Below are 123,124 nucleotides of genomic sequence, written 5' to 3' on the forward strand. Positions count from 1 at the left end.
GGTGACATTAATTTTACCTGCAGAGAATGCTCAGGTGTCAAATATGATTCTCTGAGGACATGTTTGTGTGGAGTTGTTAGTGAATTCTGAGGCAGTGATGTGTACGTCACCGCTCCGACTTGTACCATTGTCACGGATGTATAAGCTACTTTCAATAGAATCGTCACACTTGGCGCCCCTATATACTATACCAGTCGCCAGGCTTTTAAAGATATCTTTTTTAAATGAACGAGTAACTTAACATGAAAATGTATTATACAGAATTCTTTTCACAAAATGCCTTTTATATCAATGTAGTTTTCTTTTAAGTAGCAAATAACATTTACAAAAAAATCACCATTACAAGTGCTCCAATCAATTGTATAGGTCTATTGACTCGTAGCTCAGTAATTTGACTAGAATTTATGCTGGTATTTAAATTGTATCAGTAAATCTTGAGAGACTGAATTCTGTATAATACAATCCCTCAAAACATCTCCATATACTTCAGAATATATATCTTTTCATTACAATAACGTGACATTCAAGTCCTCACATCGAACTACTGGGATGTTTTACAGGTGGTGTAGGGCAGTAGGAGCCGGAGAATGGACACACATGATCCTCTTGTTGAATGTTTTCCAGAGAAATTTCTCCATTCTCGCTGCAGTTTTCCCTTATCGATTCACAATATCATACTTTCCATTTGATTATCAACAGATTTCTCGGATACTGGATTCAAATGAAGAGTAACGTCTTTTAAAATCTTCATCTTTCATTGTATAGACATTAATAGAAGTTCAACCAGAGCACCGAGGACTTCTCAGTGTTAAAGGTTATGAGTTTTCATCAATCGATGTGTTGAGATGAGGGGGGAAATAAACGTGTTGATATTGGCTGATTATGTCCGGACATATTTGTACTGGATGAATTGTGATATCGATGATAACCGGATACTTTTGTACGGGATGAATTGTGATACTGACTATAACAGGATACTTTTGTACTGGATGAATTGTGATCTCGATGATGACTGGACACTTTTGTACGGGATTAATTGTGATATCGACTATAACCGGATACTTTTGTACTGGATGAATTGTGATACTGACTATAACAGGATACGTTTTACTGGATGAATTGTGATCTCGATGATGACTGGACACTTTTGTACGGGATGAATTGTGATACTGACTATTACCGGATACTTTTGTACTGGATGAATTGTGATCTCGATGATGACTGGACACTTTTGTACGGGATGAATTGTGATATCGACTATAACCGGATACTTTTGTACTGGATGAATTGTGATGCTGACTGTAACAGGATACGTTTTACTGGATGAATTGTGAAATCAACTCTAACACATTACATCTGTACTGTTGAAATGTGAATTGTGGTATTATTTGTGATTATATTTGGTGGACATGATAACGAACCAGGATTTTTAAATGGATCAGTCAGGTAAATAGTTTCGCTACCATACTGTCTGTCGGCAGGTGTGACGTCATATGTCCGTCGATTGGTATGACGTCATACCATGTCGGCAGATGTGAGTCATACCGCTAAATTATGAAAATGTATATTTGATTGACACGTATTACAGTTACAACTTGTCTTGCTTTATTAACGACATTATTCGGCAGATTTAGATTAATTTTTGGACAATCTTTAAGCCTGTTATGTTTTTCTTGATGAAGCACCCAATTATGGTAGCAATGGATTATAGTCGACGTTAAGTAAAGTTAAGGTTCAACAAGCCTGGTAATTTAAAAGTCCTTTTATACAATAATGACATGCAAAAATATCCATATTTTTATATCAATAAATTCATTTGAATCTATAGTAGGGTGCCTATTTATATAAGTAATATTGTTGGAAATTTATATTGTATCTTAAAATATCATTTTAACGTGTCTATTCTCCATTGAACTTGTATGTGGGGAAAAAGTACTGATACTATCCCTATCATGTATATGAAGCACCCTCCCCCATATTTAAACATAACAAATTGATACTATTCATGCACAATATGGTGATATATGTTATAGTGTCCCCACCAAGGATACACCTCTTTGCACTTTGTGTGATTTATAAACTTGTGCGACAAAAGTTAAATCCTCGCTCTTTATATGAACTGTGATAACAGACTGTACATTTTATAAGTTGATGGTTCCAACAAATAGATTGACGAGTTAAACTTTAAGGTGAGCCGTCTGATATTGGCATGACATTGACTATTTACTGTTATATAAATGATCAGCACTGTGAAGTGAAGTCCGACTATTGATATTTTTGATAAGTGTATTTTGTTTCTTTTTCTTTGCATGTGAATATTACCTTCGTATGGGACGTGTTGAACAAGTCATTAAGTCCGTCACAGTGAACGATAATCAACTCTAAACTAACTAGAATCTGGTATTTATTGAATTGAATCATCACTCTCAGACTTTGATCTAGTTCTGTAATCTTTGCACTTTGATACTGATCGAGATGATGGTGTAGAAGATTTATATGCGCTATCTGGGACGAACTATCAACAGATAATGGTGAAATGAAATGTAAGTCTACCCCCTAATATAACCATACTAAATTATTTCTGGCTCGTTACGTTACACTTAGTTTGTTTGACACTGTGGGACTGTTGTGAATCTGCGCTGTATTTTACGTACGGTTCCGAGGATTCCGTGTTGTCATCCTCCGGAAGGTTTCGTACCTTTACATTATCCGTGAGGTATCGGTCAGGTCCAGAGAAAAACAGACGTATATTCCTGTCGTTGCAGTTCTGTCTGATATTATCGTTATACAGATACGATAACTCACTTCTGTCATATTAAACCACTTCATTCCACGACAATATATTTCCAGGAAAACTAGCCTATCGACACGTTCGTCAGGTATACCTATCGGTCATACCGAGCGATTTTCCCTTTACCTGGATGTGACGTAAGTCCTCAGCATGGTTCAATAAGCTTTTAGCAGGTGTTCCACATATTTTCTACTCTACTGATTCAATAGACCTTCAACTGTCTGTCTACTTGACAGACAATAACAATGGATGAAAGACGTTGGGGAAAGTGTTATACCCAGTACACGGCGTATATACACGGCCCACCAACAGACATACCCTATCATACGTCATACTTTGTATGTGATCAAACCTTACCAAAGCCCCCGGCCAACAGCCATACCCTAACCCGTCATATGTGACCAAACCTTACCACAACCTACCCCGTCATACATCACTCAACCTTACCACAACCTACCCCGTCATACGTCACTCAACCTTACCACAACCTACCCCGTCATACGTCACTCAACCTTACCACAGCCTACCCCGTCATACCTCATTCAACCTTACCACAACCTATCACGTCATACGCCATCCATCCTTACCACAGCCTACCCTGTCATACGTCACTCCACCTTACCACAGTCTACCCCGTCATACGTCACTCAACCTTACCACAACCTACCCCGTCATACATCACTCAACATAACCACAACCTACCCCGTCATACGTCACTCCACCTTACCACAGCCTGCCCCGTCATACGTCACTCAACCTTACCACAACCTACCCCGTCATACGTCACTCAACCTTACCACAGCCTACCCCGTCATACCTCATTCAACCTTACCACAACCTATCACGTCATACGCCATCCATCCTTACCACAGCCTACCCCGTCATACGTCACTCAACCTTACCACAACCTACCCCGTCATACATCACTCAACATAACCACAACCTACCCCGTCATACGTCACTCAACCTTACCACAGCCTACCCCGTCATACGTCACTCAACCTTACCACAACCTACCCCGTCATACGTCACTCCACCTTACCACAACCTACCCCGTCATACATCACTCAACCTTACCACAACATTCCCCGTCATACATCACTCAACCTTACCACAGCCTACCCCGTCATACCTCATTCAACCTTACCGCAGCCTACCCCGTCTTACATTACTCAACCTTACCACAACGTTCCCCGTCATACGTCACTCCACCTTACCACAGCCTACCCCGTCATACGCCATCCATCCTTACCACAACCTACCCCGTCATACGTCACTCAACCTTACCACAGCCTACCCCGTCATACATCACTCCACCTTACCACAGCCTACCCCGTCATATGTCACTCAACATTACCACAACCTACCCCGTCATACGTCACTCCACCTTACCACAACCTACCCCGTCATACGTCATCCAAACTTACCACAGCCTATCACGTCATACGTCACTCAACCTTACCACAGCCTACCCCGTCATACGTCACTCAACCTTACCACAACCTACCCCGTCATACGTCACTCAACCTTACCACAGCCTACCCCGTCATACGTCACTCAACCTTACCACAGCCTACCCCGTCATACGTCACTCCACCTTACCACAGCCTACCCCGTCATACGTCACTCAACCTTACCACAGCCTACCCCGTCATACGTCACTCAACCTTACCACAGCCTACCCCGTCATACGTCACTCAACCTTACCACAGCCTACCCCGTCATACGTCACTCAACCTTACCACAGCCTACCCCGTCATACGTCACTCCACCTTACCACAGCCTACCCCGTCATACGTCACTCAACCTTACCACAGCCTACCCCGTCATACGTCACTCCACCTTACCACAGCCTACCCGTCATACGTCACTCAACCTTACCACAGCCTACCCCGTCATACGTCACTCAACCTTACCACAACCTACCCCGTCATACGTCACTCCACCTTACCACAGCCTACCCCGTCATACGTCACTCCACCTTACCACAGCCTACCCCGTCATACGTCACTCAACCTTACCACAACCTACCCCGTCATACGTCACTCAACCTTACCACAACCTACCCCGTCATACGTCACTCAACCTTACCACAGCCTACCCCGTCATACGTCACTCAACCTTACCACAACCTACCCCGTCATACGTCACTCAACCTTACCACAACCTACCCCGTCATACGTCACTCAACCTTACCACAACCTACCTCGTCATACGTCACTCAACCTTACCACAGCCTACCCCGTCATACGTCACTCCACCTTACCACAGCCTACCCCGTCATACGTCACTCCACCTTACCACAGCCTACCCCGTCATACGTCACTCAGACTTACCACAGCCTACCCCGTCATACCTCATTCAACCTTACCACATCCTACCCCGTCATACGTCACTCAACCTTACCACAGCCTACCCGTCATACGTCACTCAACCTTACCACAACCTACCCCGTCATACGTCACTCAACCTTACCACAGCCTACCCCGTCATACGTCACTCAACCTTACCACAGCCTACCTCGTCATACGTCACTCAACCTTACCACAGCCTACCCCGTCATACATCACTCAACCTTACCACAACCTACCCCGTCATACGTCACTCCACCTTACCACAGCCTACCCCGTCATATGTCACTCAACATTACCACAGCCTACCCCGTCATACGTCACTCAACCTTACCACAGTCTATCCCGTCATACGTCACTCAACCTTACAACAACCTACCCCGTCATACGTCACTCAACCTTACCACAGCCTACCCCGTCATACGTCACTCAACCTTACCACAGCCTACCCCGTCATACGTCACTCCACCTTACCACAGCCTACCCCGTCATATGTCACTCAACCTTACCACAACCTACCCCGTCATACGTCACTCCACCTTACCACAGCCTGCCCCGTCATACGTCACTCAGCCTTACCACAACCTACCCCGTCATACATCACTCAATCTTACCACATCCAAGGTGTCAGGACATTTGATCACTAGCCCACCGCCTCTAGGTAGTGAGTTCGAAACCCTTGAGGGGCAGTTGCCTAGTACTGACCGTACCCCGGTGGTTTTTCTTCTGATACTCCGGCTTTCCTCTACCTCCAAAACCTGGCACGTCCTTCAATTACATTGGCTGTTTAAAGGACGTTAAAGAAAATAAACCATCGTCATACCATAAAGACTGCTGTTTTCAGTGTTTTCCCCCCGTTGTTTCCACGTTGCCCGGTAAACTCGCGAATAGATACCTTGAAAATATATATAAGTATAGTCCTTTTTACAATTTCCACGAAAACGTCATTTTTTAATCTAATAGTTTGGTAAAAATGCGAATCTAACAATTGAAACAACATCTACAATTTGACACACACATATACATATATGTATATATATATAACATAAATTGTGAAAATCACAAACAATAAATAAGATGCATACGGTAGTGTGGTTAAAATAAGTCTCGTGTGTCAGCGTTATTAGATTTCCGAAATAGATAACTCACAGCATTTGTTTGACTTTTCCCTACCACAGATATAATTTAGGTCCATACTGCCCTGCCAGCTTTGTACAGGCGTAGTTTTCAATAGCGTCCCCACAATACATATAAGAATGATTTCACGACACTAAAATTCACGACTTTGTGTCCTTACGTATACCCTTTCAAAATTCACCATTTTTTCTCTTCTCTTTCAGAATGAGATCCCATTTTGCATTCATCGGCGAAAAACTTTTCAAACGAAAGGGATAAAATGGTTTTATGGATGGCGAAAAAGAATGGAAGATATTGTTACTTAAGTTAGTTACATTCTATAGTAAAGGTGTATCATTGCTTAGCTAAGTTGGAAGGTAAAGAAAAGCGAACAATAGCCGGCAATACCTATCCTACCGACGGAAGGTGACATATACAATAGGCCCTGTTTTAATTTCAGTATTTATTCAATAAAATAGAAAAATGATATCCCCAGGGTGTTTTAACCATATGGTTATAAAAGCCGAGGAAGAAAGCTGCATTATGTGAAGAACGTTTCACACGCACAAAAAGATGTGAGTGAAAAAGACAGGGTTTGAATGATGGACTAAGACGTCTGTCACCATTGTGGAAAGAGAAGTTGGATGATAGGCCGGAGAACACAATTATGTATTGTAGTTAGTTTAGTCAGTGTTGACGCTGTACAAGCGTTCAGAGCCTCGCCTAGGTAGTACTAATGCACAGGCAAAGTAGTTTTGATACAGAGGAAACATTGTGGATAAGAAAACGCTGTGGATTATATCAAACTTGGATTAACGTACCTGTTTAACAACGGTGTGGAAGTTTAACGCGAGATGTCAGTTAACACTGGATGTTAGTCACCTGTACCGGCATTGATAGATGGTGCACAAATGAGCTGGATTGGTTACTGGTGAGGAAGCAGGTTGATGACACGGTGAAGGTTAACATGACCAAACCTCCCAACATAGTGTGGTCACTAACCGTTTGGTACTCCACATCAAATTCATACACCCTTGTTACTTGGTATATTACGTGAACAAGAAGCTCTATATCACATTGACATCGTTTTGTGTATTGTTTAAACATTCCATCGCAGGACTAGCCTCCCTGTTACTTCAGAAGGATGAATTCGTTTAGGTTTGTTTCTGTGGAGCAATTTGCATACATGTTTTAAGTCATCTTGTTCGAGAGAAAGAGTGACAATTAGTGACTTATTTCCTCGTATTATATTCATTCCTTCAGTGATACAATTTCGGATGAGGAATATAACTACAGAGCGTCATTTGTAATGTTGAATATGGAATACCACAAAATATTACAAAATATGTTTCGAATGTGGAAGTGCAAACCAATTAAAGCTGGTGTAGAATGTGGAATGTTTACAACAAAACGTTATATCTGACGTGGAATGTAGAATATTTAATACAAAACGTTATATCTGGTGTAGAATGTGGAATGTTTACAACAAAACGTTATATCTGGTGTGGAACGTGGATTATTTACTACAAAATGTTATATCTGGTGTGGAATGTGGAATATTTACAACAAAACGTTATATCTGGTATGGAATGTGGAATATTTACAACAAATCGTTATATCTGGTATGGAATGTGGAATGTTTATTACAAAACGCTATATCTGGTGTGGAATGTGGAATATTTACTACAAAATGTTATATCTGGTGTAGAATGTGGAATACTTACTACAAAACGTTATAGATGGTGTGGAATGTGGAATGTTTACTACAAAACGCTATATCTGGTATGGAATGTGGAATATTTACTACAAAATGTTATATCTGGTGTGGAATGTGGAATACTTACTACAAAACGTTATATATGGTATGGAATGTGGAATGTTTACAACAAAACGTTATATCTGGTATGGAATGTGGAATGTTTACAACAAAACGTTATATCTGGTATGGAATGTGGAATGTTTACAACAAAACGTTATATCTGGTATGGAATGTGGAATATTTACTACACAATATTGAAGCTTATGTTTAATGTGGAATACTTAGAACAAAACTTTATTTATTGTGTAGAACTTAAGAATAGTTATTACAAAGCATTACACCTTATGTGGAGTATTAACTACGTGTTGTGTACATGTGTGTTATCATTCGTTGGGATTTACATCAGAAACAGGAAGAGAATTGTCTGGGCTGAAACAGAAAGGTAAGGTAATAGAATAAAATAGCAACAAAAACAGTAACAATATATTCCCCAATTAAACTCATGATTGATTGATTGATTGATTGATTGAAAGGTGCAGTAGTTAAGACGAAACAGTCAAACAACGCTCACCACTTATTATAGGTCAGTGTGTAAGGACAGACAACGTTTACTTATCATTGGTCATTGTGTAAGGACAGACAACGTTTACTTATCATAGTTCAGTGTGTAAGGACAGACAACGTTTACTTATCATTGGTCAAAATGTAAGGACAGACAACGTTTACTTATCATTGGTCAGTGTGTAAGGACAGACAACGTTTACTTATCATAGTTCAGTGTGTAAGGACAGACAACGTTTACTTATCATTGGTCATTGTGTAAGGACAGACAACGTTTACTTATCATTGGTCAGTGTGTAAGGACAGACAACGTTTACTTATCATTGGTCATTGTGTAAGGACAGACAACGTTTACTTATCATTGGTCAGTGTGTAAGGACAGACAACGTTTACTTATCATTGGTCATTGTGTAAGGACAGACAGCGTTTACTTATCATAGTTCAGTATGTAAGGACAGACAACGTTTACTTATCATTGGTCATTGTGTAAGGACCGACAACGTTTACTTATCATTGGTCAGTATGTAAGGACAGACAACGTTTACTTATCATTGGTCAGTGTGTAGGGACAGACAACGTTTACTTATCATCGGTCAGTATGTAAGGACAGACAACATTTACTTATCATAGGTCAGTGTGTAAGGACAGACAACGTTTACTTATCATTGGCCATTGTGTAAGGACAGACAACGTTTACTTATCATTGGTCAGTATGTAAGGACAGACAACGTTTAATTATCATAGTTCAGTGTGTAAGGACAGACAACGTTTACTTATCATAGGTCAATGTGTAAGGACAGACAACGTTTACTTATCATTGGTCATTGTGTAAGGACAGACAACGTTTACTTATCATTGGTCAGTATGTAAGGACAGATAACGTTTACTTATCATTGGTCAGTGTGTAAGGACAGACAGCGTTTAATAAACTATTTTGATATTTTTATATCAGACCATACTTAAGTTTGATCGTGGTACGAATATTGATTTAATTCCATTGTTGATATTTTTACGTGTTTTTACACAGTTTACTGTGATTTAACAATACAACAATGGGTTATACAAATATAGGAATTGTATAAACACTTTGAGGTCTATTGATATAAATATCAGGGTTTAAATCTTGTTTACGATCTAATCTCTGTATCACTGTAGAGTCGGTACATATTGTGTCATTACCTTACAGGTACCGTACATTGATATCGACAGGCCGATATAAAGAAAATATTTTTCACGTTGAATAATTTCCGTTCATTCCAGATAAAATACAATATCAATATCATAAGTTTGGATTCAAAATCATCACAATAAAATAACAAAATAAGTAAAATCAATCATTTTTATATTTGCTTTAAAAATGATATTTTTATTGTAAACATCTTATGGTATTGAATCGTTTTATCCTTAGGAGAGTCAGGGGCCTATACGTCTTTACACTGGACAGCTTGGCATATAACCAGACGCTATTGTTACCGTAACATATGCAGGTCTCTTAACTTATCAGGCTTTACGTTTAATTCCTCTATAGGCAAAGGGGCCTGGACATAAAAGCCCATTGACTCTCTCGTCATTGGTCATTGTGTGTCGTTGTTTTCGCTGTGAATGCACAACCATACAGCCCGCTATTTAGCTATCATGTTTCAATCGTCGGGAAAGAAGCCTTTTTATGTCAATAGATTTTAATTCAAGCTAGATGAATTCCGACGTATTCAGGAAAAGAAAAGAGCTTTAGCGACAAATTATAAAGAAAACTAAAGACTATTAAAATGCCCATTCTATTCCGTTTTATATGCCTTTTCTATAGTATTCTTTTCATAGTAGGCAACCGATACATGCTATGAATGTTTCGTAGATTAACCGTACGCTTGGTCAAAAGGTATATTTATTCTATAACATGATATTACAACAATTGTCCCTGGCGTATCGACCACAGCTTAAACTACCCTCCACTAGTGTGTGTATGGTACAGTGTTGATCATGGATATAACACATCCCTTGCCCTAATTTGGGATTTACGCTGGACTAAGCAACCAGATTCTGGACGATTTGACTCCTTGTCTCTTAGGTAGGTGGCCATACTTATTTGAAATAACTTGAAAGTGAACGTATTTAATTGAGTTGACTGTTGACTAAAATTGTGATTGTAATGCGTTCGAGATTCAAATAGTGCGAGTGTCGAACGACAGATCAGTTTCAAAAAGATTTAAAACCACGATACCACTGTAAAATCACCTACATGGTACCAAGTGTTATTTAAATACTACTGTACATGTGTCGTCGACATTAAATTACGCCTATTTTATGCTAGTGCAATGCACTTCAACAGTAAATGACGTCGTCCAGTCTAAAGTTAAATAATACTTACTCACTTTAACTGACATCCAGATTTATGTTACAAATATATGTTAATGTAAAATGTAGTAAAGTTTCAGGGTATACATAATATAAAACTGCATCATACAGTTGCGTTCTCCTAAAAGCCTTCAGGGCTGGATGGTACATTAAGGCGACACTATCATAAACATTAAGAATCATGAGCATGGTTATTAGACTTCGAAATCGAATTGAAAGCAGAAGAGAGACCCTGGTATTTATACTGAATCATTTAAATGAAATATCAAACATAGACATGTTATGGTCTCCACTAATCGTTACTATTTTTGTGTTTAGGTTATAAAAATCATTTTCAAACATTTGATTCTTTCGTGACGAAGATGAAACAGTTTAACTTAGCGGGTTTATATTAGACGTGCAGGTATATGGCTTAGGATACAGGGAGGAATGCATATTACGTGTTACTAAAGCATTATATTTGCCATAATGATCCGAAAGGAAAATGTCAAGTATAGAAATAAAATATTAATTAATCAAATCATGTAACAAACCCTGTGAATGATTAACGATTCTTCTGTACAAATAGCCTCGGCATTAACAGGTTAAAACGAATACGATTTCTATCTACAAAATATTTCTGTAAACATTTATTCAAATTCAGGAAGTATATATTACTGGTTATGGATACTATCAACAATCTTATCAGCTTAGGGAATAAGCAAGAGAAATACTTAAAGATTCATGGTAAGATACTTTGTGTTGTTGGCGATCCAGAAATATGAGTGTTTATGGGAATTTCGTCTTTAGTATCTTACCGAATTTCTATTATGTATCTAGTCGGATATGGTGTTCTCCGTATTACGACCTATTTCGTTTCACTTAACTATGGCGTTAAGCTGACTATTCTTCGTAAATATTTGTTCCAAATTGATCATATCAGGTATCTGAAGGATAATGTCCTAACTTTGTTCGCTATTTTGAAGTATTTGTTTTCAACAGAACTGTTAGATATTTATCACACATAGGGACGATTTCACAGTTATTTACTTGATATTGATGGGTATTTAAAACAAGAGTTAAACACGAAAAAATAACTGAATTAACATAAATTGATCTCACGAGATTTAAACTGCTCATCGTATCCGTTAATTAGAGAATAAAGAATATGTATCGAGAAAATGGAAACAGAAATATCTCATCAGGGAAGATACTTAAAGTAATATATATATATATGAAAAGTGCAATTCAAAGGAGGATAGGTTTAATGTCGCATTTCAGTACAATTTAATTGTAATTTACGATATTTTCATATCAAAATGATAATGACAGAAAACATTTACGATCTAATATACAATAATATTTTTACGAATACAATTTGACGGTAAAAACTGATATTTAGATATTTTTATTGATTTCATTATGAAGCGTTAATTCATGCAAAAGACGACAGATATAAACAGAGACCTCGTCAGTTCTGTAATACTATGGAAACAAATGAAATAACTAATTCAGGAACTATAATTACAGGCATGCTTGGGGTTAGTGAAAGTAAATTAAATGTACAATACCTTTGATCAGACGAAGACATGGGTTCTGTATTTCTATTGTGTTTATGAAAAAAGAAATAACAAAAACGTTGTACTGGTATGTTCATATGTTATAACGTAATAAGAATAAATTTGATATTTTGTTCAACACTAAGGCATTCAGCTGAAAACACTTCCCATGGGTTTGTAGGGATGGTGGAACTTCATTGTGTCAATTGTGGATAAGTCATGCACCTCGGACAATATCTTCTTTTGTCTGTTGTCTCGTACAAGTACAGTACACAATGCAGTTGTCTGTAAATATATGGAGAGTGTATTGTATGTCAGCTGTGTTATTAGTATACATAGGCGAGACTCACCTGATGATGTTTCAGAAGTGTTTCCTTGTTGTTGAAGGACGACATGATGGAGACAGATCTTTATTTCGAAACTTAATAACACTTACGGATTAACTTACTTGTTAATATGTTTTGATGAAAAAAAAATCTACTCTAGATTAAGTGCGAAGCATTTTTTTTTTTTGCGTTATACAATATATGTAGCGCAATAATATATTCAAGTAGGTCCTTATGATTCAATTCACTATATCCTCTTTTATTGACGAGCTCCTTTCTCTTAGAAATTGTTACGCCGTTGTATTAGCCAATCAAAATCGACGTTACAAATGACGACGTCTATTTTGTACGTTTTTGGCTGATAAAGTAAAATTTCAAGCCAATGAAAATGTTTGTTTCAAGCAAGATTACAATATCAATCTGAACTACATAGTTGACTGACATTGAAGAATGACATTATACAGGTGTTGGTGTATTTTGTCCTGTACGGAAAAGACAGGTATAGGCATCAGAGACAGTTAGGACAGTGGGGTTTCAGCCCCTCCCCTGTAGAATCTTGACCAACCCCCTTCGGTAGGGAGACCTTGTCGAAATGTAATGAACATGGAGTCAGGCTTGGATAAATACCGCCGAGATGTAGCGAGAACCAGGACGATTGGTATTCGTTTGTAACACCCGCCCATTGTTACCAGAGATAGTCTTGTTTACAAACAGAGTATTGTAGCTAGGTGTAATCCATTGTACTTCATTTTGAGATCATTAGGAAGAAAGGGACATGCCGGGGTACTAACAGGATATGTGTTCTCTATATGGGCGTGCCTCTAGCTCTTGTCTTGTTTACGACAATCAAAACCTTATGTGTAATTAATGGTAGCCATTCTAGGTACAGCTGTACTACATCATTTAATATACCAAATCATTATAGGGAGGTTCAACCAGGCATGACGTCAACCTGGGTAATTTGAAAACAGAAATTACAGCAACAGAAATGTGCCGTCTCGATCCGTGTCTTGTTTAGGTTCTATTCATTTCCATGAGCCTTTTTGTTTAATAAATTTAATCAATCATAGATACGTAAGGAAACAAACGGATAGGGATACAGATATTACCACCAACACAGTAGTAAAATATATCACAGTTCCTATAGGTTACTTAGACGAACAGAGCTGTGTATGGGTGAACATCGCTCTGTGTGTTTTGTGTTTCTTGTTACCGTTCTAAATGACTTATTTTCCCCTGCTATTTCCTCTTTATAAAGAGTGTCAATGTACTGAAATACGTCCATAGTACAATGATATGGCGAATTAATGTTTGGCGAGAAGCCCATTCTATCAGTGAGTTAATTGATCAATTGTACCCTAGATATTACAGAAAGTGTAAACAATAGGTACAAAAGACCCAGTATACATGAGATGTTTAAAATATAATAACATCCACAACCTGTTATACTAAAGCTTTGTGTTTTAAATAGTGAGAGTCTTCACCTTAGGTCAGGCTTGTATCCAATTGATACAGTATATTATACCCTCGGAGACAGTGACTGACACTTTCATCGTTTGGGTAGATTTATACGGCTATGTTGGATGTAGATATGTAGATATGGGGGAACAATCGACAGGTATTAATGTTGTGAAGCATCAAGTCTAGGGACAAGTGTTCGCTGAATATAGTGGTGCCAATATTTCTATTTACTGTAAATAACGTATTAAACATTTGAATGATATCTACTTTTACGTTTTCTAAACGTATTCTTTCTCTTTGAATTCATCCTCTCACTCGCGTACACGTGCAGTTTTCGAAAATCAATATTTGAATATAAGAGTATTAATTCAAATACATAAATTTAGAGCAAAAAGCGTGATACAAATTGATTTTGTTATCTATTCTTTATGGAGAGTGTATGGGTTTTTTTTATCTGAGGACTAACTACCCGTACAAGGCTTGGAATCTGAAGTACCCGTTACAAGTGTTATAAGCTGGCTAGCTCGCCTTCACAATTACTCGCTGGTTTGATATATCCCTTTATTACATGCGTTTTTACAGTGTTATCTCACTTGCTGATAATATATTATTTGTAAAATAGAAATTGAATACAAAGGAGATAAAAGCGAGTTTATCAGGGGTCATGATTCGTAAATCTCGATATAATTCATACATTCTAGCTTTCTTTATATCGCGACACATGCCCGTTGAATTTCTCCTATAACGACTTCTCATAGGTTCGAGTTTTAGGTTATAAGTTTCGGTACTGTAGCAGTATTGTCGTCCGTCTCAATAGACTCTCAATGGACGCCAAGGTGTTATGGACAGCGTCCATAATAGGCGATTCAATAAAATGTGATACAATTCTATTTCGGAATCAATGTACGTAGCGTGTGTAAAGAGCTTTCTGGTGGTCTGTGTTGGATTAAGGTACATGCAGTCATTTGTGAGCTAGGTATGATGTGGAGGAGGTGATTACGACGCACGTGAAGATAATTCCTTAAGTATGGATTGTGGTACATTGTTTCTGCACCTCATCAATTAGCGGCGTTAGGAACCACCGCTTGTCACATTCCTCAGGTAAAATCTATTAATAACTTTGAACATCATTAGTGGGACGAAACGTAAGCATTTTGATAAATACATCAGGATACTACTGGTTAATTTGAATCCATTGTTGATATCACATAACATACATCCCTTGTCTCAGGTTTACCACCACTACTACTGTATAAACATAACATATTTGTGGATACTTTATTTCTAGGCTATTAAGGCTATTAAGGCTATTTTTAGACTATTAAGATGTTTTAGATGTATAGATTTCCGTGGGTACCCCGTATAAACAAACTAAATTCGTTATGTTTATTTTCGTGATTCTTCGTCAACCGTGAATTTCTTGGAGCAGATTTTATGACGTATTTTCACGTAAATAATTTAAAGACATTGCTGGGTATAATAGGTGTGTTAGTGTTACATCATTATAGCAATAACACGATTCGGATGTTTCTTATGGTGCGGATGTGTCAGAGATTGTCCAATCCAATATTTAGAGATCAAAACGTGACATTATATTCATCTATTCCTGCAAGTAAAATGAGCAATACCACGGAGTACTGGAGTATTGGAGGGATTGAAACCTACATCGTGAGACACAAACAATATCCAATTCATCGGAGATGTCATGCTTTTAAGCTTTCAAATGAACTTATCGAAATAAAAGTTGGTAGTGGAGGTCTCTATCGGTTTGGCGTGGTGTTCTGTCCATACAAACGCGATACGGTACAGAAACTTGTCGTTGGACGCCTTAGAATAGCAAATGAAAAGCCATTGAATGCGATTCCAGAAATAAAAGTCAGTTGAGCTCAAGGGGAGCTGTTTCCACATGAGAAGGATGGCTTTATAATGTGATGGAGAAAGGGGATTGAAATGTTTCTCGAAAATAAAAGCTTGCGCTCCGGCTTTTAGATAGCTGTGAACTAGTCTGTTCTTTGTTTGGAACACGAGAGCAGATTCATGATTTTCCTTTCATTGCTCAAATTAGCCAGGATTCTGTTGTGAAGTTGTGAAGCCTGTATGGGAAGCTGCAGTGGAGAATTTAAGGACTCTTAACACAATGGGCACTATCGGATGGCATCTGCACCAGTGGATGATGCGGCGAAATAAAAAGAAGGATATAGAAATGGGTTTCCATGGCGACACAAATGCTGAATTACTGACTTTGTTATTTAGACATAACGGTTTTAGTCCAGTTTAGAGGATGCTGGGGATGTGTAAACAGTGTAGATATCTCCAGGCTGGGAAATGTTTAGCGATGACATAAAGTAATGATGTGGAAGTTTTGTGGTGACGTGAAAGTTTAGTGCTGACGCAGAAGCGTTGTTATAAACATGATGTGATGACATGGAGTTTTTTGTGATGACGTGGAATGATGACGTGTTGGCTTGTGATGACGTGGAACTTTGGTGATTTCTTGGAGTGATGACGAGGTAGTTTGTGATGACCTGGAGTGATGACGAGGTAGTTTGTGATGACCTGGAGTGATGACGTTGGGGATTAGTGATTACTTTTTTACAGTCTCCTGATAAACACGTTTTTGTGTTGGTCTGCTGAAAAATGTTAGATTTTACGACAACTAGGTGAGTTAGTTTAACAGTCTTGGGAAAATAGTCATCAGTCTGTTTTCAATGAAATGCACAAACTATCTTTTATAAACTACTTAAATGCCAAACCTATTATGCAAAACAATCATTAATATGAAATTATATAAAAGCCAAATTCGATGGAACACTGGGCATGCATTTATAGCATTTCTAACTATACAGAAAGACATTCTAAATTGACAATCCCTCGTGACAGGTAAAACAGGTTTCCGAAAGTGAATGGTTCCAGAACACGGAACTACAACTTGGTGTTGATAAAAGTCTGGTATATCTAACACGCCTCTATACATAAAGAGCTATCGAGTCATCATTCTAGTTTATAGTTCCCGACTGTCGCATCTGGTTACAGCAACATACGTGTATAATAATTCAATGTACCGTGAATAAATATATCACGTGATTTCAGGGTATATTATTTTATTATTGATTTTTCTTTTGTTATTGAAGGTGTCGAGTAAACGGCTATCTTTTTTCAAGTAGAATAATTCAGTAATTTAATTTTAACAAAATATCGACAACACTAGTAGAAAACCTGAACATTAGTGTGATGTTTATAGTTGATATTGCCTGTTAGTTGTAGTAAGACTACAAAGATATTGGAATTATTGTACATAGTTAGGTTAACTCTCGTCTGATGGTTTATAATCATCGAGAACATTTACGAAAGTTGATATATAACGGAACGTGGAGTTCAGTGAAGAGTGAAATAGCTCGCCAATGTTAAACGTTCAACGAGCTTGTCGTTGTGTACGACCTTTCTGAGGTATCGGAACACATCCGTATAAACTGTTTAGCCCTCTCATCGTATTTTCCACTCACTGTCTATCATAACACCCCATAAACGCATGTAAAAAAGAGTCGCCAGTTTCAGCATCTTCAGTCTTTCTGGATACGACAAGCTCCCATTCAAGGTAGTTGTATTGGTGTCTTCCTCTGAACACCGTCCACTTGTTCAATATGTTTCATTCTGTAGGGCTTCCAAACAACACTGCCATACTCGAGCTGGGTTCTTACTAGTGATTTGTAGAGTGGCGTGAATAGTTTTAAATCAAGAAACTTAAATGTTCATCTAATTATGTCAAATATTGATGTTGCTTTTTGTACCTTTATCACATGTTGTCTGGCGTGTCAATAAGTGACGAATTAAGGTATACATAATTACAGTTATATCCGAGAAATGACTATAAGGAAATTAAAGCTACTTAAGCTTGTATGACTGTGGTATATCTTACATACGTTTTATATTATATACTTATATTACGTTAGACGAGCGCCTCTTCACTCATTGACTCCGTGCCTTACCCGTCATCGTATGACTCTGGTTGTTGCGGTGACGTTAAACCATTTAAAACTAACAAACATCTACGGTCACACGTGATGATGAGGAGGCGATGTAATTTCTTAAGCTTACAATATATAACCCAAAAAACTAGATAGTCTAAATTAGCAATATTTTTCAAATTTCCACAATAACACGTAACAGTGTACATTTCCGTAGTTAATACATGTATGTTAGGGAATTCGAGTGAAGACTAGACTACCAGTATCTGGTCCGACAGGTAATGTAGAACTACCACAAAGGACTCACAGGTGTTTCAGTCGGTTATTTCTGCCGTGTCGCATAATAGGAGTGAAAATTCCGTAAACTTACGGATCAGATACATTTTGTGTATATCAGATCTACGTAATATTGTAGGTAATCTATTGTTCTGTATACTGGCGTGTAACAATGGCCTGCAAAGTTACACCAGGCGTCTTATTTCCTCTGAGGCTCAAGATACAACAGCAGGTAATGCTACATTCCTGTCACAAATTATCGGGAGGTCTTTTTTTCTAACCTGTAAAGACTATATATCATTCATGAATGTTGACTTTCAAAAATGAATTTGATGACAACTAGTTTGTTCAGCAATCACGTTCAAAGGGAGATAACTCGTGAATTTGTTAAATATTCTGACAAAGTCTGACATTGAAATTGGTTTTGTCTGTAATATAATGGATAAAAAAAGATATTTTAAAGCAGTTATTATTTGATAAAAGTATAATTGAAACATTAAAATAAATAAAACGTACGCAGAAGGTCCCATTAAACACTTTTTATTGGATTGCATCTACAATTTACAAGAGAGAGTTATATAAAACTATCTGAAGGCCGTTAGTCTGTATCACAATATTTGAGTAACCATCGCCGCTTCTTAGATCTGAACTAATCGTGAGTGTACCAATATTTATTTATATATTTACATGTTTCATTTGTTTGATGTCTTTTCGTCTTTAGCCATTATTTTCTCATAATTTTTACTCACATTTTTCTCCGCAAATGACTTTATAGTGTTTATGGGTCGTTAAGGAATTATAACTAATTAACAGAAATCCTCTTCTTATTTCTTTTTCTTTCTTTATTTCTTTTTTCTTTTTTTATTAGATAAATAAGCAATAATACCAAATCTTGATTAAAAAAAAGGTCTTGGAATGTTTGAACACATTAGTAATCTGCAGGCCCCTGTTATATTAACGTCTTTTAACTTAAAATTCCCCTAGGGAAGCATGAGTGGATTTATGGGAAAAATGGAACTGTCCTTAAATTCATTAATTCTTTTCTATCGAAAATTTTAAGCTAAGAAATCAAGGAACGTTGATAAGACCGGGGTCGAGTGGGACAAACTGCCTTAATTAAACTTAATATTGGCACCTGTACCCAATCATCTTGTCACTTTTTTCAATTTTTTGGCAAATAAACATATTTAAAGTAAAAATTAATTTAAGCCTAAATGTTTTTAAGTATTTCAATCATGCTAAAAACTGAAGAAAAGAAAACTATAAGGCGTTTCTTATTATTGATAAACCTGTCTCTTTCGAAATTTGTTGATAAAATGTTTACAACAAGCAGAAATTTGTCTTTCTCGCGCAATATATATTGTATCCAACGAGGAAGCCATATATTGTGCAGAAGATTTGATCTGTGCAGACATACGGTATAGTAGTTGAAGGGAAGCAACTCGTACATATTTTACAAGACGGTATCCGATATTTGCTGTAACATATTACATATAACTTCGGATCGATTCAATGAATTTCCTTTTGTTTTGTTGTTGGCGAAGCTGATTACATATTGTGATTTATAACTAGTTAGTACAGGTGTCTCTACTGTGTCTGGTGATATGGCCTCCTCATTTTACAGTCATGTTTAGAGTCAAAATGGAGGGGGAGTCAACAACTCTTGTACTGTATACAGACAAGTTCTGCTGCTCCTCCATATTTATAAAACGACATTATATATTTCGTAAAACTTTTGTTCGTGTCTTTAAGGAAGTGATATCTCGGAACGTTTAAATATTACTCTGGGTGAGGTTGTACTGTGAAACATTAATATAGAGATGATAGTAGTCTTTATAACGTATAAGGTACCAGGACAGGAACTCGGAAGTGAAGGAGGGTACATAATAGTATTTCTTGTAACGATGAAAACCTTAGTATATTATCCTTACTAGGAAGGACCTCAATTTAAAAACAAAAATCATGAGCTGAAATTCTCTCGTTTGAAATACATTGCAATGGACTGAGACTTTCTACGCATAGTTAAAAAAATCAATAAAGTTTTAAAATATACGCTCCATAAGCTTAAAAAAAACAATTCAATAAAAGTTTAAGTGACAGGCTCCAGAGGGAGTCGAACCCTCGACCTCCAGTTTACTAGACTGGCGCTCTAACCAACTGAGCTATGGAGCCGTTGTTAGTTTAAAATGTATATATCTTATTTGATAAGTATACGCTTGGTGATTCCCAAGGGCAATGAATGAAATCTAAACATGTGTTACAATCGATCAATGGTGTAGATTTCATCACAGATACATAATTGATTTACGAGTGATAGATGGCCTGTCTTTGACAATTATCATAGTTCAATACGACTAGAATTTCAAACGAACAGCTGTAGAAACCAAGTACATATTTATAGTTCTCTAAAAATAACTTATTACATTGTTTGGAATATGGAAAACGCCATAGATATGTCTGACTCAGCACAATATGTAATAACATTGTCATTTCTACCGAAAGCATACCTATTTTTGAAACTAGTTGAGAGATAGATGTTGGTTCCACATATATGTTTTACCTGTAATTACTACCTATTGTTCTCACCTGTGCCCAGTGTTAAAATAGGGTATGTTGGCTAAGTGGGAAGACATCGTTTCTGTAGTCAGGTTTGATTAGTATGTGGCCAGAAGCTTTTGTTTTTATGTGAGTAATACTTGTATGACACAGAACACCAATCACTAAAAAAGACACGATGAAAATGCTCGCAATATTCTTTGCAATTTTACGTCACGGAAATATATTAACATCTCCCTTCTTAAGCTTAGTAAACTCTGACTGCGTTAAAATTAGCGTAAACGCAATGAAAAAAGGCTCAGCGGATTAATAAGAGCGGGAATCGGTAACATAATCATGACGTCGTCTCTTTGTGACGGTACCGGAACGCCATTTTCAAAGGACTGGTCAATGCAATTTAAGCGTTTTCTCTTGTAAACCTATGATTTCTGTATAAAAAGTTAATGTTAAGTGAGTATTTTGTCAAAAACTAAACTGGATTGCGGAAATGAGTGAATATTTAACTTCTCCTCGAGGTAAGCTAACAACAAATGGCTGAAGCGTACAATTCCTACATTCGACCACGTCACTACTAAATCTGTGTCAATACCCGCTGTGACAACTATGGTTAATCCGTAACGGAAATTGTGGATTGTCGGAATATATCAATCAATTGGAAAACGTAAAATATATTAAACAAAAATGTTGAGTTGTTTCTTTTATTTTTTTTTAAACAATACTGGTGTCTTTACGTAGAATCATTGTAACTATATGACCTTAGCAACCACGGCTGCCGTAGTTACCAACGTCGCAACACATCACGACCTTCATTTTCTTCGTACGGTATTTCAACGATTTGTTGGATGTAAATATGTGCATTGAACGGTGTTTTTATTGCGATTACGGTGTATTCAATATATAGCGGTAACGAGCTATATAGCATATGTATGTATCCCATTGCGTTCAACGCACGCACGGGAGGCCGTCCTTAAATGACCTTAGCTGTTAATAGGACGTTAAACAAAATAAACCAAACCAAACCAAACCATTGCGTTCATACTACGGTAAACGCAATAAAAACACCGTTCATTCCCTACATGTTCGTCATTATAATAGGCAATGGACCCTGTAGAGTGCGGAGGCGTCAGAATGTATGTTTTAATGCTAGAGGCTATCGGCACCAGAGTATCTATTTTGATACTAGAGGTACAGGCGCCAGAAGAACTATCTTTGGTACTAGAGGGTAGAGACAGCGGAATATATATCTTTGATACAAGAAGGTAGAAGCCCAATAATATATATCTTTGATAAAAGAAGGTAGAAGCCCAATATTATCTATCTTTGACACTAGAGGGCGCGAGAATGTCTATTTTTGATAGTGGAGGAAAGAGGCGCCAGAAAATCTATAGTTGATACTAGAGGGTAGATACAATGGAATATGTATCTTTTTTTATTTTAGGGGCTACATGCGCGAGATTATATATTTTTTTATACTAGAAGGAAGAAGCACCATAATATTTTTTGACACTAGAGGTTAGAGGCCCCAGAATATAGATTTTGATACAAGGCGACCGATTAACTATTTTTGATACTAGAGGGTAGAGGCCCCAGGATATTTTGATACAAGGCGACCGATTAACTATTTTTGATACTAGAGGGTAGAGGCCCCAGGATATTTTGATACAAGGCGACCGGTTAACTATTTTTGATACTAGAGGGTAGAGGCCCCAGGATATTTTGATACAAGGCGACCGATTAACTATTTTTGATACTAGAGGGTAGAGGCCCCAGACTATCTTAAAGATAGTATTTGATATTAGAGGTTGGCGGTGCCTTTATCTTTGATACTAGAGGGTTGTGACGTCAGCATATCTATTTTTGATAGTAGAGGGTAAAGATAAACAGGTTATTTGATATTAGAGGTATATACTTGATAATAGAGAGAAGATATAACAGTATTGTGGATATCAAAGGTACTAATGCTCGATATTAGAGAGAAGAGATAAATCGTTCCAGTATATTAGATACAGAATTTATAAGTACATTGAAAATGAAATTGATTTGTTACTGATTTGGATATTGTGTTTATACGTTATGTAAGAGAGGAGGAGAATTGGTTAATGCATTATCTAAAATAAATAGCACTACACTTGATGGTTGTTGTAGGAAATGTGTATACCTGTATCAGAATATCCTATCCAATTTACAGAGGGTAGTACAGTGACATTTGTATTGCTTGCGTAAAATAATTTTCTTCATAAAATTAGCAAAAATCTTCGGCTTATCGGGGTTACTTCCCTTACACCATTGCCGAACTGTTCGGCTGACGGCCCGGTGATCGATAATTTCGCACCTTGTGTCAAGCCACAGCTGTCGGGGATACACGAGATAATATGTTTCAGCAGAATCACTGAGCCATGCTGATGTAAGAATTCATCTTACAGTCACGTATAGAATGATGGGCAAGGTTACTGACCAGCTCAATACCGACATGTAAACAACCTATCCCTACAGTAGCTAATCTTGTGAACATATGATTACTCCAACTGTTCATATCGATCTGATATTGTAAAATATAGATATTAAATATAACGCCAGATACCGATACTAGCTGGAAATTGATAAAAAATGTTCACACCAAGCTTATAAATCTGAAAAATATCTCCAATGCTGTTTTATAAAGCCGGTAAGACATGTAATTATTTTTTAAAATGTTCGATAAGTTTTGAATCCATTAAAATTGATTTTTTTATCGTACATCTTGGCATGTTGGGAAAATCCTGGATTCTTATTTCACAAATATTATAATCAATTGTGACATTTGCTGTAGAAAAGATTGAACTGAGGATAGATTTGCACATAATACTTTCCATCTAGCAGTGCTGTCTGTTATGTTATGATCTGTTTTATAAACATCATAACCCCGCATCTCGGACGATAGATAAACTATCATAGCTCACAGTTAAAACAGAATTCCTGTGTATAAACAAACAGAAATTATGTTATTTATTTTTTGTGTGTTTCAAATTGGTAACCGTCAAGTATCTTGATTTTACATCAAATTCGTTATGGAAAATTTTAAAGATATATATTGTGTATTTGGTTTATGAATCTTACTCTTAGATCTCTAGGTCTGTCTTTCTTCCTGTCGGTCTTCTTTGCATTTCTTTCTTTATAAGCATTATAAGTATACTGTATCGCTATCACAATCTTTGTTTTTCTATATGATAATCATCAGTTATATACTAGTTTTATAACATGTAACATACAAGTTGAAATGGGTACATTTTGTATATAAATTATTATAAATCTACACAGATTAATTATAATACATGCAATACGATTTTGATGTCTGGTAATAATATAACATAGTGTACTAGTTAATACTGATTTTATAAAAATCTGCTTTTGATTATAATAGATTAGAATGACTTTATAGTAATAATATATTATACTTATATAAGATACATATGCTATAATTTTATGATAAACTGTTTATAATATGCTATATTCCATAATACTTATATAAGGTACATATATTATAATTCTATGATAAACTGTTTATAATATGTTATATTCCTTAATACTTATATAAGATACATATGTTATAATTATATGATAAACTATTTATAATATGCTATATTCCATAATACTTATATAAGATACATATGTTATAATTCTATGATAAACTGTTTATAATATGCTATATTCCATAATACTTATATAAGATACATATGTTATAATTCCATGATGAACTGTTTATAATATGCTATATTCCTTATATTATTGTTATTATTCTCTTTATTTCCTCCAATAATGAAGATTACATAAACAGAATATTTAAAGTACAAACAACATTAAGACGAGGATCATTGTACACAGTTATTTTACAAGAAAAATAGGTAAAATTATAGCTAAATAATATATAGGTTATATGATATTTGTATGGTATAGTGGATGTAGGATAATTTTATAATATGTTATATCTATAAACTTTCTTTAATGTATAGGTTATATAACATTTGTATGATGTAATGGATGTACATTGTATGATAATTTTATGATAAGCTATATTTATAAACTTTTTATGATATATAGGTTATATAATACTTGTATGATATAGTGAATGTATGATAATTTTATAATATGTTATATCTATAAAGTTTGTTATGATATAAAAGTTATATAATAATTATATGATGTAATGGATGTACATTGTATGATAATTTTATGATAAGCTATATTTATAAACTTTTTATGATATATAGGTTATATAATACTTGTATGATATAGTGAATGTATGATAATTTTATAATATGTTATATCTATAAAGTTTGTTATGATATAAAAGTTATATAATATTTATATGATGTAATGGATGTACATTGTATGATAATTTTATGATAAGCTATATTTATAAACTTTTTATGATATATAGGTTATATAATACTTGTATGATATAGTGAATGTATGATAATTTTATAATATGTTATATCTATAAAGTTTGTTATGATATAAAAGTTATATAATAATTATATGATGTAATGGATGTACATTGTATGATAATTTTATGATAAGCTATATTTATAAACTTGTTATGATATATAGGTTATATAATACTTGTATGATATAGTGGATGTATGATAATTTTATGATATGTTATATCTATAAAGTTTCTAATATATACAGGTATATAATATTTCTATCATATATAGGTTATATAATAATTATATGTTGGTAGTCAGACTGATGCAGACAATACAATATTTATATAATTCACTGGTAATATACTATTACTGCCTTCCATTAGATTCCGTAATAATGTAATGTGGATACCTAAAAATTATAGGCTATATTATCTATACATATTTATACATATTATTACATATTATATGATACTTATATAATATACAAGTTATATGAGTCTGAGCCTACGGACAGGGTGTATTTCAATAAATAATTATATTATCGGCGATGATAAACCGGACCGGAGTTATATAATATTCTGTATCTGTAATTTTCATAAAATATATCTGTTATATAATGCTTATTTAATGCTCTTGTTATGTAATATTGATATCAGGATCTAATTAACAATTAAGCTAATTGGTAAACAGACTAAATGGTAGTTCGTGACAGATTGTAACCTCACGGTTCCTGTCAGGTCCCAGATAACCAGCATTTTAACGGATTACTCCGATCGAATGAGAATTATTTTATGTAAAACTTGACACTGACATGCCCCTAGCCCTTGTTAATTAAAAAATCAATTAATGAAATTGCATGAAATGACTGCTCTCTACCCGTAGATAAAATTGTATAACTGCTACTACACTGATTTATTACAGATCATTATTATAAAATAAAACATTTTACACACACGTTTAGCTATGGTTCCTGTTGTCCTAAAATCTGACAGCCCAGGTCCGGAGGTGATAAATCTGTAAGTTGTCATATTTCACAGATCTCGTACCTAGCAGGGCAAGCGCCTTTTATTTCATCATAATTATTTGTCCTCACAACTTAACTCCAGAAATTACTTAATGAGTACATAATAAACAAGCTTAATTATTTTGTTGAAGTAGAAATTTGATTTAAAAAACAGACCGCAGTTTTAGTGTTATTTCCATATTCTTTTCTTCACAAAACACAAGATATTGCATGCTTACATATGTTTATCTAAATTTCTTCATTTATTGATCTACCAATCTGGAAAATAAATAAATTTCTATCGGGGATGGCAATGCCTGTTATTTACTTTGATTCGGAAGACAATTAAGTTGGACAAACTGTACATATATTCGCGTGCTATCAGTCAATTATTTGGGCATTCAATTTTTTTCTTCTAAACTCGGTGATAGTGGTTTGTTGTTGTAACCTGCTCCACGAGGGTTCTCTATAATTAACAGGAAATTGATTGGTGTCCTAATAAGGCTATTATGATGTCATATCTTACGGCTAGAACGCGCGCGGAACAAAAACTAACCACTAAGAAATGTCCCCGGGTTTTAACACTTTTCTCGCGATTCCGGAACCTGCCCGTCCAATCCGTCCCCTAAACTATGTCCCTCCGGGGTTAGAGACCTGACGTGTTGTGTAATTAGACTTGACTAATTATCCGTCTAATTGGGGGATGTTTTCCGTACCACAATCTCCGGAATCGGTCCGCTCTATAGACGGTCCGATTAATACATCTTCAGTAAGATTAATTTGATTTGTTGTGATATAAAGCCCTGTGTCAAAATATTTGATTCCAGGGTAATAAAAACGTCACCTAACCCAGAATAGTGTCACGTGTCCGTGTTTGTCCAGTCCGAGGCGTGAACACTATAATAGGTTATTACGTAGCACCCCGGACAACTTTAATTGATCAGTTTAGAATTGACCAGAGTATAATTGAATGTATTTGTATTTGTTGATTTTTCGGATGAAGTCTTGAGTATTTGTGTGTGTGATTTTTAACGAGAAATACGTAATGTTCCTCGCGATAAACTCTTTTGGCTATTACATTGACTGAGTCTGGTGATTGTCCCTCCAATATTATATGTACATGTAATCGAAATGGTAATATGACTTTCATAACATTTTAAGTGTTATGTATTTTTTTTTTCATATATGAGAATATTATTTATTCCAAATATCAATATGTATGGACTATTTACTGTATGCAGATAAGTATTTTTCTATCGTATATTAGAAAAGTTTTAGATAAAAAAGAGAAAACAGAATTAAGCTTTTGTTTAGGTAATATAAAAGTTTAAACTTTATTTTCGTTAGTATCTATAACTGATGGGTATTTCATACACAGTTTTACAAAAATAATTCTTATAAAAACTCGTAGTACTATTTAAAACCTAGTGATAAAGTAAAAAATTGTACCCGGTATAACTGAGTTACCTCCCCTTAAACGTTAAAGAAGCGGATGGAGGGTCGCTGTATCAGTATTATCATTATTTCAAATATGATTTGGTCGAGAATTCAGTGATATTCCTCCCTTTCATTTCACCTCAGGACTGAAAGATCTGTATTATGTCACATCAACAATTCATCTAACAATGAAGACAACATCGTGGCGACTCTAAATAGAAAAAGTCAGATAACATTATTTAAGTTCTCTTTATTTTAATATATTACGCCTCATCACGTGATATCTCCTCCTCTTTTCTACATTAAACTCTCCTTAATATAAACCTTTACTCGTCATAATATAAACCTTTACTCGTCTTGATATAAACCTTTACTCTCCTTAATATAAACCTTTACTCTCCTTAATATAAACCTTTACTCGTCTTGATATAAACCTTTACTCTCCTTAATATAAACCTTTACTCTCCTTAATATAAACCTTTTCTCTCCTTAATATAAACCTTTACTCGTCTTGATATAAACCTTTACTCGTCTTAATATAAACCTTTACTCGTCTTAATATAAACCTTTACTCGTCTTGATATAAACCTTTACTCGTCTTAATATAAACCTTTACTCTCCTTAATATAAACCTTTACTCGTCTTGATATAAACCTTTACTCGTCTTAATATAAACCTTTACTCGTCTTGATATAAACCTTTACTCGTCTTGATATAAACCTTTACTCGTCTTGATATAAACCTTTACTCGTCTTGATATAAACCTTTACTCTCCTTAATATAAACCTTTACTCTCCTTAATATAAACCTTTACTCGTCTTGATATAAACCTTTACTCTCCTTAATATAAACCTTTACTCTCCTTAATACAAACCTTTACTCTCCTTAATATAAACCTTTACTCGTCTTGATATAAACCTTTACTCTCCTTAATACAAACCTTTACTCTCCTTAATACAAACCTTTACTCTCCTTAATATAAACCTTTACTCTCCTTAATATAAACCTTTACTCTCCTTAATATAAACCTTTACTCTCCTTAATATAAACCTTTACTCTCCTTAATATAAACCTTTACTCTCCTTAATATAAACCTTTACTCTCCTTAATATAAACCTTTACTCTCCTTAATACAAACCTTTACTCTCCTTAATATAAACCTTTACTCTCCTTAATATAAACCTTTACTCTCCTTAATATAAACCTTTACTCTCCTTAATATAAAACTTTACTCTCCTTAATATAAAACTTTACTCTCCTTAATATACATATTTACTCCGCTTATTGTAACACTCTATACATGTATTTACCCGTCACGTACACGTGATGTATCATTTACCCGTCACGTACACGTGGTGTATGATTTACCCGTCACGTACACGTGATGTAACATTTCCCCGTAACGTACACGTGATGAATCATTACCCGTAACGTACACTTGATGTATCATTTACCGTCACACATATGTATCATTTACGTAACGTCGAGATCAGAATTCCTATTCTCGCGTGCACTCAATAAAGCAATAAATCTTAATAACGCCCGTGAATCCGCGCGAAAACTACCGCTAATATAAACCGGTGACGCGCCGGAAAAAACCGGACGCGCCGGAAGACAAACCGGGACGCGCCGGAAGACAAACCGGGACGCGCCGGAAGAGAAACCGGACGCCGGAAGAAAACCTGGACGCGCCGGAAGAGAAACCGGGACGGCCGAGAGAAACCGGGACGCGCCGAGAAAACCGGGACGCGCCGGAAGACAAACCGGGACGCGCCGGAAGACAAACCGGGACGCGCGGAAACAAACCGGGACGCCGGAAGAGAAACCGGGACGCGCCGGAAGACAAACCGGGACGCGCCGGAAGACAAACCGGGACGCGCCGGAAGAGAAACCGGGACGCGCCGGAAGAGAAACCGGGACGCGCCGGAAGAGAAACCGGGACGCGCCGGAAGAGAAACCGGGACGCGCCGGAAGACAAACCGGGACGCGCCGGAAGACAAACCGGGACGCGCCGGAAGAGAAACCGGGACGCGCCGGAAGACAAACCGGGACGCGCCGGAAGAGAAACCGGGACGCGCCGGAAGAGAAACCGGGACGCGCCGGAAGACAAACCGGGACGCGCCGGAAGACAAACCGGGACGCGCCGGAAGACAAACCGGGACGCGCCGGAAGACAAACCGGGACGCGCCGGAAGAGAAACCGGGACGCGCCGGAAGACAAACCGGGACGCGCCGGAAGACAAACCGGGACGCGCCGGAAGAGAAACCGGGACGCGCCGGAAGAGAAACCGGGACGCGCCGGAAGAGAAACCGGGACGCGCCGGAAGAGAAACCGGGACGCGCCGGAAGACAAACCGGGACGCGCCTGAAGACAAACCGGTACGCGCCGGAAGAGTAAACCGGGACGCGCCGGAAGACAAACCTGGTACGCGCCGGAATATAAACCTTTACTCTCCTTAATACAAACCTTTACTCTCCTTAATATAAACCTTTACTCTCCTTAATACAAACCTTTACTCTCCTTAATATAAACCTTTACTCTCCTTAATATAAACCTTTGCTCTCCTTAATATAAACCTTTACTCTCCTTAATATAAACCTTTACTCTCCTTAATATAAACCTTTACTCTCCTTAATATAAACCTTTACTCTCCTTAATATAAACCTTTACTCTCCTTAATATACATATTTACTCCGCTTATTGTAACACTCTATACATGTATTTATCCGTCACGTACACGTGGTGTATGATGTACCCGTAACGTACACACGGTGTATCATTTACCCGTCACGTACACGTGATGTATCATTTACCCGTAACGTACACGTGGTGTATCATTTACCCGTCACGTACACGTGATGTATCATTTACCCGTCACGTACACGTGATGTATCATTTACCCGTAACGTACACGTGATGTATGATTTCCCCGTAACGTACACGTGATGTATGATTTCCCCGTAACGTACACGTGATGTATCATTTACCCGTAACGTACACGTGATGTATCATTTACCCGTAACGTACACGTGATGTATCATTTACCCGTAACGTACACGTGATGTATCATTTACCCGTCACGTACACGTGATGTATCATTTACCCGTAACGTATACGTGATGTATCATTTACCCGTAACGTACACTTGATGTAACATTTCCCCGTAACGTACACGTGATGTATCATTTACCCGTAACGTACACGTGATGTATGATTTCCCCGTAACGTACACGTGATGTATCATTTACCCGTAACGTACACGTGATGTATCATTTACCCGTAACGTACACTTGATGTATCATTTACCCGTAACGTTCACGTGATGTATCATTTACCCGTTACGTACACGTGATGTATCATTTACCCGTTAGGTACACTTGATGTATGATTTATCCGTTACGTACACGTGATGTATCATTTACCTGTAACGTACACGTGATGTATCATTTACCCGTCACGTACACGTGATGTATCATTTACCCGTAACGTACACGTGATGTATCATTTACCCGTTACGTACACGTGATGTATCATTTAGCCGTAACGTACACGTGATGTATCATTTAGCCGTAACGTACACGTGATGTATCATTTACCCGTAACGTACACGTGATGTATCATTTACCCGTAACGTACACGTGATGTATCATTTAGCCGTAACGTACACGTGATGTATCATTTACCCGTAACGTACACGTGATGTATCATTTACCCGTAAGGTTCACGTGATGTATGATTTATCCGTTACGTACACGTGATGTATCATTTACCCGTGACGTACACGTGATGTATGATTTACCCGTAACGTACACGTGATGTATCATTTACCCATTAGGTACACGTAGTGGATCCGTTACGTTCATGTGATGCATAACATTTTCCAGTTCATTGAATATATTTATATATTTAGTGAAATCGATTGATGTATATTGATGACAGGAAACAGGAGTAGAATATATGATATAGTGGGGTCCCCAAGTTGTATTTATCTCATACCGACATGTGTCGATGTCCGTGTGTCCTTGTCGATTTGTACATCAGTATTCAACAGTTTGGTGTTTTCTGTTTATTTGGTTTCAAAGCCAATGACCATCTTATTACTTGTTTCCTGATACACTGATGTGCAATGTTAGAAGTGTTTTCTTGACCCCCCCCCCCCCCCCCCCCCCCCCCTCTATAGTGGAGTTGCAGTCAGTAGATTTTGTCCTGTAAAATGCCCCCCTTTTCCGAAGGCTATGGTTTATAAGCAATCCTAGGCTAGTCTTAACGTCGTTTTTTATTTGCATTTTTCCCGTGATTATATTTTTCTGTTCTGTTAGTAAACAGGATCTATATCTTTTTTATTTAGTAGATTTTCATGTTTTACACTTAAGATGATATGTAACTCTGCATAATATATATTAGCTGTATTAACAATATACCTCAGTATGCGTTGTACACCAGGTCTCTATCGCTTTACGTACAGTACGACAGTCACTGACCACACACAGGCCATTAACAGCTTGGCCATGTCGCTAATATTTCCGCTAGGTTATCTTAGCATGGTCAATTTTGAACAAACAAAAATGAGATTAAATCAATTTCTAGGAAGCTTAGTCCGGAAGGAAAAACATTTTACTGAGGAGACTTCCGTGTCGTCTAAATAGTCCATGCCCCGCAAATGAACACCAACATTTTTGTACGTTTTTGATATTTAATGAAAATGTGATCAAGTTGAGAGTGGTGTGGCTTTATCAGAACGGAGCGGTCACTAACGGCCATAGGTGGTCAGTACCGTCACTCACAATTACTGAAACACCCGTAGGTTGAATAAATGGCGCCAATTTTCGCAGTACTAATGAAGTGCAATTACCTGTGATGTTCGCACCTGCGGACTGAGCGAATTACGTCATCGACATCTCGCTAGGGAGAAGTTTGGCGAGATGTCAGGCGAGAGATCGTAAAGGTCATCACTAATAAGGTGGACCCTGTTGGACTGGAGATGGTATACGTATTATCATAACGTTCATCTATTTTACATTACTCTGGTCGGGTATAGACGTCGTGTGCTCGCGAGATTACCAATATGTGTTCACCAAGCATTCGACATTGGTGGCATTTATTATGTGATAAATGTCTTTGATAGGGAAACATTACCGGTTCGGTGGAAACAGCGGCAATGTTATCATCTTAACGGCGTTACTGAGTGTCTATCGCTTTCTTAAAATTGAATAAAATATTTATGAACATTAAGGTCTTCATAGTTTTAATATCAAGGAAGGAACACCCCAGTATTTATATAATAAAGCTATACGGACATATGATACAATGTGTAAACTTCTAAAAACCGCTTATAAGCTGGGACATTTTAGTTTTCCTAATACTTACTAAACAAGTTGAATTTTAACAGAAATCAATATTGACGTAACTGCTTAGTGATTAAATTGATTTAAACAGATGTTTCACGTTTTTCTTCCCGTATGAAGACAGTATATGGCGATGAAATATGATGATAATGACCATCTAGATTTTAATTAGATTGTAATTGTATAGACACTGTAATACAATCTGTTAGCCTGCCAAGACGAAACTAATCGATAAATAATTATAGATATTAAATAAATAAATAAATAAATAAATAAATAAATAAAAAACAACTCCTCAGTATAAAAGTTTATGAGAACACTTTTGTTAGTTAGGTATGAGTTTATCTGTTAAGCCCGACACCGGTCAAGCCTCTCATAATTAATGTCACAATTTTTTTTAATTTTTTTTTTAACAAATCGATGACAATAATGATTGGGGACATTGAGGGCTAGGTCCGGCCTTGTCGCTCTGTCCCCCGGTGCGTTCTGACGATGTCACACTGTCGACAAGTCAACATTGCCCAACGGGGGCAGAGCAAACTGAAAAAAAAATCTTTCATCAAAAACTGTTTCTCGGTATGCTTTGTAAAGAAGTGTTTGATTATTTTGTAGAGGAATAGAAGTAATTATTAAATACAAAATTGAATTTACAAAAACCAGTTCTGTGTCAATACGTATTAAAATGTCCCATTTCGGTATCTACTTAGAAATTAAAACTCATTCACAGCTATCGCAAAGTAGGCGTTGAAAGATGTCGTAAAACGATTCGCCTGAAAAGTTTTTGATAATCGCTCATTGTTGCCGGAGTTTCTTTATTTCAAACAGTCTCAACGGGGTTTCTTTTTATTGAACGGGTATGCAGAACACCCTCTGCTATAGAATCTTGTTGAATGTTTATAATGGGCAAATGTAAGCTAACGGTGTCGCGATGAAAAGAAAACCATGCTTCTGTAACATTTGATGTCCATTTCAAACTAATGTGAGTTACAGACACAGAATTGGAGTGTGTGGATGGTCGGGTACATAGAATACCCGATTTATATAGATCTTATAGAGGGAGATGTATTGTGGGTATCAGGTTTAGATTGACTAAGCCGGATTCATCAATTTCTAAACTAACCATATTACCATACCCGCGTAAGTAGTCATTTGGCTATGTGATACATGATTTGATCCTTATTTTATAAATCAATCTGACGCTTGAAAACCCCTGTATATATCAATCGCTCAGATGACACTGATTTTGAAATGATGTTCAAAATAAAAATATTCAATTCGAACAGTATTTATTTAATTTTGACGACAGTAGACTACGAAGTATTATACGACAGTATTTTAGAAAGTGACCAGTTCTAAAATGTATAGTAAGTTTTAAGATACGATCTGTGAACAGATATAACTTGATGTGAACATCCCATAGGATCAAAAGGGCGAGATGGCAATTTTTGGTAATTCCGGCTAGCACAAAAATGAGAATTAATTGGTGTTGTAGATAACCTATTTCATGACACTGTTTTAATTTTGATTTAAATCATAATGATAAATATCCTAAAAATACATCAACTTAACGAAACTGAAAAGTAAATATGTTTTGTCCAGTAATCAGAACACAACTAGACCAGGTACCTTCCTAATGGTTCAATTACCCAAAAGTACCCGACACTGCCTCCGAACACAGCCAGCATTCCCTCGTGGATAGTTACCTGGTTTTGTGGCAGACATGTTTGACAAGTTTCGTCATCGCACAGAGATCGTGGTCGAGATTATCCTAGAGGGCGCTATTGTTCAGAGACAACAGTCATTTGCAACCTTTGTTGCTGATACGAGAACATACAGCACTTAAACAATCGGGACGGTCAGGTAGAAATAACCTCAATTGGGATGTAGCGACTCGACTCCGACTCCCAAGGGACAGGCCCCGGATGTTCTTACGTCATTAATATGACAATGAAAGATATGTTTGACAAGTCAGTATAAATATTGAATGAGTAATATTTAGAAATCATTCATCATCAGTCTTTATTTTACCTATTGCAAAATGATCCACTTTAACTGCGGGAACGAAAAATTAGCTGAGCAAGCTAAGACATCTTATAATGTTGTGACGTCATTGGCGAGATTGGCACTTAGCATGCACGACGTTTGTATAGTACACACAGTGCAGTCTTTCCAACATTATCTAGATAGAAGACATTGGAGAACAGAACTAACAGGTGTCATGTGAGTTCCCCCAGTCAGATGTAGTAGGGATGTCCTTCCCCGGACCCTGACGCCTAGTCTCCGACACAATTACGTTTAATCTGATTTGAACTGTCGTAGCACATGTTACGTCGATTTCCGGTACCATGTCATGAATGATGTTGATAGCTATCTTGGCCGGATACCTTTGACCAAGTCTAAACCCATTGTCAGAGCGATATCTGTCCTTACCGGAAGTCATGTGATGAAGTTTACACCAGTTGTCCATTGTCTTAGTGATATCTGTTCTAACAGAATGTCATGTGACCAAAATTTATACCCGTTGTCCATTGCCAAAGTGATATCTGTTCTAACTGGATGTCATGTGACCAAGTTCATACCCGTGGCGGTTGTCATTGTGATGTATTCCTGAAGTTGGGTCTTAATTGGGAGTGTGTTGGTTGTAAACATTGAGTTATCCCGCCATAGAACCCTAACTATTCCATATGTCATCATATGACTTACAATATAGCATTTCAGCATAAAATACATAGATATCACAGACAATATACAGAGTAGTTTTCAGTATACAATACATAGATATCACAGACAATATACAGAGTAACTTTCAGTATACAATACATAGATATCACAGACAATATACAGAGTAACTTTCAGTATACAATACATAGATATCACAGACAATATACAGAGTAACTTTCAGTATACAATACATAGATATCACAGACAATATACAGAGTAACTTTCAGTATACAATACAGAGATATCACAGACAATATACATAGTAACTTTCAGTATACAATACATAGATATCACAGACAATATACAGAGTAACTTTCAGTATACAATACATAGATATCACAGACAATATACAGAGTAACTTTCAGTATACAATACATAGATATCATTGACAATTTACAGAGTAACTTTCAGTATACAATACACAGATATCATTGACAATGTACATAGTCTGATTTCAATTTGGTTCCCTTAATTTATTCGCCTCATAATGAATTTCCCTTCAGACACAATTCCTTAATGTTTGAACATTCAGTAACAGGACAATTTTTAACGTGTAAAGATTTTCCAAAAAGAACTTTTAATAAAACGGGATCTGAGGTTTTGAAATTTAAACATTGATAAGAAATGAAATTCGTCCATATTCATATCCACCCCAGTGTTTGAGTGCTAATAACTGGTGTAAGTATCAGTGAAATGAACATCGTCTTTCATGACTTGAACAATTAGTTGAGACTGTTCCCCTATCACTGTAGAGAATGGCATCTGTCCTCTCAATGTTACCTTGGGGAGGATGAAATCAGCGTCGTAATAAGTTAGATAGGAAAACAGTCTAGAAATCAACATTGTCTTAAGGACTTATTTGACGCAGTTTAAAGGATGGATTTTGACACTGTTTGAGGGGTTTTGACGCTGTTTGAGGGGTTTTGACGCTGTTTGAGGGGGGGTTTGACGCTGTTTGAGGGGTTTTGACACTGTTTAAGGGGTTTTGACACTGTTTGAGGGGGTTCGACGCAGTATTGGGAATTTTGACGCTGTTTTAGGGGTTTGACCATGTTTGCGGGAATTAGGCGCTGTTTGAAGGGTTTTAACGCTCTTTGGGGGATATTGATGCTCTTTGAGGGAGCATCATTGTCTTTTGAAATGAGGCCGATATGCGCCAAATGATTCGGTGTGATGTTTGGCTGTTTTCTTAACTAGTTCAAGGATGTGAAAACCATTGTAATAATTGTTTTGTTTTAATGTACCAAACCTGACAGGCCGTTGTTTAACTGATATTGGTGTGGAATGTCTCATAATGGTTATGTGAAGAAAAAAAATATTTTGAATTATTTAGAACATTTCTATAAACCCATTGGAGCCAGAAAATGGATTGATGTCGTATTTACAAACCGTCATTCACTTGAAACGGAATCAACATGCATGGCTAGTGACAACTGAAGCTGGGTACTCTCTCAAAATCTAAATATCTGAATATATAGATACCAATGGTATCCCGACACTAATGTTGATGATATAGTCCAAATGTCTAATCTAACCTGTATAATTAATAACGTAATTAGAAACAAACATATGTCAACATTTACCAAAGGGAATTGATTAATAAATGAGTATCATAATTACATTTTTACCAATTAGGGTATTAATATGTCTACCTAAAATACAAGTATGGAGTGATTTAAAATTTTATCAGAAGGCATGTCATGATGAGCCAATTCCTTCGAGAGGATACAGGTAATTGGTTGTACTTTCGCGGGAAATGAAAACAAGGATATGAGCCTAAGTTATTCAGTTTGAGCTGATGTAAGTAAACACTCGGTCGATATTAGAGTTATTGGAGATACTGAATTTATCGCCATTATAGGTACTCCGGGGGCGACGGGTGTATACTGACGCAGGGTGTTTATAAGACCAATTACGGTAGTGTGGTTTGACTGGCGGGATCATATGGGCCAACATTGATGATTTTCTGTGTCTGTTATAACAACGCGCTACCTAATGATCCCAGCGTATTGTTAACATTACACCTAGTTGTAGATTATACCTCATAGAAAACACGTATTTGTGTCTGTTTGGACAATTAAATTTCTCAAATATATGGAACTCTGAAATATATTAAAATTTGATATTTATATTTCAATTCAGATAAAAAACAGCTTTGTGATTTGAATTCGTAAAGTAGTGATTTACATTTAAATATTATGTATAGAATATTATTGTATTCTGAAATATGAAAAAGTGCAATATGTGAGTAATTAATGTCGCACTAATGTTGCACACGTCGTAAATAATAGGTACACAACTATTAAAACCATTTAAATAAGAATTAATAAAACTTAAAATTAGCTGAAATCTTCCCTAAGAGTGGTTGTCAGTGTTCCTCCGCCAATGTCTATATATGGACGTGTGTTTAATAGGGACAGAGTTAGGAATATTGTTTTATTGGATCTTGTCCTGGGTATATCGCCTGACTCACAAACACCTGAGATACCTATAATTATTGCCTTGTCTGTAGATCCAAGTCTTTTGCCTCGAGCGAAAATGAAAACAATTTTATACCAAATTTCAATTTGGAATGGGCCTGCAGAAACAATATGTATATCTAGGATTAAATTGTCACCTATTTCCTGGAGGATTTCATTATTCTACTGTTTGATTAATCTTCCGCCGTGTTGGGAAAACTTCATTAAAATACTTAGAATTTCCTATTTATTCGGACTCTCGGCGAAGGGACACCAAAGCTTATAGCGTGCTTGTCGCGTGAATCATGGTGAGGGTCTGGTGGAGGGAGTACGGAGCAAGTGACCACTGCCTAAAGGAATGTGAGAACCCTGATTAGGACATTTTATGAAACTCAAAAGAAACATCGCTCTCGTACGACAACCATGTGTATCGCTCTCGTAGATTTTATTGGCAGAATTGCTTGTAACTTGATTATGAGAATTACCTTTTATTTTTCTGAAACGAATTCACATTATGAAAAAAGAACATTTAAGTCGTCATTGTCTTTGTATTGAATTCCATATTGTTTTGACAATCAAGACTGAAATAATATCTCATTTTCACATCAGATCCGTGTTAAGGCAATCTATTCACCTAACATATCACACGTGAATTGTGATAAATTGCACTATAACAAACGTGATTTGTGCTAGGGTTAAGGCTGTACATGTATATGTATATTACGCTACATGTATTCTACACGTAAGTTGTGTTGTGGTTAAGGTTATATGCTATTGTAACAGGAGAGGAGAAAATGTAGCGGTCAGACCGGGGTTCGAACCCTGGACCTCCGAATACTCGCCGGATGCTCTACCAATTGAGCCACCTGGTCACCGATGATCGACCCAGTCCAGTCCCGCTACACACCTCCCTCCTTTTTTCCAAGTATTCGCCCTCGAAGACACACGAGACCCTTATACCACCACCGTGGGTATTTTAGCTGGGCGCCAATTTTGTAAGAGGAGAGGAGAAAATGTAACGGCCAGACCGGGGTTCGAACCCGGGACCTCCGAACACTAGCCGGATGCTCTACCAATTGAGCTACCTGGTCACCGATGATCAAGCCAGTCCAGTCCCGCTACACTATCTTACAAATTACACGTGATTTGTGATGAGGCTATATACTTACATGTATTACTCACGTAATTTGTGTTGTAGTTAAGGTTATATGCTATCTTACAAATAACACGAGATTTGTGATGAAGCTATATGCTTACATGTATTACACACGTAATTTGTGTTAGAGTCAATGTTATATGCTACCTTACACATTACACGTGATTTGTGTTGTAGTTAAGGCTTTATGCTATCTTACACATTACACGTGATTTGTGTTGTAGTTAAGGCTATATGTTACATTATGCATTTCACGTGATTTGTGTTAGGTTAAGGTTATATGCTACCTTGCATGATACACGCGATTTGTGTTAGAGTTAAGGACACCTTAATGCTACCTTACACCATCACACACGTGGGAATTAACTTGTAAGCTGCATTATACACTTAAACTCCTACTGTATAACTCTTTGGAAAGGAGACCAGATCATAATAAGGTAGCATATATCCTTAAATACGATCCAGTATGTAAACATACATGTCCAGGTGTGTTTACCTATACCGGTGTGGAGCCTCGTTTTGTGTAAATACTCTACCTAGCTTTAATCATATCTGTGTACCACCTCTCGACTATTTCGGGTACCTGCTATGTGTGCTAGAGGTCGCTACGGTTGGTTGATCACTAATAGAATGCGATAAATGAACCCTATTCCTTCAAACTAAGGACTAGCACCTGCACGCTCAGACCAGGGTGTTAGGTTACAGGTGTACTTGGGTTGTCGAGTAACTATGGGCGAATATACCAGTACCTGGCGAAGGGAGATATGGGGGTAGGGAGGGGAGGATATATGGGGGTAGGGAGGGGAGGATATATGGGGGGAGGGAGGAGAGGAGATATGGGGGGAGGGAGGAGAGGAGATATGGGGGGAGGGAGGGGAGGAGATATGGGGGTAGGGAGGAGAGGAGATATGGGGGGAGGGAGGGGAGGAGATATGGGGTAGGGAGGGGAGGATATATGGGGGGAGGGTAGATATATGCGAGTTTATTAAGGGTAGGACTTATAGGGTTAGGGAGGGTAGGGGAGGGTAAGTATAGACGAGTATACTTTGGGAAAGGAGACAAAGGTTTAGGAAGGGTAGATATATGCGAGTTTATCAAGGATATGAGATATAGGTTTATGGAGGGTAGGGGGTAGGTGAGGGTAAGTATGGACGAGTATACCTAGGGTAGGGGATATGAGGGGAGGATTGGTAGGGGCAGGGGACAAGAACTGATGAGTATACTTAGATTAAAGGGGTTTAGGGATTTCCACGTTTGTGCACCCGGAGTAAAGAAGATACTGGGGTTGGATAAGGCGATGATGGCCATAGTAACATACATCCCCGGCATAAGAGTTATGGTATTATAGGTTTACCACTGGTTGTAACCAGGCTAGGAGGTTTAAGGGGAGGGTAAGCCGGGATGTGTATATACAGATAAAAGCTACAGGGTTGTTGACAGGAGTCCGATGTCCGTGGCTTACCCGTCCTGGACAGACTAGCTGAGGCATTATGGAAACATATATATATATATAAATGGTTGGTTTTAGACCAATTTAAACACGTATGAATCCTTTACACGATATAATCCCCTATCATCAAATGTAGGCTTCTACAAAACATAAACAACTGGTCAATGCCCCACAACGGAAACCTTCGGGAATACAGATGTAATGCGATTTAGTCATTGACAATGGCGGCGGTCATTTACCCAGGGTTCATTATACCGGAAGTTATGTGTATGTACAGTTCTGAATTAATGCCAATTGCCAGATAGCTCAATTGGTTAGAGCCGCTGTTTAGAGTATATAAGTTCCAGGTTCAAGTCACGGAAGCGTTAATCAAGCGAGAACACTTTTCGTATATAATCGCTTGGTGTCTTTTATTTTTGTTTTTGGAACCTTTAGGCTAAAGCATTCTGCTGGTGATACTAGAGCAGATATTTGAACGTAAAATATTCTGAACCAAAATCTTATTCAATCTGAAAACCAATTCGAAAATTAATGCAATCGGAGAACAACCTGAAAACACACAAGGTGATTAGGACTAAATGTACCAAGATTGTATGTAATGCGAATCCAACTCATTTAAAAGATCGGAACATTATGTTATTCTCTTTATCAATCAGAGAACCAGACAAATGCTGACTTCAACAACTTGTAATAACGGTTAATCAGCATGTTCGTCATTTATTTCACGTACCTGGCGTGAGTTCCCCACCTGCTACAATATATGTATCACGTAGACCATTGAGGGGGGCGTAACCTCACTAAGCAGGTCAACCCTCGTTAGAAGACGGTATGTTTTTGAAAAGTTGATATCTAATTTCATCTTAAATACCATAAATCAAAATTTCTTCTCGAATTTAATCCAGAGATTACATGTTTTAATGTGAGACTCAAATCAGCGCCATGACGTCATCGCTAGGACGTGTCTTCTATTGATTTTTATAAGACATGTTGTTGTTGTTGGTATTCTTCTTCCTCTTGATCTTCTTCTTCTTCTTCTTTTTCTTCTTCTTCTTCTTCTTCTTCTTTAGGAAAAGCGGTCGAGTGTCATACCTTCGCCACCTACCAAGGCTTGGTTGTGACTAAATGAATTAAACTGTTAGTGATCCGTAAAAAAACCCAAACACACACACAAAACAAAACAAACAAACAGATAGCCATATTTCGGATGTGTCAACTGACCAATCGGGTGTCGGGCGATGGGTCGGAAACGCATCGGTCGATCATGGTGACTTGTGGTATTACTTGGTATGTGTCACAATATTACACAATATATTGCGTGACTGAACCCAATGTCGTGTCTCGAATTTCGATTTCCAATGTCGAAAAAATTACCGAGAGAATGATTTGAACTGGGAATATATTTTTTTAGTCTCTTTTCACCAACCTGAAATATTATTCGTGATTTTGAGCACACGAGATGTTTTAATAAAAACACGAAGCGTATCACTCTGTCACGGTCAATGTTTTCCCTTTCTCACGATTTTATATTTATCTTTCAGCATTTTCATATAATTTTACACATGTATATTTGTTTTTCTTTTAATCAATATCTCTTCTAAATTCAAAGTCAATATTATGACAGGTTTAGGTAAAACTGTGTAGTCGGTGATAATTAAGTGTCCTTTTTAATTAACTGGTCTGTCAGTCTCATCTCATAACTTGATATCGTGTAAAAACTTACAACGATCGTTTTACATATTCCGACGAGTGAGATATAATTCATTACTATTGTCACTTGAGGTTGGATCCTGTGAATGTCGGTGTAAGTTCCAACAAAATATTCTCATGCATTGAAAAACTAACAACATTCATAGCTCTGAATAAAATAGCTGCACTATATCGAGTTTCAACATCTACATAATTCCACTGGCATCCCACGACGATCTGTACAGACGTATACCCAGTTGTACTCTCGAATAAGACCGCTATAAACGAATATTACTGCAGTTATAAGATTGACACGGAATTCTATTTCTCTTTCTAAAATCCTCAACGGGTTTTGAAGAATTCACTGAAGATTTTTCTTTTGCAATTTTCGGAAGACAAACTTGTGTAGGTTGAGTGAATGGCGAAAAGCCTAGCGTCGTGTAATGATGGACAGGTAGGCTGAACAAATGTAAACCAAATATGCCGAATCATAGTATAAATTAAATGGCGATAGATATCAGATTTCGAGGCTCATCAATCTTATCGTATTTTTCTCGTGAAATTAAATCGTTAATATAACAAATACCAATGTTTAATTTATAATAGATTACAGAAAATGAAACAGGCCGCTTCAAAGGCGAGTACTACTTTTCCTGCCGCAGGGCATGAGAAGGGTGTGCTTCTACGCGAAACGGCCATTACGGAAATCATCGGCAGCCAACTGAGATTACGGGGCTTGCGATTGTGATCGCCAAGAGTACCCGAATACCTAGTTATGCAATTAACAAAAGGGAGCGAAGGTTAACTGTCCAGCCCTCCTCTCGTCGTAATGGGGGTCTGTATCAATCAAATGGCGTTACGTAGAACCAAAGTACCGGACTGAAAAGTTCTCCCGGGGAGAGAGTGATAGGGGGTGTGTGGGACCGGAACTTCTTACCGCGACCCTTTCAGCCTCGTTGTGAGTGTTTGTTGCAGGCTGATCGATTATACCCTTTGATGGGACAGTAACTGGTGTGATGATGTAGCGTGTAATTTTTTCACGTCCGGATCACGTGACACAGAATAGAAAATCTGATAGGATAATTTAGAGGTTAGTCGGTGCATAAAGATGTGAAAAAAACCATATCGTTTGGAAAGTTATATGTATAATAGTTCTTAAATATGGATTTCTTGGGTATAACTAATTTATGTTAAGGTTGAATTGTAAGGTTGATGTTTGTTGAATTATAGTTAATAGTTTATGTTAAGGTAAGCACTAGTTAAACTCAGGTTTATGCTAGTTAAGGGCATGGTAAAATCTAAGGTTACATGCAATTGAGTTAAAGGTTAATTGAGGTAGCGTTTAGAATTGTTGTATTTTAGAAGGTTTGGGTTAATTAATGGGATGTCAATCAGGAGGTTATAGCTGATGTTAGTTTATGGTTTTGGATTGGTTTTGTAAAGTTTAACGTCATATATACAGCTAAGGCCATTTAGGACGCCCTCCTATGTGTGCGAGATGCATGCGTGCAGTATAGATGTGTGTTAGGAGGCTGCGGTATGTTCGTGTTTGTCTTCATGTGATAGCACGGAACTGATGTTGACTTTATAGTGCTACATCACTGAAACATACTGACACTCAGCAGGACACACCACCCAGACAACGGGTGAATCAGTTGTTTCCCTCCCAAAAATGTTGAGAGCTAAGCAGGTCGAGTAGCAACTACCATTTTCAAAGACTCTGGTATGTCTCGGCCAAGGGAAAGAACGTTTTTCCTCACAGGAGCGAACCCTCAATAAAGGCCAAAAATGAGCAAGTGTTCAGGAAAACATTAGGAAGAAGAATGTTGCTAGAAAAAAGTGAAAAGTTAAGATACCAGATGCCAAGTTTAGTCGCCTCTTACGATCATGCAATGGGAGCAGCATGTACAGTTTGTAGGCCCTTCATACAGGGCAGTAGTAATGGGCTGTTTATATTAATACATTTATGTTATTCTTGTTGTGGTTTATGATTCTGGGACAACACCATAGGAGTCACAGAATCCTAGCAAATGGTAGTTTGAAGTAATATCTTTATGAGAAATTGAGCGCATTACTATCAAATTCGGAGTTTGTTGTTCTTACGACACAGAAATATGTTGGATGACACAGTCATGCTATTGTCGATAACTATATGGCGGCCAACAGTGACTCACATTTTTACTTACAAATGTGCGAATTTGTCATAATTGTCAGTTTTTGAAGAAAACTTTCAACATAGTTTTAAGTATCATAAAGACATAGTTCTGACGGAGATTCTATTAGATACGGAATCTTAATACGTTTCCAAAGTTTTTTTTCTGATGGTAATGACCTTCAGCTGTGAGTCAGAAATGGTGTTTCTGACACGGTAAACAATGTGTTATACACTAATCATTGTAATGAGCCCTCGCCCAATGTCGTTACGGTTATCCTATAGTTTAAAAAAAACACCCATAGACCCTTTGTTTGGCCGTTTCATTTGTTTCGCTTTTAAAATCCAACGTCAAATTTAATTGCCAATTGAAACTAAAAGCACAATTTTCGCAATTAAAACCAAAATTGTTGTCTTTAAGACGGTATTTTAAGATTTTGGTAACATGCACTATTGAACAGTAGCGTAATTCGGTACATAATTACATGTTTAAATACAATACACATGAGTTTTGTGTGTTTGTATGCTAATATCTTATTGTGTATACAAAGGAGCTGACAATTCCAAGTACTGATTTCAAAATGTTAATGAAGGAATGAAAATTACGCTCATATTTTAACACTGATAATTAAGTGTCATTTAGATAATGTAACTCGGTCGTCATAAGACGTACGCGGTCAGATGTCCTTATCATACATCTTACCTATGGTACGTTTACCTGACGAGTGGTACCGTCTCAATAATGCCGTTAAAAATTCCCGTTACTTTCATTATTATTTTTCTGTCCTTACTTTATCTATCCTTTTGAATACGAACACTGATTTGTCCCCACAACGTCCTCAAACCATGTCACAAACTACATGTGTTCCTTTTTAGGACAGCGCAAGATACCAGGTAAACGGAAATAATGAAAGCAAAAAGAAGTATTTCCCGTTTAATGGAGCCAAATATATGTCAGGTCCGGATAAACGAATTTCAACCGTACCACTGTATGTCGGATGGAGATTAACGGGGTTCTACTACAGTACTCTAGACAAGGGTCAGAAGAGATTTTACTGTAGCGTTATATCATTATAAATGTACACTCTGTGGTTTTGTCTATATGTCGTTAGTAAACCACATTGTAGTGTACGAGATTCATTTTACAATGATTCGGTCTGTATACTATAGGAATATAGTCCTAAGTGTAAGCAGACCTGGCTACCATTTTTACTTTCTCAAATCACGTTTACGACCAATAACTGAGTGATATACTCCTGTCACTTTTCAGATTCAAGTGACATTTTTCCTAAGGAACCACGGCGATTGTCATGGGCCGTGTCATGATTGAAGTAAATCTAAGGATTGTTACTCGTGTTTTTGCTGAACATTTAATTTCCATTCTCACAATGTGCTGTATTTCATATGGATAAATACCATGTGCTGTCTCAAAAACCCCTGAATTTCTCCCACATCATTATTGACCCAAACTTATCATTGCGATTGAAGTTATACCCCTTGGCTCTTTTGTTAAGAATGTGATTTGGATAACAGAGTTTAACAACAATTTCAGAATCCCGATAAAATCATTTCTGGTAAAACTAACCTATGTAAATATAACACTCTCCAGTCTCATGCTATACCTGCTTATGTAAGGAATACAAATCATAGGTTTTGAAGAAAAGATGAAATGAAATTTTCACTAATCAAATGATTTAGCTAACCACCTTTTGAACACTTGGGCCCTGGTCATTCCGAGACAATAATGATTCAGTGACTAATACAGATATGGTACATGTGGGACACCCCAGCCTTACCGTAGTGCGGGTTATATAACTCACTGTCAACATGTCGACCAAACTATTAAGTGTAATAATATTATCTTTGTGGAGTTGTGATTTTCGGTAAACTTTGCGCGCACCTGTTATAATATTGAGTCTGACACGTCCCAGCACCGGGCCAAACCAGAATGTTTATATTACAATCTCTATAACTAACTTATTACTCGACATGCAGTCCTCCAGTGTCTGCTTGGTCTTAATCACAACAGTCTATGGCAGGTAACCCTCCCAGTTACAGGGACAAGCGTCCTCTTGTCACCTCCCAATGAATATCTCCAGACAGTCTCATCCCCCCAAAAATCACCACCTGCACTCTTCGAATGCCAAGAACCCGGTGTTGTCTTCGTATCTCTTACCCCAATACGGTCCGAGGAATGTGCCTACCCATATCTCTATAACCCCCAAAGTCGTCTGACGAATGGCCTACCCATATCTCTATAACCCCGAAAGTCGTCTGAAGAATGGCCCTCTCCACATTTCTGTAACCCTCCAACCACAAAAGTGTCCCTCTAATGCCCTCTCCACATCTCTGTAACCCTCTAACCACAAAAGTGTCCCTCTAATGCCCTCTCCATATCTCTGTAACCCTCTAACCACAAAAGTGTCCCTCTAATGCCCTCTCCATATCTCTATAACCCCCAAAGTCGTCTGAAGAATGTGCCTACCCATATCTCTATAACCCCGAAAGTCGTCTGAAGAATGTGCCTACCCATATCTCTATAGCCCCCAAAGTCGTCTGAAGAATGTGCCTACCCATATCTCTATAACCCCCAAAGTCGTCTGAAGAATGGCCCTCTCCACATTTCTGTAACCCTCCAACCACAAAAGTGTCCCTCTAATGCCCTCTCCACATCTCTGTAACCCTCTAACCACAAAAGTGTCCCTCTAATGCCCTCTCCATATCTCTGTAACCCTCTAACCACAAAAGTGTCCCTCTAATGCCCTCTCCATATCTCTATAACCCCAAAGTCGTCTGAAGAATGTGCCTACCCATATCTCTATAACCCCGAAAGTCGTCTGAAGAATGTGCCTACCCATATCTCTATAACCCCCAAAGTCGTCTGAAGAATGGCCTACCCATATCTCTATAACCCCCAAAGTCGTCTGAAGAATGGCCCTCTCCACATCTCTGTAACCCTCTTACCACAAAAGTGTCCCTCTAATGCCCTCTCCACATCTCTGTAACCCTCTAACCACAAAAGTGTCCCTCTAATGCCCTCTCCACATCTCTATAACCCTCCAACCACAAAAGTGTCCCCCTAATGCCCTCTCCACATCTCTGTAACCCTCTAACCACAAAAGTGTCCCCCCAATGCCGCCTCCACATCTCTGTAACCCTCCAACCACAAAAATGTCCCTCTAATGCCCTCTCCACATCTCTGTAACCCTCCAACCACAAAAGTGTCCGTCTAATGCCCTCTCCACATCTCTGTAACCCTCTAACCACAAAAGTGTCCCTCTAATGCCCTCTCCACATCTCTGTAACCCTCTTACCACAAAAGTGTCCCTCTAATGCCCTCTCCACATCTCTGTAACCCTCTAACCACAAAAGTGTCCCTCTAATGCCCTCTCCACATCTCTGTAACCCTCTTACCACAAAAGTGTCCCTCTAATGCCCTCTCCACATCTCTGTAATCCTCTAACCACAAAAGTGCCCCTCTAATGCCCTCTCCACATCTCTGTAACCCTCTTACCACAAAAGTGTCCCTCTAATGCCCTCTCCACATCTCTGTAACCCTCTAACAACAAAAGTGTCCCTCTAATGCCCTCTACACATCTCTGTAACCCTCTTACCACAAAAGTGTCCCTCTAATGCCCTCTCCACACTCTGTAACCCTCTTACCACAAAAATGTCCCTCTAATGCCCTCTCCACATCTCTGTAACCCTCTAACCACAAAAGTGTCCCTCTAATGCCCTCTCTTTATCTTGGTATTCTCAGCTTCTATTGGTTTCCAACCTAGTGTGGAACGAAGGGACGTAACTCTGGTATATAAGAATGTATCTCAGTAACCCCGGAGTTACCGTTCGTGATTCCGGGGAAATATACATCGACATGTTTGTCCGGACGATCAGACAACGATTGGCAGCCAATTATAATGAGATTATATCAATTATTGAACAAATCTAAGAAAACCAAGTTAAACCATGATGACCTATGCTCTGTATTGTGTTGGAGATACCCAAAGATTAAAGATGCTCGCGGATGGTTTGTTGATATTTACGTCATTGGTCACGTGGGTACGTCGGGCGTCACGGATCACGTTCGACAAAACCTATAGGCCTAGACAATACTTTAGTTTGAAGATTATGCCGCATTTTTCAAAAAGTTAAAATGTGTCACGCGCTTTCGGTTGTTCTTAAAAAACGTTTACCTTTTATCCAAATAAGGGTGTCATGTCCACCATTTTGTCGGTGTGGTACATTTTCTGTTGATTACTTTTAAATGTTCTGATATTAAATAATTCCAGACCGGACAAACCTGTCGATAGTGCCGGGCGTTCCGTAATCTATTGAAGATTCCTAACTCACTCGTCTTCGCCATTAAGTATTGCAAGAGTTACGGCGTTGTGTATCTGTGTTATTGGTCGGACGATCAGACAGTTTGACATAGCTATAATATGGCTTTAATAAGCCGGACGATCAGACAATTTGATGTACTATAATAGGGCCTTGATAAGCCGGACGATAAGACAATTTGATGTACTATAATAGGGCCTTGATAAGCCGGACGATCAGACAATTTGATGTACTATAATAGGGCCTTGATAAGCCGGACGATAAGACAATTTGATGTACTATAATAGGGCCTTGATAAGCCAGACGATCAGACAATTTGATGTACTATAATAGGGCCTTGATAAGCCGGACGATCAGACAATTTGACATATCTATAATAGAGTTTTAATAAGTTATTATTACATGTCCCTGTGCTTGACAAGAGCTGAACATGTGACAAACCAAGCAGAAAACGGTAAGGGAATCATTTGGTCTGTGATAACGAGTCAGACCCTATCTCTGTCCCAGAGGTATCTCTATCTCGTACCTGTAGACAGGTAAATTGATTTAGTCACCTGAGCGTGTCATTTCTGAATTTATATCTTCGTAAATAATTAAACTTAACGTGTACTAACCAAGTACGATCGTTGTGGAGTGCGCGTGCGCTCGATGCATGCTACACATGCAACATGATATACAGGATCAGAGGCTTGTTCACATTAATACATAACTATACCTAGTTTTTGTAATAAACGCGATAGAATCATTAAAGTGGTTTTATTACACTGCGAATAAATTATATATGACAGTATGTTATGATTGGAATACAGATATCTTTATAATTAACATATTTGACAGATCCGTTTTTGCTGTCTTTCCTAGGCTGAGAAACAAATGTGTGATCCCAGTTTTATTATGCGTTTCTTGACGATTGATTTAATATTCAAATGTGCACATTTAGCAACAACAAAGCGTAGGTGTACCATCGCCCTGTTACTATATTTACACTATTAAATTTGTCAGCCATGTTTGTTTTAACAGCTGTGAACGTGATACTATGAAAGTTTACCATAACACAGAGAAATTCCGAATGATCGCGTTGCATTCGATTTCGCGAAATTCTAGCATTGGTTGGATTTGCAGCCATGACTGGACGGCTCTGGACTGTATTTGGGTGGTTGTATCATTTCAAAGTCTGGTTTTGTAGTAGTATTGTCGGTCTATATATATGGTCAATTAGTAATTGCAGGGGATATGGCGTACACATTATGACATTAGGAGCTTGGTAATGGCGAGGTACATGTAAAATATACATTGACATTGAAGAATATGTCAATATCCATTTGGACTCAATTTCTAGTGTACAATATGATCAGTTATCTGGGTTTTTATTTATTTATTTGTTTTTTCATTTCCATTTATGATTTACTGTAAATTGTCGATTTGATATTAGGATTATCGAAAACTGCTTCGATAAGCCATCCATGCTTGCTATTGTCAGTTTCTTCTGGTTATTCATGTCATCCTCTGCCGACTGGTATGTACTTATTGCGGTCAAGTGGAGATCTCTCATTGAAATCAAACTAAAAACGTGAATTAGCATCTCGTGCAGATTATCTGTCCATCTACAATTAAAATGTCTCGTCTTTGAGAAAAAACCAGTCTGTAATAGTCACTTTCGTTTTGGGAGTCAGATAAGTTCAAAGATGTAAGGCGACTTTCAATATTGAACAAATAAGGTCCATGATGTTGTCGTTGTATTCAACCGTAGGGCACACTACCCATCCTATCAGACACATGAAACAGTTTTTCCCCCGATATTATCACATGTCATCATTATGTGATTCAATTTCGTCTTAAAATTGATATAACAAATTAAAATCTTCATTTCAGTAATTAAAATTATCGGCGGATTTGACACGTGGGAAGAGTACCCCAATATTATCTTTGAAGAAGGTTATTTTTCTATTTAGACAGTAAACGTCACGTTACGTTAACACTATTGAGACACATGTGAAAATGATAACTGTTTAATAGCTGGTGTTGACAATGTCAATATAACACACGCGACAACAATCAAAGCTCAATTCGGGCGATATCTGTTTAAAGAGTACTAAAAAAACTCATTAAATTTTAATACCACGATTTTTCAGTTAGGATTGTCTGAAAATTATTCAAATTGACAAAATTAAAGAGTTTTAAGGAAAAATGAAAATTTATCTGTAGTACAATCGAACTGGCTTGTAACATGTCGGGGAAGGTTTTGTTTCTGGTCCGAACGGTGAAAATCGACATTGATTTTTTTATAACTTGGCTTACTGAATAAAACTATCTTCAAAAAGATAGGAAGTGATTTAAGCCGAGTAACTGAAGTTATTATAGCTGATGAAACAGTGATTATGGACACAACTGCAACAGCTCCAGCTCGTTCATGATCTCATCTTCTTGAGAAACACAAACAGTCCAAAGTAGGAACCAAACCAAACACCTAGAATCTCCTTGGCATATACGTGTGTGCTGTTTAGTTGTCTACTTTTGAAATCATATTTATATGCAAAACCTATCATCTGTTTATTTTATTTTAAAGTATTAAATCAATATGGATCTTCTTGATGATTACTACGAGGGGAAAATGTTTGAAAACTTCAAATTTATCAGTCTTAATGGACAGTCAATGTACATCAAAGTTATGTCACGCGATCGAAAGGAACATGTTGCACACAAATATTGCACACGTCGTTCCCACATAAAAAAGTTAATTATCTAAATTATCGATCCTGAGAAATCCTAAAGATCCGTCCGCAATATCAGAACCGTTTACCTTATCAAATGGTCCCGTGCATTAGTAGGTGGCCACCCACCCGTCAGGTCCCGGAATTTAATGCTGTAATTTCTCTTTGCCAAATATTATGACGCGGGACTGACAATAGGTATAGAAGCGTTAATTTACAGCTTTTGTATAACTGACATATAGCCATTTACCCCTAATTACTCCAGAAGCTTTGCTATTCACGGGCTACGGACATGTTCATAATGGACACCGAATAGGTCGTGTCTACTTACCGGAGCCGGCATCTGGGTCGGCTATTGTATGTAGTATTCTCATCCATTAAAATTCCGGAAAAAAAAATAGAATCAATAATCGAAATAAGCTTGTCTTTTATATATAAAAAATGAAGTCTAATTCTGTTCGGTTCTGTCGACTCATTCCAAGGAGGGTATGTGGGGTATTGGATATTTCATCTGAAAAAGGTTTTAAGCTTAGAGTAAATAACCAAATGTTTAAAGCTGACAACATGTAAATAGTTTCTTTTATGAAAATTTCACTGAAGAGCTACATGAAGCAAACGGATTAAACTCGCTCTAGAGAACCCGACGTACCGAAATTGTACGCAAACACCCCGAAACTGTCACTTTAAAGCAAAATGATACATTCCCATTTCTAAACGTCCGAACACGTTCTCAAAGAGGAGGAATAACGGTTATGTCAATGCTTAATGGCCTTACAATGGACGTTGAGTGGAAATAAGGCAATAGGTTTCGCTGTATGTGACCCCTGTTCACGCTCGTTTTCACTAAATAATAAAACATGTCGGATTACATTTAAGATTAAAAGAAGCCAGTAAAGATGTCAGTCCCTGTACACATTATAAGTACATTGTGATATTAATAATAAATAAATGTAATTTGGCATTTTTTAATCACTTTTCTTAATTTTCCTTTTCTCGATCTATCAGTCAAGCATGCCGGAATGCATTAGTTAATCATGTTCCTTAGGTCATAGGAATAATTGATATGGTTATTTTGTGTCGTCAAACTCTAAAAAGATTCGACAGCTTTAACACGGACGGACGCTGATAATTTTCTAAAGTCTGCCAATAATTGACATTATAAATCCACATGTAAAATAATATAATTCACTAAAACTCAGTTATCTTGACAAAATTGTTCACGTGGTATCAAATTCTGAGATATTCCTGGAACATAAAAACGAGTTAAGCAGACTTGACCTTACCAGAAGGACGCGGTGACCTTTACGAGGAAGATAGGTCAAACGTTGTTTTCACTCGAGTAATGAAAGTCATAAATATAACTTACGACCGATTTCATTGGTTATTGAATATCATACATTTAACTTACGGCTGATTTCATTGGTCGTACGTCCTGATGGTGATGAAGAACTTATATACTATAGAGATAGACGAAATGTCGGTTTTAAATATTGAAATACAGTGTATAGACTTCAAACTTCTTAATTCAACTGAATTGTTTTATTACTTTTAGCCTTAGGGTCGACCATTCAATTAGAAAAAAACACAAACTCGTATATAGAGAATGAGGTGTACATTACATTAACAGTTTCTACTCTAAAAAACGAATCAATTTAAACACAATGATCACTAACACTGCTTGACCTCCTCCCTTTGGGAACTTCCTATTAATTCCTATTGTTCCCTGATGATTTCTATGGGGGTCTTGACAGTCACTCTAGAATAAGACAGGACAATTTTCCTTAATCAACTCACAATTTAACCTAGCTTTACAAATGTATTAGTTATAGATTCACTGAGAGTTGTAATATGCTAAGATCTTGAAGATTTCTTGCTCACATGCGCGTACTTGAGGACATCTGTTTTCTCTATGAACAGTTCACATCTTTTTGGTATTGTTCAAAGAGACAATGCCTTACATACGTCATTGTTTTATTTTGTTTTAAGAAACATTATTTTGCCCGTGAACTGAGAATTATTTCGAATGCTGTTTTTTAACATAAAAAGTGTCGGGTAAAAGTCAACAATTAAACAGTGATAATAATTATGTTATCACAAAGTGATACTATTTCATTGTCCCGAGTTCAAATGTTCCACATAATCTATTGTCTTAGAGGCATCCTACTGATCTCTACAGAAATGTGATGTTTATTCCGGAAAGGAATTTCCCGACATTGCCATCGTACTATTAAGATGTAGCCTCAGCTAAAAGTTGTCTAACGGTACCCGGGAGTCACTGTAGGCTACAGCATTAATAAGTTCACACCTGTTCGCTGATAGGTAATTACGTATTGTAGTTGGTGGAGAATCACGTGCGCACCTTTAGATGGTATACCGTTATGTTTGACAAGCTGGCTGATAACATCTACACAGAAGCGTACCTATATACCTACAAACAATTATTGTGGATCGATTGTATCACCTGTCATACCAGTTAGGTAAACATCAAAGACATTATCTCAGGAACCATCTTTTCTAATAAGATTTTATGAGTATTATACATACACCAATCCATTCTATCGCTATGGTCCACTGGGTTGACAATCGCAACTCTTCGGGCGATTTCAACAAGTTCGAAGAGCATTATTTGACGATGAGTTCCGAATTGAGACGTTTGGAAAAGCTCCAGGTTTTAGCTAAATGAGATTTTTTTTACCTCCGGACAAACAAGAGTTGCGCAATTGATATGCGCTGATACCATTGTGTTTCAGCCGGTACCGACATTGTTTTGAGATGTTAACTATGAACAGGAACTTAAGGATCGGCGCGATGGTGAACCTTAAGGTTAACTATGTAGGGACCAAATAAACTCTATATACTCAACACTGTTACAACGTTCCGCTGAATTCTCCGAATACATTCAGAGATGTCGACTGCGATATACATGTGTATTCGTCACATTAATATATATATCTTAATAATGATACGATGTAAATTTGGATTCAAAATTTGTATTTACCAAATGATAACTCTCATATCAACATATATATGAATACTTTTCTTTGACAGAACAGATATAGATCTAGTAAGGCCATATGCCTTTTTTTAAGGTTTATTGTTTAAGCATAGTTCTGGTAATGAGGTCGAAGAACACGACCTGTACCGTCTAAAATTAATTGAGGAATCAGGGAATTTCTAGGTATACATGCAATATAACATGGGCAATGGGATCTAATGATTCAAACGGTGTTTCACCCGAGAAACTCAGATCTATAATATACATGTAGGAACTTCGACTAACATCTGTAAAACTTCTCTCTGTCTGTACAAATTCTTTTCTTCAAAGTTAGAGATTTCGTTGACTCATAAATGGCTGTAAAATAAACAAATATGTTTACATCTCTGACATGACATAGTTGAAATCATGCGTGACTTTAAAACGAAGCTTTAAACTACATAGATATACCACCTGTTACACAGGATTTGTCACGTTAATGTTCTCGTAGAATGTATATATCTAATGAGTTGGATCAAATGTCCCTAAATGAGGTTTATGGTCACGTGGTAGTTTGACCACATACCCCACGTGATTGCACTCCTCTGGGTTTTGGTGTCGAGTTCCCTGTAGTCGGGTGGATCAGTCCGGGACCAAGGCGCTGTCGCCAGCTTGATGAGTACGTGGACCATCGATGACTTCCGTGCAGGATCGATTTCAAATTAAAACAAAATTATCCGAGAGACCAGAAGGATCTATTACTTTGGGTAGGGTATGTCTGACACACAGCCCTGGGAGACGTGTCATGTATCTCCGTACATACCATACATATTAAATGGCTGAAAACTACTATCCGTTATGTTTTAGGTACATCTAGTGTAGTTCATTGAGGCGGACATGGAAGCTGATCAGAAAATATGAGTAACGCTGCGGTTCATTTACTCCATAACTACATTTGATAGGTTGACTAACAGTTCAGTCCAACTGTATTTACTGCAAGTGTGTTTCCGATAGCATGTTCTCCTTGTTCCAAAAACCCCTCATCGTCAAATACTTGTCCTATGGTGAGAAAGTTAGGACTGCCCTGCAAGTAGGGTAAGATGTGTCTGCTGTCTCCATTGCATGATCGTAAGAGGCGACTAAATTTGGGATCTTACATTTCCTAATGTCTCCCTTGACAATGCCTCACTTTTGGCCTTTGTTGAGCGATCACTGTGAGGAAGGCTTTCGGTTCTGTTCTCTGTCCGATATATACCAGAGTTTATAAAACGCTATTCCTGCTAATGCTCAACTGGGAGTGGAACAACATCGAGACAAACACGAATCTCAGCCACACACTCACTCCACACATTCATCTGTCCCACCGTGGAGGCCGTTCTGTAATGATCATATTTGTCGATAGGACGTCAAAGAGTACAAAACCAGATCAAAGTTCGGATGGAAGGGCTATCAGAAGAATCCGTCCTCCAAGTCTGTAAGTCGCTTTTAGAAGGTCTTTGGTATTGAGACTTGGGCTGGACCGAAATCGTTGCTTTAAGCTTTTTTCGAAATGTAAAATTCTCGCGAAAATATGTCGCCGCGAAAATGATTTGGGTTATAGTACCTGCATAACATTTCATTGTATAGCGTATTCAACACCTATCTATCCCCGATACCACTTTGCTTACAAGTTTATCATTGTACAAATGTAAATTACAATAGCAAAACATAAATAAATAAATAAATAAATAAATAAATAAATAAATAAATAAATAATGTAAATAATGTAAATCAATATATTGATGAATAAATAAAATGGATAGAAAAATGAAAATAAAAACAAAACTTCTATTGATCCCATACAATTTGATTCACGTAAACAAGAAAAAAAATACTTGTGAGACTTCCCTCCTAGAGAAGCAGCGTGAACGGTTCGTATTTCACGCTTCAATGGTTACGTGATCATGGATTGACGAGATAAGGTAGATTTATTGGAGGAAATCTACCTAATACCCAACTTTAACAGCCAGCTAATTGATGTGACTATTTACATAAATAGACTTGTGTTGTAACGTTGTTGATACCATTTCGAATTCCCGGCATGCACCAGTAACTGTCGAGATATACGTGCGCATTTACATGGTTCTGTGTTCTCCCAAAACACATTTCTCCAGTTTTTATGCACATAAACATGTTGATGATATCTGTTAAAACTCTTAAGACGAATTTAGAATTTAAATTAGACAACAGTTCTCAGAAAGATAAATGTTAGACATCATGGACACTTAATGATTCTCCCCAGTAGAATTCTCAGAGACTCGACACTCCTGTCAAATCATATGTATTTAGGTTAGAAGGTGTTACATGTTTAAACTGCTTTTATTTGGTTTCGTGTTTAATACCTTTGTCTATTTTATTACAGATAAAATTTGAAGAGATGTCCTATTTTATTTCTACACTGAAACTCAGTATATCAAATACTGTATATAATACTGTTATCACTGCCCCGTACCCGATACTACACATGTATGTTGACACGCCTACATTGTACAGGTATACTACACATGTATGTGGACACGCCTACATTGTACAGGTATACATTGTACAGGTATACTACACATGTATGTGGACACGCTTACATTGTACAGGTATAATACACATGTATATTTGGACACGCTTACATTGTACAGGTATACTACACATGTATGTGGACACACCTACATTTACAAGTATACGTATCAGCTAGATGATACTACACATGTATGTGGACACGCCAACATTGCACAGGTATACTACACATGCATTTGGACTCGCCTACATTGTACAGGTATACTACACATGTATGTGGACACGCTTACATTGTACAGGTATACTACACATGCATTTGGACTCGCCTACATTGTACAGGTATACGTACCTAGCTACCTGATACTACACATGTATGTGGACACGCCTACATTGTACAGGTATACATTGTACAGGTATACATTGTACAGCTATACGTACCTAACTACCTGATACCACTAACGACTTCCCCATCCATCACTCGAGATCACGCCTATCTGATGACATACAGCTAGTATTTATCCTACTACCCTGTACATCACCCATATACATGAAGATATTTTGTAAATTTTATAGAAAGAAAAAAGAGAAGGTGACACGTTTTACCTTTTATTGTTTTAGTAAAACTATTTGCCCTGTAAAAGTACTTTTAAAACGTCAGAATCATTTTTAATAACTCACAGTAACAATGGAAGGATTTCGATATCGAGGTGGAGTTCAATTGGTCACCTGTTACTTACAGCTCTCGTTCAAAACGTGATTTAAGGAACAATATAAACAAAAGATCCATACAAGCGACAAAACCGTAAAATTGAAACGAAAGAATACTGAATTAAAAATTCGGTTTTATAGCGGTTATTGGTAAAGGTCTACAGGCCTCTAGAAAGCCGAGTGGTGTCAAGGGACCATTGCATTTTAAATATTCACCGAGTCTTCAATATTTTATCTAGGAATGTATTCATCTTTTCAAGTGTTATCCAACTCCAATAAAGCACTACTGTTACACGTCATTAACACTGGACCTGGAGCCGATCGACACACTGTCCATGTTCTTTGTCGTAAGACAGTAACCCGAAACAATTGTTGTTATCGTCACAGGGTAACACATGAACAGTCCACATATAGCTGCTGGTGCTGTATGTGTTTTCTGTGACCATGGTGACGTTGTTATGACCATGGTGACGTTGTTGTGACCTTGGTGACGTTGTTTTCGGCTATGGCTATATTGTTTGGACCAAGGTGACGTTGTTGTGACCATGGTGACGTTGTTGTGACTTGGCGATATTGTTTGGGCCATCTTGACGTTGTTATGACCATGGTGACGTTGTTGTGTCCTTGGTGACGTTGTTATGACCATGGTGACGTTGTTGTGTCCTTGGTGACGTTGTTATGACCATGGTGACGTTGTTTTGGGCTATGGTTATGTTGTTTGAACCAAGGTGATGTTCTGTGACCAAGGTGATGTTGTTTGGACCATAGTGATGTTGCTTGAACTAAGGCGATGTTGTTTGGATGTTGTGACTGTGGTGATGCTGTTGTAGTTATGGTGATGCTGTTTTAGCTATGGTGGTGCTGTTGTAGTTATGGTGATGCTGTTTTAGCTATGGTGATGCTGTTGTAGTTATGGTGATGCTGTTTTAGCTATGATAATGCTGTTGTGACAATGCTGACGTTGTGGCCTTGTATCCGTGGTGATGCTTAGGTTGTTGTGGCCACAGTGACGTGCTTGTGATAATAATGGTGTTGTTGTAACCATGGCGACGTTGTTGTGACGATTGCGACATTGTTGTGAAACGATTACGTTCCCCCTATGGTCTGCTAATGCCTTAATAAGACAGGTGTTATAGACAGGTATGGTCGGTCAATGTCATAATAAGACAGGTGTTATAGACAGGTATGGTCTGTCAATGTCATAATAAGGTATGTGATATAGACAGGTATGGTCGGTCAATGTCATAATAAGACAGGTGTTATAGACAGGTATGGTCGGTCAATGCCATGATAAGGATTTGTATTAAACAACAATATATACACCAAAAGTAGGTGATATAGACAGGTATTTTAGGACTACTTTGGTTTCGTTTGACGTGATTTCCACGTGAACACGTTTAGGTTTTTTTGTGCAGACTAATATGTCTACATAATTATGTAATTATCTTTGCGTTGCTCCACCGATGGTGGAACTTGTAAGGTCGTTTATCATAATTTGAGCTGTAATCTGAAATGTGAGTAATGCGATGCATGAATCACAAAGTTTATAGGTATCTACACGTATTTCTCTGGGTATACAGGTATGTGTACCACTAAATAGTTAAATCTCACCTGAGTCTCTGTTTAACAATCAGGAATTATTTTGATAAGGATACTACCTAAACCTATTGTTTTTACACGTGTAACCGTGCTCATTGATTCGCTCGCCCGTCAGTTTATGACATTTTAAGATGATTTACGACAAACTGACAGCCCGCTTAAAACATTTCTCTCAATCGAATCTACAGATATTCGACACCAACTGCAAACAGCTCTCACGATAGGAAACAATCAGAACGATCATTGCTTTTTCAAAATGGCGACATCCGGTGATAAGAGTTGCATATAATTATCGACGTCTGTCCTTCACACGCAATGGAACGGAACGAAACGAATGGCGAATTCTTGATACATGTACTCCTACACTAAAAAGCGTCCTCGTTTGATTGTTTTAGTCAAAAATGAGTACAAATGTGTGATAAAAGTATAAATATATAAAATCATGCTTGTTCACTTTTGAAATATTCCCTAAGAGCAATTTCATTAATTTATGACACAACTTCAAAAGTGCATTAACTAAGCCACTGACTTGGAAGACTGCGCACCAAATGGCCTTTTTTTCTTTAATAGGTTTTAAATTTACCCTTGCCTGCTTTTAAGATGTTAATGTCACGGTTGAGAGATCTGAAGAATACGTATAGAATTTAACACATTGAAAGTATGTCAAACTACCAAGTCTCTTCAACGCCTTTTCACAATGTGAATAAACTCTGTATAAGTTTATGTTCAAAAGGGTTTCAATATCCCGATGTTATCGCGTTCTGTAGTGACCATTATATCTAGTTATCTATGTATTTCAATGACCCTAATAAGCTAGACAACAATTGCGATTTGAATGCATAACTGTTTAGCATTTAATACATACTACAATACCGAACAAACGATACTTTATGTATAAATTTAAACAAGATGTCTGTCGGCCTAAAACTGAATACACACACAGCTTAGCCTATTCACTTCATTCACGCTGTGTTTCTTTCAATAAAACTTTAACTTTGTTCGGTGTTTTGAATTTGAACATTGAAGAGACGATCAGCTCAAAAGCCAATTGTGACTTGAATTCATATAAAAGATATATATATAATTCAATTTGACTATTTTATGTAATTAAGAACTAAGTCGGAATTACACAGCGTCGCAGCGGAGGAAGGTAGGTCGGTAAAATCTAGAAATGTTTTTAAAAAGTGATTTATTTAAACAGTTTACAGATTTTTATTCCTGCTAAACTCTTCCTTGTGTTGTTTACAAACAGCCAAAGCAAAACAGCACGTGACCGGTAAACGGACGTAGAGTTAATATCATTTTACATAACACTTTATATTCGTTTCATTTATTTTTTTATGAATCAAAGTAAACTACTTAAGAAATCGTTTCCATGTTATATTTCTTCCATAAAGCAGTATATTGAATATTTAACTGAATTCGCTACTATTTCTTTTCAATGTTCATAACATTGATTTCTTAGCAGACTTTGGAATCATTTACATATCATTAATGATGAAATTGCGTAGTTCTGATAGTAAAACTTGTCTGTTGTTTTCGCTGATACTATAATGCATTTGTTTATCACCAATACTTAGACAGAAGACATGTTACATCGTATCCACACAACAGGGTTGTTCACTTTCTAGTTTCATGTGAAGACCATGACTTTATTATGTATTGTTTGTAAATATGCTCGGCATGCTTAGGGATACGTATTGTGATCCATTGTGACGTCACTACCAATATGACGTCATAGATTCCTACAATAAGGTAGAAATGACTTATGCATGTTTTTCATTTTTTAACTCGATATTAATATTTGACAGATGTAAGTAGATCCTGTGGTAAAATAGAACCTTAAACGTGTTTCAATTCCATCTGATTTTTACTGATATCGATCACCACCGGAATCATCTCATAAAATATCACCCATACTTGTCTCATACATGTCGTGTGTTGATTGGAATTTATTAAAAATTATTTACAGAATGAGACAGGCAGTATGGTATTTTCTATAATGGTTGCCAGTATACTGTTTATTCGCTAGAGTTGTGTGGACTGTCAAAGCAGTGGGATGTTGTGTTTATGTTAGCTGCATGATCACAATAATAACATTCGGTGTGAATTTAGTTTGATAAACGTGTTTACATTGACCGATTGTTCATTTTCTAGTTCTTCATAAAGCAGATGATTTAATTGTCAGTTTATGAGAGACATCACTGTTACATAATTTGTATTTCCATTTACCGGAAGTGACTAAATGTCTTACTTGGAATACAAATGACGTCATTGCGTTTGATGTGTAATCTGTGTAATATTTTCGATACTCATTTAATCTTCCTCTTTTAAAGTTACTTGTTCATTCCCACGAATAATAATTTGTTTACTAGAAATCCCAAATCTTGAAGGTGTATTTCAAATGCACTGAACGTGTATCACACCTGTGAAATCTCGCTGTACCGCGAGAGGTGAAGTTTCTATGACAACCTGTTGGTTTCCTTGCCAGTGTTAGCAGGTTAACACGCAAGGGTGTAGCTGTACTTATAGAATTAGTGCGGGGCCCGTAGATCTGACTGATACAATTGAATGGCAGGTTGCATGTTTAAAACAAATCATCATTTTCCTGTTTTTTTAAACTACAGTGGTATTACTTACAGATCGTGTGCCTCTCGTTAACAATTATTAAAATTCTCGTCTATGACTATGCTGTGTAGACACAAACAGCTCCAGGTATGACGGTATTATCAGCATATAGTTCATTAACAGAAGACTTACAGGTATCATTTGCATATTCAAATATCAGGTTTATCATGTTGACTGTAAACAAATATACTTCTAAATAAATGCTCTAGACCATTTAAGATCATTACTAGTCTTATAGATATTTTTCAAGTTTTTTCTATGCCAAGTCGACAGAAACCTTATTGAAATAAAACGGTGGTATACACATAAGCTAATTATTTATATGTATAGGAAAACTGACAAAAAATCTACTTCGGACTTGACAATTGTTTTTGTATTAAAGTTGACAATATATACCTAAAACTCACATGTTGTTTTTGTATATAAAAATGTTGTCAGCCCAAACCAAATCTCGGTTCGTTCCGCTTGTTTGCGCGGTTCCACGACGCCGACAGTCATATGAACCTTCGGACCATTAGACACGGCTATCTATCAGCACGTGATCCTACCCGGACGGTATTACCGGCGGTGGGTGGTACCAACCCTCCCGTGTCCGGTAAATAGGCGACCCTGGCCCCCCCTTCTCGCCAATCTCAGACAATTTTAATTGATTTATGGGTCAATATTTATGTACTGTAGAATGTGTATTACAGAACCGGTCCTAAATCAGAGATTTTTTTTTCTGTATATCAGAAAATATCTATAGACACATAAAGAAACTATATTACACAGACACAACTTCTGTATTAAAGTAAACTATTCGTCAGCCTTGTTTAAAGTAGACTTTTTTGTTTTATCTACATTTTCAGTTAAACCTACATATAAAGGCCACGGAAGGGAGCGTGAAAAATGACCGATATACTCAGGTGGCCTTTATATCGAGGTTCTTATAAATAGTGTTACATTGGAAACCGGATAAGTTGGCCTTTATGCACAGGTTTTTATTATCGACTGTATACAGCACATTCCCACTTTTCGATAGTGTAAACTGTGACTTATTCACTTGATATGATGACGTAAAGCGTTCTGATGTCACATCAGTTTTTTTTGGTCGATTTTTTTAAAGAAAAAAAAAACAACAAAAAAACAAAAGAAAAAGAAAATCCTGGAATCTTCAACTGATAATCCCTCATTCACTGTCCTATTTTCTAACCTAAAATCAAGCAAAACGTTTTTTGTTTTAACTTTTTGTGTTTTAAAATTGGTACTGTTTTCCCACAAAAGACAGCACAATTAAGTGAGGAATGTCTCGTTAAGTTAAACTCCACGAAGCCCCCTTCACCTTACATTGTGTGACCCCGAGGGGCGAACCCTACCCGGGTCTATGACAGTGACACCGTGAACGTGACACCTTATCGTTAGCCGGGTAGTTGACCTGTTTCGCTCCCTGTGTTGATTTTTGCATGTTTTGCTCCGGAATAAGTGTTCCGATCTCCGCTCCTGATTTTATCATCGACTTCAATATCATCCTACGCTTACTACTGGGTAGTTGTGCTCCCGTGTCGGACGTCTTCTCACGGTGTACAATGTCGGCGGGGGTAGTCAGGGGATGGATACCCAGGCGAACACATTCCTTTAAAGTACTCGTAGTGGCCATTGGTAGAGGCATAATCAAGAGGTGGCACGTTTATGATTAAAACAAAGTATCCCAACCTCAAATCTAAGCGAGGAGTAATGGATTACATAGTAATAAACACATAAGAATGATTGACGCGGGAAATAAAGGCAAAAACATTTATTGTAGAGAATAATACCATATGTATATATGAGTTTATTTATTTTGGACATAATCAATACTACGTACCAAGAAACCGGAACACTTAACCCGTATCACTGCCTGACGATTTATCTTAACACATCATGCAATCTCCGTTATCAGAACACCCTCTACAGTCAGAAATACTCACCCACTCCCTCCCCTCACCAAACCCCTTCCAATGAACATAATATCCATTCCCCCCGACTAAAGTCCCCTCACACAGTCAGAACCCAGTGTCACTTGGATTTGCACGTGCATTGTTTGTGACAAGTCTAGTGCATCCACTATTGTAAACAGCTAGTTGTCCTCAACCACTACTATGTAAGTTAATGTAAGATCCGTCAATTACTCGGAGCAGGCAGTCACGAAAGATTCATAACCGACTGGTATTTAACAATACTTGATGGCCATGTCTTCACACTTCCCACTTCCTTTAAAATGTCTGCTTAACCATATGAAAAAATGTAAATAAAGATTGATAGAAATATGGTTCTTCCCAGCGTTTGAATAGCCGTCAAAAGATCATAAACATTTTTTTCTAAAAGAACCACTACTGATGACAATTTATTGGTTACTATTTCATTTATAGATAAAAACATTGAATCAGGGAAGAAAAAGATTTTTTTGAAGGAATATCCATGTTGATAAAATTTGCCTCAGAATAATATTCGAATCTCAGGTTTCCAGATGTTTCACAAACTGTGTTTGAATCAAAGATTACGTGGGGTAGATATGGTTATAATATAATAAACCAGGGGACAGATTGAGGTCTAACATTCGATATTAGAATGATATATTTCAGTTGGTGCCGTAAGAAATGTGTAGGTTTTATTAAGATACCTCGTTGTAATCCTTCTGTGGGAGAAAGTACCTCAAATACCTGAGTTTTGTTTAATTTCTATCTTAAACCACCGAAAAAAACCCCAACAACAACAGCATAAAAAAAACGAAAAACAAAACAAAACAAAACATATTTAATATGTTCTTTTGTCCTCTCTCAATATCTATATACCTCTGGATGATTTGTATATGTGATGTCTTTAAATCATAGCAAACCATTTCAATTGGATTGTATTCGTAAGAATTTTAATTCAGGAAAATAAATTTCGTCCTTTCTGGGAACACTATTCTGGGAATACTATCCGGTAACACTATTCTAAGAACACTATTCTGGGAATACTATCCGGTAACACTATTCTAGGAACACTATTCTGGGAACACTATTCCGGTAACACCATTCTGGGAACACTATTCTGGGAACGCTATTCTGGGAACACTATTCTGGGAACACCATTGTGGGAACACTATTCTGGGAACACCATTCTAAGAACACTAATCCGGGCACATCATTCTAGGAACACTATTCTGGGAACACTATTCTGGGAACACTATTCCGGTAACACCATTCTGGGAACACTATTCTGGGAATACTTTTCTGGGAACACTATTCTGGGAACACCATTGTGGGAACACCATTGTGGGAACACTATTCTGGGAACACTATTCTGGGAACACCATTCTGGGAACACCATTGTGGGAACACCATTCTTGGAACACCATTGTGGGAACACCATTCTTGGAACACTATTCTGGGAACACTATTCTGGGAACACCATTCTGGGAACACTATTCTGGGAACACCATTCTGGGAACACCATTGTGGGAACACCATTCTTGGAACACCATTCTAGGATCAGACGTTTTCACGATCTTCACTTGTACGTAATCAATAGGGACTTCTTATGTTTAATAGTTTTGTTGAGACCACCACGGCTCTCACTTTGAGGACATTGTATGATAGATGTTGTCAATGGATCAGGTGGTGCTTCCACTTCGAGTTGTTCTTATTTTCCTGACAGTGTCAATGATAACCGTTTTATCTTTTGGTCATAATAAACCTCGTTTTATCGATTTTGAGCTTGATTTACGGTCTCGTTTATCATATCGGTAATCGCTTACTGGTTTGGTTTAAAGAGATAATGAATGGTTGTTTGATTGAAGGATTGGTTGTGTTGGAAAGGTGAGCATATAAAAAATGGAATTCATGTTTCAAAGTATATCTTTCGGAGGTAAGTTCTACGGGTGTAAACACAAGACATGCTAATGACGAGGAAAAAATAACGTTATATGGCTAGAGGTGAGGAAGGATGCTGGTAAACCCACGCAAAATGACTCAAAAATAGTGTCTGAATGGCCCAGGATTACTGACATACAACGTGTCAGGAAGATATCGGGATGGAATTTACAATAACATGTGACTGCCAGACCGAATCAACGTTCATATATCATTATAATAAAACTACACCTGGCATTCATATCCGGCACATTTTACAGTTTTAATATTTCTGATTTTTCATTTCTCTGTAATTTCAAATGTAATTGGACTCGCTATGTTTTTTCCTTGTGTTAGAAAAGTTAAAAACATACATTAAACAATCAAAAATCTCCCTATGAAGAAAATAATTACGTTTTCAGTAAGGTTGTATTTTTTTGGAGCTTCTTGGCCGACATTCATTGGACATTATAAAACCATGCTGCACAGAATGTACAAGGTGTATGTTATCTAAACAGGTTTTTCGATTAAACAATGGTCGGTTTAGACAGTTCACACGATAAGTTGTCGTATCTGAAGTGGATGAGGATCATGACACATCTTAATTGTGTATGCGTCAGAAACTACAGTGTCAAATTAAAACGCGCCCTGTTTGATTAATGATACCAATAATACCATTTTTTCTCCGTCTTAATGTCTTAACGTTTTAACAAGAATATGATATTCAGTAAGTATTTTAAGTCGCTGTTATCGTTGCGATCTTGGCCTCACCTGACAGTCGGCCTTGGTTTACGTAACGACTTCAATACTATCGTGTTTCCCAGCATACATCTCTGCCTTCCCTTACCTGACGTTCTGGCGTATAAATTTACAAATGCCAGGAGGTTCGTCTATAAAAGTAGTTCTTCAAATTATGAATGTCATACATAATGAAATATTCCCAATGTCAATGAGATATTTAAAACTAATGTATTACATTTCAGAAGATTTCATTATCTTGTCTGGTTGGAAAGACGAAACTACATCAATTTATTTTAAGACATACTGTTGAAGGAGCCCCTGTTCCTCAGTCGGAAGGTCCCCTAATTTATACCGTTGGCGACTAGCTCTCGTGTCATTGACGTTTTCTGTTTCAGTCTTTGTCTAAAAAGTGGGACAGGCATGAGGTGTCAATATAGAATTGACCACATGAGGTGTCAATATAGAATTGACCACAACATTCTACCAAGAGTGACTTATTATGTCAGTCGTATAACTATGATATACATTTGGAGTATTTCGGCATTCCCTAAACAATCCTTCAAATATGATCATTTAAGTTTGAACTTGAGACCGAAATGGACTTAAGTGCTTGGGTTGAGCTTAAAATGTTCTGGTTGTTTTTCCCAGCTTTCTACAGGAGTATGTGTTTGAAAGTCAACACATGTCAGAATTGACAAAGTAAAACTATGAAAAACGTTTAAGTTATTAAAAGAACACTTATTATGTAAAGCACGGAGAACTATACGTGTTAAAGAAAACATGTATTTAACTAGCTAACAGGATATACAATTATAATTTAACAAGTTATTATCTACCGGAAGCTGAGCAAACTTTGTACACGACGCGATTTACTTTTTGTATCAGTAAATCAAACGCTGCTCTAATTTTTATCGAACTCAAGGTTAACTTCTTGGGGATAACAGGTGAGTTAAATGATTCAGCAATGATTGGAGTCTTCCATGTTAAAACTAGTCTGTATCGAAGCCTTAATATTTCAAGCGAAAGATAAAACATGAAACACCTATCATCAGATACATATATTACGGTATCAGATATCATACCGGACCTTACCCCTGATGTTTATTTATAGAGTTCATCACCGAGACACTTAAGTTCTAGGAGACCTATCCCGATTCCAATGAAATTCTCCCGAGCCCCTAGGTACACCCCCGTGGGAGATGACCCCCAGAGATCGGCTCCTTTTGATCAGCACATCTATAAGTCGACATTTCTCGTTATTTCGGGTGGCTGGTTTTCTCGCTCAGGATTATATTTCCGCCTGAGTGGGCAGACTGATTTGATGATCCTCGTTCTCTAGAAGTATACCTTTAATATGGCCATTTATCATAGTTTTATGGTGTCTCTCGACCCTTTTTATATCTCACTCGCTACTCAACCGTGTCACACATCGCAAACTTTACAACTGCTATTTGCATCTTTCGTTTTTTCCTTCCTTCAATTATAACTCATCCGTATCGGTCTTATACTGCTATTTGCATCCTTCGTTCACTTGGCAGATCTTAATCAGTTCGTGAATATACGCCGTATATAACCTGTAGATCAGTAATTCCTTGGTAAGTTTATAGTTTTGATCCACACCTACTCACACATACAGGGTACAAACAACGAGTTACTAAATTCCTGCTATGATAGATATTCTACCCTCCGTTTGGGGAATATTTGGGTAGAACAGAACCACGTTGCAATCGTCCATGCTATTCCATCATTAACCAACTAGTTCGCATAGTAAAACTCTAAAAAAATTGTCTCGCGAACGAATACTGTAAAAGTGGAAATATTCGCGGTGTGGAAATTTTCGCTTATTTCACTATCAGTAAATCTCCGCGAAAATGTCCACACGCGAATATATTAACACATAAAAATACTAAATATAAAAGATACAAGTTAGCGCAAAAATATCTTGACGGCGCGAAAATATCCACATCGCGAACACTTTGGAAGCTGGCTAAGCGAAAATTTCCACACGCGAAAATATCCACTTTTACAGTATGTAATAAAATCGGCAATTTAGTAATTTTCAAACAGGACTAGTATGCTTGCAGTAGAAATATTTCAATCATTGGCATACATGTTTTAGGAGTTATTAGAATCCCTACTATACCAGTGTATACAGTAAGCATCAACCTGTTAGTTTTGGATTTCGAAGAACGGAGAAAATGCTGGAAATAGTGTTACAGTCCCCTCTGATAAGGTTTCTCAATTTGGAGAGGTGACGTTGACTTGCGTTTGATAAATTTGACCACAACTACTCATTAAATCTCTCCAGTTCTGAGAATTCTGAGAGATTCCACAGGAGAGGTCAAGTTCTCAGGAGATATTGTACTAACTAAATAGGTCAAGTTATCAGAGATTTTATTATGACGAAATAGGTGAAGTTATCGGGAGAGCTGGTTCTGTATTTGCCCGAGTTTGGAACTAGTCATACTAAATAGGCCCAGTTCTGCGTCAACACTTGTCCACTACATTCTGATAATTTCCCAACAATTTGATGTTGAATGTGTCACATATGCTTTCCCTGTTCTTGTTTATTCATAGACACAACTAGTTAGAATTCGTACCTTATAACTACTGATATCTGTAAACAAAGTGTAAACCACTCGTAAACAAAATACATTGTACCCTTATTGACATGGTACAGCCTTTTACAGTTACAAAGAATTGGATATTTTGACCACGTAAAGTGCCACACCAATGGTAGAACTGGTTAAATACAAATATTGATCGATAGTAATTATTGATTTTAACCGATCACAATTATCGATTGTTAACAGCCTGACGCTGAATCTCACACTCCTTCTGGTGACAATCCTTACCGATTACAAACCGGTTGATTCACGTTGAAACACAATCTGTTAAGCTATTCATATTTAATTGGCATTTGTATTATTTAAGATAATAAAATGAAATTTAAGTATCTGTATTCGAAACCCTCTGGTTTAACCGTATAATTAGCATATGCGCATGTTGATAATTCAAGCCTTTAATAGAAACATGATAATTCAAAAAATAGAAACAGAGAAGATAAGCTACTAAGCCAGGCCTCCCTCTCGGTACAGACTTCCCAACGTTATACTGTGCTAGCTACTTACACTGTTATAGAAGGGTTTTCTGTTTTGATTGAAGTTTAGTATTTGTTTGTTTTTAGTTATATTCCCATTGTAATTTTCCCATTGTTATTATGTTGGGTTGGTTTGTTATACCTGTTTTGATCAGATACACTCTGGGGTGTTTTTAACTTTGAAGTTTATTATCACAGGACTTTGACAATTCGTCCCTTTTAAAAGGTCAAACAGGCCTGCCAAACAGTACCCACGTAATGAGTGAAGATAGATAATAAGCCAATCAACAGGTATGTAGAACCCATGGTTATTATTTCTTACATAATTACAGTGGTGTTTACTATGGTTAAAGGTAGTTTTTCTTTATATTGTACAGTTACAAGTTTACTGAAATGTGAGCCAAGATACAATTAAATGTAGAGCTTTGATGTGGATATAATATTTGTTACATGGAAATAAAAAATGTAGAGCTTTGAAGTCAACATAATATTTGTTACATGGGAATAAAAATGGAATTACTGTACACTTTGTATATGTAAATTGAACATAATTAAATTTAGAATTTCAAAATAAACATAATTGTCTTTTGAATTACACAATGTCAGAGTTATCAGTTTTATTCAGTTCGGTAAATTATACTTTTGAATGGTTGTAAGGGGGTTTTATGGTGAAGAACTTTGACAATCTGTCTCCTTCGAAAATAATGTTTGAAGTACTAATACAGATAATAAGCCATGAAATAAGAAACGAACATTAATTTCTGGAATTACTAACAAAAAATAGTTTTGAAATAAGTATGAAATAAGAAATGAGCATTAATTGTCTGGAATTCCTAACACAAAAATAGTTGTGAAATAAGTATGAAATAAGAAATGGGCATTAATTGTCTGGAATTACTAAGAAAAAAATAGTTGTGAAATAAGTATGAAATAAGAAATTGGCATTAATTGTCTGGAATTACTAAGAAAAAAATAGTTATGAAATAAGAAATGAGCATTAATTGTCTGGAATTACTAACACAAAGATAGTTGTGAAAATAAGAAATGGGCATTGTCTGGAATTACTAACAAAAAAAATAGTTGTGAAATAAGAAATAACAAAAATAGTTGTGAAATAAGAAATAACACAAAAATAGTTGTGAAATAAGTATGAAATAAGAAATGAGCATTAATTGTCTGGAATAACTAAGAAAAAAATATTTGTGAAATAAGATATGAGCATTAATTGTCTGGAATTACTAAGAAAAAAATATTTTTGAAATAAGAAATGGGCATTAATTGTCTGGAATTACTAACACAAAATAGTTGTCTGGAATTACTAACACAAAGATAGTTGTGAAAATAAGAAATGAGCATTGTCTGGAATTACTAACAAAAAAATAGTTGTGAAATAAGAAATAACACAAAAATAGTTGTGAAATAAGAAATAACACAAAAATAGTTGTGATATAATAATTGAACATTAATTGTCTGGAATTACTAACACAAAAATAGTTGTGAAATAAGAAATGAACATAAATTGTCTAGAATTTACTAACACAGAAATAGTTGTGGTATAACAAATGAACATAATCATTGATGGAAGTATAAGGACATTTATAGATAATTATATAATGACCTGTTGAACTGGAAATATAGAAAAATAGGCAATTAACTGTAGCATTACGAGCAAATAATTAACCGTTATTAAAGAATATATTAATCACCTTAAATGTCCCGTTTACTTTCTATTGATGAATTATTAATTTATGTAAAATGCCGACAGGACAAACATCAACGAATTATTGTATTTTAACAGATCACGAAGTGCTTAATCTGCAATCTTTCAAATTAACATAAATAGAAATTACCATAAACATAATGTCAAAGTAGTGAAATGGGAGTTAGAAGTATTTAAGATAGTATGTAATGATATCTTATCGATGAAGGAGGTGGTACTTACTATATACCGATATGATTGTTTGTCAGTTCATGTCTATAAAAACTAGAGTAATACATTAACATACTGTGTAACATTAACACCATTAATTGGTAACGAAATGAGTCGGACAACATACTTTTTTCCAAGATCCCTACCGAATTTTGAAGTTAGACATATATTACCATAGCATATGTAGTACAGCATCTGTGTCAATTATTTCCAAATCCCAATTCGCCAATCAGACCGAGGAGTTTGGAATGCGCTGTTTCATTGTAATTTAATGTAGTTTGCTAAACGAAAGTTGCAAAGTTAACATTCTAATGCTTGCAATTTTGAACATCCCCCTTCTTGGAAATTCCTAAAGGCTGTTTATATAAGAGTTGATGAATAACTGATGAATGGATCCAAAGAAAGTGTCAAAGCATCCTAAACAGAGATCTTAACTTTCCTGTATTTACACAGTCGAACCAGATATACTTCATTTGTCTGTTATTGTTTTATGTAAAATCTATAATGAACTGACCTGTAGAAGGCAAGTACGTTGAAATAACTGATCTTTTCGTATAATGATAGATAAAATATGTCTTCATCAAGATCTAATGTATTCTGTGTAATGACAGAGACCTATGATACATCATGGCGTTATTAATTCTATGTAATGACGAATATATTCTTTACATCAAAATCAAATCCCTAACGATGTTTAAAACAGCTATATAATTTCTGTGTATATTGACAATATGCAATTAATTAACACGTTTCTCTAACTCATTCTCATTGATGTCATAGCACTGTTCTTACTGACGCCATAATGAGTATTATTGTACAATAAATGTACATGAAATATAGTGGAGGTTTTAGTGATGCTGTATAACGCACTGGCCTGTATAATTAACAACATATTATATATGTACCTAAAGTACATTCGATCTGGTACTAATGGTAAAACACTACAGTATGACGAATTTATTTATATATAGGTACTTTAAGGTACGGTGTCGGTCAGGAATGAAACTGTAGACTTCAATGTCGTTAACGCAACGCCATCTAAACAAGTATAAACTGTACATAAACCTGTGGAGGAAGGCCTGGTCCTATGTCAGGGTCTGAGTGATGACAGACATTGTGGGAAAACTGTGTCGTGTATCGTGGGCAGAAACGACAGACATTAGTGCCAAAAACTGGTCCTACCCGATCACCGCATTGGATACGAACCTGTTGTATGTTCAGTTCCGAGAGCATATCAGAAAAGTATAACACCAACATCACATGTGTACTTCGAACCAGTCAATATAGTAACTCACGTGAAAAGCATCGGATCAAAACCATGACCCCGACGAAACTCAAAATGAGAGCTTCTTGGATGGCAAGCGCCTACAAAGCTAAGGCATATACGATATGTTATTGAGAGAGTTTCTGATACTTATAAACACTAACCAGTCAGAGGAGTGTATATAGGTATAATGCTAAGAACAGGTTCAATGGTAACCCACTTGCCTTTCACTTAGATTGCCGGGGTTCGATCGGAGGTACGGGGGTCACCTGCCCGACCACGTGGATTTCCCCGGATACTCCAGTTTCCTCCCACAGTTAGACCTCTCTCGTGCTTCATTTCGGGCCACCGAGCATGATTGATAAAATTTGATATACCTTGTTTCGCAATTGTTGTAAAATAAATAAAGTTTACATTTAACTTCACTGTCGGACTTCCAAATGGGAGATGTACTAATTAACAAGGAAAAAAGGAGGCATGTCTTACATGGTAAAGGACACGAACAGAAATAAGAAATGATCACGTGTTTAAAACATTATTTCGTATTCCATTTAGGGGTAAAGAATAGGACGATCTACGATAGAGACCAAGAACGCATTTACAGCGGGCTGGAGTAATGTAATGAAAATAAACTTCAAAAGTATGAAACAATAGCTCCCAATAGGTAGTCAGATTTGATGTCCGACTGAACAGAATTAAACACAATTCAGAACAAAGCTGTGTAACAATTTAATATAATATAATATAATATAATATAATATAATATAATATAATATAATATAATAGTCTTCGCTGAGAAGCATTGCTTATTTTACGCACCCTTCTGATGGGAAAATCGTCATCTTCCAGGACTCAAATCGGTGTTTTCTTCAATTGCTTTCTTGTTCCCCCATCTTATATCAAAATAAAAGTTTTAGTGCTCAGGTCACATCACCGATTACTAGACGAGGAGGAACACAAAACTATTGGTAGTCAGACGCTGACATTAGCCTCAAGACTGCATTATGATATGATCATTGGACAGACATGTAGCTGCGCCTTAAGCCTTATTATCTGAATTAACAATTGTGTTGACTACGTCTGATAAAATAAGGATCTACTTAAAATAAGAGATGGTAGTCCCATCTACAAACCAATGTTTAGAGTGGAGGAATCGAAACAACTGTCGGTTCTTTATGAATGTTGTGAGCGAAGATATCGTTCTTAAACGCAATATTTCTTAACAGTTAAAACCTCTTACTGGACCTTAATTTCTATGGAGGGTATCGTCGATTTGACCCAGATTTATATGGAGGGTACCGTCGATTTGACCCAGATTTATATGGAGGGTACCGTCGATTTGACCCAGATTTATATGGTGGGTATCGTCGATTTGACCCAGATTTATATGGTGGGTACCGTCGATTTGACCCAGATTTATATGGTGGGTACCGTCGATTTGACCCAGATTTATATGGTGGGTATCGTCGATTTGACCCAGATTTATATGGTGGGTACCGTCGATTTGACCCAGATTTATATGGAGGGTGTCGTCGATTTGACCCAGATTTATATGGAGGGTGTCGTCGATTTGACCCAGATTTATATGGAGGGTATTGTCCATTTGACCCAGATTTATATGGAGGGTGTCGTCGATTTGACCCAGATTTATATGGAGGGTACCGTCGATGGAACAAAGACGCTTATACTTCTGGATCATCTCGTCCTCACACGCTGGGGGATGTATTATTTCTATATGATTATCGCCTCATTCACCCAAAAACCTTTTTTTAATGGAAACAACGTTCAAAGTGTATCATCAAGCATTCTGTATATACCTGCGTAAAATTGAAAATGAAAGTTTATCCACATATCTAAACTCTTTGGTTGTAGCATCACGATCAAGAAAATTGCAATGTTTTAACGATTTTACTTATTGTTTTGAGACCAATAGAACCCGAGAGAGAGATAGAGAGACTACCCTAAAACCTGCCCATTAAAACCAAGCGTGTGTTGGATCCTGCACGGTTATAGGCCGGGTATAATTTGCTGGTATGTGAGTGGTGTTGGCCAGCGTTCAAGGCTGTTGGTTAGGGTGGCTGATAGGGATCTCTGGGTAACTTAACCGGTAGGAGATGAGCTGCCGATAGCACGTTGTGTCAGAATTTAGTCGTGAAAGGATTTAATAGCGATCGTATCATCGTGTGTCGCTGTAGTCTACATATCTAGACCAATCTCAGCCATTTCGGATCACTAATTAGAAACAATTATATCCCGCAGATTTTTTCTTCCTTCCTTCTACCCGATATATCTCTACCTTCCTTCACTACCTTTAATGTCATTCGTTCTTCCTCCTCTACCCTGTATGTCCGCTCGCCTTCCTCCTCTACCTTGTATGTCCTCTCGCCTTCCTCATCTACCTTGTATGTCCTCTGGCCTTCCTCCTCTACCTTGTATGTCCTCTGGCCTTCCTTCTCTATCCTGTATGTCCTCTCCCCTTCCTCCATTACCCTGTATGCCCTCACTCCTTCCTCCTCTCCCCTGCATGCCCTCCCTCCTTCCTCTTCTACTCTGTATACCCTCCTTCCTTCCCCTTCTCCCCTGTATGTCCTCTCTCCTTCCTCCTCTATCCTACATGTATCCCCCTTGCTCCTCTACCCTGTATATCCTCTCTCCTTCCTCCTCTATCCTACATGTATCCCCCTTCCCCTCTACCCTGTATGTCATCTCTCCTTCCTCTTCTACCCTCCGCCCCGACCTAACCTATATATCCTTCTTCCCTCCTCCCCTACACTATATATGCCCGGATACGTATAAACTTTTTCATTTAAAGTTATTGCTGTATATGTTTTACTTCATATGCATATATCTTAAGTCTGAAGTATATTTTTATTTTTCAAATAGTGTTCATATCAGAGAGGGAAGCTACCTGTTGCAGAAGTTAAGCTCAGTATCGATGTCTTAAGATTTCAGCCTATTTTGTCCGTCATTCTTCTCTAAGCCTTTGGAAAAGGACATTTTTATTGTTTGTGGAAGAATAATTTTTAAATCCCTTCTGCCCTACATGTAGGTCACGTGTGCAATATGATAATGTTTTGTTTATGAGATTGTGATTATTTTTCAACTAAACAATTCGTTTTTGTGTTACTCCGGTCCACAACATAATTACCTGTATACATTGTATGGAAGCGTTCTATAGATACTGTCCTTTGTTCCAGTAAGATAAACACCACTCTAACCATTATCTAAGTAAGATAGCAGGGTCTTTGTCAGAGTAATATTATTGTGAATGTTTCGCATGTTTTCCATATTTTCTTAATAAATCTCCAAAAACCAAATATGGCCTTACTGTTTTAATCAAAAATAGATCTCCTTAAATAGGCTTTACCGCCGATTGCCCGTTCACTGTTTGTCAAAACAAATGAGAATAAAATAACAATAATGATATATAAATATTTATAAATATATATATATAAATAGGCCTACAATGTATTACAGCAATGATAGATATATATTTATAATATATATTTACAATGTATAACACCACTGACAAATAAATGTTTATAAAAAATATATATCTACGATGGATAGCACCCATGATATATAAATGTTTATAAAAATATATAAATCTACGATGTATAACAGCCATGATAGATAAATGTTTATAAAATATATATAGCTACAATGTATAACACCCATGATATATAAAAGTTTATAAAATATATATAGCTACAATGTATAACACCCATGATAGATACATGTTTATAAAATATATATAGCTACAATGTATAACACCCGTGATAGATAAATTCTTATAAAAATATATTTCTACAATATAAAATAGCTATGATAAATATATATATGTATACAATGTAAAACACCAACGAATGAAAAGTATAACAGCGTCCCTTTTGATGTTATATAGAAATATACACAAGATATTCTTGTTTTCGATCGTACCTTCTTGAGATTCAGTACCTTTAATATGTATGTAGAGTTATGGCATAGAATATGTTAAGTGATTAGGTATACTGTGGACACCGAGTTCCTGTGTATGAAATCGTCTTAATATGACTTCATGATTACATACTACGCCACGGAGTCTGTCTAATTATAACTAGACCTAATAAATATCTAGCTAGTTGCATTCAATTACTTCCGAGAAAGGAAATCCCAGCGATTGTTTCTGGATTTCATTTCTTGATAATCGAACTTGTTTCTTTATTGTCATTATTTCTGGCGACATTGGCTTGAAGTTCCTACCTCACTCACAAAAGGCCCGATCTCGTTTAACCCCATAATACCCTAATCTAGTGTTGTCTTTATACAATCACCTCCTCATCACAGAATTACATTTATGGGGAACCTAACTGGATTACGCATCCAGATTAAGAATATCGATGGTGTGAACAAAGTTGAACAGAATGGATAATGTTCTCGCCCGAGATCGTACTCAAACCGCGCAATATATTAATCTTGTTATTGCAAAAACTCAAGAGTTTAATGAAATCAAGTAGGGCAAAATGTATAGAATGAACGCACCAAAATTTTGGTAACTTGTATGGAATAAATCGGGCTTGTGATTGAAAGGAATCGATGCATGTGGAGGGATTCGTTTTCTGTTCGTCATCACACCGAGCTCTCTCTGCGGCTGGATTAGGACAAGTCTCTATCTTCTAAAAAGCAATGTTCATGCAACCATGCTTTTTCGTATATTCTGTTTACAATTAGATGAGACGGTCCGCTTCATTAGCCTGCCTGTTTGTAGCCAGGTTTCGCTACTCTGACAAACAAGCTGTGCAAATACGAGATTTTTAATAAAATCACTCTCACAGACGCTACCACAGAACAAAAGGCAAACGCAAATGTGGTTTTTGCTTCTTTTATTAAAAAATCAAAGTCAATTATTTCAGCATTAAAGAATTCGGTTTAATCTTCCAGTTCCTTTTTATAGATTGTGAATCTAAGCAATATTCCTTGAAAAGATTCTGTGAAACAGAAAATTAAATAAAACTAGCTGTTTATGAAATATCCTAATGTTTAGGGAGCTGGAGAACACTGTTGGTGTCCCACTACCTTTATGTTCTCTTAACGTCTCTTCAGGTCCAGAAGCTGTAAAAGTAATGACGAGAATGAAACGATATTGATACATTAATGAAACGCCTAAACAGCCTATTATCTTAAATATTGATATGTTCTTATTAATCCAATCGATTTAATCATTGGAATATTGTCATATCGTGTTGTCATAGATAAAGATGTTAAACAGATTGTACAAAAACACCAGTGAGTGGTAACTCTTAAATAAGGAACTCACACATTAGGATTACGACTGCTTTGTTCTAAGCTAATTTTGCATGGTAGTTTATTCTTAAGTTGTTACACTCTGTATTTGGACATATATTTTGAAACTCTAACGTTAACCGTCTCTGCAAGTTGTTGTTGTACCTGGTGATTTATGTACTTATTGTTGTAGATATAATGTTGTGTTATTAAGTATATTAATGCCGTCTAAGTATATAGTAGGTATTGTGCATTCCACAATAGACACACAGGTAAATATCGCATTTGAATATGATTTTTTTGATAAATACAGAATAGTCCAGATAGTGAATACAACACTACATCACACACTTGTTTGGTCGTTCCACGACTCTTCGGTTGCTACACACTACTTTTGCACAATCTTAAAGCGCTTCTTGAAACTCAATATATCCCGGAATTCGGAAAGGAGATAAAAAATGGACTTAAATAAATGAAAGGGTATGAGGTAAATGTGAATATTTTATCATTTACAAAAAAACATCAATTTAATATGACAGTATTTAACAGGTTTGTTAGATTGGATATTATATAGATCACCCATAAGTGTCGCTTTCGTATAAAACTTTTGTGACAGGTAATTATTTAAAGAAATATATAATGTTATTTCTAAAATGAGAAATAATTTAATAAACATTTATAATACTGTGGAAATCTTGATGTAAACATATCCTTCTACGTATATAACGTACTGTACTTTATAGGCGAATAAACGTGATGAATACATTTTGGGATATATATTACATACAGTGTATGTTACGTGTTATTACGCTACAATAAGGGGTTAAAGGTCAAAATGGTTACATATCTTATAAAGAAATGTATGCAGAATAGATATTATCTCTGAAAGGGATTCAGTGCATTAGAAAATACTCCGTTACAAGTTTATCCAAATATCATATACATACAATGTAGACTTAAAGAATTCGCATTGAAAAGGCCTCTCTAATACCGCCATTAGCACACAGTGACGCTATACAGCTCCAAGTATCGCTTTACATAATTTAAACTCATTAAACGATTCGTTATAGAGGGATATACAATAAACTGCCATTTGAGGCCACGTCTAAGTGTTTTCGGCTATAGTCGTTTTATATACACAGGATAGAATTTTTTGTTGGTATATATTCTTTACATACATACACACTTCTACTTTTACTAGCTAAAGAAAACACATTTAACGGTTCATGTATATGTTTTGTTGGCGAAATGTTTACAACATCTTTCTTAAATCACCATTGTTATGTATTATAGTCATTCTCTAGCGATCCGGATCATCACGCTGTTGGTTCTACAGAATAGAATGTTATCCCGTCTGCGCGAGAGTATTATTTTGTCAACAATGGTCCAAACAATATGGCCGGTTTCCGGTGTCTTGCTCATTGTTCAAAACACTTTGACAACATCGTACTTTCATTGTAAAAACGCATGCTGTATATCTGATAAGGTACCGGTGACAGGCGACTTTGACGCTGTAACTGAGAATTAGGTATAAGAGGCGGAGTAAGGGTTAGCTTTTCTATAGGGGAGAGAATGTTAGGAGTTTCTAACACAAGATAGTTTACAAGCGTTCTAAAGACTTGATTGTGTTGAAGCTTTAGAGGCATGTATTGTCAGTAACTGATGGTTTCATCACCTTCACACAAACAACTCGTTGTAGCGATAAACGCAACGGAATACACATTAATCGTAAATAAGAGTGTTTAAAGTATAATGTAGAATGGAATTACAGGAACAGAAAGTGACTTACCGTTAACATGTATACTTATACATATGTCAGTTAAATAACCATGTTCACTAAACAATAGTTAGTAGGTGTTAACCTGTACGAAACACTTAAGTAAATGAACATACTGTAAACCTACTGTAAACCTACTGTTAACCTACTGTAAACATACTGTAAACATACTGTAAACATACTTAATTTGACCCACTCATCGTTTAGCGCAAATCTAAATTAAACAGATTAGCGGGATGATATATCAACGCACTAACACTGATTGTCATAGTAACCAATGTAGATAAATTACAATTAGCGCTATCATAATTTAGCGGGTGCTACCAGTGCGAAAACCCCTATAATAAGCTAACCGCTAAAATTTGTACGTTTACAGTAACTATAATTACTGGCGTTCTCATGTTTTATCAGTTTAAATTTCAGGGAACTAAGTTTTAGCAATAGTTCGCTTCTTTATAATAAGAATTCTAAACCACAGCTAATTGTAACAACAACAACAACAACAACAACAACAACAACAACAACTGCTGTTCACCTTATAGGTTATACAAAACACGTGTAATCAATTCTGATACAGAAAGCATTGTATCGGCGGATGCAAGGATAAGCCTTCCCAGACATTTTCATACGGTCATGGTCAAAAACATTTATCTATTTCGCGTCTATTAGATCGCAGTAAAATCGTTGTCGTATAATTCCTCGCCGAGGATGCGTGGTTTAATGTGAACTTAATGTAATTAATGTACGATCACGTTTTTGTGACCTACAAAACTGGAACCTAAATGTCCTGGTTGTCCTTCAACAGTAATCGATGGTAGATTTATTATTCAACGAAAAGGACATTCGCGGCATCTTATCAGTGGATGATATTTATCATAAATGAAAGATGAATCAATAATATACTGAGAAAAACTGATAAAAAATCCATTTTTGTTTAGACATGCTAATTTTATTTATACCCAACTTATATGATTTATTCTTGATATCGTTTCAGGCCATTACGATCTCGTTTGTGATTCTGACGTCATCAATCTTTGGGGTAAGTTGTCCTTGAATTTTGACGCTTGTTTTCTTTTGATTAATGGTCACTAGGCCAAGCGTTTAACAGACACTGCTGGTATTTATTTTTTAAACCAAAAAGCCGTTAATGAATTCACAGAACACTACACTATTTATCGTTTAACGGCAGTGTCGGGTGACTTCCCATACGTATGTATATTAATACCAAGCGAGTTTCTTCCTGCCGTGTCAAGTCTTCGATCATGTTACGAGATGACAACTTCTGTGTTTTTGTAAAACCATTCTCAAGGTGTGTTCTTCCATGGTAACTTTAGAAAAAAATACAATGTAACGTCGATACACAAGGAACAGACTTTACTCAAAGAAAACTTCCCATGCTGACGATAATAGTAAGAATGATAGATAAAAATACAGCGTCAAATACAATAACAGAAAAACAAATATCCATCCATATAGGTTGTTTGTTCATTATGATAAAAATGTAGGGTGTTAAAACCAGAAAAACATAAACAGATTACGTAAATCGAGAATCGAACGTTAAAGGTAGTCCTTTCTCATACATATTCTCAGTTGTGGTCTTCCTTTATATCTATTTAAAACAAATGTTTTATATTTTCTTTAAGATATTTATTATTGATATGTTAATGGTTTCGTGGAAAATAAGTATGTACACTACAAACTACACAGTAATCAAATATGAATGATAAAATTAACATATGAAATGGTTCTCCACTTTATAAACTACCTGTATGATAGTCGTCCTGGAATGTAACAAAATAACTAAATAAACTACAGATATGAAAGTACAAAAGAAAATAAATATATAGCATAATAATAATATTGTGGTATATCATCATTCAGGTTGTCATACTGTCATAGTTTATTAGATATGAATTAAGGAATTATAGAATAAAATCAAAAGTATCAATGTTTTTAATTCTATACTTTTATTTGTACATTTACGACTAAAAAATGTTGTTTGAAGGCAAAGTAACACCACACATGAATTGCAGTTATAATGTACACATTATAGTTTTTTTTTGGGACTAGATGTGGCAGCATTAATGTTGGTCTGGGTATGTACATTTCCAACAAAGTAATTTCGCCTTCTTTTGATATGGACCAACCATATTTAGTTACAAATATGGACCAATCAAATATTTAGTTACAAATATGGACCAATCAAATATTAAGTAATAAATATGGACCAATCAAATATTTAGTAACAAATATGGACCAATCAAATATTTAGTAACAAATATGGACCAATCAAATATTTAGTAACAAATATAGACCAATCAAATATCAAGTGAAAAATATCCACCAATAAAATATAAAGATTGAATACAAAATAAGAAAGACCAATCCGACGATTTCAGAATACGTAAGATATGTTACCTCAAACTCGATGCATGCACGACCGACAAATAAAATCGCTGAATTGCGATTAGGATAAAAATATGATCAATAGCTGTTACGATGATGCGATAAAAGGACATCTGATCATAAACCATGTAACCTGTGAACTTTCCATTAGAAATGGAGTGACAAAAAATGTCGAACGAAAAGAGATTATAATTATAATAATTAACACTCAACAGTCTTCCTTTTGAATTAGAGATATCATACCTAAAGCCTCAGGCTCTATCAGGTGGAGCGAACACGAGTAACGCAGTGATAGGTAGGTAAGTATCATCCCCGACAGTACAACTGTCTTCAAGGCTCACCCATAATAGGACGTCTGGCCCCCTCCTGCTAGCTTCTGATGACACGCTATTCACAGCCCTTTGATCACTCGATGATACCCAGCTTTCCTTCCCCTGACATTTGAAGACCCTAGCCCACGCAGAGAAATCCTATAACATTCCCCCCATGACTTTACCTTATAAACACGTCCCTTTATATGTTTTTCCAAATAAAAAAGATGTTTTCTCTGTTGACAAACGTCAGTTTCTCTTCAATAATCCTAGTAGAGATACAAAATCCAATTTATATAATTTAATTGCCTGAACAAATAAAAACCTTCAACATGTGTGCTATAAACTCTTCCAGTACATTTTTATGTTTCTATCAAGATTGACAAAGGTGTGTTGCTTTAGATAAATGTCTATCAACTCCATCTGAAACATATCAAATCTCGTTATATTGTTCAAAAAAATCACAATTTGATTTAGATCGTCTATTCACGAAGTGCAATCGCATCTCAAATAAGTTGTATGATTTAAATATCTATTTTAAACCTTCTATGTTGTACTACATAAACATATAATGTTAACTTAGCCTTTGATTCAATGCAAATGAGTAGCATTAATATCCGAATATAGCCCTAATGTGTATGATATTCATCTGCTAACAGGTGCATGTCTACTTTTATTATATTAATATTACCTTATGAAATTGATAATTAAACGTTTTGATTCAAGCATGCTTTACTATTATTGAATAGATTCTTATTTAGATACTGTTTAGATTAATTTCAAAAGTTTTAGATGTAGATACAGCCTGAGAAGTACATGTTAGATGAAATTGTTTGTTGAAAGAATTGTACATAGTACACACAGGGAAATATTCCTGGTATCATAGTAGTTATACGATTAAAAGTGTACCATGGAAATCAGAACTAGTCCGTTTCACTGATAAAAAAAATCAGATTTGATCTACACAACCCGCATATTTTGAAATAAGAAAATATTTTCATACAACCCATACTTTACCAGAAATGCAAGGACGAGTTTTTTTGTTTTTTTTTGAAATATAAGACTTCGATATTACCTATCTGTTATGGGTTTTGTTCTAAACACATATGAAATTTCTTCTCCCAAATATAACACGTTCATTGATTAGCTGTCTGAGAAGCCTCGTCTCCCTGGCCGCATGTAGATGATTGTATCAGCTGTTGGAAAATCCATATCTTTTTCTCCAACTGTTGTTAACATGTATTATGTTATTTTGTCATGCAATGAGACAGAAATAGATATGTATACTGTATATTTAAATGTTACATTGGATTAGCTTTATTTTGTATCGTACTGTAGTTTTTGTGATAAATTTGCTGAAGACGAGTACCATACAAATATCTAAGTCTATCTCCGAATGACATTATGGTGTCGACCATAATTAAAGCCTTCATTTACATGTCTCGAAACTTTTTTTTCTGCTAGCATTAGATGTATATAATTTAAATCGGAAATTAGGAGCAAATTCGTAAAAATATCGCGTTGTTGGGGAAGCAGATATGTTACTATCTAGAAAAGGTAAATTCCGATTTTAATATTGAAAAATTACGCTTATCAAAAAACCTAAAAGCACAATCTTTCTTGGACGCATGGACTTTTCCCCCTTATTTTCTGAATTATCTACAAAAATATCTGCAAGTCTATATTTTGTGCATTTGTTGCCCTCGTTTTTATCGATTTTATGGTTTAGTAAACATGTGTCAGTATTCTCATAAAGTAAGTAAATATTGAGGAAAACGGATGATTTTGAAAAGTTTCCTTGACTTCATGTTCCGTATGGTAAATCCTATCAACGTGTTGGATATTGTTTCATATCATCAATATTTATACGAGACATAAATTGAAAAAAAAAACAACTTAATTTGACCTAAAAGTGGTTATACAATACGGTACCTGGTGATTATTTCCCGTTTTAAAATAATTTGTGGATATTTTCCGTTATATGAAATCTCGCTGATATTTCCCGTTATATGAAATCTCGCTGATATTTCCCGTTTTAAAATGAATCGTTGATGTTTTGATATGACGGCTGGAGAGGAAATGGATAGGAATTAAATATGCAACGAAATTGAATATATAGCGATAAAACTGCGATTACTTAATAAAGGGCAGGCCAACGGTAATGTGATATTAACATGTTAGATTATAAACAAGATGAGTTTTATTATCGGTAAAAACTGATTCAAATAAAAATACATACAGAATAAATGAGTCCAAAGAAAAACTGCATGTTCTATATGTGAAAATGCATTCCAATTCACGACATAGTCTCGTAGATTCTCGTCACAAGGACTTTTTACTGAAAGAAAACATAACAGACCATTGTAACTAGCATTTTAATGTTTTTTAACCAGTTGCAAAGCTGAATATTTCCTTTTTCATCGACTTAAGCGTCCTCTGATGAATTTTAAAAGACAACTCTCGGATTTTTGTTTTTTGTAATGCTAAATTGTCGTTCTTTAGCATTTGATTTTTATGTTTTCTCATTCGTTGTGTCAGAAATCTTAATCTTTTACATATGAAATGAAACATTTGAATACAAACAACCTACGCAGACGATGATCTAGACTAAAACGGGAGCATGTATTTGACATTAGACTGAGGTGTATTACAATAATCTGGTATCGCTCGGCCGGGGGTTTTGACGCCTTTAGAGTATTTTGGTATGCAAACCTTGATCTGAAGATCAATGTGATGAAAATACATCAGTCTACCTTTGCCTGAATGAAAGAATATTCTTTCCTTAAACTCATTTATGACTGTCAGTAAACATCATTGTTAATTCTTGCTGAGTTTTATATAAGGGGCCACGGTGGCCGAGTGGTTAAGGTGTCCTGACACTTTATCACTAGCCCTCCACTCTTGGTTGCGAGTTCGAAACCCACGTGGAGCAGTTGCCTGGTACTGACGGTAGGCCGGTGGTTTTTCTCGGGAATTACTCCGGCTTTCCTCCACCTCCAAAACCTTGCACGTCCTTAAATGAACCTGGCTGTTAATAGGATGTTAAACAAAAATAAACCAAATTAACCAAAATATATATAAGTTTATCTTCATTTAATGGACATAGAGATAATTGAGTATTTATATAAACAAGAAAATACCTATATAAAATTAATCAATAACATTAACTTAAACCCGATAAAACAATTGTAGAAATATAGAACAAAAGAAAGAATTAAAAGGAAATAATTGAACAGACCGTATGCTCCGGAAGGGTCGGCGTCTTCTGCCTCTCGACATCGACCATTAACCACGTGGCATATTGACGGCGATAAAAAGCTTTATATTGTACAGAGATTGTGACCACAAAAGCAGGAAAGCCTTTTCTTACTTTTGTTCCAGGTTCATGTGTAAGGTTGTGAACGATCTGCAGATACGTTTTCCTTGTCCTCTGGACAAGTCATTCTAGTCTGGCTTACAATCCCTAGATCTTTGTAAATAGTTACCCGGCTAGAATCGGGTATATCCAACAGAACATTACAAAACTTAATTTATTGATAATTTTGGTTTTCTAGAGACAGTCTAAGTCACGTCAAACAGTGTACGTGTAGTACTCTGATACATTAGTTGTTATAAGCTTGATATCTGAAACGTTATTTGTGATAAACCCATCCACACACACGTTAGTCATATTTCTGCAAGTGAATGATTTGTTGTATATAAAGGAAGAATACATTGTTAGCTTCCAATTTTGTTAATTCATATGTCAGCTTATCTAAAAGTCTGTCAGAAAAATAAATTGTCTAAAATAAAAAATGGAAAATTTGTGGGTTAACCAAACCATTAAGATATATAATATTTATGTCCTAATTAACTTACCTAAAGTAAGAAGTGGAATATTTGTGTTTAAACCTAATTGAGATATATGATATATATATATGTGTCCTAATTCCATTATTCAAAAGACCTCTTTTCCATTTGTTCTCAGAAATGAATGATGGAGGATCGAGTCACAGTTGCTCCTAACGTCACAAATATCTACAAATTATATCACCTTTATGATTAGAGGACCCTGTATCGTAACTAAGGAGTTCGAATAGAAATAGAGGATATCTAACAGTGTCTTCAGTAATACCAAATATATTTCACGAGTGGGGCTAATATTTTGATATTTTTCACGAGTGCACAGCACGAGTGAAAAATATCAAAATATTAGCCACACGAGTGAAATATATTTGGTATTACTGAAGACACTGTTAGATATTCTGTTTATTACATTTTTTATCAACGAAAAACCTACCCCGTATGCTAACTAGGCCTACAGCGAAAGTTTGCATACAAAAAAAGTTGTTCCCCCTGTCCAGGTGCTGACATATATGTCGGGCTTTCTGATTGGTCAATTATTTTGGTATTTTCTAATCATTAATTTGATTGGTCAAATCAGCAAAAGTGATATTTTTCACTAGTGAAAAATATGATAAATATCACTTTTATAGAATGAATAATTTTTGATATTTCACTGGTAAAAATGTAATAAAGTTTCTTTCTTTTTTTAAAACAATATTTTAATAATGAAACAAACAAAAAAGCATGTCCTCATTTCATAATAAGATCTCATCCCTCATTTTGACACCTGTTTTACCATCCCTAAAGATACGAACAGTTTGTTTTAAAGTTCTTACTCACCAGAGAGAAGTTCAATAATGTCTAGGTATTAAAATATTCAGAAACGATAGAAAGACATTTTTTACAACGTTTTATAGATAGAGGACATTTCACTTTTGTATGCTTTGTTTGTTTGATGGGACTGCACGGCTTCGCATTAACCAAGGTCGTACTTATAAAGACAGCTCCTCTTTTTATGCATTGGTATGAAATTGAAAATGGTAATAAATCTGAAATCGAAAATTTTATTGTTGAAGTGATTTGTTTTTGACAAAGATTTTTCTCATTTTGTTATTAAAGTTTGATTCAAAATACCTATTTGAATAATAATAAAATATGAAATTAAAAAACCACGATGCTTCTTGACAAACCTGTTGCATTTAGCGGTATGTTTTGTTGCTGAATGATAACATTTCTAGTCCCGATACAAACATTCTTTAGAAAACGACGGTTTTATAACAAAGGTGCCAGTGTCTCCACTGTTCAATAGTATGAATACTTGTATTGTTTCAGCTCGTTTAATGCCGCTATCAAACAGTCTTTTGTATCCTACCCCGGGGTATGCTCGTAATAAATGCATTAGAATTCATGAATTCAGGCAACTGTTTTAAATTTCAAACATTTTATCGCAGAATATGTAAATTAATATCTTGCCTCTTCTTTCTGTGGACGTTTTCATGGCTAACATAAAGATCGACTAGGGTGATGGAGGCCTGGCTTGTATCCTTATGTAATCTACGTGTAAACAGTGCAAGGCCTCAATGACTAGGCAGAGTTACGTCGTGATAAAAACTCGATGACGACGACGATAACAGCGATGAAATGAGCGATAGATCGTTAGTTTAGTCGCTTCGTGTTTACAATTGTAGGCCCACATGATGAAAACAAGATAGAAGCTAACTAAGCAGGTGCTCGGGATGTTCTGCGCGTGCTTCGTGGAATATCGCCACCCTAGCTGACATTAGCCCACTCTAGTCATGCCTTTGATGTAGGCCTTTCCGGAGCGTCACCTGTTTTATCTCCACGAACTTTCTGAAATTTCAACAAAGAAAAATAATTTTGCAACAGCAAAAAATGAAAGGATGTTAAGATATTCGTTTGATGTGAAATTTGCTATCGAATGTCTCCAAACGTTATGATTTTATGACAAAGAATTATTCTCTAGTGACCGTAGATTTGGATTTTTATGCAAAGGCGACATTATAGATTCTGTTAAATTGGTTATCATGCAGCTATAAGCGATCTTAAGATTTACGCAACACCAAAGATGTTTAAACGGTCGAATTTTACGACAAAGGCGGGTTCTCTCTTTTCCTTTGTTTTGAGAATGACATTACACTATCATTATCTTCTCTCCGAAATGTTAGCTTTTAAACAAAGAGGTTCAGATGCCCAAACATCTATCACTTTTGTTTCAGATTTCTGCCGTCCATATGGAATTTGAGCCTTTCTCTTTGTACTGTTATACGCATCACAGACTGTTTTTTAAGGCATGCTTTGGTGTTCGTGTATTTTGAAACTTTTCCTGGTGATTGTTTGGATGAAATTTTGATGCGTTACCTGATGCTTGATCGCGATGTTCTGTTTTGCTGAGAAATGCAGTGAATGACTATGGGTACATTTCTTTGATCTAAAATGGTTTTGATTATCGATATAAATCACCCTTCCAGCTGTATGGAAAACATTCTGGCAGAACTTGGGAGATTTTGGCAGACATGCCTCTTTTACGGTTAGCCAAAACTCTTGGCGACATGTGTATAATGTCATTTATATTATTGATTTTATTTTTTCTCTCCTTTTCTTTTATTTCAACATACATTGTATTTATTGTCAAACTTAGAACAAAAGATTAGGCACAAGTTAATACACCTTGTCAACGCCTTCTCCCAATAAATGTGAAAACCAGTGACCGGCAAAAATGTTTGCCTGCTATGTCCTGTAGATATTACTGAACAATGATTAATTGGCATGCATCGAGAAGACTTGTCAAGGATTCCCAACCCTACCGTCCGTATATTCCTTTTATTATTATGAACATATTCATAAGATGCAAATCCATATATGGAACGTGGGACCGTGAATTTTCTTTAAGACCCTGTAGTTTATTTTAAAGGAAATACTGGCGTATTGATACCGTGTGATATATATTGTTGGTTCAGTTATAACTACACATCAAACTGCTAATGTCACGAGAAATGTGTGATAGATACTTCAGTCATGTGACTTATACAACAGTGATTACATTCAAATTAACGACGGGTTTTACACGTGTTAATTCAGATGTATCGATAGTCACAAATTATCATCAATAATCACCATAGTTTCACACGTTCTCCATCCACGAGCCTTGTTAATATCCAATCAATGTCGATATCCGCGCATGCTAATTAGCAAGCACGATCGGACCAATAAGGCGTTCTGTAAACAGTCGACACGAGCCTCGCGGCAGAGGATGTAATTAATTAGAACCATGAGGGTTCCGCCGGCTAATTGATAACTGTTAGCTATCTTTACGCTGTTTCGGGAAGTAACAATTGTTATCATAAATATAGATATGTTTGGGTGTTCTAATTAACTATAGGTAACTTATGTAATTATTATACGTAGGAGTGTACGTAAGTGATAATTGTGTCGTACGTGCGTAAGAGGTCGTGACGTCATAATTATTTGACGTATGGTTTTTATTTATTGATTTATTATTTAAAGAAAATGTAATGTGATTGTCTCCCGTTCATTGTGTACCTTGTACAGCTCTATGTATTAGCGATATTAGGACGATATTTCATGTCGACATAAAAAACGTTGGATGTATTGTATCAAGAATGTTAACTATAAAAAATCGAGGCACATTTAAACCTACGACCCACTTTCATTCCCAATTCAGTCGAAAATGAATGTCTTACAGAAATCTTTTGATCAAGAATTCATTAAGTCATCATTTATGTTACCGTACAAAAAGGTATTCCTAATTGTGAAAGAATGATATTCCTTTTCATATTGATGATGTTTTAAATCGCTGTTGTGTAACTTGTTAATATGTATTCAAGCAAACGACACCTAACACCACTCCTGAGATATATCATAACAAGTAAGCCATTCATTAATATTCATTAACTGTACAACCTTAAAGGACAATGTGTAATAAGGTAGCGCACACCATTTGTACACCCTTAAAGAACAATATGTAATAAGGTAGCGTACACCATTTGTACACCCTTAAAGGACAATGTGTAATAAGGTAGCGTACACCGTTTGTACACTCTTAAAGGACAATGTGTAATAAGGTAGCGCACACCGTTTGTACAACCTTAAAGGACAATGTGTAATAAGGTAGCGTACACCGTTTGTACACCCTTAAAGGACAATGTGTAATAAGGTAGCGTACACCATTTGTACACCCTTAAAGGACAATGTGTAATAAGGTAGCGCACACCATTTGTACACTCTTAAAGGACAATGTGTAATAAGGTAGCGTACACCCTTTGTACACTCTTAAAGGACAATGTGTAATAAGGTAGCGTACACCATTTGTACACCCTTAAAGAACAATGTGTAATAAGGTAGCGTACACCATTTGTACACCCTTAAAGGACAATGTGTAATAAGGTAGCGTACACCGTTTGTACACTCTTAAAAGACAATGTGTAATAAGGTAGCGCACACCATTTGTACAACCTTAAAGGACAATGTGTAATAAGGTAGCGTACACCGTTTGTACACTCTTAAAGGACAATGTGTAATAAGGTAGCTTACACCCTTTGTACAACCTTAAAGGACAATGTGTAATAAGTTAGCGTACACCGTTTGTACACTCTTAAAGGACAATGTGTAATAAGGTAGCGTACACCATTTGTACACTCTTAAAGGACAATGTGTAATAAGGTAGCGTACACCATTTGTACACCCTTAAAGGACAATGTGTAATAAAGTAGCGTACACCATTTGTACACACTTAAAGGACAGTGTGTAATAAGGCAGCGTACCCTTAAAGAACAATGTGTAATAAGGTAGCGTACACCATTTGTACACCCTTAAAGGACAATGTGTAATAAAGTAGCGTACACCATTTGTACACTCTTAAAGGACAATGTGTAATAAGGTAGCGTACACCATTTGTTCTCTCTTAAAGGACAATGTGTAATAAGGTAGCGTACACCATTTGTACTCTCTTAAAGGACAATGTGTAATAAGGTAGCGCACACCATTTGTACACTCTTAAAGGACAACGTGTAATAAGGTAGCGCACACCATTTGTACACACTTAAAGGACAGTGTGTAATAAGGCAGCGTACCCTTAAAGAACAATGTGTAATAAGGTAGCGTACACCATTTGTACACCCTTAAAGGACAATGTGTAATAACGTAGCGTACACCATTTGTACACTCTTAAAGGACAATGTGTAATAAGGTAGCGTACACCATTTGTACACACTTAAAGAACAATGTGTAATAAGGTAGCGTACACCATTTGTACACCCTTAAAGGACAATGTGTAATAAGGTAGCGTTTACCATTTGTACACTCTTAAAGGACAATGTGTAATAAGGTAGCGTACACCATTTGTACAACCTTAAAGGACAATGTGTAATAAGGTAGCGCACACCATTTGTTCTCTCTTAAAGGACAATGTGTAATAAGGTAGCGTACACCATTTGTACTCTCTTAAAGGACAATGTGTAATAAGGTAGCGCACACCATTTGTACACTCTTAAAGGACAACGTGTAATAAGGTAGCGCACACCATTTGTACACTCTTAAAGGACAATGTGTAATAAGGTAGCGCACACCATTTGTACACTCTTAAAGGACAATGTGTAATAAGGTAGTGTACACCATTTGTACACTCTTAAAGGACAATGTGTAATAAGGTAGCGTACACCATTTGTACACCCTTAAAGGACAATGTGTAATAAGGTAGCGTTTACCATTTGTACACTCTTAAAGGACAATGTGTAATAAGGTAGCGTACACCATTTGTACAACCTTAAAGGACAATGTGTAATAAGGTAGCGCACACCATTTGTTCTCTCTTAAAGGACAATGTGTAATAAGGTAGCGTACACCATTTGTACTCTCTTAAAGGACAATGTGTAATAAGGTAGCGCACACCATTTGTACACTCTTAAAGGACAACGTGTAATAAGGTAGCGCACACCATTTGTACACTCTTAAAGGACAATGTGTAATAAGGTAGCGCACACCATTTGTACACTCTTAAAGGACAATGTGTAATAAGGTAGTGTACACCATTTGTACACTCTTAAAGGACAATGTGTAATAAGGTAGCGTACACCCTTTGTACACTCTTAAAGGACAATGTGTAATAAGGTAGTGTACACCATTTGTTCTCTCTTAAAGGACAATGTGTAATAAGGTAGCGTACACCCTTTGTACACTCTTAAAGGACAATGTGTAATAAGGTAGCGTACACCATTTGTACAACCTTAAAGGACAATGTGTAATAAGGTAGCGTACACCATTTGTACACTCTTAAACGACAATGTGTAATAAGGTAGCGTACACCGTTTGTACACTCTTAAACGACAATGCATATTAAGGTAGTGCCTACTCTTTGTAGACCCTTAAAGGGAGCTGAGCAATAAGGTAGGTTACACTTTAGCTAGAGATTACCATACAGGTCACGTGATTTCAACATCCATTGTAAATGAGGCTTTGAACTTTCGACCTCGTCGATGAACATGAAAATGAGAAAATTAGAACAAATGACTGGTAGATTGATATTCCCGGAAAGGTAAATGGAGAATGGCCTTATAACGCCATAAAGAAACGTCGAATAAAAGTGATACACGTGGTGATATATAAACGGGAATTACAATTGCTAGACACGTTTTCGTATTAAAAAGGACATACCTAGAAACGAGTACAGGTGGTATATATATTAGAATTGTAATTGCCAGGCAAATTTTCGTATAAAAAGTGATAAACTGAGGAGTTGGTACTGGTGGTGTATGTATTGGAATTATAACTGCTAGCCACATTTTCGTATAAAAAGGTAATATTCCGAGAAACGAGTACTGGTGGTATATATTTTTGGATTATAATTGTCAGACACGTTTTCGTATATAAAAGCGATTTGCCGAGAAACGGGTACTTCCTGTTATAATACTTTTCTAGAAATGTTGGAAATCACTCAACTGCGTAATTGACTTAGGAAAGCCGTTCCAGTCCTGTGATTTTAATCGAAAAAACATTACCCGGTTATCTTCATTAGAAAGTGCATTTTAGATGCATGATTTGACAGTTATAACTACTTATCCTCTATCTTTATGACATTTTTTTTCTTTCTCTCTATCGTGGCCGACTTGTGAGTCTATCCGCTGAAAATCAGCTAACCCATCACCCACTCCTTCCCCAGGTATTGGTAACACCGGACTAGACAATGTCGTATATCATACATACTTTCAATATTTTTTGGTCTTTTCATGGAAATGTTAGATTGTATCTCACAGAATGGCTATACGCCAGGATGATGGTGGAGAAGTATTGTAGTATAACATTTCTGCTGTTTCATCCATAGATTCGATCGTATTTTTAAATTTTACTAGTGTTTCTAAAGGGCACCAAAGCGTAACATGGAAGTATCAGATTGTTACTACATTAAGCGATTTCAATATTTATTAGAAAATCTATATTTTAATATTCAGAAGTGTAATTTTCACAGGTGCGGAATGTGTGTCAAATCTAAAATCCGTTGGGGCTCGGACCGGATTAGACCCGAAGTCATGAAAGTGTAATGAAGGGATTAGGATCCGGAGGTTTTGTAACGGAAACTGTGAGGGTTAGGGGCGTTGAGGCATACACAGGGAGTCACGTGGATAAATCTGTCACTTCTCGTGAGAAAACCAGTTTTTATATTCAGATTCGTGTCATTTGAAAATATTTAAATTTATTTGTTTGGTTGCAGCTGTAGGCACATACACCATATTTCTATTTTGTAAATGAATAATACTTATTTTTATGCGGAAGATCTCATGAAAACCAGGGATTGGTGACACTGCTACGATGTAGCTGTTTGTGTGTTAATAGATGTTCACGTGTAGCTTGGGCGTACTACATACCGCACGTGTCTAGAGCTGACAGGGGGTCAAGGCTGGTTATGGTCACAATATACATTACTCGAATACTTACATCCACGTCACATGAGAGTTTTGCTCTGTTGAGGTACACTCAGTATATTTATACCATCGTAGTTTGCACGCTGGAACATACATTAATCCCACAACTACTCTGCTATGTTTTTTGGCAATAAAACAACAAACACTTTGGTTGTCGAAAAATGAGCATTTATTAAAATGCCAGTTATTTGTTTACAAACCAAAAAAGATGGGGGTTTCTTACTAATAAAACGCCACAATATTGAAATGAAACTTAATTTCAATGTAAGCGCCAGACGAACATAGATGTGTAAATTTAGCAGCTTTTTTTTTACCTAATGCACGTGCTGTATAATAGTCAAATTCCTAGCATCATTGGACAATAAAGCCGTAATTCACGATAGAAGATTATGCTTGACCAAAAAAACAACAAAACATTTTTAACAGTATATTTATTGATTCCGATTAATTGAGACAAAATGCATTTTGTATTAACAACGTAAATTAAGTCCTTATTTCTATGTAAGGTACACTAATTTGTGACGTCATCTGCATATTGAGGATGTTTAACATCCTTTTACATCGAACCGAAAATCGAATATCATACTCTAGTTCCTGAACGAAATGGATCAGAAAAAAAATCACATGTAATTTTGGAAATTCTCTTGAAACGAGTATCCGTGCGGTTTGTATCATATTCTGGAATAGTAATGATTTTTTTTTTAAATGAAGCACTCACAAACTTGTCTTAGAACTATTTTACCTAAACTATACAGAATATTATATTTTAACATATCTCCGTCAAAATACGAGCATGTATAAAAGAAGAAATCGATAGGAGAAAGTCATCAATTCATAACATATTTAGTACGGCCTGTCAATCCGGACCGGACGTCGTGTTCGGTTCCGTGATTATAGTTACCCCGATATGCTTCCGTTGTCTCCAATACAAGACTGTCAGTGACCTTGTCAGGAGATAATCTATGTTACCAATTGTCTACAAACATTCATATGAATATGACATCAACTTCTTTGTTTCTTTTCAATTTCAACAAAATACACGATAAAGATAATTGATGGGCGATGTTCGCGAGTATTACTAATTAATTAGGAGGGTGGGTTGTGCCATTGTTTCCGGCTTTACGTCCGTTTAATAGGACACTATCTTTGTGGAATTCAACGAACAGTTGACGATCACTTGATTTTGAAAAGAATTGATGATTTTTCGAGACTGGCATTTCGTTTTTGTTATGAATATTACATGCCCTGTGGTTATGTGGTAAACCAATATTGTTCGGATGAGAAAGATCACATACACCTGAAAAGGTACGCGTAATTCTAGAGATACAGCGTGCGGGGTAGCTAGGGGTACGTAACTTAGGCACCACGTGGTGCCGTGATGTCAGAGTCTCCGAAACAAATAAAAAAAGTAAAATTGAATTACATAATTATATATGAGACTTTGTACCATAATTTAAAGTAATTCGAGCAGTGCAGGAATACACTAATGGGCGATATCATATATATCTGTCACCCAAATGGCATTCATACCGACTGTAAACTCGCATTTAGTAACAACCAGTGTTTACTATATGTTCAAGAAAACAAAAGTGTGACTTCTTTCGTACATGCTTTACCAGCATATTTATACCAAAAAAAAGCCAGTACCACGAATGGGAGAAATTAATAGTGTTGCTCATCTAAAGGAGGGGTCATTTAATTCCATTTACCCACTTCCTGTTCCTGTCTGATAAACGATCCCTCCCTTCCTGGTTGATTACTGACTAAATATAAGCCATATTTAGCGGGTAATTGTATTTGTTGGTTTTATGGGAATCACTGTCTTGCTTTGATTAAGAGATATTGTACATGGAGCGGCGAATAGCCTTTCCTCACATCACTTGTGGTTATGTTATTGACTTTAAACACATCTCCTGAGCGTCGATTGGTTTTAATTCAGATGAAATCATCTCGTTATTATAATTGTTATACATTGATCATTATCTTCTGCTAATCTTAATATTGTAATTTAATGGTTTTAACTATAGATTGGATTGAGGTTTACGGATCATATCAATTATTGTTTTCCGGACAATATTTACCGTGTCTTTGCCGGTAATTATTATCTCCTTACTGCCCACGTGACTTGAGTCTGTTGGCCGGTTGTAGATAGTCTGGCGTTACATTACGGGTTCTGTTAAACATGTGATTGAAATAGGGAGATAAATCTATGTGTTCCGTCTGCTTGATTCCTTTGTCCACGCTCAGTGGACATGCATTTTTGTCTTTGTGTAATTGACAAGCTATCCTGTCAATTTCTACAAAAGCTTAAACATAATTTCAGTTTTGTCAAGAGCCAGAAAAAAGGTTCATTTTAAATCAGAAAGTCGTAAAATTTGATATTTGACAATTTAATTCACATTTTGTCATCCTTCTTAGTTTTGTTGATGGATTGTCGAGACCGTGTTTAGAAAACAAGCTCCCTGCTTGTCACTCGTGCCGTGCCCTATGTTGTAATAACATGGTCAGTCTGGTGATCAGGTTCCAGGGTTCCTCTGGACAGCCGAGGTCCCTTGGGACTCGAGGAGTCCCTGATGATCGTAATTCTAGGGTTTTACTTGACAGTCAAAAGGATGCAAGTTTGTATCATTCGTATAAAACCGCATCCCTTTCAAGATGTTAGAACTCCGACCGCATAAATTACATGTCTTTGCGTAAATTTAATTCCAGCTTCATTACCATAAATTTCCTAAAGTCTTTGTCGTGTGACAGCCGACAAGAATGTTATTGTTCCTCGCCCTCAGGTGATCGACGAAGGAGTATATTTTTTCCTCTCATCCCTCGTCCCACCTGCTCAGCCCCTCCGCCGAATCTACCCCTAATAAACTTTTCACGTATAAGATCCGTTGACGGGTAATAGAAACACTCGAGTCCTTTTCTCCCACCGGATAATTAAGCGATGTAAATTACACGTCGTCAGCTACAGTGAAAGAGGCTTTGTTGCAACTCTTCCAGAAGAAATTTGTTACTTTACATAATAAAGGTCATGGGTTAAATTCATCAACCTTAAATTTACTCCTGATAAGGATTCGGTTACAATCGCCAGTTGCATATAAAGGGTTATATGCTTCATATTGTGTGGTGGAAGCGCTTGTACAAGACACATGCACATAACCGAACCCTCCCGATTATACGGTAGCCCTGACAGCGCGACGAATTAGGCGACTAGCTTTCGTAAAACGACTCATCAACGACACTTGGGCGACATATTTGCAACAATTTGACGACCGTCCAACTAATGAGACGCACACTGTGCATCCTAGTAGAAATGTTTGACAAATATTCCCTAAGCGGCCATATGTTTGTCATTCCCAAGTCGTTAATTAGTTGCGAAGGACTGGCGATCGCAATCCTATAATGTTTCGACCTTGTAGTAAATGACTGCTTCGCTAGTCTTTGGCAATCTGATGACCATTGCGAAACAAATCATTGGTAACCCGTGGGCGACAGGAGAAAAAGCGGTCTGAAATCAGCCTCAGTATCCAGTTGGTTGCTAACTTCATGCCAAAACCTGGCTCGTCCTTAAATGACCCTGGCTGTTAATAGGACGTTAAACAAAGTAAACCAAACTAAACCGCTACTTCATGCCAAACCGTTGGCTTCAACTATAGGGAGACAAACGTTGAGGACTAGGTCACAGCGTGGTACTGGTCTATCGGAGGCTGAAACATTAGTTAGAGAAGAGTTAGCTACAAGTTGGGAAAAATAAAACATTCATTCAATCACAGTCAAGCTTTTGAACTTGTTCAAAATCCGGAAGCGAATCAATTAGAGGAAATGGAGCTAATTGCGACAAAGAGTCGAATTACAGGAATGCTCATTTGTCGCAATCGCAAAACGGCCGTACGCCCAGTCAGATGCTAACTTAACAGGTGTGCTGAGAACAGGTGCCTGATTCATCATGGTCACTCTAATGATATGATAAAACATGATATAACACACGGGATAATTAAAGTGTTTCGATTCCATTTTTTGCCGGAATTTCTTTCCCTTTACATTTGCAGACCCCAGAACTCATTGTTCTCAAAGTGTGTGACACCCTAAAGTCTCATTGTTCTCCAAGTGTGTGACACTCAAACAGTCACTCAAAGTGACTGATACCCAGTCTCCATGTTCACTGCCTGGGTCTAATTTGTTGATATTTTGTAATTTACCTTTTTTATCTATAACGTACAGAACACAATCGCCCAATGCTTGGTGCATTTGAATTTGATATAATCTGCTTCTGTGCGGCTTCCTTACTTGCTAAGATTTAAACTTATAACGAACAATTTGAAAAAAAAAGAAAGGAAAAAGAACAAAAACCTGCAACGCTTTATTCAAATCATTGTATCATTCGCGAACCTGTACATTCTAATTCAAACCTTCACTTCCTGGAAATTTATGTTAAACTTATTCTGACGTCATATACTAACAGAAAAGCTAGTGTTTGTCTTGCTCCGACGTCATATAACGACAAACATCTCGTGATTGGCGATGACTGACAGGATCAAATATAAAATTGTATTAGTTCATCCGTAAACATTTCGAATTCTCTGTAAATAAAAACTATAGGCTGAAATAATTTACTATTGTGACTTTTAAATATGGGCGTTGCAAACAAGGCCATGGCAAGGGGCGTAATCAGGGATTTTTAGGGACGTGACCAGGTACGTGTTCCAGGGACGTTGCCATGTAATGTTTTATGCAAGAATGTAGCAAGCCAGATACGTAGTAAACAGGGACATAGTAACCAGGGACGTAACCAGGGACCTGGTCAGGGATTGCATAAATAGGACGTAACTAGGGACCTGGTCAGGGATGGCATAACCAGGGACGTAACTAGGGACCTGGTCAGGGATGGCATAACCAGGGACGTAACTAGGGACCTGGTCAGGAATGGCATAACCAGGGACGTAACTAGGGACCTGGTCAGGAATGGCGTAACCAGGGACGTAACTAGGGACCTGGTCAGGGATGGCATCAATAGGACGTAACTAGGGACCTGGTCAGGGATGTCAAAACCAGGGACGTAACTAGGAACCTGGTAAGGGATGTCAAAACCAGGGACGTAACTAGGGACTTGGTCAGGGATGTCATAATAATGGACGTAACTAGGGACCTGGTTAGGGATGGCATTACCAGGGACGTAACTAGGGACCTGGTTAGGGATGTCATAACCAGGGACGTAACTAGGGACCTGGTCAGGTATGCCATAACCAGGGACGTAACTAGGGACCTGGTCAGGGACGTCATAACCAGGGACGTAACTAGGGACCTGGTCAGGAACCTCATAACCAGGGACGTAACTAGGGACCTGGTCAGGGATGTCATAACCAGGGACGTAACTAGGGACCTGGTCAGGAATGTAATAACCAGGGACGTAACTAGGGACCTGGTCAGGGCTGTCATAACCAGGGACGTAACTAGGGACCTGGTAAGGGATGTCATAACCAGGGACGTAACTAGGGACCTGGTCAGGAATGGCATAACCAGGGACGTAACTAGGGACCTGGTCAGGAATGGCGTAACCAGGGACGTAACTAGGGACCTGGTCAGGGATGGCATCAATAGGACGTAACTAGGGACCTGGTCAGGGATGTCAAAACCAGGGACGTAACTAGGAACCTGGTAAGGGATGTCAAAACCAGGGACGTAACTAGGGACTTGGTCAGGGATGTCATAATAATGGACGTAACTAGGGACCTGGTTAGGGATGGCATTACCAGGGACGTAACTAGGGACCTGGTTAGGGATGTCATAACCAGGGACGTAACTAGGGACCTGGTCAGGTATGCCATAACCAGGGACGTAACTAGGGACCTGGTCAGGGACGTCATAACCAGGGACGTAACTAGGGACCTGGTCAGGAACCTCATAACCAGGGACGTAACTAGGGACCTGGTCAGGGATGTCATAACCAGGGACGTAACTAGGGACCTGGTCAGGAATGTAATAACCAGGGACGTAACTAGGGACCTGGTCAGGGCTGTCATAACCAGGGACGTAACTAGGGACCTGGTAAGGGATGTCATAACCAGGGACGTAGCTAGGGACCTGGTCAGGGATGTCAAAACCAGGGACGTAACTAGGGACCTGGTCAGGGATGTCATAACCAGAGACGTAACTAGGGACCTGGTCAGACATGGCATAACCAGGGACGTAGCTAGGGACCTGGTCAGAGATGGCATAACCAGAGACGTAACTAGGGACCTGGTCAGGGATGTCAAAACCAGGGACGTAGCTAGGGACCTGGTCAGGGATGTCAAAATCAGGGACGTAACTAGGGACCTGGTCAGGGATGTCATAACCAGGGACGTAACTAGGGACCTGGTCAGGGATGTCAAAACCAGGGACGTAACTAGGGACCTGGTCAGGGATGTCATAACCAGAGACGTAACTAGGGACCTGGTCAGACATGGCATAATCAGGGACGTAGCTAGGGACCTGGTCAGAGATGGCATAACCAGGGACGTAACTATGGACCTGGTCAGGGATGTCATAGCAAGGGACGTAACTAGGGACCTGGTCAGGGATGTCAAAACCAGGGACGTAGCTAGGGACCTGGTCAGACATGGCATAATCAGGGACGTAGCTAGGGACCTGGTCAGAGATGGCATAACCAGGGACGTAACTAGGGACCTGGTCAGGGATGTCATAACCAGAGACGTAACTAGGGACCTGGTCAGACATGGCATAATCAGGGACGTAGCTAGGGACCTGGTCAGAGATGGCATAACCAGGGACGTAACTATGGACCTGGTCAGGGATGTCATAGCAAGGGACGTAATTAGGGACCTGGTCAGGGATGTCATAACAAGAGACGAAACTAAAGACCTGGTTAGGGATTACATTACCAGGGACGTAACTAGGGACGTGGTCAGGGATGTCGTAACCAGGGACGTAACTAGGGACCTGGTCAGGGATGTCGTAACCAGGGACGTAACTAGGGACCTGGTCAGGGATGTCATAACCAGGGACGTAACTAGGGACCTGGTCAGGGATGTCATAACCTGGGACGTAACTAGGGACCTGGTCAGGGATGTCATAACCTGGGACGTAACTAGGGACCTGGTCAGGGACGTCATAACCAGGTACGTAACCTGGGACCTGGTCAGGGATGTCATAACGAGGGACGTAACTAGGGACCTGGTCAGGGATGTCATAGCAAGGGACGTAACTATGGACCTGGTCAGGGATGTCATAACCAGGGACGTAACTAGGGACAACATAATCAGTACATAGCCAGACAAGTATAGGAATCAGTCCCGTGTATAACAAGGGTAATGATGGCGGCCCTTCACCTGAGAACCACACAGAAATGTAATTTGGACAGATGATTTATACCTTGTGTATGTAAAATAAGCTTCTGCCTTATGTTACGAAGTATACAGATAATGAAGGTCTCTCCCAGTAAGGTACATCTTCCTCGTTTCAAGGTCCTACACTATATTAAAAATGAATTAGACGTCTTTAACGTACCGTATACTATACCTGATACAAAGATAAGTTTAAGTGAAAAATGATTGTCATTTTCCTCGTTTGATTTGAACCACCCTGTACGATAACTTACCGTTTTCTGACGAATGAGTTTATGAGTGCTCCCATTTGGCAGAGTACAACATTGCATATTTTTCATATTATGGTTCTTATTTATAAATCAGCAGACTTTGTGTCACGGGTATTTAGATAAGGAGTGCATAGTATGTAGATACACTCAAAAGTATTTTCTAAATACAGTCGAACCTCGTTAAACCAGTGGGGTAATTTGGAAAAAATCGAGATATCCCGAATAGCCGACGTAACCAAATGTATTCTGTATACAATTTTTGCTATTGGACCTGGATTCTTATTTCCAGTAAGGCAGGGACTTCGAGTTATCAGAGTTCGAGGTAACAATGTTTGACTGTAGTTTCATAAACGTGGTATATGGTGTTTGTACCGGTTTGTTTGAGAGCTTTATTTTATCATACAATAGTCGTAATCTACTCAGCAATACACACCCGAGACATAATAATGTCCACCTGTACATCAACACCCGACAAACCGTTGGTAACATTTAGGTGATTGCTGTACCTTTCATCTGTGTTGTCACAAATTCAATTTTTCAGTGGTTATATCACCGCAAATTACAGTATATAATTGGTAAATCCAATGCCGAAAGAACAAAACCAGAAATTCTACACAACCTCTATTTGAAATGATATGTCTCTCCTTTTCTAAGTGGTCAAAAAAAGACGTTTGATTAAAGATCGATATACAACAATGTACAACATAACAACAAAGGACAACATAACAACAATGTACAACACGACAACAATGTATAACATGACAACAGTGTACAACATAACAACAGTGTATAACATGACAACAATGTACAACATAACAACAAAGTACAACATAACAACAATGTACAACTTGACAACTATATACAACATGACAACAATGTACAACACAACAAAAGTTTACAACATAACAACAATGTACAACATGACAACAATGTACAACATAACAACAAAGTACAACATAACAACAATGTACAACATGACAACTATATACAACATGACAACAATGTACAACAAAACAACAATGTACAACATAACAACAATGTACAACATAATAACAATGTACAACAAAACAACAGTGTATAACATGACAACAGTGTATAACATGACAACAGTGTATAACATAACAACAGTGTATAACATAACACATGGCAACAGTGTATAAGGGAAATAAGACCAGGTGTTCCGGACGACAATGTCACGTTCTCAAAAAGAGAACCGGGCCACTGACAACATAACCACCAGACATATAAACGTTAACCGATCACGAAACCACGATATCGACAAGAAAACTGTCCTCTCTAGTAGAGGTCGGGCATAACAGCAATATACCTATCAGAATGATAACCAGTTAACAAATGATACATACAGTATACATGCAATAAATTCTACAGTTATATAACTGACCGAGAATTGGTTTGTTCCTTGACTTCATGTCTCTACCCATGTACATTAATCGTTTACTAACTGCAAATTCAGATAATTATTTTGTATCTCATGAGTCCTGTTCGAGTTTCCCATGTGTTTTTATTTATAAATGATTAGTTTAAATCGTGATAACATTCATGATATATTTTGTTATATATATTACGTATTTAGTTGTCTATAAGCTGTAGTTGACCGGTGCCCCTGTCAGAGTGTAGTGTGTCCCCAGGTCTATATCAAATTACACTCGTTATATCCTACAGCTAACTTAATAAAAATGAAAAATCGTTAATTGTGATTGGTGCCAGAAGTGATTATAAGATCGAATTTTAAATCTAATCAAATCGGGATAGACAGAATGTGAGAAGGAAGAAAATGGACACCTTTAACCTCTTTGGTAATTATAACTTTGTTTAAATATCTGTTTTGTCGTTTGATCCGGGACCTAGAAATCTCGGGGAGCTGACATCTATGTAGGAGGTATAAATTTCCGATTAAAATCAATTAAATCTGATGGTAGAATTATAACCCTCCCCCAAATTTCAAGGATGAAAAAGTCTAAATTAAATGCGCGGCTTGATTTGGTGTGTCAGTGTTCTGTTTAAGATATTTAATAGTCTTCCTTTGAATGTTTCTGACACGTTTTTATTATAATTGTATTCTAACGTACACTGACAATCTCCTAATCTGTACTCTTTAAAAAACTCTCTCTCCAAGTACAATTATCAATTTGTCCAATCTTGGGTTTTGTTAGTGACAATCTTGACAAGGGCGATTTACCGTATAGAATTATTGTTAAAAATTTAATTATAGGGGTTCGACAACATTTTTTTTTTCGCGAAAAATAAAATTGGAATATTTAACGTCATTTAGTTCGTTCATGACAATGTACAGGTGAGGTCGACCCCAGATCCCATTTTATATGATGTCGTATTAAAATGTCCTTCGAATGTCTTGGTTTTTTAAAACTTGTTAAACCAACACACTTTTTTTTTCTGAAAAACCGGTCGAGCGAAAATCAAATTTGTCAAAAAATGTAATAGCAGTATCGTTTTTTAGAGTACATAGGAACTCAGCTGATAGCATCTATAATTCATCATAATGTTTCGATCTATTGGGCTGATGTACCTAATCACATCACATGTTTAATATAAACTATATAGATAGTCCCAACTCCCAAGTCATAACAGTAATAAATACCTGTCTGCAAATCAAATAAAAGAATACTTAAAATTTACTTTCCTTTCCTGCAGTTTGAAATTTTTACCTAAAAATTGAAAAGCCATTTCTTTCTCTGTATCTCTATCGCGATCAGCATATATCACAGACTGACTTTCGGGAAAAGTTAAAAGAAAAGTAATCGGGGTGTGTGTATGAGACACGAACGACGAGACTGGAATGATTTGTAGGAAAGCTGTACGGATTTCTATATTTAGTAATTATTTCTAAGATGTATTTCTAAAATATATTTATTTTTACGATGTCAGAGTTCATTTCACGTCTAAAACTACAGAAATACCTGGATGGATAAAGTAACCTACAGGATAATAGGACGATTCCATATACCTACACTAAAGTTGATCGGTTTGTTATTTCTTTAATACATTGGTGGTATTGTTTGTACTCGAGATTCCACGTAGAAATGTCTGGTGATATAAGAAGACCTAGAGTCCCATCTTGTATTAATCCGTCGCTAATGTGGATGATTTTCATATAAATTCTTCATGCCTGATTTGAGTCTCCAATACGGTTTAGTGCGCTCTCCGCTCCACGCGGCGGTGCCTTTGTTCATCAACACTGTCGCGCTCCGACTCCTTTCTCGCTTCCACTCCCTGAACCGGCGTTTATAATGGAAAACCGAATTAAACCGCTGTGCTGATTTTAATTTCAAAGAAGACCGAAAATTGGTTATTCTGATAATCGTCATCATATAGGTAGTGAGCTTTCAGGCTTTCTGTTTTCACAGCCTGGGAGCTGAACTGTATTTTTTTATATTCAGAATACTTCCTTGTCCAAACACAAGTTGGGAGCTTAATATTATACTCTTATTAAGGGTCTTTTTGAGCTTTTCTGATGTCAATTGAGAGGTTAAAAAACTTTACGTGTACCGTGTAGAAGGGGAATCTCAGGAGTTTGGTGTGAATGACGTCATTGATTTATGAGGTTTTGCATGACATGGCGATACTCGCACCTTCGGAGCTCAGTCGCCTGTTTTTCGGATACTGACGACTGGTTCATTTGTGTTCCGGTGCATTGGTTACCTTCCGTGGTACCTTGTAGATTGGCTTTAATTATTTGGGTCCAATGTACGGATTATTTGTTGGATTCAGAGGCCGTTTGTAGTTGGTAGGATTCAAAGATTATCACTGATTACGTCAGTTTCATATATCATTTGTTTTGGGGTCGGATTCGGGAATCGCTTGTCTTTTAGTTTTAATCACAGTTCGGTTCCTATCGTGACGGTTTCTAGGCTTTAAGTTCAGTGACGTCATATGACGTCACAGTTCCGAGGCTATAATTTGGTTTTTCATTACACGATGTCACTGTTCTGAGACTGTAAGTTCTATACATGGCATCTTTATATTCATACCGGAATGACGTCACGATCTCTAGGCTGTAAATTCCGTGGCGAAGCAGTTCCAAGGCTATACGGTACATGTCGTCATGGTTTCTCGACTTGAAAGTCAGTACATGACGTCACTATTCCGCTGCTCTAACTTAGGTATAAATGACGTCACGATTTCTAAATGTGTTATCTCCCTTGACATTGTCTCACTTTTGGCCTTTACTTGAGCGTTCGCGCCTGTGAGGAAGGCCTTGGGTTCTGTTCCTTGGTCGAGAAATACAAGAGGCTCAAAAATGGTAGTTTACTACTCCTCCTCGACGCTCAATATTTAAGGATTTGGACGACCGGTTCGCCCGTTGTCAGTATAATGTGATCGGGTGGGGTGTCCTGCTGGGTGTTTTCGGCAGTATGCTTCGGTGAGGTAGCACTATAAAGTCGGAATCAGTTCCGCGCTATCAGAAGGCGACATACATGAATATACCACAACCTCCCAAAACACACGCTCTCACCTAACGCATGCCCCTCGAGACTTTAGCTGTTGATAGGACGTTAAACAATGACAACTATTATCAAACGTCACGGTTTCTTAGCTGGATGTTCAGGACATGATCTGAGTCGGTACATAACGTCCCTGATTCTATAAGAACACTTGATCTGTTTATGAGATTTACAATATGCAGCGTCACAAAACGACTTAACACAGTAGCCACAACATCAACATCACAATGGATAGAGTATCATCGTTTTGACTGTATCTAATCAGATGTAAGCAAACTTTTGAATAGTTTAAATGATAGAAAAATATTAGCATAGCCTATTGGGTACATCTTAGTTCGGAATCTTTTCTATTGCCCAGTTACATCAACACCCAATGTTTTGTGTAACAGTAAACAGGGCCCTTTCTCCTGTATCGCGACTGTTTTCGGAAGCTTTTGATATAGATGTTAGTATTTGTAGTAGATTTATCTGTATAATTATCTCGCTACCATGTACACACCGGTATCAGGGACTGTCGGCGATAGTATAAGTATGGGGATTATTCTGACTCTACTCTACACCGGCCGATCATAGCCAGCTAATCGTTCGCAAAGCTGACTATTTAGAGACTTATACGGTGACGTCACATTTCAGCGACATGCCTTAGTACCACTGCCAATATATACGTCCCTGTATATAAAAGGTGATCAATTTTAGTTTAAAACCCGGTCAGCATGGTTGGATATTTATCATGTTAAGCAATAATAGGTTTGCTTTAAAAATTGTTTATTTTCCAATTTTATTCATAAATCGTATTCCATATATTTTCCGAAATTCTGAAACAAAATATAATTCATAACAAATTCAAATTGATCAAGGCAGATTTTATATCAGATTTCTTTCCATTTTTAATATCAATTATAATTGGTAGACTTAGTTTCCATGCCGACGTTAAGGAATCCGGTGTGGTCTGGAGATGTTACCGGTAGTATGGCCGACCATCTCTTTATTCTCGTTAATGACGGGTAGGGAAATAGTGTGGAATAGAGGACGGATATTGCATAGGAATTCTAGCCAATCCTGATTAACGCACTTGTCATCAGGCGTGCGGTAGTCGCAGCAATTTTTCGCCGCACACTGTTCATCTCCCATGGGAAATCTTGTACAGGGATCACAAATATAATACAACAAAACCCAAGCTTTTTCATATTTTTCTCCATTTATCTAAAATTCCGACATCTGTAATGCTGTTTTTGATGTTTTCACGAATCCCATGGACATTGAGCGGTGTTGTGGTGCGACTAATTGCCTTGGTAGCGACCGTGTTAGATTTAGCGGAATTGGCGCGAGCTGCACGTTCTTAGGAACGAGATAGACGCTGATTAGCTGTATCGGACAAATATGCGAACAGAGCCGCGCTACTGGACAAAAACTGATCTAAAAAATGTAGAAAGGTATGAACATATGAATAAAGAAAACAGATATACATAGTAGTGTTAACATAGAATAAAGGCTGGAAAATAATAACGTTTTTCTATACACAGATGTGGATATGTTTATGAAATAACATTTCCGTACGGTATAATTGTGCACGTGTAGTTTGAAATAGCAATTGCATCATATCACCTGTTGGATCTGTTAACAACTCCAAATGGTGACATTCAAAAACAAATGTAAAATAAATAAATGGAAACTTTGTTTATCTACAACAATTGCGAACATGTTGTATCAACTTATGTTAATCACGCGTGCTGGCCCGGATGGAAGCGCGTGAGGGGTCTTACTGTGGGAGGAAACAGGAGTACCCGGGGAAAATCTACGTGGTCGGGCAAGTGACCGCTTACCTTTTCAAGTCCGATCGGGGAGTCGAACCCCGGCCACATAGGTGAAAGGCAAGTGTGCTTCTACTATGCCGCCCATCACAAATACAGAGATTTAAAGGTATAACAATCAAAACAAGCAAAAACACACATCACGAAAAAATCATGCGAATAACACACAATTCTTGGATATAAAGACAAACATGTATCGCCTTTAATATTACCAAATTTATTTCTTCGTGAAATAAATCTACGGCGTATAGAAATTGTTTAATACCATCGGTCAATAACACTGGAGTATCGAACATCGAAATAAATACGCAGTCGTTCAATTTCAGATCGGAAGACATTTTCCTAGGACGCAATGGCATTTTTGGAATTTTCTGTGATTACATACAGAGATATATCATAAAGTGAGGTCTCTGATACAGAGTTATACTACCGCCCTACTCGCGGAGTTACTGTTCAATTAAAATGGGGGCTGACTAGAGAGAGAAAACTAAAGTATTGTTTAGTTTCATTTCGATACTGTGTATTTGGAGCAATGTGACGGTACTGTTAAGAGGCTCTGCGAACTAGAATTAATTGACAGCGATTGGTTAATTTACAGCTGTAGAAAGAAGATTGTGTCCAGTCCGGCCATTCACTGTCCACTGTCGCTCGAAATGTGTTTAGGATTGTCTCCGAGGGTCGCGTCTCCTAATTAATAAAACCGTGTAAACACAGGGGAAGAGTGGAATGATTGAGGGAATAAGTTGGGAGATGATAAATACAATTTTGTGGCAGTGAGGGACTGGTTTGTCTGGCTCGGTGCGGTGTTTAGGTAGGAATTTGGTGTTGCCATGCAGTTGTTGGCACGACAGATTAGCCACTGGACGCTACGAGATAACAGTATGGTTTATTGGTGCAGTTTATCAATATATGTCGGTACAGTAGTCATGTTATAGGATAAGTCAGGTCGAGGAACACACGTACAGGTACATATACCTCGCATTGGGGTATAGCTTCAAGACTGAGGGGTGGCGTCATTAATAGTATTGCCGATAGAGAGAAAAGTGAAGACTTTAACCATACGTGGTAAAATCAGGCACCAGTTGTAGAATCGACATTGAAAACTTAGGGTATGAATAAACGAAACAATATGATAGACAAAAATACCTACCATAACGAAGACAATAGGATGTGAAAACCCCGAAACACTATGACAAAGTAGACACGGAGTAAAATACTGGGGACGGGATAAATATGTGTTGATGACAGAATCGTACACGACATAACGTATATATAGGTATATAACAACCGTATGTACCCGGTGTGTATCTGAGACACACTCGTGTAAACAGGTTCGTTGGTACAGCGACACTACTACCCATTGCCATAGGTACCGAGTGGGCTTTCCCGCCATACTGTTTAATGGCTCTCTAATTACAAAGTTTCTGTGGGTGGATGGGAGTTAAAACAACGTCTGCGAGCGGTTACTGAGGACAAATATCGCTTTATGGGAAGGTATCGGCCCCTTTAGTCTGTAATAACGGTCACTCTCCGCCAACCCCAGCAGTACAAATTATACCTACCAATGTCATATATTACAGGAGGCCGTAGATACGGGGAGGGACAGGATCGCGTGACCTACCAACCAAACGACATCCTAATAACATCCATTCACTAGATGAAAAATGTAATATATTTAAAGGCAGCTCGGAGATAATCAGAATTCGCCACAATTAATTCCACATTAATATTGTCGGGGTAGAGAGTAAGCGAGTCTATAGATCTACGATAAAACACCGCGAGTGTACCGGCCGGAATTCTAGGGGTCAATCTGGTCCGGTGGGCCGGCTCGGACACATATGTCACGGTATACCCGATCTGTTTATCACGTGAAGGCGAGGATGGAAAGATAGAAAACCGGGATAAAAAAAATAATTTTATTACACGCACATCTGTCCATGAAAAAAACTTCAATCATCTAAAAATATTTTGATTATTCCTGCGCATAGATGATTTGGTTTACGTTTTGTCTTTTTCGCAAACATTCACTCAGATGAAACTAGCTATCCGTGACGTAAGTGGCTTCAAAATGAAATAAATGTATTAAGATAAGAAATAGGAATAAAAACAAAAACACGCACAACAAAATTATCAAATATAATAAGATCCCATGTATCCATGGAGAGAATATCGTTGTTATGCAAGATTTCATTCTATGTTTTCTTTACATACGGGATATCTCAACAATTTTTACACAAATATATATTGCTTTATGTGGTGTCGAGTGAACTCAACCAGTGAAAATTTTTGTCACTGAAATATTTCAGCCAGACATCAAACGTCTAGAAATTATCAATAATTGTCTGATTTTTACGCCGAGTCAGTACAGCTAGTAATCAAACGGATTTAGGACAAGATCACTTCCGGCTGAACGACATCGAAACAGGATGAGACATTTTCTAGTTTTACCTGGCCACCGGAAATAACCGATGACTGGTTAAGCATGCACGTGGGCTTGCGCACGTGACTACTGTCATTCTACTTCCGGTAACTCGATTACAAAATTTTCTCACCATGGCTTCAATTCTGGGTAGCCCTATTCGGTGTATTCATGCATAAACAGAGATAGCAGAAACCCCTATTAAACCCGATGTCGTAGTATAAGGGCCGAAATATGCATCGGCAATAAATATTCAATTAAAACCGGAGCGGTCGGCCATAGTCGGTACTTAATTTCATCGCATCAATGAGTATTAATCAGTAAAGTTCAAAACGTAGCGTAGATGACATGGACGATTCAGAACCTGCATACAAGGCGAGGTTCTGTTTACGACAATGAAGATGTCAGTTCTTAATGACAGAACGTGTCCTGGCCGTCACTTTGTCAGCTCGCAAAACATCTCCCTGTGTCAGTGTGAAGTCGTAATCGGCGCTAATTAATTCATCGCTGTTCGTTTTCCTCTCCCCGTGGGACAACCTGATAACGTGCAGTATTCATTTCAGCATATTTTATCTTAATTCCTGCAATTCAATCTCCACGATTATTTTTTATTGTTTTTTTTTTAATATCAAAAGCAAAATTGGTTGTAATTGTTTCGCAACAAATTAATTGAATTGTGCTACGTGAATAATTAGACAGACACCCTGGGGGTCATTGCTCATTTAATTGAGGTCAACTGATTTTTGTCTTATTCATTTATACGTAAATTTTAAGGGCACTTGCTAGTGAGATTTAACTAAGTTATGTGATTGAAATTGATTGTAATAACCACCTGCATACTAATTGCACGTGGTGTAAGATGTACATTTCATATGCCATATCAGCTAACAGGACGTGAGTTCAAACGGTTGTTTATTGCATATGATGTCAGCAATCACAGATTTGATTGTCCCTTTAAACTATTAAAAAGAATGAAATTATCGATATTGTAAAATATCATTAAAAGATAACAAGCTATTTGCATGTAATACTTGTCGATTCGTGAATTTTGAGTATCTAAATGACTTCATTTACATCACATATTCGGTAAAGGAGTAAGAAATTGGAAATCAAATAACTGCAAGCAATATACAGAAGTGTTGTAAGATTATTGAGGTGGGGGGGGGGGGGGGGGGAGGGTGGTTTTGAGATTGTATAAATAGATACATATCGTGTTATCATCTCATCTATGTACACACACAGGTACATGTACAAATAAAATTATATATCCGGTTACTAACGCCATACATCAAAATTTCGTCAAATTTCATTTTTTATCTTCACACAATCAAAACTTGAATTTAGAGTTTCACGCGTGATCAGTTCCATTGGATCAACTGACCTCGGGTGGATGGCTAAAGTGCGGTATAGTAGATCGAATGTCCCTTTACTGGAGAAGTGTAAGGGGCCTGTTTAAAGGTTGTGGAATTGAAAGGAACACGGTGTCTGTGTAACCGTTATGTTGTGTTTATTGCAGTCTCATGTGCAGTGTAACAAGACTGTATTGTAAAATCACAATGCTCGATCGGGAACCCTCTTAGTCGATATTTACCTGTGACAATTTCGTACAGCATTCAGGGAGCTGTATAATTGAGATTAGTTTACCCAGCTGTATAAATCAGTTTCTACATCACTATAGCTCGACCAGTTGTATAAATCAGTTTCTACATCACTATAGCTCGCCCAGCTGTATAAATCAGTTGCTACATCACTATACAATTGTAGCTCGACCAGTTGTATAAATCAGTTGATACATCACTATAGCTCGCCCAGCTATATAAATCAGTTGATACATCACTATAGCTCGCCCAGCTATATAAATCAGTTGCTACATCACTATAGCTCGCCCAGCTATATAAATCAGTTGATACATCACTATAGCTCGCCCAGCTGTATAAATCAGTTGCTACATCACTATAGCTCGCCCAGCTGTATAAATCAGTTACTACATCACTATAGCTCGCCCAGCTATATAAATCAGTTGATACATCACTATAGCTCGCCCAGCTATATAAATCAGTTGCTACATCACTATAGCTCGCCCAGTTGTATAACTCAGTTTCTACATCACTATAGCTCGCCCAGCTATATAAATCAGTTACTACATCACTATAGCTCGCCCAGCTATATAAATCAGTTGATACATCACTATAGCTCGCCCAGTTGTATAAATCAGTTGCTACATCACTATAGCTCGCCCAGCTGTATAAATCAGTTACTACATCACTATAGCTCGCCCAGCTGTATAAATCAGTTGATACATCACTATAGCTCGCCCAGCTATATAAATCAGTTGATACATCACTATACAATTGTAGCTCGCCCAGCTGTATAAATCAGTTGATACATCACTATAGCTCGCCCAGCTGTATAAATCAGTTGATACATCACTATAGCTCGCCCAGTTGTATAAATCAGTTGATACATCACTATAGCTCGCCCAGCTGTATAAATCAGTTGCTACATCACTATAGCTCGACCAGTTGTATAAATCAGTTGCTACATCACTATAGTTTACCCAGCTATATAAATCAGTTGATACATCATTATAGCTCGCCAAGCTGTATAAATCAGTTGATACATCACTATAGCTCGCCCAGCTGTATAAATCAGTTGCTACATCACTATAGCTCGCCAAGCTGTATAAATCAGTTGCTACATCACTATAGTTTACCAAGCTGTATAAATCAGTTGATACATCACTATAGCTCGCCCAGCTATATAAATCAGTTGCTACATCACTATAGCTCGCCAAGCTGTATAAATCAGTTGCTACATCACTATAGTTTACCCAGCTATATAAATCAGTTGATACATCACTATAGCTCGCCCAGCTATATAAATCAGTTGCTACATCACTATAGCTCGCCAAGCTGTATAAATCAGTTGCTACATCACTATAGTTTACCAAGCTGTATAAATCAGTTGATACATCACTATAGCTCGCCAAGCTGTATAAATCAGTTTCTACATCACTATAGCTCGCCCAGTTGTATAAATCAGTTGCTACATCACTATAGCTCGCCCAGCTATATAAATCAGTTGATACATCACTATAGCTCGCCCAGTTGTATAAATCAGTTGCTACATCACTATAGTTCGGCCAGCTATATAAATCAGTTGATACATCACTATAGCTCGCCAAGCTGTATAAATCAGTTTCTACATCACTATAGCTCGCCCAGCTATATAAATCAGTTGCTACATCACTATAGCTCGCCCAGTTGTATAAATCAGTTTCTACATCATTATAGCTCGCCCAGCTGTATAAATCAGTTGATACATCACTATAGCTCGCCCAGTTGTATAAATCAGTTGATACATCACTATAGCTCGCCCAGCTATATAAATCGGTTGATACATCACTATAGCTCGCCCAGTTGTATAAATCAGTTGCTACATCACTATAGTTTACCAGTTGTATAAATCAGTTGATACATCACTATAGCTCGCCCAGCTATATAAATCAGTTGCTACATCACTATAGCTCGCCCAGCTATATAAATCAGTTTCTACATCACTATAGCTCGCCCAGCTATATAAATCGGTTGATACATCACTATAGCTCGCCCAGTTGTATAAATCAGTTGCTACATCACTATAGTTTACCAGTTGTATAAATCAGTTGATACATCACTATAGCTCGCCCAGCTATATAAATCAGTTGCTACATCACTATAGCTCGCCCAGCTATATAAATCAGTTGATACATCATTATAGCTCGCCCAGCTATATAAATCAGTTGCTACATCACTATAGTTTACCCAGCTGTATAAATCAGTTGCTACATCACTATAGCTCGCCCAGCTGTATAAATCAGTTACTACATCACTATAGCTCGCCCAGTTGTATAAATCAGTTGATACATCACTGTAGCTCGCCCAGCTGTATAAATCAGTTGCTACATCACTATAGCTCCCCCAGCTGTATAAATCAGTTGCTACATCACTATAGCTCCCCCAGCTGTATAAATCAGTTGATACATCACTATAGCTCGCCCAGCTATATAAATCAGTTGCTACATCACTATAGCTCGCCCAGCTATATAAATCAGTTGCTACATCACTATAGCTCGCCCAGCTGTATAAATCAGTTGCTACATCACTATAGCTCGCCCAGTTGTATAAATCAGTTGATACATCACTATAGCTCGCCCAGCTGTATAAATCAGTTTCTACATCATTATAGCTCGCCCAGCTGTATAAATCAGTTGATACATCACTATAGCTCGCCCAGTTGTATAAATCAGTTGATACATCACTATACAATTGTAGCTCGCCCAGTTGTATAAATCAGTTGCTACATCACTATAGCTCGCCCAGTTGTATAAATCAGTTTCTACATCACTATAGCTCGCCCAGCTGTATAAATCAGTTGCTACATCACTATAGCTCGCCCAGCTATATAAATCAGTTGATACATCACTATAGCTCGCCCAGTTGTATAAATCAGTTGCTACATCACTATACAATTGTAGCTCGCCCAGTTGTATAAATCAGTTACTACATCACTATAGCTCGCCCAGCTATATAAATCAGTTGATACATCACTATAGCTCGCCCAGTTGTATAAATCAGTTGCTACATCACTATACAATTGTAGCTCGCCCAGTTGTATAAATCAGTTGCTACATCACTATAGCTCGCCCAGCTATATAAATCAGTTGCTACATCACTATAGCTCGCCCAGCTGTATAAATCAGTTGTTACATCACTATAGTTTACCAGTTGTATAAATCAGTTACTACATCACTATAGTTTACCCAGCTGTATAAATCAGTTGCTACATCACTATAGCTCGCCCAGCTGTATAAATCAGTTCATACATCACTATAGCTCGCCCAGCTATATAAATCAGTTGCTACATCACTCTAGCTCGCCAAGCTGTATAAATCAGTTTCTACATCACTATAGCTCGCCCAGCTATATAAATCAGTTGTTACATCACTATAGTTTACCCAGCTGTATAAATCAGTTACTACATCACTATAGCTCGCCCAGCTGTATAAATCAGTTCATACATCACTATAGCTCGCCCAGCTATATAAATCAGTTGCTACATCACTATAGCTCGCCAAGCTGTATAAATCAGTTTCTACATCACTATAGCTCGCCCAGCTATATAAATCAGTTGTTACATCACTATAGTTTACCCAGCTGTATAAATCAGTTACTACATCACTATAGCTCCCCCAGCTATATAAATCAGTTACTACATCACTATAGCTCGCCCAGCTGTATAAATCAGTTGCTACATCACTATAGCTCGCCCAGCTATATAAATCAGTTGTTACATCACTATAGTTTACCCAGCTGTATAAATCAGTTGATACATCACTATAGCTCGCCCAGCTGTATAAATCAGTTCATACATCACTATAGCTCGCCCAGCTATATAAATCAGTTGCTACATCACTATAGCTCGCCAAGCTGTATAAATCAGTTTCTACATCACTATAGCTCGCCCAGCTATATAAATCAGTTACTACATCACTATAGCTCGCCCAGCTATATAAATCAGTTTCTACATCACTATAGCTCGCCCAGCTATATAAATCAGTTACTACATCACTATAGCTCGCCCAGCTATATAAATCAGTTACTACATCACTATACAATTGTAGCTCGCCCAGCTGTATAAATCAGTTGCTACATCACTATAGTTTACCAGTTGTATAAATCAGTTGCTACATCACTATAGTTTACCAGTTGTATAAATCAGTTGCTACATCACTATAGTTTACCAGTTGTATAAATCAGTTGCTACATCACTATAGCTCGCCCAGTTGTATAAATCAGTTGCTACATCACTATAGCTCGACCAGTTGTATAAATCAGTTGCTACATCACTATAGCTCGACCAGTTGTATAAATCAGTTGCTACATCACTATAGTTTACCAGTTGTATAAATCAGTTGCTACATCACTATAGTTTACCAGTTGTATAAATCAGTTGCTACATCACTATAGCTCGCCCAGTTGTATAAATCAGTTGCTACATCACTATAGTTCGGCCAGTTGTATAAATCATATGCTACATCACTATAGCTCGCCCAGTTGTATATATCAGTTGCTACATCACTATAGCTCGCCCAGTTGTATAAATCAGTTGCTACATCACTATAGTTCGGCCAGTTGTATAAATCAGTTGCTACATCACAATAGTTTACCAGCTGTATAATTCATTTGCTACACCAGTATAGCTCGCCCAGCTGTATAAATCAGTTGCTACATCACTATTGTATGTTTTGCCCAGTACATCTGTTCAAATTAAATACAAATACAAGTGGACATATATGCATGTGTAAACGTTTTACAAAATCTTACATTCTCATTTAAATTAAACTTATTTGCTGTTTTTTTTCTGGTTCTGCCTTTCCATGGGTTGAAGAAGGAAGACTAAACGTTTATATTATATATTTATGATAGTATTTTCAATTAATCGTTTTCTTAAATCTGTAAAAACATTAATATTTCAGAAAATAATGAAATACAAAACGTATTTAACTGTAGATATAAGTTTTTAAATATTATTTTAGTTTACCGTCCAACTGCGTTATTGAGTTTAAGAGAGTCAATAATTCATCTTAATGCCTTCTAATGTTTTACTTAAATCAATTAAATGCAAATTTTGAAATGCGCACGCAGTTACCAATGGCTACATACAAATTTCTAGAAAGATGACTTTGACTTAAAGATGAAATTAAGGAAAGGAAAAAGAATGAAAAAGTAAATCGAAACAAAACAGGAAGACAGCCGATCAAATAAAACATAAACTAAAGGGGGTGAAAACAAACATCCCCACAACAATATAGTTCTCTAGACTGGCAGGGGTTATAATTATGTTTATAAGTCGACTAGAGGAAAAAAACTTGATATTGTCATAAAAACCAGAATACTGGTTCTTTATTCATATGCTTATCGTGTGTGTTTTTGTTCATTTCAGTTGCGACAAGAGCGAGCAATGAGGAAAATGCGGTAAGTTTTCAACTATGAATTTATTTTATTTTAAAAAAATTGCGTTTCTTTTCATATATCATTACCAATTGTATACAATTACTCGAACAATATGTTTATAAAAGATTTTAAGACATTTTAAACGCTGGATGGGTCGTCGGATTTCCCACCTTTACGACCAGTCATTAGTTTGTATTCTGTAATGATATAATTATTTGGTCATACGTTTGAACAACTTCCGGTCAGTCCGCCTAACGACTTCTGTCACAACCCATCACGCCAATCCTTGAACTCATCTTTCAGTAATTTGCTGACGTCACGGCGTGTTTCAAAGCCAAGTCGTTTGAGTGTCTGATGTTTACGCTCGATCAGCATTACGGCGTCATTAGGACCACACTGGTAGTACCGACACCCACACCGATAGTGTTCTCATACGGCTACAGGTCCGTATTTAGACCGTTAATGTTGCTATACCAAATGTTATCAAATTTTCAGAAATAATGAACACAAAAAATGTCAAAAAATTAAGAAATTTATGTAGCTTTCTAAAAATTATGTTTCATGAAGTCTCAGGATCTGTCCTCCACACGCAGCAAAGCTTTGTTTGTACATTGTTGTAATATGTTTTTCTCTGTACATCTAATTTTGTGAAGAGAAATGATGTAAAAGTTTATACTAAATATCTGTAGGTAATAACTATTTATTTGAAGATCAACTTTAGAATTGCAAAGACACCATTTCGAAACGAAACTCTCCGTCTCGTGAGAATAAACCAAACATTTTCTCATTATCATAGAGATGACATTGGTTTTGGTTGCAATGTGTTTACCTCAAGTTTTCTGTAGGCTAGGGTACACAGAACGGTAAAAATGCCAGTTTTGTCCTCTGAAGTTCGTTGTAAATATGATGTGGGCAGTGTTAACGTGACCTTTGACGTTTGTCCTAAAATATCCACTGTCTTCAATTGACAAGACGTGAACCAAAACAAAACAAACCCTAAAACATCCGATGTATTCATTGTGTTTGAAGCCGTTGGCCATACAGAAGGCAACTGTAGTGCTAATGTATAGCTCCCAGTCCATTGTAGAACAATATCACGTCGCGTGACGTCACACCGTCTTATTTACATTTCACGTGAGGATATCTAACGCGTATTTAGTTATATTTCTGCTCGTGATTTGATTCCAATTAAATAAATTCGTCGAAGCAGTGGATAACAAATACATTAAATCTTATATACGTCCCTTATCAATCTAAAGTCAACGTCACCTAAAAATGAATCTGAAACGACATTATCGGTGAGCTTACCGATATGTTTTGGCGGTAGGTGTTAACGAGCCCGAGACAGGTGGCTGATTCCATCAGCAATATTCTCTGATAACCAGGTCCCTTACTAAGTTTAATGATCTGAAAATAAAAAATAATCAGGTGCATATAAGGTAAAAGATGAAGAAGTTTGCTGGCTTTGTGTGTGGGCTGTCAAAGGAACATGGTATTTATAGAGGTAACACACTTATCAGTCTTCTATTTCAACATACACATGTACTTTTAAAGAGAAAAAAATACACTGCCTTTTCAAGAAAATCACAACTCGAGACAATGTCTGATATCAATTGAATATTTTAATTAATGTAACTGAATACTAAAGGTGTACTGTTTATGAGCTGAAACGCATCAAAGTTATAATTCCAAATTTCATTGATAAATTACAGCATTCTATTCGTTTGTTTCAATTGAAAATGACTTTATCAGAGAACAAGGCAATTTTCATTTCCTCCTTCTTGGCACAAGGCTTAGTTGCCCGGCTCAAGCTATGCCAGGATTCCCTGGGCTTACTCCCGTATCGCACGAGAGAACTACGGAAATCAGAAGAAATGAAGATATGTTGAGATATCTATTTCAGCGCCGATAAGTAACTTCCTACGATCAAAGTATGGCCTTATCATTGTAGTATCCTAATATCGCCGCCTCGACGCTCTGTATTTGTCCGGTGGCCGGGTCTGTTTTGCCAAACTTAACAGTATTTTGTGACAAAGTTGTCCTGTCGAGATAACGCTGATCATATTGAAGAGATTTGTAACTATCTTACGCGTGCCGCATACTCCAAGTCCAGTGAATATGGAATTTATTTCATACTTGTGGGCTACTACTGGATTTCTGTCTCGTGTTGGTCTCTAAGACAATCCCAGCGCCGTGCTAATTCCTTAATTCCAAGCAGACACCTGTCCGACGTGTGTGAAGAGGACCGCAATGTTGACCTAAGGATCCACCCTTCTCGACAACACTGTCCTTTTCATTAGACCTACACCACTTCAATCGACCTTACAGAACTTCCGATAAATCTAACATCTCTTGTCCTTTCATTATAAACACTCAATTCTCTACTCTGATAATATGTTATCCTCCACATTGTACGTAGACTGGACTATTTCATTGATTACGTATAAAACTAAACAGCGATATTACCGAAACATTGGTCGCCTTTGTGAGAAACAATTGATAAGATTCATATAGATCTGATAGGTAATTACACCATAGAAGGAACGTGTTAGGTTAGGGGTGGTATACGGGCTGTTTATTTTGGTACTAAGACTAAGGATCACAGAACAGATGGGGGAGCTCCATTGGGGTAGACGAGCGATACCGGTAACACGAAAGCTACCGTGTTACAGTTAGATACTTTGAAGTCTAGAGAAGTGTAGATATATGGATTAGAAATCCAGATGTGAGCTATGAAGTATTCGTAACGAAAAATTTCCTGTTCTTTAAGTAATCTCGCTTAATACTGGAATTCAATAAAAACTGACTCATCCTATACGACGTTAAATACAGTTCGAAGGCAAGGCGAACAAACAGAACTTGAAAGTGAAGATTAACAGTTAAGTAACATGAATCTGACACGGCTATGAAATCCAATACTGTCACTAACATTGGATAATGTAGCATGCTCCCTAGTTTTGGTTTGTTGGTACCTGGCTTCCCTATACACGTCGGGGTCCAGGAAAACACCAGATTCTTGATCGTTTGTTATTTTGTTGGTGTCCAGGCACCTCTACGGTTGGGGATTTGGAACATTTGTTGCTGATACTGAACGACTACAGCCAATCACATAAATTGACTACATCCACTCACGGTGGGGATTGAGAGATGTTGTTGGAGGCTCCTAATGTGGATCCACTTGCGGAAATAGGGGCTGTTTTTTTTCTTTAACTGGGCCCACGAAAGCGACCAATATAAATCTGCCGTCATTACAACGATTGGTTTCTGTCTATTTCTGAGGCCCCTCTTTACTTTCTAACATAGTATTTGGTTATACGTGACTTTTGACCTTAGTGTGGGCGTCTGTAAGCAGGTAATGAGTCTTCTCCTCTCAAAGGGACCTGGGACGTATCATTTTCTTATATAACACAATAAACCGATATTCTGTAACATTTCATTTATTGTTTAACAATTGCGAAACAAATTATATCAACATATTATATTAATCACACTTGTTGGCCCGGATGGAAGCGCGCGAGGGGTCTTACTGTGGGAGGAAACCGGAGTACCCGGGGTAAACCTTCGTAGTCGGGCAGGTGACCCCTTACGTTTTTGCGTCCGATCGGGGAATCGAACCCCGGCCACCTAGGTGAAGGTGTTACCAATGTACCACCCAACCACCACCCTCGTGATTTAGTATATCTTATATAAGATTCAACTTGCGACCATTGGAGTGCCTCTATGCATTAATACATGCCTCTATTGAATCTCCAATAACCTTATTTATCAGGGACGTATTTTTCTCGTTACTCGTGTATATCAAATTATAAAGTAAACCAAACTTTTTCTTCGCAGTAAATACAATATTGTCACCATATATATCCAAGTTAATCTTTGTCACGCAACATTGTTTTTAAATTGGTTTTGGTTTGTGAGTAGTTGTACCTGTTTTGGAGTTTAATTCCAGAGTTAGTTGATCCTCTTTATAGGGGTAGATCGAGTCTTACATGATGCTAAAATACATCAGTATTCACGCATTGACACAGGTATGGGAACTTTACCTGCAGCCGTTTTTTAATTAGCCGCAACCTAACCCACCCCGTTGATGGAACCACATCAACGTACCCGCTTCCGACCATCCCCGTGGTACAGAGCTCGAGGTGAACACGTGCAAAATCTAATTTAACGGGCGAAATCGACAGGAGCTTAAGGGTCAATTCAGATTAGGTTTCGTTAAATTGGTCAGTCTTCACAGGAGACTGACCAGCGTCCACTCAAAATCGCCAGTTACCAACAGGTGTTTAAAAGAAATATGGGAAAATGTCGCCCGAGATTTGACCATCCTGTGAGAACAGGGTTGACCGTTCCTGGACGGGTGAAAGGTCAGTGCTACTGTCGAATGCCAACAGATGAAATAAAACGTATAGCAGATTAAGTAGCTTGTTGGATCGCCCTGAGCAGTCGAGATAAAGGCCGGACACGATTAACTGCATCAAAGTAATTATAATGAAAACGGTTACAGTTATGAACTCGAAATGACACAAATTGAAAAAGAAATTGAGAACCGGAAAAGATTATTCAATACTTCAGAGATAGTTAATCGAAAAGTAATGAGCAGGTGTATAATATACATTTATAGCGGTTGAAATAAAGAATAAAATAGATGTCAATAAATGAATAGGTAGTGTTTTCGAAAAATAAAAATAAAATACGTAAGCATATGAAGTTATTGAACGCAAAAATAACTCGGTGAAGTTTAACGACTATATTCAAAATAAATTGTGTGTGTGTTATAGTTCACTACCTCTATGCAGTGGCTGGGAAAAAGTATTGCGTGCGAAAGCCCTAAGATGTTGATACATTGTAAATCGATCTCGTGCAATTTATTTATATTATCTTGATGTCCTTCTCAACAACCGTAAAACCGACAGTATAACTCTTAAACTCGCATACAAGTCAACTACACGCCTGTAACGTCATAAAATACGTCGACTGTGTCATATATGCCTGTTATGCCAAGAGCATGACCGTTACGTCATAAACAAAAATGTGTT

The 123,124-nt window shown here is 37.2% G+C and overlaps 1 long non-coding RNA gene and 1 other non-coding gene across 2 annotated transcripts; one reads left to right on the top strand and one right to left on the bottom strand.

The window, feature by feature from the left end:
- The first annotated feature begins 6,487 nt into the window (after positions 1–6,487).
- On the top strand, positions 6,488–118,878 carry LOC117341632. Its single transcript, XR_004535681.1, has 4 exons — positions 6,488–8,459; positions 81,292–81,336; positions 118,081–118,112; positions 118,395–118,878. It is a non-coding gene; the product is annotated as an uncharacterized LOC117341632 (long non-coding RNA).
- On the bottom strand, positions 20,595–20,668 carry Trnat-agu. Its single transcript has one exon. It is a non-coding gene; the product is annotated as a tRNA-Thr (tRNA).
- Positions 118,879–123,124: the final 4,246 nt, after the last annotated feature.

The sequence above is a fragment of the Pecten maximus genome, chromosome 14 (genome assembly GCF_902652985.1).
Source record: "Pecten maximus chromosome 14, xPecMax1.1, whole genome shotgun sequence".
Taxonomy (NCBI): domain Eukaryota; kingdom Metazoa; phylum Mollusca; class Bivalvia; order Pectinida; family Pectinidae; genus Pecten; species Pecten maximus.